The following is a 144,179-nucleotide window of genomic DNA, read 5'->3' as shown; positions in this document are numbered from 1 at the left end:
TAGTGGAAGTAAAACTGCCTGATCGTTCAGTTGTTTCCATAAGTTATTCATGCATGAATACAAAACACATCAGAATTTCAAAGAAGTGACACAGGATTTTGAGAGATGAAGCACAAATGGAGAGAAAGAGAAGGCCAAGGGATCTCAGTGTCAAGCAGAGTACATTGCAGTAAATGAGGTATTTAGTACCTGATCAGTGTGTGTAGTAGATTAGTATATTCAAAAAGTAGATCTAAATTACTAAAAGTTGATCAGAAGCTGTGTAAAGGGGAAGGTAAGGCAAGGAACTACTTTATGTGGGAGAAGAAAGCAGCAGAAGGGTTTTGTGTGAATGAGTCATGGCCAAATTTGTACGTTTCTGTGAATATACAGTACCCCTTCCTCCTTTCTCCCCTTTTGTTATTTTTGTTTGGTTTTTATTTTTAGTAAGGAACTTAATTTTGGGACATTAAAGGCTTGGAGAAACTTGCTCATGCATCAGATTTAAAGATTTTAAGTAGCTGAGAGGTCAGTGAAAATTTTAGTAGAGGTGATCTCTAGTTCATGAACAGGTTCGGGCTTATGCATCCTTCAGTCAAATTGTAGCAACTGTAGTTAATTAAGAAGTGCAGTCAGGGAAGGGACTGAACACTGACCAATCCCTTGTTATGAATATGTAATAAAGATATTTACATCACATTGTCACAAGTAAAACTCAATGATATTCAAAGTTACCAAATTTTCTTTTTTGTTGCAGATATGATCCTAATGTGAAGAGGAGAAGATAAATTGTAACCTGAATTTACAGTGATTCTCTAGCAAAAATCTGCTTTCTGTTCCTTAGGTTTGCTGGTTACAGGGTATAATATATACCTGCATATGACCATTTGAGCTGTCAATTATTGTAAGACTTGTTTTTAAGTCTTGTCTTTATTAAAGAAAAAGAAAAGTTTCTGTCACTGCTTGATACTTACAGATTGCACATTTTCGAGACCTTAACATTATTTGCTTCAGATTAATGCTCAGTAAAATACCGTAGATACTTAGGATTTAATTTTAGGCTGTTTATTTCTAATATTTGCTTATCAGTGCTATTTTTGGGAAAGAAAGGAAGTTAGCATCAGGCTTTATTCTTCTCAGAAAGGCTTTGTTAATTAGATTTTTGTATATTGACAATTTTGTCTCTAGGTGAAGGTTTTTGAAGACTTCATAAATAAGTTAGACCAAACTTTAAATTTGTATCTGAGTAAATAAGAAGTATTTAATATTGATAAGGTCAAGCTTCTTCCTATTTTTGAAGTTGGTGACATTATTTTTAATCAGCCACCAATTTTGTGTGATGGCAGATTTGAATCAAATGTTTAAATTCTAAAATTCAGTGATTTTTGCCCTATTATGTCTTCAAATCTTCAATATTTGTTTGAACAGCCTACAGTTAGGCTAGAAACACTCTTACAAACTCAGAAAAACATACCAAAAAATTTTGCAGCAGCAACAAGCATTTTAATTTTGGTTTCTGTGGAAGGGAGAGAGAGGCAAGTGCAGTTTCTTTCTCTGAATATTTCCTTTCCTTTGTAAATAGAAGAGCGCTGCATTTGGCTGTTTAAGAACAAAAGATGTATACAGAAAGCCCAAAAGCTGCATGATGAGAACCATCAGATCATGAGAGTCTGTGTACTTTCCTGTAGTGAGAAATAACCTTGTACATTCCTCAGAGTGTAAATTCTGATATAATGATGTTGTGTAATTGGTTTTATTTGTAATGAGACTCAAGTTAGAGGGGGAGAAGACCGAATCTGATAACTTCTGGGAGTCAAGTAGGGGGGGGAACCCCACCCCCAAAATAAGACTTAAATAAATAAAAAAACCCTACAGCCAAAACAAACTGGTTGGGAGGTGGAGGGAGTTTTCCTGGAAAATGAAAAAGTAAAAACTTTAAAGCTCTAGATCTAGTGGCAAAGAAGCCAAATGAATCCCCTTGCTATTGGAAATAACATCTGTTATCCAGTTGTGAAGATTCAGGCCAAGAGAATTCAATGAGCTTCTCTCTGTTAAGTGAGCTGCTTCAGCACATTTTCATGGGTATTGTCTTAAGAATTGGGAATCTGTTGAGAAGGGCTTAAATGCAGCTGATACCTGATCGTGATAGTCTTCTCTGTGGTCCATTATGTAGAGCAAGTATTACTGTTCCAGAAGATCTTGGAGCTGAAAAAAACAGCTTTTTTTCTCTCACTTCAATGTATTTTCATTTGCAGTGTTAACTCAATTTGAATGTCCATTTGTTAAAAGCTACTTCCAAGCCAGAGAAAATCTTAAAGAACTATTGCACTCCAATTTGGGATTTTAGATAATTTGACCCACTTCTTCCTCTCATGTTTTTACTTGTTGCAATCACTGTGTAAAAATCTGCCCTTCAAAATAATTCCATCATCTATATCAGCAGTGAAAGCTATGAAACAGCTACCCATTCTTGTGTTAGGAGAGCTCATCTTAATGATCTGAGAATTTGGAATTTGAGGGATTCCCCTGGAAGTCGAGTGAGAAAAGCCTTCCAGACTTTCTGCTCACCTATATGAAGCCAAGACATGATGGAAGATGGACAGTAGCCCCACTGCATCCTGTTTCAAGAGGCAGAATGGTAGGATCTCCTTCCTCACGTGAGGAAGTAATCTGGTTGATGCAGTTGACTTTAAGTACTCATTAACGAAACTACTTCCTCTGGCGAGAGCTCAGAACATGCAAGCAAGATGAGCTGAGCTGTTTCAAGCCACTCTGTCACGTACTAGATTTGAAGAACAGCATAGTCAGATCTGTGTATATCAAGATAACAGATACGCTGAAGTCCACGTGGTTGCATAGTCTCAGAAAATATTTAGTCTTCAAAAACCAGTGTTTCCTCAGATCTGTCTTGACATCTTCTTGGTCACTTGGTCAGGGATGTCCAGAGTGATGCACAGAGTGCAAAACCAGTACCTCCGAGTTCAGCATAGACATGAATGTTTTGGGATTGTAACTTGCATCAGGGCACATCAAATCTTGTCCACCAAATACCTTTAAAAATGCTTCTTCACCAGTTGAAATACTTGCTGGAGGAGATGTACTGACTGCTGTTTGTTGCACCCTCAAGTGAGTTTTTCTACTGTCACAATGAGAATATTCAGGTTTTCCTGTTAAAAGACCCACTGGTCCAATGGGGCAGCTCTTGTAGACTGCTGAGGATGACCTTTTTTGATTTTTGTTACTGAATTCAAGCAAATAGCTTAGACAGCAGAATATCCATGGAGAAATGTGATTTCCTTCAGAAATGTGTTTACGGTTGTAAAAACCGAGCTTGTCCTTTCACCTTAGAAATTCTCACAAGACGCAACGTACAGGGGGCTTCTGTGAGGAAGTAAATGCTATGTCCTTTGCTGCTCAAACTTCAGTCTGCTGGGGTTCAAGCAACCTTGGTGGCCCATCTGAGACCACTCTTCTATTCGTGTTCTATAACTCAGGGCTCTTCAAATCCAGTTCCACAGACATTTGAATTTAGCAGCTTTGTTACTTTTTTTAGTCATTTAGTGTCCTAGGACTGCTGGACTTGCCCACTATGTGACTGGGGAGCACCCCCAAACACTTCGAGCTTTCTTTATAGATCTTGTTTGAGATGTCTTCTCTGTATCAATTTCCAACATCATCTTCAGATTTCTCTGCACTCTTTCTCAGGCAACTGTGTGCTCTTGAGAGGGGAGGGTATTGTGGGGATTTCCACAGTAGTGCCAAGAAAATAAAGGATCAGCACTTGGCTAAAGGTACACCCAGTGTGTGTTCCTGTTTCAGGTCAAACTTGAGGGTGCTTAATATGCAATAGTTTGGTTTCTGATTCAGTTGCATCTGCTGTCTGGTTGATGAGAAGCCTGTAGACTAGTGAAGCTGAGCTTTTTGTTATTTAAACATGAAGTTGTGCTTGCATTAAAAAAGCTTAGACATCTAAACCTCTACCCCTTAGCTATGGCTTGAATTGTGATTCCAAATTCATGTAACATCCTGTTCATAATACTGAAGCCTTCCTTCTATTTTAGCATAACTTTGTCATGATTTTCAGCTCCAGACATTAGACGAAATATACTTGTTGGCTTACTGGTTTGGGCCTTCTGTTAGAGAAGCTTGGGGTACATGATAAAGGACATGATTACATGATACAAGTCTTGGGAGCCTGAACATGCAATAAATCAAAGCAGTGTTTGCCTTACCCCTGGAACTATTATATTAACTTGAGCTGATGTTTCCTTTATTTTATAAAACACACTGTTGTGGGCTAACCCCAGTAGGCACCCAAGCCCCATGCAGCTGCTCGCTTGCCCCCCTCCTGCCCCAGCAGCATGGGGGAGGAGAAGCAAAAGGGTGAAAGTGGAAGAACTCCTAGGCTGAGATAAAGACAGTTTTATAGGTAAAGCAAAAGCTGTGAGCACAAGCAAGGGCAATTAACTTTGCATTCTGCAGTTCAGAACTTCGGCTGCATTTTCATTCTGTGGGGCTTGTGTCCTGTGGTTTCACCATTCAGCTCACTGGTTTTCTGACAGAACATGTGTGGTGTTGATTTTCTTCAGAAGGTTGAAACAAGTTCAGTAACTCAGACGTGACATCTAAGGCTTCTCTCATCTACATCAAACCACAATCTTTTTGACAAAATGATGCTCTTCACCTAAAAATACATCTAAGCAGAAACTTATCTTCAGATCTTGTTTCTTGCATGTTTCTGTATAACACAAAGTTTGAGGGTTTGTTGGGATTGCTTTTTTATATAGCATGTATTATATTTGTTCACACTGCTCACAGGAAGGAGATGTACACAATACATAAACTAAATATACTTTTTATTAGCAAGGCTTTTAAAATACAGTCTTGCATTCAGCAGCTTAGCTGAACACAGTTTAAAGCAGATTGAATTACTCCATGCACCACTAACATAGAGGATGGGTGCTGTATCCCTGCAAAAACAAAATTTTCAGTTTAACTTACACCAGTTTCAGCTGACTTCCTGTCTTTCCTACATCAGTTAGGGAAGCCATTGCCTTCTTTGGCAAGACTACTGAGATAATCTTTTTGTTTTCTACTTCTGATGTTCACATCTGAGTCTGCCCCTTTTTCTCCTACCCTTACTCCCCATCTTCTCACAGAATTGGGGGGGCTGGTGCAGCAGGGCTGGCTTCTGCTGTCACTGCACCTGTTCCTATATGCTGAAAGTGTGCTTGCAGTCAGCTTTGGTTTCGTCCATCCACTGACCGCACCATTGACTCCCTCCAGAGTGCTAAGCCCCCATCATTACCTCCATTCCTGATGTGTCCAAGAGGCTCCATTCCACGTGTTTACCATCAAACATCAGTTCAGAACTGAGACAGTAGCTGAAGTCTCTGCTATAGACCTATGCCCAAACCCCTCTCAGCTCTCCTATTACCAGTCTGTTATGTACAGGTGACTTCTCAGTCCTTATTCTTACCCTGTCTTCCCCCCCCATAAAACTAGCTCTTCTCTTGCTGTTTCCCTTTCTTGAATCTCTCTTTAGTCACATTTGACCACATCTGGTGTTTGATTCACAAATCCTGATTGTGTTCTGGTATCTCCTTAGAACTGAGGCCAAACATGGCAAAACCTGAACTGTCTTCCTTACTATTATTCCTCACTCTTCTTGCAATGTTTTGAGAACCACCATCACCACATTCCAGTGAGATAGTTATAGAAATGCTAGACAAAACCAGATTTCCCTAACTAGTAGCTTCCCCTGCCACTTGCTTTAGCACTCTGCCCCAACTTTGACTATCAGAATCTCTCTCAAGCATTGGCTACAGCATCAGATCCATGCAAATGAACACTACAGCTCTCTCAATGCCTCTTCCTCCTCAGTTTTTTTCCTTTAAGAGTTCCCCACTTCTCTAAAATAATTGGCTTCTAGGTGAAACTGTTTTAATATCACCCATTTAGCCTTCAGTCCATCATCAGTTTTCACACATGAAGATAAAACAAGCTTAGCATGCAAACCTCAGGTAGGTTTATCATCTAATCAAAGCTGAGGTTTTGCTCACAAGTTGTTTGCAGCTCAGAAAGAGAATATATTCCAGCTGACAGCAGATGTTCTGTACACATTTACATTGCCCATCTAAAAAAAAAAAAAGGATATGACCCAAGCATACTCCAGCAAAAGGAAAACTGAGGCATGACACAGGGAAATGACATTTACATAGTATCTCCAAGTCTGGGTATATCATGTGTGTGAACAAACATACAGATAGATGAATATAAGTCTTTATCTCATTTAGAACTGTAATTCCACAACCACCATATCCGACCTAGTAGAGAAACAGGCAAGATCAGAGTATTGACTTTCCAAATTGTGCCAGGTAGATGTAAGGTAGCAGGATCAGTTCTTGAACAGCAGTAACTCAGTGTTCACATAGACACTGGTCCTAGAATTCAAGCTGATGAAAAAATGAACCATTTCCCTCTCCTCAGAGTATCCCCTGGAACTGTATCAAGTCTCTGATCACCTTGTCTCTAGCTTTGTATTTATGGACAGCTATTTTTTCTTTATACACCTAGTTAAAAAAGAACCTAGAAATGCCAGAATTCTGTAATATTTTGTAAATACATAACAAACCTAGTCGTTCATTTTCTTTATGCTGGCATGTAAGTCTACAGAGGGTGTCCAGGAACATGAAGCTGAATTTTAGTTTCTTGAGCATCCACTGTAGGCAGCGTAGGCTGACACTTACATATTGCCAGTGATCTCAGAATAAAGAGATGGAGGAGGAAAGTGCAAATTAGATTAACTTAGTCTCCAGAACGAGTAGTTTCAAAAGGATAGGAGAGCTAAGAATATGAAGTGTATTTTTTTCCTAGTTTTGATGACTACTGATGACCACTAGGTTTTAAGAGTTGGCCTAATATGCCCTGTAAGTACAAAATGATCTTTGATAGAAGAAAAGCAGCTAGCATGCAGACATGTCATGTGAATTAAGGTTCAGGGTTTGCTTGAGCTGAAACGTTCTAGTGTCTGCAAAGACAAAACCATCTTTAAAACAGTGCTTAGCTTCACTATATTTACACTATAAATGCTTTTTCTCCCATAATCCTTGTTCCTTACACCAAATTCATCCTTGACTTCACAATTCCTTACATAATTCAAGCTTCAAAAATTAGCTAAACTGAAACACCAATGTACCATATTCCCTCAAATTTAGTCTTTTTCAGAAAATGAGCTGTTTATAATTCAATATCCTTGCTACAAATTTGTACCCCTAATGTCACCAAAGCCTTCCTTTCTCTGTCAAAGAACATTTCAGTTCCCATTGTTTCTGCCAAATAGAATTAGGTATTATGGTTATGTCAAACAAAGCATGACTTTTCTTTCAGGTTGGGCAAGGGGAAAAGGGGGAAGTAAATGTCCAGAAAGCTCTCACATCAGCTGAGGTTCTGTGCTCCCATCGTGTTGTCACCTCAAAAAAAATCCAAAATGATGACAGAACATTGATACTGTAAGGTTCTAAAATATTATCTCAATTAAAATGTAGCAGTATAAAGCTTTTAGCATTTTTTTGTTTCATAACTTCTTCAAAATGAAATCATTACTGTATGAATAATAATAAAATCAAATAATCAGCTGCCTTTAAAGCATGTGTGCTACCTCTTGCTGTTTAGAAATGTTTGGGAGCTAGCACTGTTACAGCACAGATTCTGCTATTACATGAAAATACAATATGATAGCAGAGCAACCAAGTCTCATCTCTTGGCATACACCTTACTGATCCAGTCCTACAGCTTCTGAGCAAATACAATTGCTTCTAGTTCATACACGTGTTGCATTTCAGTGTAACTTTAGTTAACAGCCAGTTAAAAATAAACGGCAACATGTTGGACTAATAGCTCCAGCACAGAGCTCTAACGTTACAGTACACAGATCTTGACAGAAGAGGATGGGAGACCACCAGCCTGTCAACGCTGCATGGATTCACTTCAGCACTTCATACTGCTCAGATTCTTTGCTGCATTCCTCCCATTGTTCCTCACTGGTCATCGCTTGTTAGCAGTGAGGACTTGCTAGAAGTTTGCAAATTTTACGCCCTTTCTTTCTCTCTCAAGAGCAGTTGGCCTAAGAATGGCCTTTTCTTCCTTTCAACTGGACGTGCAAGTCAGGCCTGTCTCAAAGTTTGGGTCTCAGTTTTTAATTTCTTCCAGCTTTGAATAAGTACTCTGCATTTCTGGCTCGAGCCTTCTTTCAGTTCTTGAGCTGTGAGAGAAAGAAGCTACAGCCACCTCCTTCTATAAAATGAGTTTTTTACATTATGCAACCATCACTATGAAATTAATCATTAAAAAAAAAAAAAAAAGGTGCCTACACTCACTAGGCTAGAAGGAAAATACAGTATAGCCCAACAATTTCCTAAGTTCCCTCAGCTGTGAGATGCACTTTGGTGTCCCTTACTCCATGTATAGGCACTTTCTGGGAGCTCTACTCTTTCCACACATTCACTGACAAGCTCAGGCTGCTAGCCCATTTTCCTGAGAGAAAAGAATCTGATGTTATCATCACCACTCTCTGGATTACTTGCAGAAAGAATTTCTGCATTTTCTCACCAGGGTAAAACAGCCTTACTCTTTTGTGGAAAATGTTTTAAGCAGAAGTCAATCATCTACTGGAAACCAAAAGAAAGTCTGTGCCATCTCCTACTGCCCCATCAGGTGTCTTCATTAACAAGCACCTATTGTTAAAACAATCACATATGAGGCAGACTGTCACAGAAATCTACTATGACAAATCTTAGTCCCAGTTCAACAGCTGGATGCTACTTAAAATAATCTTAGTGATAATTTAGCTAGGAGACACACTCAGCATTAAGAACCAAACCCAAATGTAAGACATTTTCCCACTAGCCTATTAGAAAACACACAGTATGGGTTAACATTCCTTTACAAATTCTGTAAATCCAAATTAAATTCCTTTAGCTAAAAATTATATTCTTCCTGTCTATATTAAGCTTAAGTACTAAATATCGTTTTTAAATCCGTGATGTTTAAAAGCTTATCTTTCTCACTGAAAGAAGAGCTCAAAGAAGCAAACAGTCGCCCTTCTGGGAACTATTATACAGGAAATTCAATTTTTTTTTTTTTTAAATCTGAGAAACAAAGTATTTCCACAAAAGACACTATTCGTTGACAATATCTAATCCACAATAAATGCAGTAAGTATGATATAATGCTTTAGGTAAAGCTACCCTAAGGCAAAGCTTGAATCTCTTATTCTCTCAAAATACCAAAGAGGGGAGAAACAGAAATTTCTCTCGAAATCAGAAACCCAGAAGTGAGAAAGTCCAGCTACAACTTTAAACCTAGCAATTCCTAGAAGAAACTGGATGATTTTTTAGTAAAGGTTTGGTTGAAAGAAATACTGTTACGCTGGCTTAATAAGGATGGCCAGAGAAAATTTCACTGCCCAACTAAGGGGTCTCATATGAGATTTTTTTTGTCTCAAAAATACTGACAAGTTTGGCCAAAAAAAGCTGTTAAACCTCAAGGTGCTGTAATACTGCAGTGAAAGATACCTGTGTAACGACAGGACAAAAATCTCTGCTACAAACTTGCACTACAATACACATAGCTTGTAAGTAGCTGCAGCAGCTGAGGCTAGAGAACTGGCTGTCTGAAGCTTTTTCCCCCCCGCTTTTTGCAAAATAACTAAATAAATTGCTTCCTTTGTTTTGCTGGAATTTTAAATGTTTCACGTAACAAATGAAAAAGCAGTAACATGCCATGATATGTTGTATTTGGACATTTATATTGACACAAAATTGAAAGAATTTAATCACAGCGCAGATGTATTTCCAATATATTAACTGCAATAAAGTTCTATAATCAAGTATTTAGCACTTATAATACTGATTCTCAGTTAAAAATATCAGGTATCACAGGTTTTGGATAGATTTATATATACACAGTTTCTGCCAAAGAAGGCAAATTATAAAATCTTAATTCAATTATGAAGAAAATAAGCCTAGAATTTAGCTTCATTTAAACCAGCTCAAATATCAGTATAAAAAAGTATCTTAACTAGTATTGACAATGCCTGGTTAAACCAACCATGTAGGCAATGCTGCTTCATTTGTGTTTAATTTTATGCTAAACTAAAATTTACTAGTAGTAGTAGCATCATTTCATAAATTACTTTGGACTTCCACTGAAAATACAGCCATTTTAATCCTTGCATACTTTACCTTTTCAACTTGTGTCCAAAGTCTGAGTAACTTACTCAGATGCATAAAGGCCTGCAGTAGCCACAGAACCCCGTAATTCAGTAGGCACAGAAAACACGCATTTATTGCATATAGGTATCTACAACTTAGGAAAGTTAGACAGCTGAGAAACCAGCAAGCACTAGCAATTTCACAAAGTCTAAGCCTAATTTCTTTTTTGAAAATCTGTTCAAGTTCTAATATGGAGATTTTAATCATGCAAATACAGTATCTTAAACTAACATGATGTTCTTCAACACAAAAAAGCCCATAACAAAAAAATTAAATTAAATAACATCTATTCCATCACATTGGACCTGAATTAAAAAGTTTGGTAATAAATCAGTTAAAACCAAGCACTCTTGTCTATTGAGAGTTCTGGAAGATAACTTAAGTTTTCTAACTAGCTGTTGCTTACCTTACTATGGTGAATAATCCAGGAGTGTTTAGGTAAACTAACTACTCTAAAACCCAGCAAATGAAACCTAGGTCTTACATTATGTAGAGCAGAAAGGTGAAACTTCAATTCAGAGGTAGGTACAAGTTAAGTCTTTGTCTTTCATAACAACCTTTAAGATTTATAGGAACTACAGTGTGTTTGTTTTGGGTTTGGTTTGTTTATTTTTCAGCTGGCTGTGAGATATAACCCTTTTTCAAGTTTCAAAAACCGCAGGCTAAAATAGTATTAGTGTTATGTGCTGCTCTAGAAAAAAAAGATAAATAACCAATACTTGGTCAAATGGGAGACAAGAGTATCTACCACACACCTTCATCAGTGAAGTGATCCCATTCTGTCTTCCTAAGCTAGGAAGCAAAAAAACCTCAAGTTTTCTCATGTACTTAATTTTTCAGTAGTACCCTAAATATTCATTATACTGACACTGTAATAAGAGCACTTACATCAGTACTTTATTGTTTATGTTACCGAGTATTCTCAGAAATGTACATATCACTGTAAGGGGAACATCTGTTAGTCTTTCTGCACTCACCCAACTTGAGGCATAGTGTGAAAAAACATTAATGGACTGTGTCAAATCATGTTTTAAAGATTAAATGGGAATGCTTCTTCTTTTAGTCCAATTATCAAATAGGATAATTTATAACTGTTGAGGAATGTTACTACAGCAAATAAATAAAATCCTTGTTTCAAGCAGAAGGCTCCAAATTTGCTTTAGGATCAAGAATCACTTGGTACTTAGCAAGCTTTCTGCTTTTAGAAGTTATTTTAATTCATGGTAAGACTATTTTGTCACATTTGACACTAAAATGTAAAGCCACTCTGGTAGGCATTGCTTTTTCCAGAGTAAGTCTGCTCTTTTAGCTGAGCAAGAGATGACAGGCAAGTCAATGTAAGTTAGTCTCATTTTCTGTTTATCTGGAAGTAATTCCAGCTGAGTAGAGATCAGTTGTAATAGCAGATCAATTTTTTGTATTTTGAAAAGGTTTGTAGTATCAGCATCCTTTACCAAGCAATACAAGCGCAGGTTACTTGTACACAACAGAAATGTGACTGCTACCAACTTTTGCTGTCAGTGAGTGTTCTGTTAGACTACGTCTGTAATTCTGTATGTGAAAGTTTCTAATGTCTTACTTATGGTACCCCATCACCTCCTCCATCCCCACTTTCAATCAATTCATGTTTCTTCTTCTGCCTTATTGCCAAGCATCGTGCAATGCCCAATGCACCTCCTTTTAAAAACCGTACAAAGTTGTCTCCCACCAGAGGACCTAAAGCAAAGAGGTTAGCTTCTTTAGTGCATTCATAAGTGTATGGATCAATCTCTATAGGATTCCCCTTGCATGTGATGGGCTGATTAGAGTGATGACCTATGCTATGTCCTTGGTCCTTTAGAAAGAAAAGGTTTGGGTGAGAACCTATCAGAACTAAGGCTACAGAAAACTTCAAAATTTTCTTCAGTCCAGAGGCACTCTGAAGAACACATTTCATTTCAGGTTTGAAGGAAAGTACATTGTGTTCAGGGAAACTAGTGTAAGCAGAATGCAGATTAGAGTCCACAGTATGGGACTGAGTACACATCATATGATAGACCTTATGGTATTCAGGGTAAAGCTTTTTAGGTAACTGTTTGAAAATCAGACTTGTATCGGTAACTCTTCTACGAAACACATGGATTACTGGGATGTTGTTGTTGTAGGCACACAGTACTGCATCAGCTGCTGTAAGTCCAGCACCCACAATTAACACAGGGTCTGCCTTCCCACGTAACTTTCCTTTGCTGATAGCAGCTCCAAAGTCAGACATGGAATGAAGCACAAAAGGAAAGTCTTCTCCTTCAACTTGTAGTCGGCCAGGAGAATCAAAGGTTCCTGTGGCAAGAGCCACATTCTCGGCAAAAAGGCAGAAGGGCACATGAGAACCATCTGTTGCTCGCTGATAACCTCTGACTTCCCAGTTTCTCTTAATCAGTGACTTCTGACCATCTTCCATTTCCAAATGAGGTGTTGAAATATTTTCATTTAGTTGACTTCTATCTTCATCATCCTTTCCTCGGTAAAGCCTGGATACCGATGTGATGTAAACGTTGTCTCTGAAATTCTTTTGGAGGCCCATGACTTTAACATAGTGTTTATAATAACAAGCTATTTCCTCTGGCATTACTCGATCACTCTTTATATTTCTGAAAAAAAATTAAATGGTTCCAGTTAACATTTAGACCTTATCGGTAATTTGAGTATCATATGTGACGTATCACATGACAGTCAAATTCAAGAGGACTAAATCTGCTCAGTGTAACTGACACTGAGTTCAGTATCTTTAAATGTATTCAATTTGTTTTATTTGTTCTCTTGATCCCTGATATAAAAGAGAAGCTAACTTTTTTTTTAAATAGTTGTAAATCTTTACAATGTAAAGTGCTATGGTGATTAACAAATTAAGTGTAACAAAACTCTGCAGTATCATGGTAGGTCTGTATGGAAGCGTTTCACAAAGCCAGTTTAGCATCATGACCACCAACAATACAATACTGGCTAAACTTGTACTTGGTGAGAATATATTTACATAGGATATAAGTAATTAAATATCACAGTAATTGTTAAGTGCTAATTTTGAAACCCTAGATTTGACATATTTCTTGAGTCAATTATTCTTCATTATACTTTGCAGGAGACCTCTCCCTTGGGTACAGGTAAGTTCAGTAAATATCAAGTTAAGTAGTTCCATATCAAAGGAATGAACAAAGCAAGTATCACACAGAACCTCAATGCAACTATGTAAATAGGATTATGATGTCCAAGTGTCCGATAAAAAACGTTCTGCAGTGCAATCCTAGTATTACATCTATGTTTTTCTCTTGTTTATTGCATTCTCATTTACAAAAAAAATAAGCTGAAAATGTAATTATTTTGAACCAGTGCACGAATTTTACTGCTTCTTTAGAAGAAAGCTCTAAGAAGGCGGCAAAAGAAACTGCAGCAAACATCAGGATTGCCACTGAATTACACTTAAAAGCATATTTACAGGAAACCGGGCTACTCATTCTCACAGATTAACAAGATAATAGCATATGTACTTTTAAATGTTCAGGTTACTACTCTGAAAATCCTGATGAGATATTTATCGAAGAGGATAATGCAACAGTGTGACACCTGTTAGACTGAAACTTAGGAAACTATTTTACATGACTAGAAGTTTTCATTATCATCAATACTTTTAAATATGTTTGTTTAACTGTAGTATAATAGGTCAGCACTTCTGTTTTTAGTATTGTTGAAAACTATAATATAAACAAATTAGCTTCAGATAATAAGCAGCTTATGGGATTTCAGTTAATAAGGAGGCAAGATTACTGTGGTTATCTAAGAAAGCGATTAAAGAACAAAGGTACAGATTCTTCACTATAAGTGTTGTCCTGAAATGAGTAACAGTCTGCCCTTAAACGCATATGCTCAAGTAATTCTACTACTTCTTTTGCCACACATGGTACAAGAACAACTTCCTTTAATTTTGCTATAACCAAGTCAGGAGACTTAAAATTTTAGAAAAAGCTTATGTAAAGTGTTCTCAGGTTCATCTGCTGACACAGACCTTTATGACCTAACTGTATAACTGAAGTAAAAACAGTGAGCTTGTACAAAACAGTAATTTTTCTTCTCTAAATTTTTTCCACGAAACTTACTACTAGAAAATAACATTGGGAAATACTGAATTATCCTCTTAAAATTAAAATTCATAGACAGCAATATTTCAGATGCTGCAGCTTTGCCTGCAAAAGCAAATACTGAAATACACAACTTCCTGAATTACAAGAAGGCTAGTGTGCGCAGCAACTTAAGTTGCATCCATGTTGAAAGAGGAACTTCCAATACTTCTGTAGATTTTAAATTCCGCCCTCAATCTTCCCTCAACTCTGATTAAAACTGCTTACAGTAATGGTGCTTCTTTGCGAAATGCAGCTAAAAACACACCACTGCGAGTATATGTGCTTTCGATGTACTCAAAGCAATTCCTCTGGCTGACCACTGTCCATTTTTTTCCATCAGAGTACACACAGCAGAATAATTTCCAGTGCCATCAGGCAATTTAATAAACAAAACAAGAAGTCCTCCTGTGAACAATGAAGTTTGAATGTCTTCCAGTTCTTAAAATAATGTTACCTGGATTCTTATAGCAACTAGGTTTCCCAAATACATTAGGCATTATTATTATCTTATTACATATTTATCTTTACCTGCGTTTGCTAGCTGCCCACTCCTTAAAGGTGAGGCCAGGCAATTCCATCCAGTCTCCAAAACTGATTGTTAGCATAGAGCCTTCCATGGACTGTTGAGAAAAAACCAAGATGCATGACCAGATACATTTCAATAGGTACATTTATGTAAAGCACAGTGAAGTTCTTATTGTACTCGTTCAGAGCAATAAAATACCAGAACATAACATACCACCAGGACATTCCATGAAGTGTGATGAACTTGTTACAGTTAGGTACTATTTTAATGAGCAACTACATGATCTAATAAAGCAGAAGGTGAAGAGAGAACAAGTGAAAGGGAACTAAAACCAAGTTATTTAAAAAACAAAACAAGAAGAAAAAAAATGTGAAACCAACAGCATATGAACACATTAAGATTTTGTATAAAAGCACCTGAAAACAATGCAGAGAAGAGAAAAAAGTCATAGAAAATACTCTTCATTATAATTCCTTAAATTTGCACTAGTAAAAAAAACCACGTAAAACAGCAGTCATGGTCACAAATCCCCAGATGAAGGACAACTTTTTCCTTCCTTTCTCATCTCTCCAACATATCTGGGCTTTGGTAATTGTACAGCTGAAACTGCAATTGCCACTAGTACCTAAAACAAACTTAGATAGTAAGAAAAACCCCAAACCACAGAATTATCAATTTACCCTAGAAGTGATATGAAATTTTTACTCACATGCCAAGCCCCACCAGGTGGTCCTCTACCAAGCACTATATGGGGAATGTAATTATGTTGTTCTAGTTTCCAGTGCAAAACTGGCGGGTAGTCATACCCAAAGTCAGCATCAGGATGAAGCAACGTATCAAAAAGCACTGCAACTGGGTTTGAAGAGCGTCCTTCGAGGCCTTCAGACAGGTACTCTAGATCCTAAAGTATGAAGAAAAGCGATACGCTCATGCCACTTTTACAGTTCATCATGCTATTCTGATGTACAGAAGTTGTATTTCAACAGAACACACAATTAGTTCAAGTTGCATTTTAAGTAGAGATAAGTATTTAATGTAGAGATTCAATCAAAACACTTTTCAGAAATAACTGCCATGATTCAGTTCTTCTGTAACTCTGAATAATACATTTCACTCATTTAAAATGACATGTTAATAACATAGTAGTATCGGGGCAGGTCAGTATTTGAAATTCATTGTAGAAAAAGTAATACAGGGACAAATACTCAGAGATCAGAGCAACTTAGTAACATCTATATTTATAGATAGCAGACTGCTTTTAACAAAGAATTGCTAGTATTTCTAGGAGCCCTATTTTGAGAAAGGAAAATTGGAATCTAAAAAAATTAAACTTTAAAGATCAAGTAGAAAAAGCTCATCTGACAGCTCTTAGTTAGTTCCAACACTAACTTTATTATATTTTGAAATAATGGAGGTATTATAAGTATTATTTTTTAAAATAAAAAAACAGTATTTTGAAAAATTAATTAAAACTAGGCTTATTTTACAAAGCAGTTAATGTTGAGAACAATTTCTAGAACTTTGTAGAATGTTCACATTTCAGCATCTATTAACCAGTTGTGTTCTAAAAATTTCATGATGCAACAGCAAATAATTGAAGAGAGAATAGAAATTTGAAGAAAGAATTGGCCATAAAACAATTTTTTGCTCACAAAGACAGGACCGTTTAGCTTCCTAAATTGGGAAAATATCAGGGGGTCAGGGAAAGATGAAGTACATGAAACATCTGTAGTCAAAAGCTTAGGCAACTTAATCTCCTGCCAAAAACGTAAACCTTGAGACTTAAGGTCAACATTATGCAAACAGCACAACACTAAAACAAAAGACAGAAAACCCCAAACCCCAAAGCTAAAGAACCCCTACGTTCCCACTACAAACACATATGCATGTTTGTATTTCAAATAAATTAGTCACACAGGCAATACAGTTAGTGGTAGCATTGTGAGTAAGCCATCAGGAGTATAGTGAGGTGAGTAGAAAACGATGATAACATGGCAAAAAAATGGACAAGCGGGGAGAAAAACAGTGGAGAAGATTTAACTAGTCAAATCAGACAGAAAAACTGGATACAAGGATAACAAATACAGCATCAGCAATTTTGAGTGCAACACAAACACTGAAGGATTCATACTGTGCAGGAAAGAAAAATGGGTTGTATTTAGAGAATATATGCCCCTAATGTTACTAAAAATGAAGTCTTAATGAGAATTGTACTATTTAGGAAGATTTTAACTTGAAGTATGTGTACTGGAAATATGTTAGCAGCATGTGTTCTTTCACGATAGTGACCAAACACCCTAGGACATGAAAGCTGGAATTCCTGCATCAACTACTCATTGACCAAGTGGTGCTTTAGACACTTTTGGCAAGTACTAAGAACACGACAAAGGGCAGATTGTAAAATCAAAAAACACCACAAACAAAAAGCCCTGAAGAACCACAGAAACCACCACATGCCTTAGGATAGATCTAATGGTCATGAGTTGATTCTATTTAAATTAACAGAATAACAAAATAACTTATTAATGCATTAGAAATACAATTAGGTAAGTAGGCTGGTTCTTCATAATTCAATCTGCAGAATTTTTTTGGATAGGCAGTTCTGAAAATACATTGCTTTTCATCTGAAGTGCTCTACATATAATCTGTTACAAGCCACCAAAGAAAGTATATGTTGCTCTTTATTTTACAGGAAAAAAGAGAGGCCAAGAGATAAAGCTAGTTGTTTGAGGCCACAGTTACTGAGCTTTACTGTGGTCTAATTCTTTGTCAGTTGAGAAAATTAAGCCTTTTCTTGTCTATGGCACTACTTATGTAAGTTGCAAAAGCATTTTAAACAGGATCATTAAAGAAAGCCTACTGTTTCACAAGTCAGCTTGCAGCAGGAAAAGAGCTAGACAAGATGGCAACCAAAGCTTACTTGATCAACAATGGAAAGATGACGAGCTTCTTCTAATTTCGTATGTAGAATGGGGTTTGGGTGTATAGCTTCAGGAGATAAATATGGCCTGTATCCAGAGAGCAGGTAAGAAAGACAAATTCCCGAAGGTCCATTGCCTATTAAAGAAAAGTTACTGCTTTAGTAAAAATGTCAATAATTTAAAGTTTGTAAGTCACTAAATAAGTAGCAACAAAATAATACTAAAGTAGTATAATGCGATACTTTCCTGATTCAAAGCAGCTTATAAACTTCACAGTAAAATAAAGCCTACCATAGGAACTTCCTCCAAACAAACTGAACAAAATCTTCTTCAGATAACAAGAAACATATGTATGACGGTTTACATCATGAAACAAAATGCATATAAAGGAGTTTCATAATTTAGTACATCAAATTCACTCTTCTGTGTGAAGATGGTCCAATGGATAATATCTGGTCTGCCTGTCAATCGCAGTGATATCTGAATATCATTGCCATCTTACAACTTCACGTTCCCATTTACACTGGGTACTGCAAAACACAGAATAGAAAGACAATCTAGAGCACATGCTCTTCAGGTCTGCCCATGAAATAAAGGGAAGAAAGAGACAAGCAGAAAGCTGAAGACTGCAAGTCAGATGAGAAGTTAGAGACACAGCACAACAGCAACGTAAAAGCTGAGTGAAGACAGGTACAGTAGATAAGTGGTAGAGTACAAGAAACTCATGTGAGACCACATTCATTGTTCAGCAACAATATCCGTTCAAACATCTTTCTATATCCTTTTTGTAGCATTCTATAATTCAGATATGTCCAGTATTGCAATTTTAATACACTAACTTATTTTCAAAATGTTATTAAAGGTGTGAAATGGATGGGATCAAAACATGAGGTAATTATTTCTATTTATTTGACTGGTATTAAACAAAGTAGGGGACCATATTTATAACATGCAAATACAGAAGTAATGTTCATGCTGCAAAGTCAGATATTGAAAGCTAGGGAAAGCTAAAGTCAGAAAAGTATGTGCTATGATACAGAATTTAAACATGACTACATACTGTTACTTCTATAGCTCCTCTTCCTCATTAACTGAATGAAAAGCACAGTGTTCTCCTAACGAGACACTCTTCAGTATTTTGTCTTTGTTTTCCATCTAGAGTGGCACACATGGTATTTACCACACACTATTCAAATTCTGGGCTGAAACCAAAGTTACTAATTTACTCATGTTTTTATATAGCACTCATTGTTACAATGTTAGCTCTCACCCTTTCAACTCTTGATCTCAAGGGTTCACCCATCGTTTCCTGTTCCCTATCACCTTTGCAGGTTATTTCCATCACCTTTTAACAATCCCACTCTCCAGTGCCTGTCTCTTCTCCCTTTTCTGATTTCCCAGTCCCTAAATCCCCTATCAGTTTGCTGAGACCCTGTTCATTCCCAGTCTCTTCATACATAGGATCTCTTTTTCCTCCTCCACCAAGCTACACTCATCACTCTGGTCCCCAGTGGCAGTATATCCCATACTTTATTACCATGCAATGTGCAAGGACCCATCACAGCCATGGGCTACAAAAAAAAATCATGTAGGCTCACAACAGGTGAGTTCTTCAAAGGCCAAGACTGCTACGTCATAAGAAATCTTCAACAAGCATGTTTCTCTGAAGGCCTAGAACCCGAATAAGTATGTGAGACTGCACAGTGGCTCCTAGCAAACAATCTAGTTTTTGCATCTGAATACGGAGACAAAAATAAAGGCATTAGAGTGCCTGTGTACCGCAACAACCATAAAGCACTGGAAAAAGACTGTCTAGGAAAGCTGTGGATTTCACCATTAGAATCTTCAAGACAGCTAAATCCAAAGTCTGCAATAAAAAGTTTAAATATTGGTGATCCTGCCTATATTATTTCCCAAACCACTTTGATTCCTATTTTGCCGTTTATAAAAAAGACCGTAAGAAATCCTTCAGACAATGAAAACGCTCTTCCTTACTCTCACACTGTTCTACCTTCCCACAAACAGAACAGCATGAGATAGCTGGGTACGCTTCAGTCCAGAAGTTTCAAGCTTAAAACAGAAGCACGCCCCCCTGTCATCCACTTGACCCATGAGATAGATGTGAGAGAGACCTTAGTAATACATTGAAATCATACATAACAAAATCATAGGAAGTTGTGAAAATGCTCTAATCATTCCTATAGTTCACAAGCATTCCTATGACCAAGTAAATTCTTAACCATTTTTAGAATTATATCTTGTGCACAGTAAACAATTTTCTTTCTTTTTGCAAGTGCATAGCTAAGTCTTTTTTCCTACTGGGGTGTACACAAAGCTAGTCCACCATGTAAAGAGAAAAACGTGTGCCATATCCAAGGATGCCATGGTAAAGAATATTCCTACTGGTTCTGACTAAAAAGAACCAAAGGGATAACAAAAGTTGCCAAAACAAAGGCTGGCAAGAGCCAAGGAAATTACTGAGCATGTGACTATGTTAAGGTGAATTACTGTCACTGAGCTCCCTAGCCACTCCCCTGGGACCATCCAGAAAGCCGGTCCAAACCCAGTTCCTATTCTTTGAGCAGACTGAGTCCAAGGGAAAGAAACTCCCTTGTGGATATGCTCTCAAGAACACACAACATGAAGGTTCAGCTGCAAGGTCTGCAATTAGACTTGCTATGATTTTCTCAGAAAATCCCTGGGGGAAAAGAACCAAACCAAAACAACTTTTTGAAATGAGAAATCTCTACCTGAGGAGTTCGCTCTTTATTTACACACAATGCCTCCAATAACAGCTCTGACTGCAACTGAGCGATATTACTATTATACAAACTTTAGATATACAATCAATATAACCCAAAACCCCACGGCCCTGTTCATTTAAGGAGCAGTTAATATTTTGTTTGAATAGCAGCAGAAGCTTCTCCTGATCTCAGTAAACTATAGTACAATCACCTCTACATTATGTGTCTAAATTTAAAGCAAATAATCAACTTCAAACATCACAACCTTGTTATTGGGTTGAAAATTTAAAACGCTGTTTTTATGCAATAATGATCAAAACTAGTGCAGAAGATTAAAGCATTTAACACAGAACATCCTCTAGACTTAAGAGCTCCAGCATGAAATTCTTCTATCCCAACTCATTCAAATGGAATGTATCCATTTCTTCCCAACTTCTTGAGGACAGGTACAGCACAGAAGTTACTTAATATTACCAGAGCAGCTTAGTACTCTGCAGAACTGCAGTACAATATGCAGCACAAGTTTAGAATCAAATCTGAAATTGGGCATCATACATGGAAAAAGGGGATGGTGAAATTAAAGAAAAGGGAATATCAGTTTATTGCTACATCATTAAGTTAACTGCTTTCAGATGTGACATTTTTTTCTTTCTGATTATTAAAATAGTGCAATGAGAAGATGGTGGCACTAGGAAGCTAAAAGTATGTTTAACAGGAATCTCACGGAGAAGATTAAACCAAGACAGAGAGTGTGTGTGTGTGTGTGTACGTGTGTGTGTACAGAGGGGATGGCAACTATTTTTGTATTCTTCTACTGCATTATTAAATCATTTCAGATCCCTTTTAAGGCTCTTCAGACACCCAATGAATTAGTGATAATAGACTGCCAATGGAGATCAGCTTGTGAAGCGTCTCATACATATCTGTGAAAAAGCATTTGGGCAACGTATTTGTTTTTCGAGGAGAAATAGTCAAGGCAGCTGTGTTTGGTGTCAGTACATAGAAAGGCGCTCTAGACGAGATAAGTATTGAGCACAGGTATTTGCATAATGCATATCTGCAAAACTAAACAGTGAAAACTGAGTCATTAACCATATGGCAAATCTTATACGAAGGTTGACAAAACGCCAGGAAACTGTTGCTCTTCAACTATGATGCAGAACTCAGCAAGTGATTCACGTCTGTCACATCCACGTAAATCTATTACATGAGCACTATTTTAAGCTATCGTGAAAAGAGCTTTAAGAATAGGCACTGGACAAACACCAAACTTTCAAAGTTGTGGAGATTTACAGAGAGCACATTATGTTGAAAGATCATTCTCCGGAATGTCAGCTTGTTTGCAGGTGCAGTTAAAGCTGTTGGTTTGCTGTGGTCCCAACAGCTTTGGAATAGATTATGGAAAACCTCCTTTACTCCAGATCTTTTCTTTATCCCCTCATCAAGTCATGGCAGTAAGGAGCTGGTGACCAGCTGTTACTGAAAAACCTTGGCCCAGTACAAATCATCCTGGCACTCTCAATTAAGCTGTGTACCTAAGGAGCCTGCTCCCTCTACTATCTTGTCTTCGGCAAGATTTTAAAGCCCAAGTCTTTAACTATTAATTGACTAAAATTTGTTGTTTTAAACTGGTTGAATTGACTTGGATTCATTTTGGAAAAGATGGGACAATATTCAGATGTTAGTGATAGATGCAACAAATGCAAATTAATGAGGTTAGCAACTAACCAACATAGAGCACACATTTTACATTATGCTTTTCACTGTCCCATCTGACTCCACAAATTTCTACTGGTGCACCATCAACAGCATCCATACAACCTGAAGTACACATATCACGTTAATCAAACCCTATGTGTTCAACACTAGAATCAAAACAGTTCTTCCGTTAAGACTCATGTATCTGCTGCCAAATAGCGCAGCTCATTTTGTCAAAGCACAATTTGAATTCAAATATACTCCAATGGCAAGGGCCTTAACGTAATTTTACGGTACTGTTGTTAATCATAACAACGGTATTACTCTAATAAACATCTTCACTGTCAGGATGCTAAGCATCAGTTACTTAATGATAAGTGACTTCATGCAGCAGGTCTACAAAGGCAATGGCAGTGACAGAGAATCTTTAAAAAGTGAAAAAAAACTCACCTATTATTACTACAGGCAGAGTAAGGAGGGAGTCCCCAGGCAGAACAGTTTCTTCAATTAAAGGCATTCTTTTAATCTTCCTCCCAAGGCTGTCACCAAAATACTGGACGAATGAATTCAAAAGCTGTCCTTCGGTTTCAGGGCCACTGTAACTTCTAATTCAGAAGGACAGATGGGAGAAAACAAAAATGAAACAGTTGAACTGTTGTCAGAACAGTCTCTTCAAAAATAAAGTTGTTTTTGATGCTTTACTTTAAGAGCTATGGAGCTGGCAAAGCCCAGACCAAAACAGATACGCTTCATCCAAACTACAAAATGTTACTCTTGAGCACAGCTTTTCCACAGAAGATTTTTTAAAAGTCCACTTTCTCCCAGAAAGTCTACAGAAGGATAACAAAAAGGCACAGATGGCTCTGCAGAGCTGCAGATTTTTAATTTCAGTTTATACAAAGCCAAAGTATAACCAACAAGCATTGTTTTAATCCCCCACACAGCAGAACTCATTCCTCATTACCGTTATCAAAAGAGGAGAGATACGCACTGCCTAGCCAATTAACAACATTAAGGCCAGCCAAAGGCTGGAGGAGCAGCTAAGGTACAACAGCAGCCGTTTGCATCCCTTCCTACCTGCTGAGCGGCACAGAGGACTTCGCCTCAACAAATTTCCGTTCCGGTAGAAGTAAGGCTGGTTAAACCTGGCAGTGATGTGAAGATGGAGAAAGGTGTGATATCTGTAAGCCCTAGACACAGCCCATTTTACCACTGTTAAAACTTTTTATAAAAGGAATTGCCATGCAGTCAGGTCAGCTACTGCACAGCAGACTGCTTTCACCCCTAGTCATTTTCCTAGATTTCACAGTTCTCTCCCTGCAACATCCACTTAGGTTCCTCTCATAACTCTTCACCTTCTAAGTGCACTTCTAGACCTGGTTTATAGTGTTTGCTGTTTAATTATTTAGGAGCCCTTTCTGAAGCCTTTACAGGTCATTGAAGAGGCGCACACTATCAGTTTAGCTAGAAAGGCAGGGGCAAATTAAAAAGTCTGTTATTGGCAGTTATTTTATTAAGTCTTCAAAATAAAGACTTAACAACTTTTTAATTAAAAATACCCTGACAACTGATTTAAACATTTTTCTCTTTACAAACAGTTTTAATTATTAACTTAATAAATAAAAGTACTCTTATTTATTTCCTAAGAATCTGCATACCCTAAAGCTATTCTAGTATTTCAGGACTTATTTTCTATCCAGGACCAAAAGCATAAGACACTGATCCAGTTCCCACAGCTTTGAAGAAGCCATGCGCCGCCTCAACTCCCACAACACTAAAGGTTCTGCTACATATTTCAAAAGCCTTTCCTCAGTGCGGAAGTCTGAAGTAAACTAGAGACAGAGCTGTACAGTAATAACAACACTAGCACACACTGTAATACATCTCTCTGATAGTTATTTCCTTGTTAAAAAGGATGGGGAGCTATTCTAAGGTTGTATTTATTTCAGAAAGCAAGTATTTAATATCTGTATTCCCTGCACTACAACAACAAAGTTTGCAAATTATGTGCTAACTGATAACAGCTGTACATTAGCTCTCAGTGATCTTGGAGACCCATAACATACAAGCAGCATGAGTTTGATGAAGAGGAATAGAAGGCAGAGAGAGGGTATCTAATTATCATACTGCTTTTTCCACCTCCGCTTTTAGATAGGCACAGGCGACTACATCATCTTCCAGCCTTTGCTCAAAGTTAAGTAAGGCAATACTGCCTATGCGTTGCCGAAGACAGGCTTAAAGGGAGCATGCATGTTTTACCGTGGTTTGAATATACTTGCTGTGCTAGATGGAAGATAAAAAACAAAAGGAACATTTCAAAACCTCTTTTTATGGGATATACGCACAGTGCTGTAGGCTACAAAAGAATCTTTAACAATAAAAATGTTGCTTCTGTGCAGGTTACACAGCGTATCACAAACTACCCAACTGGTTTAGTGCAGAATCTAATTCTGTGTAGAAACATCTGCATACAACAGTTTCTCAGCTATTGTGGATATGAAGCAGATGAAGGGGTGTTGTCAGGAGCATGTTCTTCCTTTGCAAGAACATCATACCAGAACTCGGGAAGATCTTAAGTTAGGGGTCACCATCTTCCTAACAACACTGAGAGCCACAAAGTAGCAGAAGTTTTCATCTTGGTAAAAACTCACTGTAGACAGCTTTGCAGTGGTGGGGATTTGGCAAAAATTTCTATGGCTTTAGTCCTGCAAAGCCGCAAGCAGGCACAAAGATGAGTCAGTTCCAGAGCTAGCGTTTAGTTCACCTTATGCTGGTCATACCAAATAACCTGGAGAATTACATTCTGTCAAACACCTAGATTCTAAACATGTGCATCATCTTTTTTGCTTTTTAGTGCTTTTCAGTTAATTACTTTTATTTTTAATTGATGTGAAAAACTCATTAAGAGAAAAAACCAGAGCACATACATAAACGTTTTTCTCCCTTTGAAAAAGAAAATAATAATTCTTTAATAATAACTATCTTAATTTACTGCAAGTTATTAAAATAAGAGGTGCCTTTTTCAGGTAGCAGTTTTGAAAGATGCTAGAATTCCTCGCATACTTTTAGCAAAAATAATACGTAAACTGACTGTAGTGGGCGGTTAACAGAAAACTCATTATATAAAAGGAATTTAAATTCGGTCTCCAGTTGTCACTTCGGGAAGCAGATTTCAGACTGTCAGATTGATGGGGTTTTCTGAGCAACCGAGCGGGGCGATGCCTGTCAGGACCGGGATCCCCGACGGTACAGCGCTACCATCCCCGAAGCGAAACCGAGCATCAGCGGGCACCGGTTTCCTCCCGGCCCAGCCCAGGCTGCGCTTCGGCGCTGCCCAAGGTCACGGCGCGCCCTGCCGGGCGGCCCCGCCAGCCCCTCACCGCCCGCCGGCGCAGCGGGGCCGGGCAGCGCCGCGGCCGCCACGCAGCAGCCCCGCGGAGGCCGCAGCGCCGGGGCGGCGGCCGCGCTCCCCGCCCGCCGGTGTCCGCGTCCTCCCCGGCACCGAGACCCCCTCAGCCCGCTTCCCCGGCGGGCCGCGGAGGGGGCGGCCGGCAGCCGCCCTGACCCCCCGCCCGCCCTTCCCCGCCGCCTTACCTGAAGTGACCGGCCAAGGAGCAGCGGCAGCACCACACGGGCATGGGGAGCGCCGGCGGGCTCAGGGCGCCGGCGGGGCCCAGCGATGAGGCTGCGGGGGGACGCCGCGCCGCGGCTCCCGCTCCTCCTCCTCCTCCTCCTGCCGCCGCCGCTGCCGCCACACTGGGGCCCGCGCGGCGCCGTCCCTCCTCCGCGCTCACATGCGGCAGCGGGTCACACGCGGGAGGAGGAGCCGCCGCCAGCACCGGGCGGGCGGGAGGGAGGGAGGGAGGGAGGGAGAGACGAGGGACGGGAGGGGAGGGCGCGGATCCCTCCTCCCAGAGTCGCCGCGTCCCCCTGCGCCGAGGTGGGGGGCAGCGCCGCGCCCGCTGCCCGCAGGAGGATGCGGGCTACGCCGCCTCCTCCCAGGGAAGGCGGGCGGGGAGCCCCGGCCTGGCACCGGCGCGGGGGAAGGATGAGTGAGGAGGCAGCGCAGCGACGGGGAGACACCTCCGCGGGCCCGGGCCGGGGGGGGCGGCGGCAGGAGGGGCCGCCGCGGGCCCCCGCGCACAACCACGCCCGAGGAAGGCGGGGGCTGCTCCCCGCCACGGGCCCTTGGGCCGCCCCGGGGCCGCCCCGCACAGGCCGCGCCCCTGCCCGCCGCCGGCGGAGGCACACCTGCGGCCTCGCCTCGGCGAGCGGGCGGGCTCCGGTCACCGAGGGGCACTGCGCCAGGCTGCGGTGCCGGCGGCGATGGCGGTAACACCCCAGCCTTCCACCTGGGCCCGAGCCCCGCTGCGCCCTGCCAGGGTGGGCGTGCGAAATGCGCCTGAGGAAATGAACTGAAATGAAACGAGATTAAAAGTTTCGAGGCATCGTTTGACTGATGGCCACCTATTTCGGAACAATACGTCATACGTGTTCTGTTAGCTACTTGAAATTGTGTCTTATCATAAAGATTTTGCTTGTTTGGGAGAAGCCATGTCTTACCTAGTCCTTCCTTGGTCACGGCGCGGCTCAGGCTGGCAGGATCTCTGGAGGTCATCTGGTCCAGCCCCTGCTCAAGCAAGGCTGGCCAGCAGCGTGGCCAGATGGGGTTTGGCTGTCTCCAGGGATGGAGACTTCATGACCACCCTGGGCAGCCTGCTCACGTTTCACCACCCTCACAATGAAAATGTGTTTCCTTATGTTCAAGTGGAATTCCCTCTATTTCAGTTTGTGCCCATTGCCTCTCATCCTGTCCCAGGCAATCACTGTAAAGAGCCTGACTCTGTCTTCTTCGTTCCCTCCCATCAGGTATTTATGCATGTGGATAAGATCCCTCCGACCCTTTTTTCCCCCAGTCTGAACAGTCCCAGCTTTCTCAGGCTCTGCTCATAGTAGTCAGTCTGCTACCTGAGACACCCATACACAGGTTTTCTCTCTCAAAGTCTTACTGAGGAATAAGGGAGAATGCTAGTAAAATCTGTGACCGTTTATTTAGTGAACAATTGCAGCCTTTTGTACAGAGTTAAACTTGACAGTTTGAAATGTATTCTGTGTGAATCTGTTCCATAAGTCCACAATACCAAGATCTTAGAAGTCTGTAGAGTTACTGTGTCTGAAGTGGCTGTTGGTAGCTGACAGTCCTCTAGGACTCTAGACCTCTAGGTTGGTTGTTCAACAGACTGTCATGTCTGTAGGCAGCAAATAATTACTGTTTAATAGCATCAATCTGGTTCACCCTAGAAAGGCTTTATATTTAGTAGATATCTGCTCTATAAAAACTTAAGGCAAAAGAACAGAGGAGCTGAGTTGTACCGCTGAGGAAACACAGAATATTGATACCAAATCTCTATTTAGAAAGGATGAAACACATCCAGTTAAACACATTGTTCTTCAGGTATACCCAGCACTGGGTGTAACATATTTTTAGACCAGAATTAACAACCTGAAGCTGTGTTTAACTTGCTCTATCCACAAAAGTATTGCCTTCAGTTCAGGAAACACATGAATGATTTGTATGTTGACCAGATAACTCATGCTACTTGACTATTCATGCCCTTTTGTTAAAATTGTGTTCTCCTTTACAATGAGTTACAGAAAAATACAACAGACACTGAAAGGCACTCTTAAGTTTTTTCACATAATAAGTTGCTCATAGTTAGGCCTCAGCCTCTTCCCAGGTCTGCGGGACCTCATGCTTCAGGGAAACTAGCTACAGCCAAACAAAACTTTTCCAGGTTTCACTAGCTATTTGATGGCAGGGTCAGATGACATTGACTTCAAAATCAACACATTAAAGACATATTTGGCTTTAAGTACTACCTTTATTTCTTCCATCAGCAAATCTGGTTATCGAAAATATAACACTGATCCTCAGCTGTACTGGTACTATTAATAGTTCATGCCCTTGTCTTTGTGGACATAACCTTGAGTACAAGAGATAAACAACCACACTTGTGTCCACATGTATGATCAGGACTTGTCTTCCCCCAGCCCGCTTTTACATTTAAAATCAAAAAAGTTATACTGGACCTTAAGTTTGTGATACAAAGAAGGTTGGAAAAAGGATATTTTATAAACATAACAAATACTCATGGGGCTTCTCTGGAAATAGTATTCTGCGTAGATGGCCTGAGTTATAATTAATTATATGCTTCTTCTGAAAACAAAATTTTATGTTCCCTTGAAATTCTACATGTTAGCTTGGGTTTTTCAAATGTCTTAGTTTTTTGGTTGGGATTTGTTTCAAATTCATGTCTCACAATAAAATATATTTTCTTCAGATGTACCTTTGTCTTAGTTATTTAACACTAAGGAAGCAACAAATGAGAAGCGAATAAAACACACCAAACCGTAGCAAACATTTCTTCCCATGTATAAACATTAATCACATTTTAAAGGGATCTACGTTTCCTGTTCTGTTCAGTTCTGTTAACAGATTCAGGCAGTTATTGGCTGCTAGGTATATTCTAAATATTCGCATTTTAAATCATGCTAGCCAATTATTTAATTTAAGTCTCCTCTCTTTTGCTAACACTCATTATACTAATTTAGGTAATAAAATTGTTTGTTCAATAAATATTTTTTTTAAAAATTAATTGAATTTAAAAAATTTATCTTTCCCAAATATTCAGCAAATCATTATCACAGCTGATGATGTTGGAAAATGTATTAAACAGCTTTTTTGTTAATCACAAAGGTATTTTTAACCACATTTACAGCATAATCTCTCTCCTGATCAACTGACTGATAATTAAGTAAGTTTAGTACCAGCTTGACAGTGCAGAATTCCTGAAAATCCTGTGGACACAGAGGATGGGAGCATCAGAGCAGGGGACTGTTGTCTCAAGCCGTGATACACAGCATGGAAAAAAAGGACTTCATCCTCTTCAGCAGAAGCAGCATGGTCAGTGAGTAACTGAAGAACAACAACAAATGTGTGCAGAATACAACCTGCACATTGTAATACAGCATGGGAAACAACGAAGATGACTGCAATATTTTGATAAGATTCCCGTATCTCCACCCTCATGCAATATGAGATTAAAGTATAAACTAAGTAGAAAATAGACCTGCAAGGCTTCAGGCATATGATCCACTCTGTCTGGATAAATAATGCAATATCTCAGTAGTGGAGCTTACCCAGGGCAGATGTCTCGTCAATAACAGAAACTTTTTCCCTGTAACATTAAATGACTCTGAAAGATGTACAAACCACAAGGCCCAGCAAGCATAGTGAAACTTTTTCTGAGATGAGCAAACAGAAAGTTTGCCACAAGCGTGTGGCACTTCAACGAGGTGCTGAAGAAAGGCCAGGAGAGATTAGGAAGGCTTGAGGTTATTTACTCGCAATACTGTTAAGCAAGATGGCAACTAGGAAATCTAGCTGCAAAACAACTTTCTGTCTGGCCAGGGAAAAAGAACAATAAAGATGGGGGAATCTCAGTCAAGAAGTTCTGTTGCAGATATAACAGATCCTGCCAAAAAGTCAAGGTACTTGCCAAGAGGGACAAAGAAAAGACACTCATGCAAGAAGCTTAAAGGAGCAGGTCTGTCAGGTTCCTGGGATCTTTTTATCACCTGTTGAATAAAATTCTCTTTTGAGATGTTTCAAAGTGCTAATGGAATACTTGCTCAGAGATTAAGGACGCAGCAATTTCTGTGTCAAAGAATTATCTTAACAGTATAGAAGGATTGATAGGAGGGTTTTTACAGGCCTTTTGCACTTCAGAGAGCGATTTGCCTGAATATCTCAAGAGGGGTCTATGTAGTATTCTGTGATGATAGGATAGGAGAAGAAGTCTGCTGATGCAAGGTCAAAACTCCCAGCCAGTGGTAAACTGCATAGCTATGATAGCATCATTAGCACATGGAAGGAACCAGTGTTTCCTAGCACCACACGGGACTGCTTCAACAGATGGTTAAATCAGATTGGAGAAAGCCTAAAGATCATGACATGGCGGATGGGTAGAGGCATAAATGATCTCTGGAAAATGGTGCACATGAAAGAGATTAACCACATGGAGTCTGCTGATGGTGTCAGTCTTCTAGACATTTAGGATAAGGGTCTATAGATCCAACCCTCCATGGGAGCAGTTAATGTGTTTTGTGTATTACTGGAAACAAGTCAATCATGACTGTTTTTGCAAGGTAGAGGAAGAGAATTTTAAATAGGCATTAGATGGTGGCAAGGTAATTGGAGGTTTGTGCTACCTGACTTTGGAAGAAGTAGAAGGAGTGATGCCAAACCTTCTCGGTGTTGATTGGCTGTCAGGGATTGTCGGGACATGAGTTTTCTGAGGCATTTAAAGGTATGACTACTGGCATGAAACCCTGCTAGTATAGACACATGTATAAATCTGTTAAATTATAAAAAAAATTTCTATTTCAAATTCCTAGAGAGAATGATGAGCAAAAATGCAGAGAGAGCACTTCATTGTGAAGACAACTCCAGATTTTCCAGTTACAGATGGTGCAACTTTGTCAGTCTCCTTTTGCACTTAACTGAATGTTAGCGATCGCTGCCTTCTCATGGCCACTGCTGAAATGCACGGTGGGGGGGGGGATGGGAGCCGGCTTCAGTTGTGCTGAGTGGGGTGGGGAGGAGCAGGTCCACTCCAGCCTGTCAAATCACCCACAATCTGACTCTGCACTAATTATCACAGGAAGCTGGATATTGTTTATCATCTTCGAGTATTCAGAGGTTTTTGTTGTTTTGCCACAATGGGAAGTACACCTCAAGCGTATTTGAAAGATGATATTGCTGGGAGAGAGAATAGCTAACCAGGATCCCGTTACAACTAAGTGGGACTGGGAAGGGGCTAGGTGCCAGAAAAGAGGATGTGAAGGAGCAAGCAGCTTCCAGTGCTTAAAAGACTCGTAAGAAGTTCTAGGGCAGAAGTACAGACTCTGGGAACTGGAGACTTTGGTGATTCCTACAAATGTGTGGATGTCAGCATGTTGCAAGGCATGAAACAAACATATTCCCGAGTAAGGCAAAAGGCATATATTCAAAATTGCCATAGATTTGTTTGCAAGAATAAGTATGTGTGTAGAAAGATTCAGGTGAGGACATACACTACGGCATATACTTGACCTGTTCTGTAAATGTAATGAATTTAATTCATGAGGCAACTGTTTCTGTAGTAGAACATGTGAATCTTTTGTATAGCTTGTAGTTAACGTTGGATTTGTGAACTGCTCTAGTGTTAGTGTACAAAATTATCCACAGTAAAGTAATACGAGTAAGAGTAAGTGTCCAGGCAAGTAAAGATTGTGTTCTGCTGTATCTGTAATGGTGCATACATTTAACTAGCTACAGCCTTTAATGAATATGAGGTTTTATTTAGAGAATTTTCTCTTTCTGGGCAAAATTGTTCCTTTCTAATTATAATAATAAATACACTGCAGATAAAATACAGAAATGGTATTTTTGGAAATATAATTAATCTGGAAGTTCTGTCTCCTTTTTCAGTTCTACAGTTGTCTAGTGTGACCTTTGAAGGAGCTGTTAGCAGTATCTGCCTATATAAAAACAACAAGCATTTATGGAAAATATACTTGGAAAATATATGAAAATTATTTCAAGTTGCTTTATGAAAAGACACTGTCAGTTTGTTGCATAATGTTGCATCTCTATTTTATTTATTTGATCAGGACTGACTGTATGTTCTAAACCTAAAATATAATTAATAATTATATAAAATAGTTATCAGTTCACATGAATCTACCTTTGTTCTTATAAATATCACCTTTTCTGTCGTCTCCATTTTTTTTACGCAAATTATTTTGCCTAGATATAATTTCGCGTATGTTTTTAAGAGTTCTAACATAAACTAGGCCTAGATGGCTAAAAAAGAATTAATAGAAATTATTTGATATATGGATTATTCTACTAATACAAACACACTGTTTCTGGTAGGCGGTCAAGACAGCTCTAAACCTTTCCTAGATGTAGCCGTAACTTTAGTTGCCTTTGGTAATAAGCACAAGATACTTACTGTTTGCAAGAAAAAAATCAGAGGCGTGCCAGCGCTTACATACACAGATGAACATCTGCCCTTCCAATTCTAGGTTATTTTTGTATTATGTTAAAGAAAAATAACAATGACAAAACATTCTGCACAGAGACATGAATTATTAAAAAACATTCTGTCTCTGATCTGAAATACAAAATGCTGCAGTGCAGGAGCAGATTCAAAAACAGCAGAGTGGAGTGTAAGTGGTTGTGAATTCCTGCTATTTGAAACTTGGACTTGCTTTTAATCCATTTGCTATCAAACAATCTTTACAACATGTTTATAGCTATGCCAAAATTGTGAACCATGCCACCATGCTTCTAGACCACTGAAGCATGGTGAAGTGGGCCTCTTACAGTATCATCCCACTGATAAATTTTCAGTAGTGTTCTTCAAACAGGTGTTATAGAGAAAAAATATATTTGCTCCTCATTTGATAGATAACACTTCATCTTTGTATTTTTGCATAGTGTGTTTTACTTTGTTCCAAGAGCAACATGGTACCAAATGGCTGTTCTGTAAAAACTAGATAGTCCATGAAAAAACAAAATAATTAGTAGTCTTAATCTCAGTATTGTAAACTGCCCTCGCTGAACCAACCGAAGATGGGATGGATGGTGCTCAGTACCCAACCTGAGCAAAATGAAAGCATACTTTGAGCCTGTGACAAAATTCCTGTAAAGATATCCTTCAAATACAACTAGTACTTCTTATCTTGCTTATTTAAAATGTCTTATTCTGTAAGTAATCCCATCTAAATTTACTGGTAATAGTAATGTTAACAACTAATAATGCTACTTTATATCATATATAGCTATCCAGATGCACATTCATTTTGGGGGAAGCAATTCTGCAATTTTTAATTAGGAAAGGCTTCCTATTAATTCAGACTTTTTCCTATATAAAGACTTTAGGACATGTGTTTCTATTTATAAATAGGTAGTTTTTAAAAGAGTAGATCTTTCCCTTCCCTAGTACTGCCAGATCTTTCTCTGTGCTCGTTATTTTACGGAAGGCCAGCTCCTGGAAATTAACTATTATATAGGCTGCATCTAACTCTATCCTCCAGAAAACTGGAAAATGTGTCTCAATCATACTTCTGATTGTGTAAAAACTTTGTTAGAAGTAACTCCTTAAATATAAATTAATTTAAACTCCATGTATTTTGTAGGTCTGAGTCATAATTTCTTAAATACTGGAGGCTAGCTCTATTGCGTTGCTTTAATTTCTTTTAGATATAACACAGTGATGGAAACAGCATTTTTATATAAATGTAAGAATGTACAGCTTGGTTCTGACGGTATCCAGTGCATGCTTCACGCTGCCTTCTCAGAGTTGGTGGTGCACACTGTGTAGAGGACTGAGGCTTGTCGTAGGACATGTTGGAAAAAGAGTAATATAATTCTAAAGATGTCAAAATTGCAATTGAATTAATGATGAATTTCATGTGTCTCAGTTCTTCTGTTATGAAACACAGATTGGTCCCAGTCATGCCCAAACCTGCCTGTTATGAAAGTCAGGTTGCATCTCTTAGGAATAGTGACAAATCCACGGGGAAGATTTGTGTACTCACATGGGTTTTTGAAGAGGTTGAAGAGAGGATTGTGTACAAAGCAAACTGATCAAGTCTGGCGTATATGAAGGCACAAGGGATTTGAAGAATAATATAAAGAACAATAACAATAGTTTTCAAAACAAGGACAAAACCCCAGGGGTTGAAACAGCTGAAATCCTCCAGTTACAATAGGTTGCAGCATATTGTACTCAAACCTACTTTTTTTTGCTGTGGCTTCTGCATTCCACCCTCCTTTAATCTATTCAAAATCCAGCTGTCATAAGCATCCTACTGCTTTTGCTGCTTCACACATTTCTTTGAATCACACTTTTGTTGTGTTGCCCAAGTGGGAAGTGAAGGAGAGAGTGGGAGAGAAACATCAAAACAAGGGTATCAAGTAGTGAAAGATGGAACATTTGGGAATAGCTCTTAAAGGTATTTAATTAAAAAGGAAAATAAAAACTTTCAGTCGTTGAACTGGACAATGTAATTACTTGTAGGGTCTTAGAATCACTGCTGTTTTTTCATTTCTGTTTTTTCTATTATTTGCCATAGCTATTCGTAGCATTTGATTTTTGATTACATTCTTAGGAGAGCAATGTGTGCTTGTGTGTTTGGGTGGGCAGTGCTGTCCTGGAGCCTTGTTTCTGATTAGGCCTTTCAACTTGTGCTGTAAACCAAATTCAGTAAGTGAGAATGAAAAAAAAAAAAGACTAGATGATCAAAATATTTTGGTGGAAAATACAGTTACTACTGATCTGGCATTTCACTAATCTTTGTAACCACTTACATAGCAGTCAATCTCACTTTTGCAGTAGTTGAGACCATCAGTGCTTTTCTGATTCTGTTAAAAGATGATCAGAGAGATAGTCTGTGTTTTTATTCTGGCACTCTCATTTCCTAAAGTTGACCGATAATAAATAAAAGCGATAAACGTAGGGGTTTTTTTGCTGTATTGCCAGTGACATGCAGCTTTGTCACCGAATGGGAGATGCAATTGCTGAAAATTAAGGGAAGTCACTTTTCCCAGTACCCAATGCCCACCATATACTTATTTCAAACCTTCTGCCTTTCCTTCCATTAGGCAGCCAAGGAAACCGAAAGAGGCATACAAAAGGTTTTATCCCTTTAAATGCTGAATTTCTAAATTTTAAGAACACAATACCCACTGACAGTTTGGTCATAGCTGCACCTCCATAGCAACAACACTTCGATCACACTTTGCATTTGTATATTAACAGGCCTTATTAGTTTAAGTCACGCTATTTTAATTGTCACATCTGTTAACTGCTTGTTACTGTCTATAAAAGGCATAAGACTGCAAGGATCTTGGAATTTAAATAGTGAAATAAGAGGTGTGACCGGTCCATAATGTGATAAGTGGATGAAAAGCAGAGACTGCAGGTTACAGGAGAAGGAACCAAAAGGGAGTTCAAATTGTCTATGTGCATGTGTGTGTGCTTTAACTACACATAGGGGTCCTAAAAAAGTTACAAAAAACAGTCCAAAAAGCAATTAACAAGTATTGCAGAAAGCTTTAGAAACAACAACAGGATTTTCTCTTCTATACCAAATAAATTATTAAGCCTCTCATAAGCCTGCCTAATCATAACTTTCCTCACTCTTTTGTAACTCATCTTTTGTTTTGTGTCCTGTCTTGTTGTTCAGATCACAGGAATGGTCTGAAGCTTGCTCTTGGTTTAACATGTGTTTGAGGATAGAATGGGATTTGACTTGGGTGGTGACCTGGCAAAATTTTTGGAAGCATTTGCCAGTAATAACTTTATTCATAGCTTGTTTTTCTAAAGAAAGTATGTTGTGCACTAGATGGGCATTTTTAAGGACCAATTTGAGGAAACATGTAGCTAAAGGCACATAAATAAATAAGTACTGACTATATGTTTTCTTATCTGAGAATAAATGGATTATTCCACAATCCACTGAGGTACAGTTTATCTTTTTTTTTTTTTTTTTTTTTAAGTCTCTCTCTCTCTGTTTGATTTACTTGTGCATGGGCTAAAGGATTATTTGTATGAATGATTATTTCTCTCTCATTGCTGTAAATGCAACAGCAGTTTGCATAAAATGTGCTATATTGAGTGGATTCCAGTGCAGTAGTTCCTCTTTACCTCACATTAGAGAAAATGCAGAATGTATTACAACTTCAAAGATATATTTTGACAGCAAACACAGACCTCTCAGTGTGAAATACTAAGGGCCACAATTTCTTTCATGCAGTTTTACTCCTTGGGAGCTATAATTTAAAGCAAAATTTGGATCCAAATATTTTCAGGTTCCCTCATTAGATTTATATAGTAAAATTGTCCATCACAATTTCTAAAAGAGCAGTCCTACATATTTTAAGTCATGAGTACATCTGATGTGTTTTGGAATAGATTTTAAAAAAAATTTTAATTAAAGCCTTCATATTTCAAAGCAGCATTATATAACCTGTTAAAACCAAGCAAATTACCTGACCCAGTACTGCTATTATATGTTCTTTTACCAAAGGGTATTTAATATCAAAGGTGAGGAGTGGCAAATACAGCTAAACTAAAGAATACATAAGACAAAGGAAAAATAGAATAGTAGGAAATATTTGATAAGTTCACATGTTTTTGAAACAGAAGACTGCCTGCAATAGCTGTGATAAATTCCAAAAAGAAAGCCTGGAAAAAGCTGCTCATTAGAAACTTTAAGGTCAGTATTATATATGGACATTAACTCCTTGAAGAGCATTCCAGTCTGTCAACACTAGCAGTTTCACCACTGAAAATCTTTATTTTTTTCAGCAGGCTGTAGAGCAAAGTTAAACATTTGGACACCTACTGCTCATGGTTTGGGACTGAAACCTGTCATTGCAATGGTGTAGTTTTTATGGCTTTAGGTAGCCTTCAACTGTGGAAGTGCAAACAACTTTGGAAGAAGTGGAAGAGAAATAAGAATGCCCACTCTGAATGGGCTATCTGATTTTTCCATTAAATCTGCACGAGTAACACAGTGATGGTGAAATTAGATAAGAAAATCAAAATCAACAAAATGAAACGTGAAGCATTATCTGTGCCCAACAGTAAGACTTGCTTCACCTTAGTGGCTATGTCTGAAGGAAAACAATAGCAATTAATTGGATGGAAAAAGTAGGGAAATAAAAATCTAATGGATATTTAATAATAATGCTTTAAAAACACTATGATGTTATATATTTTTTCTAGTGCTTACAGGATGATCATCATCACTCTGTCCTTCGTTTGTCACTCGAGTACCGAATTTCTACAGACTTTGAGGGAGAAGTCATGTCATCTTCTTTGTTTCTACAGCATCTGGTACTATTATACCTTAGTCTGGATTGTAAACATGGGGAATACTACAATACAAAGACATATTTACATTTTAAATGAATAAGTATCATCCAGTACCAGATAAAAGCAGATGCTGTTATATCCCCCTGACTGTATTTGTCTCAGTAGTCAAATATAGTTTGCTGGTGACCAGATGTACTGATCTGTATCTTCAAAGAGTATTTTTGGATGAATGCATGATGGAAATAAAGTCATCTAGCTCCTAGTGGGATTGCATGAAAATCTGTTGGGATGAGTTACTGCGAACAATTGGCGCAGAAGCAGACAAGGCTCTTAATTTTGCATGTTCTTAAGTGGCTTAGTGTTTCTGGTACAACTTTGTTTTGGGCTCAACCTCAGTAATACGCATAGGTCTCTGCATTTGCTTAAAAAGCCCTATGCTATATGACTGAAACAACAGATGAAAGTCTCACTGATAATAGCTTTATTCAACCTTGCTGAAAATGTTAAATCTAGTAACAATAAAGGCTTAACTGTTCTACATGCCAGCCAAATGGCCTTTGCATATTACAGCAAACAATTGCAAGCATTTAGCATTTCAGTACACATAAAACAGAACTACTTGGGAATGCAGGATCTGAATACACACCCCTGATGCACCCACACTGCAGAACGGCAGAAATACACGTTATTGTAATCAATATTGGTAACCTCATCTTTGAAAAACTACATGTTATATACATTTCAATTTTGTTTTCACACATTCAGATGAAACTGAAGAGATTGTTTCAAATTTTCTGAAACTCCAGGGACTCTTAGACAGAATTTAGCCTAGTTCATTGTGCACCTGGCAGAGTAAGGAAGGTACAAGACTCTGCAGCTTGTAAAATCGACCTGGGACTGGAATCAGGAATGATTTCCAGCTGCTACCTGCAGAGCCCAGTTAGGTGCATCAATGGAGCTGGAGCCAGTCAGGTTTGCTTGCCACAGCTGTATCAGCTGGTTTAATGAAAAGCATCATCTTTCCTATTCCGTGTTGCCTTATGCAGCTCTTCTCAGGAGCAAAGACATTTGATCAAAGGATTTTTAGCAAATTGTATTGTTGATAGTGTAGAATCTGTTTATTTGCACTTGTAATCATTTTGGGTCCCTGACCTGCTTATGCTTGTAAATTCTACATTTAAAAGTTGGTGTAAAATAGATCAGAGACAGGAGAAGGAGAAAAGCAATGCTTTATCTGTTTTGAATTTAATCTTTGTGATTTTTTTTCTGAGTTTGAATCACTAATAAAAAATTATTCACCTTGATAATTCTTAGTATGAGAAGAAGATTTTTTTGTTGCATTTAGTTGCTTGATTGTGTGATTATTATATGATTATATGGTACTTGCATTTTTATTTTTCAAAAGTTGCTTTATTGGGTCTAATTTATTTTCACTCTTAAGCTATGTTTTCTATAAAGAAAATAGTTTCCACTCATCTGTTTATGACTTTGATTTAAATACTTGAAGACACTTATGATACTGTTTTAATTTTATATTTCAGATATACCCTCCTCCTCTTCTCTGCTTTAAAACTTTTTTTATTTCTCCAATCCCTTTCTCCAATCTTTCTTCCCTCAGACCACCAACATATGAACATCTGTGTTCAGGTCACTTCTATTGAACTCTTACTTTTCCTACAGGACTTCTTCTTCCCTCTTGTTTGTGCTAATACCTTTCCTTTATTTGCTTTTCTTCATCATGATTTATCTAACATACAGTTTAGAAATACTTCAACTGAGAACAATGAAACTTCATCACATTAGGAAATTCTCTCTTTATCTTAGCAGAATATAACTGTGCACATCATTTCAACTACAATCAAAACCTACAGGACTCTTTCATTAGACTCTTCCTTCGTAGTTTAAAATCAATCCTTGGAGATCCACCAGCCAAAATTTTGGCTTTTCTACTGTGGCATTACTGATGGCGGCAATGGGTTATCATGCTCAGTGTGAAACAACGACTGAAAGGTCTCATCATAGGCATTGGCAGATAATGACAGAGCTTTTTGAATGAAAGATCACCATAGCTTTTAATACAGGAAAAGCAATGTATTTCCATAATCTTCCTCTTGGAAATTGCTGAGCTATAGTCTATGTATCTTGTTCTGGCATTCACTTACAAAATCTACTGACTTCATAATTTCTTGGCATCGCTTACAGACTAAGGCCCTGTGGCTGTGGCTGTCTGTTATTTCCACAGTGCATGATACCAGCCCCATGGAAGTGAGAGCACTGTGCTCATAGTACTCCTGATATTTTCAGACTAGCAGTTCTGAAATTAAAAATAACTTCAATTAAAAGTTAAAAATAACAAGCTTTTAGTTGTGATATAAGGATAATATTAGGCCAGCAAGTAGCTTGCCTGTAGAATAATTGTTGAATGTGTGGTAATAGTCTCTTTTTTGAACATGTGGCCCTTTTTTTCTCCAAGTTACATGAATTCTCTGCTGCATATTTAGGGAACTAGTTTAGGATCTTTGGAGTTTTTTATTTGGTTTGATTTCTTTGTTTTTGCTTTGAGAAAACCAAGAGGGCTCCTGTTCCTAGCTGGTGTTGCATTGCTGATTAAAAGCTTTCCATTATGTGAAAGAAAAAAGTATTGCAGATGCCCAGGCTAGATTCATCTAATCTCCTAGGAAAAATCACTCCATAGCTGTATCCCAAAGAGAAAGAATGCTTTACTGAGGCTGGGATCACATGCTCTGTACTGCCAGTGTCCTAATCCAAGGCAAACTGAAATGTTTCATAGCATCCATGAAAGACATCACAGTGCTTGGGGCAATGTGGCATCCAGCCAATACCTCTAGATTCACTTTTTCTACAGCAATCTCTTTGTGTTAGAATAACAGCATTTCCACTTGTATAGGGATATGGCAATATTTTCAGAGATGTCATTGATGGTCACTTTATTTTTGAAAAATGAGCTGCAGACAAACAGTAAGTCCACCAACAGTATTCCCTTAAACGCCACCTATTCGTAGTGTTTGGGACACATCCTGAACAGCTCAGCTGCCTTGTCACATCAAATGATTGGAAGGCATTTTGACATCATTTAGCCTCTGACCTTAAATTTCACTCTCAATAAGCAGAAACCAAAACATACCCCACAAAACACTGAGAAAATAGAAACTGCGACTGTGTCATTCCAAAATGAATCCCTATCACTACAGATGAGACATTTCCCTGCTTTCACACAATAGATGCTTTTATTTATTACTATCAAGACTGGAGCCAAACTGAACAATCTCTCTTTGTATACAGATACTTCTTTTAATTTGTTAGTGGGTTGATCCTTTTAAAATTGCTAATTAGCTGAGCTGTTATTAATGTGACTCAAACAAATGGAAAATCTCATAGTCTTATGATCACAGGGCTTTTCAACTGACTGGTCCACAAGTACCACTTACTCACCTTTTAGGAGATGTTTAGCCCAGATAGAAAAAAGTAAAATAATACATACTGTTCAAATTGGCAATAAAAGGAGTGCTCACAATATCGGATTTTAACACTTCCCACACTTGCTGATTAAAGGCTCCATTAGTTTCTTTAGCAAAAAAATACACTTATTGCAAAATTAATAGATAATTTTTAACCACAAGAGACTTTTTTAATTTCCAAGTTTTTCAGGACGTACTGAAGCATCTTACTTACAATGGAGGTCCTACTACAGAACGAACATCCTCGTCTGTGTTTTGGGTACTCTATTACACACATAAATCCTTCAGTTCCCTGGTGTTGGCATAGTCTTGTTTTCAGTGTGTAGCCATTGTTATTAAACCTAGATTCATGTTATGTATTGTCTGTAGCAATTTACAAACTTTGCTCCAATTACTAGTCCTCTCTATGTTAAATCTCTGTTTTCTTTTTGGAGGCTTATGATAAAATCTACTATCATTCTTTCTCTTTCTCCTTCCCTCCGAAGAAACAAACCAAACCATTGACCCTATTTCAGTTGCTAACTGGCCAGCTGGGGAGTGGGGAGTTGTGAGAAGTCTTTCTTGCCCATAAATCAATTTGTTATTTTGTACAAGTCAACTGAGTTCAGCTTAAATTACCAAATCTGCAGTTGGTAGTAACTGTTGTTTAGTAAATGCTTTTTTTCCTTGAATCCAGACCTTCTTTTGGTAGAAACAGTTGGAATCTGGTTGTTTTCTAGAAACACCATCTGCTGAGAAGAGCTATCAAATTGGAGCAGAGGGCAATGGGAAAAATATGACTTGCAATTGCAGCTTAGTGGCAAATTATAGCTTCATAACAAAACTAACTACCACTAGGATATGGCTTTGTTTGATTCAGTCAGATGACGAGTGTACATTATGATACAAAGTATGTGCTTAAGGTGACAAAAGTCACCATGGCTAGACAGATCAGGTGAACAATATTGCCAAAACTTCATTTATTTGTGTAAAACTGAGGGATTTTATAAAAACTGTGTCCATATCAGATTTGGTGGTCTAAAAAATTACATTTTTGTAAGTATTCTCAGTCTTATCAGCCTTATTGGTCTCTGAGTCTTACTTTTTATTACATCTGCAAAAGATGTCCTTATTAAATTTACTACAATATTACTTTACTAATTCTCAGTTTTAATGCTTTGCCAAATACCTGGGGGGAAAAAAAGCATGCATGTGACATAAGGCATCTCCTGTCACTGTAGAAAAATAAAATGGTGTATCCAGATAGGAAAGTGGAAACTGGTGTGTGTTTGCTCTGCTCATAGTCCATGGTGGCCAGATTTTAATTCTGCTTTGGTATGAAAGCAGGACAGCTGTATAAATGAAATGCTGTGCCTAAGCACTGCTCTCCAGAAGACATTATTAGCAGAAGCACAACACTCTAATGAAAAAGTTACACACAGCCAGCTAGGAACAAGATAACAATGAACTGTGTGTACCCATCAACAGAGCCTAATCATAAGTTATATTTTAAATAAGAAATAGAATGTAATTGGTGGATGCATCGTTGCACAGTCTGGTCATGGTCAGAAACAGGAATGAGATGGCAACTGCGCAAATGCCAATATCTAAATCTGCTGTTGGTACAAGTGTGTTTAGTGTTTAGTCCGCAATTCTTATTTATGTAAGACTCCTGTTCACACCAACAGATTCATTAAAATGAAGGTAGAAAAAGGTGTAACTTAGATGTCTCTTCTGCAATTGCCACTAATAATTCATTTTTGAACAGAAAATTATGAATTTTGAGGGTGAGGCCATATTCCAGTGCAGTCCATTTTTTTGTTGTATTTGCAGTAGGTTTCCACTGCAAATCTCAGAATTGGTTTAATGTGCCACGTTATGACATGACTGAATAGACACTACTTGCAAAAAAGCAAGAACCTTCATCAGTTTTTTGGTAAAAACAGAAGGAATTCATTATCGTGCCTCGGTTACCTAAGAGAGAGCAGCACAGTACTCTTATTACAGATGTGCACGTCAATGAGCAAGGAGAAATTCCCTTGTACATTAATTGCTTTAATGCGTATCAATCAAGAAAGAGCTCATACATAAACAGATTTTAGCTAATAAAGGAAAGCTAAATTTTGTCATGTTGCCTGACCTGAACTAATTAGATTGTATGTCACAGTTTAAATATATAAATGATCATAAATAAAAGTTGCACAGTAAAAAGTTTATTACATTGGCAGAACTATTAAGATTTTAATTTTATTTCTATAAATATTAAATTACAAGACTTCAACTTGTGGATGTTCAGCATTAAGAACATAACTTTGAAATACTGAAAAGCAAAAATATTGATATTTTGTTTGCTTCTTTTTCTTTTCTAGGAGCACATATAATGAAATCTTTGTTAAAAAAATCTGAATTTGAATACAAAATTTACTAAAATAGTTTTGTTTTAAATTGACATCATACATTTGCAGTCAGACTTTCTATTACTGTAATAAAATGATACGATTCCTGAATTCCAGAAGTCATTTTGAAGACAAGATTTTGGAATTTTAATACAATATTTCTTAAGCTTGGTTGCTAAGTGGGCATATTTCAGATTACATATAAACTCAGTTGACCATTCTTGAGAAGAACTGCTACCTGAGTAATTCATTAATATGATTACATGAACAGAGAATGAAAAAACATAAGCAGAAAATCCCACAGGAATTCTTATGAAAAAAACACTTTTGAGTTTTCCAGAGGCCATATCTGCTCCCCACAGACTGCCCCATGAATTGGCTAAATGTCTTTTTTTTTTTTTTTTTTTTTTTCAAATCGCCAGAAAATGGCTGTGACCATTCTGCATTCTTAAAGGTGGTGAAATAAAATCATGATTTCTACCTGTCTGATTTGACACTGGGTTCCTTAGGCCAGCAGAGGTCCTTCTGAGGCCTGTGATAGTCTTGTCCAGCACAGGCAACTTGGGGACAACCAGTAAGGGCTACCCAGGGACACCTAAACTGAAACCAAGTTTACAGGTTTAAAGCAGGAGTCTGCCTTTAGCAAAGCTTTTTTTGATGCATGTCCATGACAATATAGATTTCTTTTTTTCATGTTTTAACTTTATAGAGGTTGGGGAAGCATAAGATGTTTCAAGAGATGAGATTTCTTGAGTTTCTTTGGAAGTGTCAGAAATGTACAGCATGAAAGTTGTCCAATATTACGAAGGGAAGAGATTTAGGATGGAATTTTCAGAGGCACTTAAAGGGCTTTTGTTTTGCTCTGAGCCCTTTGTTTGCTTAGAAATGTCTGAGAACACCGCATGTAGACTATGGTTTTGTATGTGCTTTGTTGTGGTATTGTGTAGTTTTGAGAGTGATGTGTAAATGACCTAAGGATATGTATATTCACGTAATACACCATTCAAAACCAGTCTTACTGAAGCAATTTTCAAGTTACCTAGATCTGAAATTCATGTAAGATATATCAGTAGAGAAATAAACCATAAAGCAAGAAATAGCAGCATTATTTTAGGAAATTTTCTGTAACATGCAAGTATCTATAGGAATTATTGAGCCTTTTGAGGAAAAGCTGAGCAGTTTATGTTAACCTGCTAGTGTAGTTAGCTCAGTAGTCTGTGGAGATGGGCAAGACTTACTAATAAGCACAGAAAGAATGACTGTACATGCAGTAGGGTTTCAGCAGGCCCTCTTTTGATGATTATCCATACCCTGGGGGAATAAAACTCAGGCTCTGTAGTCATAGAGGCTGCTGAGGCTTCATAAAGTGAGACTGTGGTTAAAGTTCATAGCTTTATATTAGCAACAATACTTTAAAAATTTCAAATCCACAAAGTTTCAGTTTTGGTGGACTCTCAGTATATGGTTTTAGAGTGAGGTAGGCACTGCAGTTGCTTGTAGGTTGAAAATTGGAGAGGTGAAACAAAAGGAATTAGACTCATGACATCGAGGCTGAAGTATTCTGTATGTTTTTAATGTTTCTTTTTACAGAAGAACTGTAAAATTTAAAAAAGTGAATGGGAAGCTAGAGAGTTAGCAAGCATGGGTGTGGTAGAGTGTATAAAAACTTTGAAATATAAATGAGAAATGAAAATGAGCTCTTAGCAGTTCAAAGCAATATGTGAGAAGGAACAAGATCAAAGACAGGGTTTCTGTACCTGAAACAGAGAAAAGAAACCCCTACAGGGCAGTTGAGGGGAATTATTTTGTGGAGGGAAACTAATACAGAAAATCTTGTGATCATACTGTGTTGTCACTGATCAGTTCAATGCCTTTTTCAAGACATGCCCTCTCCCTGCTCCTGAGATGGTGTTGGGGAGCTCAGGACTGATGTCTCAAATATCCTGAGGAAAAGTGCAAAATAGTCTTTCAAATACAATAGGTAATGCACATCTCAAGACTTTTGTTTTGAGTTCCATGTCTTTATGGAGTGGAGCACTGAAACAGACATTCTTGATCCTTTCAACTAATTCTCTTTTTATAACACTGACAATGCTGTGAGATTGCTTCTCTCTTCTCTATCAAGTACAACTGCACCTGAATAGAAGATAGTGGTCGGTACAGATACATGCTTATGCTGGAATTCAGATGTGTGGTTGTTATGACTGTCATTTAAAGGAGGCTGAAGAATGAATGTGTGACTAAAACTCTGATGGATCCAAGCTGGATGTCTGAAAATACGTGTGAAGATCACCCCACGCATCTCTTTAAATAGGCATCTTATTCAAGGAAAAATATCCTTGGGAAACAGGTCTCTGTTACTCATTAAAAGCAATACAGTAATCAATGAAAGAAGTTTGATGTGATAGTGTTTGCTTTACCTTTAGCAGATCAGGCATTTAATAAACTAATCTGAATATGTGAAACAGTTATCAGTCCAGAAGCAACTGAGGTTTATAGCACCCGCTGAAGCTTGAGATTAAACTTTAACATTTCATAACAGAAATTATGTGAAAACAGCGGATAAAAATCAGCTTTCTTAAATTTCCCTTTCTGATGCATAATTAGTAAAGCTATTATTTCTGGGGTTTATTTCTGTATGGTCTTGGATGGAGGTTACAATGGTGCCATAGGAATCATCTTTCTCTCTCACTGGTCAAACCATATGTCATTCCCTTGCATCTCCTTCACCAGGTCCTTTTGATCTACATCATGTTTCTAAGAGTCACCAGTTTTTTGTCTTTATGGACATCTAGTCAAATATTTGCATGTCTTTTATTTCCTCCCTTTTCCCATCCCCCAGTGTGTACTTATTCAAATCCTGACAGGCTGCCTCTCTTGGCAGCCTTATTTTGCTTATGTCCTTTTTCACTCTGTGCTTGTATTCTCCCCTGTGGTTTTTTGGCAAATGATCTCCTCCTCTTGTTACAGCTGAATTTTCTCTTGTTTCTCCTCAAAAAGGCACTTCTGACAGATGTCAGCCTTTAAAAGAAGTAAAAAGAAACCTGAAAGCAAAAGTATTCAACCTTACACCCTCTATGTTCAATTAAGAATAGTATTCTGTTTAATTCAACATTATAATGTTTCCCACAAATAATACTGATTTAATTAGATGTCATTGGTTGAACATACCTCTCTGTTCTCACCTTACTCTGATTCTGAATTTAATTTTTTAATTCAGGTATTTGTATGTCTTTTGAAACCACAAGTTCCCCCACCCCTGCCCCTTCACTGCCCACACACACTTTCTGTCTGAATTACAGCTCTGCTGGTTGGAGTACTATTTGTAGTGCTCTCTCCTCTCTCTGAGCCACCAGTTTAAATAAAAAAACAGTGCCTGGTTTATTTTAGCTGTATGCATCACTTACGGAAAGACAAAAAATATCTACTGATTGACTGTGTCACATGAAGAATAATGGTGGTGGTGCTGTTGTTATGACACCCTAAAGACATAATCAAGACAGATTTTGTTGGTGGAAGCAATATCTTTTATTAGACCAGCTTGTATCACTGGCAAAATGAGACAAGTTTTTGGGCATGTGAGTCCTTCTTCAGGTCTGAAATAGAAACAGCACACTTCAAAGCTAAGTACAAGTTGACAGCAATGTATATAGTTATTGCATTAGTTGTGTCTCAGACCATCTCAAAGAGAAAGTAGCTGATGTTTCTGGAGGAAGAGGATGTTGAAGGAAGGAACCGAGAAAGGAGTCTGAGGAAGAGAGACATTAGAGTGGTGGTGGGAGATTTTAATCTCAGAAAAGTACTGTCTGTATGTTCATAATTTTTAGTATCCAGCAGATTTGTGAAAGCACCCAAATTTTTCTTTGGAAAATGTGGTAGGATTCCTTGAGACTCAGGCCTAAGACATTCAAATGCAGTGATTATTTTGTAAGAAATGTTCCCTCCCTGATAAATGGGTGCTTCTGTCCTTTACAGCTTGTATATGTTCATTCTTTCTGGTGCACAGTAGTTGCTTAGTTTCACCTGCATAGTTACCCTGAGAGCACTTGAAGCACTTGATGAAATGTATTATGTCCGCAGAAGTACAGTCATAGGAGTTGATCGTTCTGTGTTAAGGGGTGTTTATTGTGCCTGGCAGTGGAGAGATGTTGGTTACATTTTATACTTGGGAAGGGCCTAGATGTATTTAGTTTGTTTTGGCCACAGACAGCTTGCTTCTCATAACGGGTTCAGTGAGGTTGGGGCCTGCGTAATTAGAAGGGTGGTTCTGGAGAACCCTAGTTCAAAACAGGATTGTCTTCTAATAAATCTTTCAACGATTGCGTGTGTGTAGGTTCCAGTACATGAAAATGCAAGTGGGAAGGATGTGTAAGAGCTTGATATTCTGCTATCACTACACTATTTCAACATTGTGCGTATCCCACAGTTTGTCTTCCTTTTCTATTTGTGGCAGTCAGTCTGGTAAAGTATATTATTAATACATACAAACAAAAAGAATATGCCCTTGCCTTCTAAAAAACAGGTCCTAAAGGCAAGAAAAGAGGATAAATGATTCTAACATTAGCTTTTGTACGGTGTGCGTCACCATGTGTTGATTGCACTATAGTTAAAACGACATTTATGCAACCGTTTGAATCACGCTGTGTGGGAGGATTTGCTAATAGTGTTGCACTTAACCTACTCCCTAAATCTTTTTGTTTAGTTAGGAGCCCAGCATGATGATCAGTGTATGATCATTGTTAACATTTGTTAACCTCATCTACATCTTGACCTTTATCACTTCTGCTAGTGATGGTCATTCTTGGTGACTACTGGCAATGCTGAAATACAATGTCTATACCGTTCAAGTGAACAGCCCACACTGTCCTGTTTACTGTAGGGAATCCAATCTGTGTCTAAATAATTAGACACCTGTATATAGTACTTTGTCCTTTTCCAAGAAATGCTTCCTCTGTTTGGATAATGATTTATAGTCCAGTTCTCTTTGCTTTCTCATAAAGCTGTCCCATGTCTCTTTCAGCTAGAAGTTTTTCTCAAATCCTTGTTCCCTGAATCTTCAGTTGTATATTCTACCCTTACATGACCAGGTTCTCCACAAGAGGGAAGTCTTTAGAGTTTCATCGAGTACATAGTACAGGTGGGTAGTTTGCCTTTGTGATGCTTGTAACATTAGTATTAAACTGATTAATATTAACAATATTATTTAGTATTAAACCTTGGAAGATTTACTGAAGTGGTGCTGTGAGTACTTTTAATTGTTCGGGGATTGCGGATGACAGTGTGTTGTAGAACTATCACACAGCTGTTGTATTCCTTAGTGGAACACAAGAGAAAAGAGCTAGTAGTTATTTTGCAAATGGCACTGAAACTGGTCTCACTGTGTCACATCTGAGAGAAGGATCCTGCAGCCTCTGGTCACTGATCCCAGGAACTTCCAGTTTGGGGCTAAGTTTGGGCAGCACTTTTTCTGAGGGTTGGTTGATTAAAAACTTAGAGTGGTAAGGAGGGATGAAGTCTGAGCAGACCATTGATTTTAGAAAGATAAAGATATAACTTCTCCATGGAACAATAAAATAATAAAAATGTAACATGTGAGTTGCAGCAGTTCTTAATCTCTAGTGCTTCATGACCTTGAAGTTGTGTACCTCTCTACTTCTCACCAGGAGTCAGGCACATCCAAATCAATTCATACCACGGAACTTTTTTATCTCCAGCTGGGACAATATGCTTCCAGAATGTCTTTCCTTTTTTTCCATCCTACAGCACTAAGAGAAACATGGAAAAGCCTGAGGTATTTAATAATGGTATTGTAGTGTGCTGGTGTTTTCAGCATTTAGGTAATACTCGTTTAAGAATAAAAGCTCTTGTGACATGGACTCTATAGTCTGATTTCAAACTACTGAGCAGAAATGTTTTGTTTTAAAATTACATCTTCTTTCATCACAGTATATTTTCTATCTGGCTCTACCAGAGTCTTTCCATTCTTTCCAAGTGGAGACATATGTTGTGGAAAGCCATTCGTAAAGCTAATGATGTATCTTTAATACAGCAAATAATATGAAATTAATTCTTAGTGCTCTTTGGAAGACAAAGTATTTGAAAACAAGCAGTCCCCAAGCTTATATCTGCAGAGGCTGCCCAGAATGACCCCCCTGAGGGTCCCCTCCTTCCCCTTGGGCAGTACACAGAGCTCTGGGCCTGGGCTTGAGCAGTGGGGAATTGCTCAGAGGTTGGCCAGATCCTAGCATCAACAGATGTCCCAGATCATGTGGAATTTGACATATTATGCAGTTTCATCCTGTGCAGGACACAGTCCTGAACACACCCTCCCAGCACACTCAGAAGGATGTGGGCACAGCGATTTCGTTGTGTGGGACATGTGGCTGCCTTCTGTGGTTTGTCCATCTCACACTGCACCAGCCCTCAGTCACTACCATGCTCAAAACTTTGACATGGCCCTTCCAAGGGCAACGCGGGACTGTTTCTGCTGAGGGTTTGGCAGAGTGGAGAAATGGCTTCCCTCACAAGCTGTGGCATGCAGTAGTTGCTGGCCCCAGAGCACCGCTGCACTGGTGAGGCTTTATCTCACACTGATACAATGAAATGGCCGCTAGAGTTACATTAGCCAGGCACTCAGCTTCTTTGACAACCAACCCTGGATTGATTGATGCAGCTGTACTGATATTTTTTATCTGGAGTTTATGGGTAAAAAATACTCAGTAGGGAAAATAGAATATAGGCATTTTTAATGCTATCATACAGCTTTTAAAATTTAATGTTGTCAGGACTGTTGAAATATTACATAAAGAAATACAAATATTTGACTGAAGAAACACTTCATCTTGTTATTTTGCAAATAATTGTTCTAATTCATCATTTAGTTTAGTGACAAAGTACATATTCTATTCACTTAAGGGTTTTTTCCATCCCCTCCCTGACTGATATTTCTCTCTGGGCTCTGAAATAATGATTCAGAATATGTCTGGGTGATTATATCCTACCTGGGATATGAAAAAAAAAAGTTTTAATTCCAGATGACCTATAGGGTTATAAAGTATTTGGATTTATAGAGGTTTTTTTCCCATGTTTAGAACACAATAGAAAACATGTAGTTTTGTTATTAGCTGAGACTACTATCCAATTCTTCTCCGGTAAAGCAACAGCTAAAAAGCTATTTACTGTAAAAGTGCAATTTATACTAGCACTTTCCCTTTATTAAAAGGGGAAATTGATAATAATTCTTAATTAGAAAATGGAGTATTAGTCAGCAGTGTTTAAAGAGGTGTCAAACACTATAGCCATATAATAATTAAAAAAGAAGGGAAGATTTCTTCACTATTTTGGTTTTTGTGTTTGCAGCTGTGGAGTACACATATTCAAATATGGGTCAAACAAACTGCAAAACATCCTTCGTGACAAGATGACAGGGAAAGGTTTTTATTACACAAACAAATTTATCAAATATTCTTAGACCCAGTTTAAACGTTGTTCATAAAAGAATGGGGAGGAGGTAGATGGCTTAACCTCTAATGTACCATTTCTGTTTTAAGTAGGTACATTCAGCTTATTTAATGGAGATTCCTCTATTTCAATCAGCATGAATCTTAACAGTTGTATTTAGTGTATGTGGCTCAGAAGAGTCTCCTTTAAAGGCAGAAACCCTGAAGTGCACTGCGGAAACACAATATTGTGAAACGATTACCTGAAGAACACAAGGGTGTTCAGACCTTTAAAGACATAGTAAGCCAAGGAAAACTTATTTGATCAGTGTGCTTTAGGGGAAGCTGGTGACACAGTACTTGACTCTAACAGTATTTATATACAGTCCTGTACACTCCACATGCAAGTCCTGCACTCTCCTTTTTTAATCAAGCAAGTCTGTATTGCCTGCACACAACAGTATTACTGCTAGGTACCTCAGTCACGAGTTTTTAGAGTGCTTTTATCACTTCTGTGTATACAGCTTAAAATCTATTGCAACACAAAGTCTTCTGGGTAGTTACCCAATCACCCTGTTTATGCTCACAAACTGCTCAGACTAATGCCAGCGATTGAATAAATAAAATTAATCCCTTTTTCTCTGACACCTTATTTTTCAAATACTAGGAAATTAGTTTCTGTGTGTCTGACAAGTGGGAAGTTCTTGCATTCACATTTACAACCTGGCAAAGAAAGTCAAACAGATCAAGTCTCTTGTCAAGGACGCACAAGAAGAGGGTGAGGTAGCTGGGAAGAGCTATTTTCTGCTGCTGAGTCCCTGCGCTTTAACTCCAGGATCAGAGAAATGAACGCAGGCAGAAGCCTGACCTGAAAATTGCAGATTTTCAGTTAAGATCACTAATGAGGATTTTAATTAGTTGAGTGAGCCAGTGTCAATACAATCGGTAAACCAAGCTCCATGACCTAGCAGCCTACTTCTTTCTGAAGGAAACTGTACTGTAGACATATGGATATCAGGCCTTTCTCAGCCATTTTTTGCAATTTCTTGGCACAAAGTCTGGTTTAATTAATTTGTATTTTAGTTCATTTTAAATAACATGGTTCTTCTTAGGGTGTAGATCCATTCTGAACACTCCCATCTGGACTGGTGCGGCCACCCATTTCCAACAAGGGCTGGTACGACCGTGTGGCTCACTCGTGGGGGGGGACGTGCTAGCCCAGCGTCTCCTTCTCCCCTGGCAGCCAGGCTTTCACCACCCGGCCCTCTCCAGGCTGTCATCGCTTGCCTTTCATCTGGTCCCAGCAGTGGCCCTCCCTGGGTTACAAAGGGAACTTTCCACTCTGTACCAGTGGTTGTGAGGAAGTCCCCTCCCCAGCATCGCTGAAGGTTTTCTGTTCTTGGGGCCCTGCTGCCCCCTAGGTAACAACTAAAATAAACTTTTCAGAAGACCTCTTGCCCCACTCATTTTTATTATTTTAGCACGTTACCCATTGTGAAAGGCTTGGCAGTGGCTATACTATTACAGCTTTAAATTAATTTAGACAATCTAGACATATTCTGTGATGCAACAGGGTCTCTATCCTTTTAAAATAGCATAAACAGCAGTGTAAACAGTTTGCTCCATTGGGGTGATTTGTTATTTCCGTGGTGTGAAGTCATGGTTACAACAGTCAGGGATGCTTTCTAGCTCAAAGTTTGTGAATATGCAATAAAATAGGGAACTTTTGAACTTGCAAATAGCTTGGGATGACTGCATTCATTATAAACAATAGCCTTGCAACAATCACCAGCAATCACAAGGGCAATACATTGTGCAAACTCTGAACAGGAGACTTCCATGTTTCACAGATTTTATAAACAAGACCGGGTGAAAGGGAGGAGGAAGGCTGAAATACAGCAGGAGAGCGAATAGTGTGATACTTGGCAATCTTCAGGGTAGCAGCAAGGAGGAATTAGCAAACCAGGAAGGGAATGGAAGGAAGAACAAGGAAAGAAGTTTCCTTGCAAGCTCCCTAGGAAAGGAGGAGAATAGCTGGAGAGAAAAGGAAATGTGGAAGGGATAAAATAGTACTGCTTTGCTGGACTCTGCTGGATGAGTTGCAGAATGTCCCTGTTACGACTGCACTGTGAAAGCTAAACTAGTCTTGCAGTACACCACAGAAACTGGCCACAGGGCAGAGCTAGTGCTGGTACCAAGAACTATTTCACCAGTAGGATTAACTGCCTTTCTCAATAGCAGTATGCAGGTAAAGCCCCACATGAATCAAGCCTATGCAGAACTAAGAGAGTCCTGCTGCTGGAAACGTGTTGGTGAGGGCTGTAGGAGGCCTTTGCAACTCTCTGTTCCACTGGCAAGTCTGCACTTCATAAGAGTGAATACAGGCAGGAATATAAAATACAGGCATACTCTCATGAATGAGAATGCAGAGCAAAATTGTCAGGCTAGGTCTGATAAAGAAAAAACTTTGGAGTTAAATCAGAGCAAAATGCCTACTGACTATTGACTTAGGTCAATAAAGGACTGTAGGTACAGACACTAAGTCAATAACCTTTTAAAACCTTTAAGCTGTTTTCCAGGTGCTATTGAGAATGAAATGTCAAATGCACAAGAGATACTCCAAGCAATTGAAGACAAAAATAAAAAATGTTGTAAATTACTTCCTCGTGTCTTGGTTATACAGACTATTAAGTGGCAACAGAGCAGTGTCAATTTGTATTAACTTCTGCCATTTATAGCAGATGAAAATGTGGTTCTATTTTTATCTGGCATCAGTGATGTGCTGGTAATTAAAAAATATCACAGCTTAAAATAATTTTGTAATTCAGTAACTTTTTTTCTACCGTTTTACCTGAGTTCAGAGTGAATGAAAGAAAAAAAATGCTCACCAATTAAAATGCTAACCAGGTTCTGTGAAGATTACTAGATTTATTTTTCATATCTGAAACTTTTTACAGAAGCATGACTTTTCTGAAAAAGAAGTGGCAGTTTTTAATGATGTTTGTCAACCAGCCTTGCAGGGGCAAGAAGCTTGCATACATATCCAGGATTTATGCATATTCCGAAACAACCCACAGGACTTCAGAGCCTATTTTGACTGTTCTAGAGCCTTCCTTCACTTTTCTGCTTATCCTTTCCTTTCTAGAGCAAACTCAGATCAATTGGTTTTGAATTTTATCTGCATTGCAGGGCATTCCTATGAAATCATTAGCTTGGGTACCAAATGGCTCTCTTCATTATATGGAATGCTACAAGGAAGTTAAGTTACTGCAAGGGGGCCTGTACCATCTATTACTCATCTTTTCAGTGAAGAGGACTAGATTTACTAATGCAATGGTGAGACACAGCTGCCTCTTGAAAATATCTTTGGACAAATTTTCAGCTAGAATACGTCATTTTGACTCCACAAACATTGGTTTGATTTTTGGTCCATTTCTAATAGGCACAGAAGTATTGGTTTTATTTCAAACTGTGGTCTAACTCTTACCACACTTAGCCAGATATCACTCATCAGATTCTCTTTTTAAAAGTTAAGGACATTTCATGAAAGCAATATGCATTTGGAAGACAAACATGGTTCTTTTAGGACAGTGTACCCTGTTTATTCCTAAAATGGAACTGTCTTAGCTTCCCTGAGTGTAAAGCTATAACGAAGACTAAAAGGGGGGTAACAGGTACCAATTATAATGATCGGTCTACATGGATACCAAACCTGCAATTATAATTTGCAGGTTAAGTGATCACACCACAGAAAATCTGGGATCATAATAAAGAATTTGTTCAAACTTAATTAGGACAAGTCATTAAAACAAATTTTGAGGGGGAGGAGGGGAAAAAGGAGGCAATGAAAAGAAATCGCTGTCCTTAATACTGTTGTATATAGTAAAATCACTTTCAAGTGAATCTAATTTTGTCAGTGAAATGGTAAAAAAAGGAAGAGTAGGGGAAAAAAAGCAAGGGAAAGAAATTGAGAAGGAGAAGTAAACTGTTGGTATGTGAAGGGAGAAAGGAAAAAAAAAACAGGTATATGGCTTTCTTAAATCTGTGTGTGTTTTCTGCTAATGTGGCTGTTGCAGAAAGGTAGCTGTTGTCCTTGCATACCCATTGCTTATTTCTTCCCTGGTTCCACATCAGCTCATTTACTGTTGGCTCTCTCTGTGGTCCTGTGACAATGTTTGGAAGGACTTTAATGCAGAGGTGAAGCACAGTGCTGAGAATGTATGGCCAGAAGTGGCCCATCAGCCATACCTGGAAGCTGCAGGGTGACCACAGCTGCACTCTGATTGCCCTCCTTTCAGACTTTCACAAGGAAGGTAGTTGTTAAAATCTATTCATTGTATTCCTCACTTTAAACCATTCAGTGTTTTTGGTTAAACCCTAACTTGATTCTTTCAATTCTGTAGTACTCTCTCCTTTTAAAACCAAAAAGTAACTAATAAAAGAACAAACCTACCTGAACAAACAGCCTTTCCATGCCTCATTATTGCAAAGGAAGGTTTGAAATGTGACTGAAGTACAAACAGAGAAGCTAAAAGGCCTGACAGAAAAGAATTCAACACTGCTGTTTTAGATCTTTTTAGGTTTATTAATTTGAAAGCCTGTTTTTTGACTTTTGAACAATAAGTTAATACCAGTAGCAAAGTATTTCTGTCCTCCCTTGTCTCCCACGGGCACTGCCCAGCCCTGCTGACTCTCTCAGAGCTAAACAGCACAAGCACATAGCTCACACTACTTAAGGACTGCCAGCCCCAAGCCTATCAATGCAGGAGTTACTTAATTAGGATTATTTATATCCTGGTAGATGTCAGAGTGTGGATATTCCTGTTCTGGCTGTAGGATGCTGAGTCCCATTTGTGCAGAAGGCTCTATGTGCCTACCTTTATATCCTCAGCACAGCTGCTGCCTGGTCTACCCAGCTATCATCTTCAGCTCTGATCTGTCATTTATCCTCAGATGCTTGTGGTACCACAGGACTCCTCTGGTGCCTGTGATCAACCAGAGCACAGCAATTCTCTGATAGTGCCCTATAGTGCACTTAAGGGTGAAAAATGTATAACCCAGCCCTACTTCACACAGAGAAATTATTCCCAGATGATTATTCCCTAGTGACCATGTCTGTGTTATCAGCCTTTTTCATTCTGCTAAAGCAGCGTGATAGAGCCACAGAGCAACTGAAAAACCAGTGCTGCTTGAGCCCAGGGTGTTGGAGGCATGAAGGTGACTCAGTCACAGACTTTTGCCCTAAGGACCTGATCTTGCAATAACACCCTGTTCTGAACCTTTAGCAGAAATGGATTGGCTGAGCTGTATTCAGGAGGCTGGGTTATCCCACCTTAGCCTGTGCTGATACATCTTCCCAATTTCATGAGAGGCTGGACTGCTGTCAATCCCCATCCTCTCTCTAACCTGGAATTTAAATAATACAGTAGTATTGGTTTAGAAATGCCATGGATGTCAACAGGATGTAAAACCTCTGGTGTGGGAGGTACCATATGGCAATGCTGGTGTTTTTGCAGAGCTCTGAGAAATTGTAGGACTGTAATGATTGCAGTTCGTGTAAACTGATGATGTTTAGCTCCCCCCCCACCAGTTTCCCTGTCTGAGAAATGGGCGAGGGGTGTAGTTAGGGAAACTTTGTTGTCTAGTGAAAGCAGGGTGAGGGGTGAGGAATGTGCCCAAGTGCTGCGGATGGCAGTGGAGGGGGAGGCGGCTGACCCAGGCTCCCCTTCACAATCCCGGCCCTGCCACAGCAGAACAGCATCGTCCTGCAGGGGAACAGCCTTCTCCCTGCATCTCACCCCTCGTTGCCCAGGTGATTGCTGCTGGAATGTCCTCAAAAGGGGAAAGGCTTTGGGTCTGGGACTAGTTTTTTTAACTGTTGTGTTAGTCTCTGTACTGAGAAATATCTTTCCACGTCATTCTCCATAGTGACAGAAGAGGCAGGTGGGTACGCAAAGCGTGCGTACTGAATTACAGCTGCCTTTCTAGGTATTCCAGACCTCATCTTCCTTCTAGAAACACTCAGAAGTGTGAAATAAGATCTCTACTATTCTAAAAACCTTTTGAAATAAAGAGGAATTCACAGCCTTTCAGCTGACAGCAACCAGAAAAATTAATGCAAAGCTATAGCCTAAATATTACATGAAGGTTTAGAAAAGTCTGGCTGATATATTATAGACTGTGCAGCTCTAAAAAAGTACATACTAAAGTGTTATTATTGAAGTATTTAAGCATCATCCTATCTTTAAGGGATGTGCTTAAACAATCTTGCTGTGAAGAACCCCTGTTACCATCATTTTAAATAGCTGAGGCTTAGAAAAGAGGTAGATTAATTGCTTGTCATTGCACAGGTTACATCTCAGATCCCCAAACATCAAAACCACCTACGGTGGCTTGAGTGTGCTTGAGCTGTATGAGAACTCAGGCTTAACTCAAACACAGATCTTACAGGCACAACTGGCTAAGCCCATGAAAGGGCTTAAGCAAGAAAGGCAATGTACGTGTGTCATAGAATCATAGAATAGTTTGGATTGGAAGGGACCTTTAGAGGTGATCTAGTCCAACTGCCCTGCAATGAGCAGGGACATCTTCAACTAGATCAGCCCCGTCCAACCTGACCTTGAATGTTTCCAGGGATGGGGCATCTGCCACCTCTCTGGGCAACCTGTTCCAGTGTTCCACCACCTTCATCATGAAAAATGTCTTCCTTATATCTAGTCTAAATCTACCTTCTTTTAGTTTAAAACCAGTACCCCTTATCCTATTGCTACAGGCCCCATTAAAAAGTCTGTCCTCTTCTTTCTTATAATCCCCCTTTAAGTATTGAAAGGCTGCAAAAAGATCTCCCTGGTGCCTTCTCCAGGCTGAACAACCCCAACTCTCTCAACCTTTCTTCATAGGAGAGATGTTCCATCCCTCCAATCATTTTTGTGTCCCTCCTCTGGACCCACTCCGACAGGTCCATGTCTTTCCTGTGCTGAGGACTCCAGAGCTGGACACAGCATTCCAGGTGGGGTCTCACAAGAGTGGAGTAGAGAGGGAGAATCACCTCCCTCGACCTGCTGGCCACACTTCTTTTGTTGCAGTTGGCTTTCTGGGCTGCAATTGCACATTGTCAGCTCATGTCCAGCTTTTCATCCAGCAGTACCCCCGGGTTCTACTCTTTAATACTGCTCTCAATCCCTTCATCCCCCTGCCTGTATTGATTCTGGGGGTTCCCCCAACCCATGTGCAGGACCTTGGCCTTGATGAACCTCAAGAGGTTCACATGGGCCCACTTCTCAAGCTTGTCCAGGTCCCTCTGGATGGCATCCCATCCCTCAGGCATATCAACTACACCACTCAGCTTGATATCATCTGCAAATGGCTGAGGGTGCACTCAATCCCACTATCTATGTCATTGATGAAGGTATTAAACAGTACTGGTCCCAATACAGACCCTTGAGGGACACCACGTGTTACTGATCTCCACCCAGACATTAAGCCATTGGCCACTACCCTCTGGATGTGACCATCCAACCAATTCCTCATCTACTGAACAGTCCACCCATCAAATTCATACTTCTCTAATTTATAGAGAAGGATGTTGTGGGGGACCGTGTCAAAGGCCTTACAGAAGTCCAGATAGATGACATCCATAGCTCTTCCCTTGTCCACTGATGTAGTCACTCCATCATAGAAGGCCACTAGGTTGGTCAGGAAGGACTTGCCCTTGGTGAAGCCATGCTGGCTGTGTCAAATCAACTCCCTGTCCTTCACATGACTTAGCATAGCTTCTAGGAGGATCTGTTCCATGATCTTTCTAGGCACAGAGGTGGGGTTGACAGGTTGGTGGTTCCCAGGGCCCTCCTTTCTACCCTTTTAAAAAATGGATGTAATATTTCCCTTTTTCCAGTCACTGGGGACTTCATGTGACTGCCATGCCTTTTCAAACATCATGGAGAGTGGCTTGGCAACTACATTAGCCAATTCCCTCAGGACTCTGGGATGCATCTCATCAGGTCCCATAGGGTTATGTATCTTCAGGTTCCTCAGGTGGTCACTAATCTGATCTTCTCTTACACTGGGAGGGACTTTGCTCCCCCAGTCCTCATCTTGCAGTCCATCCACTTGAGAGGTATGCGAAGAGAGGTTGCCAGTGAAGACTGAGGCAAAAAAGTAGTTGAGTACCTCAGCCTTCTCCTCGACCATTCTTACCAGTTTGCCAGTCTTGTTCACTGGGGTGGCGGGAGGAGGCTACACTTTCTCTGACCTTTCTTTTCTGGCTGACATACTTGTAGAAGTCCTTCTTATTATTCTTTGCAGCCCTTGCCAAGTTCAGCTCCAGCTGTGCCTTGGCCTTCCTGATCCCACTCCTACACAAGCAGGGACCATCCCTATACTCTTCCCAGGACACCTGTCCCTGCTTCCACTGCCTGCTTCCTTCTCGCCCTTTAGTTTGACCAGCAGCTCTTGACTGCATGCTGGTCTCTTGCCTTCTTTTCCTGATTTCTTATAAATCGAGAGTTCTTACGCTCTATGAAAAGCGTCCTTAAAGATCTGCCAGCTCTGTTCTGCTCTCTGAGGGCAGTTTCCCACAGGGTCCTACTGACTACCTCCTTGAACAGTTGGAAGTTTGCTTTTCTAAAATTCCTAAGTTTACTCTTTGCCTGTCCCATATCTCTCAGGACTGTGAACTCCACCAGTGCATAATCACTGCATCCCAGAATGCCTCCAATCTTGATGTCACCAATTATTTCACTTGCATTGGTGACCATCAGGTCCAGTATCACATTCCCTCTAATAGGGCTATTACCTGGCTTAAGAAGCTATCCTTAGCGTACTCCAGGAGTCTTCTGGATTGCCTACAGCTCACCATGCTACTATTCCAGCAGATGTTGGGGTGGTTGAAGTCCCCCAGCAGGGTGAGAGCCTGTGAACACAATGCCTCCTGTAGCTGGAGTAAGAAGGCTTCATCAACAGACTGCTCTTGATTGGGCAGCCTGTAGTAGACACCAACCACAAGGTTCCCTTTGTTGCCTCCATTCTAATTCTTACCCATAAGCTTTCAACTTGCTCGTGGCTATTCTTCAGAGACAGCTCTTCACACTCTACCCATTTCTTGATGTAGAGGGCAGCCCCTCTGCCCCTCCTTCCTTGCCTGTCGCATCTGAACAGCCTGTAGCCATCAATAGCCACACTCCAGTCACGGGATTCATCCCACCAAGTTTCAGTAATGGCAACTAGGTTGTAGCTTTCTAGCAGCATGGTGGCTTCCAGTTCCTCCTGTTTGTTGCCCATGCTGTGTGATTTGGTGTAGAGGCATTTCAGCTGTACTTTCGGCCATGTTACCATCTTAAAGGAACACACCTTAATTACTTTAAGGTATTTCACCAGTGTTTCTCTGTTGGCTTCTATTACCTCAGGAGCCCCTGGCTCATCTCTGTAAGTCTTCAAGTATGCTCCAGTGTACCCAGCACATCTCAGAGCAACAGGCTGAGGGCCCTCACTAGCACCCTTGACCCTCTAACCTTTGCATGTTGTCTAACAACTTGTCACAGGCAAGCATGATAACTACCTCCTCCCCCTTCAAGTCTAGTTTAAAGCTCTGTGAATGAGCCATACTTCCTCCTTTGAGAAAGGTGAACCCCATGATGTAACTATGGTGAAAATTAAATTGAAGCCAGTACCTGAGGCTGTGCCCTCATCCTTTTTGCATGCTGTTTGCAATGGAAGTATAATATATACAACATAAAGAGACAGGGGCTTGAGGAGAAGGGAAAACAAGAAAATAACTGAAATCCAGGAACAGTTTCTCTTTAGTGGACTATATCTCTGAGAAACCCTCATCAGAAAGCTTAACTTACTGGGCACATTGAGAAGTCTGCAAGCAAACTGTCATAAAAATGTTCGGCAAATCCCAGGATCCCCTCTGTGTTGTTTCTTTTCCCTTTCTACTTCACGCCTCATTCTGCCCTGAAAAGAGAGCTATTCTATTTCTTTTTTCTGTTAAGTATGACACAGCTTTCAGTGGCATATCTAAACAATATATAAAATAAGTGTGTAAGTGGAAATCCATTCATAAAAATAGAAATATAACAGGGTTGCTCGTGTATTTAACCTTTAAAATGTGGCTTTGCATAGTTTTATGTGGCGGGCATTTACTGCTGGCTCAAATACCGTAACCTTTCACTTGCCCTTCTTTAGGCTGATAATGACAGCAGCTCATGGTGCACAGGCACTTAGCTCTTCCTATGGACCTCCCAGGGCATCCAAGACATAAAGGAAAGTTTGTTAGTGTCTTCTTGGAGAGTTCAGCATGGGCTGTTTGAGGAACCACCAAAAGTTATTCAATGCTGCAATATGTAGCCATGTTCATGTACATTTTATGAATCCCTTTATTTTGGATCCAGCTATGTTCATTTAATTTCAGTGCAACATCACTTAGGATGTAAAGAGGTGGCAATTTGCAGGAATTTTGATCTGATCAACAGCTTGGCTGGTGTTGATGGACTTGCTGGAAAGCTTGCTCAGTCCGTATTATTAGGAAATGGGGACATTTGGGAACTAGGAAAAAAGCAGGGGGGATCAAAAGGCTACCTCTTAAAAAATCAAGACACAACTGAACAAACTTAGTCCACTCCCCTGAGATGTCTGGCATGTCAGAGAGCACCAGCACTTTCACTCCAGATGTGGTGGTAGGACTGAGACACTGGGGAGAGTGACAGACCATGACAGATTCACTCAACCTGTCAGAACAGTCCAAGGTCTCCAAGAGAGACACTGGGATGTTTATTATTCTTTTATTACTGTCCATTGGAAAGCAAGTTAATAAACACAGAAAGAGTTAAGAAAAATGCCCATCTTGATGGTCAAATAAAAAAAAGGAAAGATGGATGAATCCTCAGTTAATGTTACTTACAAATATCCATTGACTGTAATACTTTTCATCCACTGTGAATTGGTCAGATCAAATCTTGACATATTGATATGTAAGGATCAGTTAATATTGTTCATCCCTAACCTAAAATAAAATTACTTTGAGAGTATGCATGGCTGAATAACGCTTGAATAGTTCCAGTAAAGCCAGCATGATTTTTAGCAATCTTTATGCTGTTTATTTGCAGGTTGCATCCAATACCATGATAGTAGGCTTCTCATAATTACTCACTAAACCAGATACTTCATGTAGTCAGCTTGTGAAATGCCTTAAAGCAAAAAGAAATTGCTTCATGGATCCTTTTCTTTGCCCCACACTCCCACAGTTTAAACCTGTTTTGGCAGTCATTTACTACATGACTAGTCCCCAGGCAGCAGCTAGATTGTTTGTGAAGCTGTTTGTAAAAGAAAATGTTTTCTGCATTCAAAATAAAAATGTTTGTCTTGGTAAGTTGTAGGAGGACAAGTCAGTCTAACAGAGGAGAGGGGATAAAATTACGGTCACATTTCTCCTTGTGATTCCTTGAACCTCTCCTGGGCAGTTTGATCTTACCTGGTTTCTAGTTTCCTGTCTTTTTAAGGAATAAATCTGTGCCTTGAGTGTGGAAAGGTACTCGGTTGATTTTCTTGGTTTAGCATTTTATTGTGGAAAAAATAATTGCTGTTTGCTGAACAGAATAAATATCTTCATTCTTTTTATTTTAGAGAGTTTTTATCTCCTCACTTCTCATTCTTTGCTGCTCCTGAGACCCCCAAAAGAGGAAGTTTACAGCCACATCTAAGGCTGGTCAGACCCTGAGAGTGGTCCAATGGTCTCTGAAAGTTTGTTATACAGTCAAATTCTTACCTGAAACAAGAATCAGATTATATAGATTACTGAATAAACCTTGCTCTCCAAAAAACCTCAAAGCTCTTAGAAAGTTAGACCACTTGTACCAAAACACACATGAAGTCTGGTAATCTGCACTGTCCCAGAAAAGCAGAAACACCTTAATGACTTTAGTTCTCAATTTGATATTTAGTATATCTGGGATTTGATCTATTAGTTACAGTGAATGTTAGGAATAAATCCTGCTCACTGGCGACTGTTGCCAGGGCAGATGTGCTCAGTGCAGCGAGTTCACACAGAAGGTGAAGAGGTACATTTTGGGTCAACTGGAATTGCTTCAGCATCAGTAACTTCCTCCTCAGATGCAGTGAGTCCAAACAGTGCTGCCTAAATTCGTGTCCCACAGAAGAAGGAAGAGGCAAAGCTCGTGCAGTGCAAGGGTGTAAGGTGATACTATTATAAATGACCCAAGTGCCACCATGCTGTTAGCCAAGCCTAGCAAGCCACCTCACAGGGCTCAGAAACTCTGCACAGCTGACAAACGAGGGCATGAACGGAAAGTGGGAACACTGTCAAGTCTGCTACTACTTAACACATTTTGGAGAATGAATAGCTGAGATATATGGAGGGAAGTCAGTAGGCCAATATACAAATCCGTACTGTCTGGATTTGCAGCAAGCACTACAACTCATATAGGTGCTCTGCCTGAGAGAAAAATAAGCAAAATGAAGAAAGGAATATTAAACCTGTATACCCTTCTCCACTTGCTACCTTTTGCTGGCAACTGCTTATAGAGATCTTGGCTGCTCTGTGCATATTATTCACTTGCAGCTATTAGTGGCAGAAGCTAATTCAGAGTACCTTAATGTATCGAGAGAATTACTGGCAGCAGGTGGATATCATAAACTGAGATGAAAGGCAAGGATGCCTTGGTATTCCACTAAGTGGGCAGAGCTAAGGGATTACTCTTGAAGGCAGTTAAAGCAGAAGTGAATTCAACAGTGATATGGAAAAATAACAAATATATATAGAACAAAGCCCATAGCTGCCTATGTACTGACATCATATGGGCAGGAGGTCAACAGGCAACTAATTTGACCTAAGAACTGTGTTTTCGAAAGGCTGTCTTTATCAGTAGCTCTTCACTACCAAATAGAAGAGGGACATGGAGATTTCACAAGTTTTATCTGAGAAAAAGATGAAGAAGAAAAAAAGGAAAATAAGAGAATGGAGAACTGCTCAGACATTCAAACAGAACATTTTTTTTTAATTTCCATAAAATAGTTAATTATCTATTAGCTATTATTAGTTTTTTTATTATTTATGCTTAATGGGGAAGTTCTGAAAAGGATATTAATCATCCTTTTGAATTAGGTATTCATATATGCTGTTATATCTAGGAAACAGCCAGGATGAGAAAATCTGTCTTCTGCTACAGACACAAAGGCAGTCCTATAAGGAAGGAGGAATGTTTGAACTTTGAACTCATCTTCATTTGCATTTGCAGCAGGCTGTTGTACAGCGTTATTCAGAATATGTAGCTGACACTCTTCACTCGAACTAAGTCTATCCTTCTCAGGGCTTTTGTTATGGGCAGGAGTATACACATTGCTCAGATTCTGCTGCTCTGAGCAGCAGGTCTCAAAACAACGGGCTCTCTTTCTTTCCTGGAGTATCAAACAAAGGAGTTCTCCCCCTTGTGGAGTCAAATGTAACTCCACTGGAGATTTTAAATCCTGCTTCCATGACCACACACACGCTGAGACAGACGGGATCTAACTCCTAAGATAGCAAGAGAAAGGTGAATTTAATTTGCAGGTTTCCTTATGTGATGGCATGGTATGGGCAAGTGCAATGGCTAATCACAAATAAGGTAATATCATCATAATGAGAATATTTTGACCTGAGAACATACTGTGTCACTGCAAGTAGGTTCTGAAATTCTTCTTTTGTGCTGCAGAAGCACATCTGAATGGGTGAGGCCTCTTGTTCAGCAGCTTATCCTTGAACTTATGGTCATTACCATCAAATTTGCCTTTCTTCTATTTCTAAATGACTCTTTGCACTTCCTCTCTAAAGAGGAAGAAAATATTAGTTTTAAAACCGTGTATGTTCCTTTTTTTTTTTTTTTTTTTTTTTTTTTTCCCTGGTTTCTGCATGTAGGTAAAATGTTCCTAAACAGCCACAAGCAGTTTTTTTTCCAGTTCAAACTCTGTCCTCCCTCCAGAAGGTGTGGCTCACGCTTGGTTTTGGCTCTGTGAAATGAACACTTCTGAGCAGTATGTAAATATATTGTTGAATTAATCTTTGTTCTGTTTGTATGCTGAAGTGTATTCAGTTCCATCACTTGACAGATAGCACATTTTGGGTGACCAGCTCTTTACACACCTACTAATTTCTACTGTGTTTTTTATTGAATTGTAGCATGAACCAATTCCTTCCCATTTATTCTTCCTGTTAGAAGAGGATCAACTCACAATCATTTGCTTTAATGTTGACCTCTCCTGTTTCAACACCATGGTCATGTAATACAAATTCCACTCCCTTCTTTTGACTCTAACACTGACCTTTCTAGGAAGCTAATAACCAGACATTTCAGTAACCCACTCATATTTCATGTTTTTCAGTGACATCTATTACATTAAATGTGTGTTCCTAAGTACTTCTAATTTTCAGGCTCCTGCTGTACAAGACAAAGAAGTTATTCTCCCCTTACTGTGTGGCATCTTATTCAGGTTTGCATTTTATTTTCCTCATTCACCTTTTTCTTTTTTAAATTTTAGAGCTTTTGAGCCACTTGCAAAATTATAGCACTTCACATAGTTGCTTGGCTGCCACTCCTCATAAGGCAAAAATCAATCCTGCAGAAAAAAAATGGGAATATTTACCAAACCTGATAGCTTATCAGCTAGAGAACGGGGACTTGACAGATCTAATACTACAGATTCAAAGATAGTCCCATAATACTTCTATAGTTCCTGTTACACAATGAAGGTAAATTTCAAGAAAAGATATTTAGGAAGTGTCTTCAGTTCCAAGTCACACATGCGCCAAAGGCACTTCATCCTGTGACAGAGCTGTGGCCTGGCCCAGTGTCAGGTCATGCATCTGTCAGGTTGTTTCAATATCCTCGTCCTACCTAACGTGTGAAGGCATTTCTTCACCTCTGTAGCCAAGAAGCACACAACAGCCCTTACAGGTCTTCAGGCTCATGCAAAGTCCAGACATCTTCAAACTTCCTGTGGCTGATAGTCATTCTTCTATGAACACCAACTTCTGATTTCTTTGCTGACACAGAAATGCAATCTGATATTAATTTTCTTCTCCCATTTTTAGTCAAAGAACTGTGATTCTTCATAAAAACCAAGAATCTTGTATTTTCTTGATTCCTAAAGAGCTAGTACTACTCCTAAGTACTGTATTGCTCCAGTTTTTGTCCCTGAAAGACCCTTCCCCAGCTCTGCATGTGGGCTGTTCTCCAGGGTCTCTTGTCCCTGCAGCCTGCCAGGATCCCATTACACATTGCAGTGCAGCCTGCACCTCCACAGGCTACGTCTTCCAAAGGTTTCCAGTGTTATCCATACCTCAGTCCCTTCCACCACAGAGATGTCAGCTGACAAACTAGATGCCAAAATATTTTGTTATGTAATGATGAGATACTTAGCCTGGATGCCAAGACCGTCTCTGAAAAAATAAAATTGTTTATTGTTTGCATAATTGAGCATCTGTGAATAATGTAAGAAAACTGTGTTTACTCTTAGAACAAGAAAGTGTTTGGGTAAAGAATTGCTCATAACTGCAATGAGAAGGAGTCCCACCTGGAGTAACTAGAAATTTTTGCTTCCATAAATGCTTATTTTGTTGTGCTATAGAGAACACAAATAAGTGTTAGAGTCTCATTGCTCTCCTGGCAAACCAACTTGTGAGATCTAAGGCAGGGCAAATTTCGTTCACAGTACTATTTTTATGCTTTAAAACCACAAAACTACAGCATTTTCCAAGGTCAAAGGTTTATGTATTTAAACACTTCAGCATCTATGACTTGCTTTAGGTATTTGACAATAACTTACATGTATTATTTGTAAGGAGAGAAAAATCAACACATTAATATTTCTGAGATTCTGATGTCCATAGAGAATTTCAATAACATTATTCACATTTATAACCTTGCATCTGACTACTACTTTCCTTCTGTCCAGAAAGAAGGAAAACAAAGGCTTGTGTGTCATGCCACAAAAGTTAACGGATTCATTCAAAGCCAGATTTTGGCAAAAAATGGACAAAGAAAGAAGTTTCTCAGCTCAGAATGCTCTATGGAAAGGGTCTTAGTCCATAGCCCTTATTACACTACCTGTAGTGCCTGCTGTCAGTTACCACCTATCACCTCAGGTGTCTTAAATCTCTTAGGAACTTTGGTCCTGCAAGGAAAAACTTCAGAGGATGGTGCAGTGCTGTCTTGGTGTGACACGCAGCTCAGCGCCAAGCATTGAACTCTGTGGGGGCAAAGACTGTCATGTTTAATTTGGTACCTACTCATACAGTTTGTCCTCTCTTTGTGCCCTGATGCAGTCTGGGACCATGGCTCTGTTATTAACAACATCTGTAAGAGGTGGGGTGAAAACACAATATTTCCATACAATCATAGAGCAGGATCAAAATGGTGCTATAGTGTAACAGGGGCATGCGTTGTGTGTGTGAAGAGTACATGGGGATGTTCTGAGCTGGGTAAACTAAACTACACCTCAGGTCATCTTTCCTCTTCGTTTTGTGATTGTGATACTTGTGATTTTAGTGCTCGAAAGTTGTGGCTTCCAAAAAGCAAAATATGCATCTCTAATAGCTTAATGTCTTCCTTAATTTAGTGCATTTTTATTATTCATACTTTGTATCAAAAGAAAACCCTGCTGAAAGGAAACTGCAACAGCAGATGGCATTGAAATGCAAATAGAAGGTTTCACAAGGGCCCTGACAGCAAACACTGTGTTGGAGATGCACGAAATTATAATCCTGCAAATGACTTTACAACATGGGTAGGGAATGAAGAGTGTAAGTAGCAATAATTGCCTATTCCATTGCTCTTTCTCTGGGCAGACATCAATAAAAGACAATAATGCTAGAAGCTACAGGGACTTGTAAAATATTAAATTACCTTAATTGGGGTTAATTAAATAGGAATGCTGAAACTCAAATTAGAAACAATGATGTTATATTCAAATACAATTACAGAAAGGAAGTACGACTTGCCAACAAGGATAACAAACAGTACTACATATCAACAAACCATATTAGAGCTGGAGCAGCTGTTTTTATGGTCTAGGTTGCAAGGCTGATGACTTTTTTTCTAATGACAGTTATTGTCTCTTCCATTTCAGAAGACTAAGAATTAGGACTAGCTGCACATTCCTGTGTGTCACACTGAAAAAAATAATGTTCAAGAGAACGGTCCTAGTTCTTAACTGCCCTCTTCTTTCATGGCACCTAATGGTGGGTGTGCTTGTACAGTGCACGTGCCTGTGCTGGGTATTGTGCAACAGGCACCTACATGAGGTGAAGACCTGGCAGCTGGTGCTGGAGGCTCTCTGCATGCTCAGCAGGAGACCTGCAGGTTACCTTGACAGCCGGAACTGTTGAGGCCTGATGCACGGGGTAGGGGCTCAAGGGGTTTTGTAAACATCAATAGATTTTAATTTCTACTTGGGAATACCTTAAATAAGTTCCATCATGGAAAAAATTAATATGATTCATGAGGTCATATCTTTGATGTTTCTAGGCAAGCAATGGACACTATGAAAACGTGTTTTCCCTGGATATACACTACCTGGAAGATGAATCAGTCCCTTACAGTGCTCCACAGCAGGTTGTTCTGCTGGAAAGCAAAAGTACTTCAGTTACAATGGTATAATTTATTTGTTGAAAACACCTCTTCTGCAAAAGAGTAATGAATGTGGGATATTGTTTGGTTTTCTCCTTTTGGTAAACTATGTTTGCCAGGAATTATGCATTAGAGTAGTTTAACACTAATACTACATGGACGCAAAGCATGTCTACCCGTTTGAATCATATATATTTTACTTTGGCTAAGAATTTAGTTATATTTTTATAAGTACACTGTGGCTTCTAGTTCCCAGCTCAGGTTTTGAATCTTGCAAATACCTGGTCTGTCTTTTGTTATATTTATGAATTTATTTTTTAGAATTGTGACTAGACCTAACACTTTTTATTATGATTTTGCAATTAATCCAATATTTAGCACTTATCTACTAATAAATGTTTGTTCATACAGTGCTTTATAGTTTGAAATTGTTACATGATAACTCACTATTAACAAACATTTTTTTAAAAAATCCTGTAAAACACGAGCGGTTTATAAAACAAGCACAAATTAACAGACATCAAACTGATGCATAGTACAATGGTCAGTGCTTTAGTGTAACTGAACACATGGGGGGAACTTCAGATGATAAAAGTTGCTCCAGATAGGAAATGTCAAGGCACAACTCAATGTCAGAGCAACTCTATTTACTCTTAGCTGCTGTAGGTTCCATGTCTATGTCCAGGTCTGACAGAGCACAGTAGAAGATCATCTGAACATATTTTGTTGTTGTAGCTGTAATACATAGCAAAAATGTATGAGACAAAGTTATAATATGTGTTAGACAAATATATGGACTTTGAGGATTTGAAAGCACTAGGAAAGATACTAGGAAAATCTTAAAACACCTTAATCAATTGGATTAAGCACATGTTATAAGTAGCTAAAGGCAAAAGGAGCTCAATAATTAAACGTAAAGTCTTGTATAATCAGACTTTCATCAACATTTTCATTGAATTGTCAGCTTGATAGCTGAGTTCAAACTGAATAAAAGCATTAAAGTTTTGCTTTTCAAGACTGCCTGAATTTGAGGAGTAGAAACTACCCTTCAGCCCAATAATTCATTATTTCATAATTTATGAAAATGCACGGACTTCTCCAACTCAGATATTCCATTCCTTTGACAGAATGCGAAGCAATGGTGTCCTGGTATTTCTGCCTGCTGGGGTATCAAACTGCATGCATTTGTCTTCACAATCCTACATGGCTTTTATTGAGTCAACATACTGAAATGGCTCAACACCACAAATATTAGATGACCATATTATATCCACATACTGGACTGTTTTGTGCAGGTATGCATGGTTTTGTTTTCAGGACTATACGATGAAGCAAATGATCTCAGACATGCTGTATAGAAAAGCATAACAAAACTTCATAAATAAAAAAGATTCTAGGAAAAATGATTCTTTCTTTCTTCTGACAAAGCATTCAGGATTTTGCCACACTGACTAGGACAAGATGATGTTGCTTACCAGAGAGCCACTGTAGACATCTAGGTCGTTTTTCAATTGGCAGATAGACTCCCAAATAATATGCAGGAATGCCTGAGAGGGCGATACCAATGCCAATAAGGGAATTGATTGTGTCACTGTAGAGAGGAACTATGACCAGGAAAAGGGAACATAAACAATATACTATAGGAAAGAAAAGGTTAAGCTGTGGAGACAAAAAAAAAAAAATCCAACATTTATTAAAAGACGCAGTAAATACTCTATTGTAAAGATGTCAGGCTTTGCAGATTAGACGTGTCAATAATAAAAATATAGCTATTGACTATATAACTACTATGTACTGATTCTTTTGACTGCCTACAGTCAGTACAATTTGCTAGCTTCTGTGTATGCTGCTGAGAGCCTCTTATTTGATACACACCTGAGGATCTGACCATTTTGTTGTTTTCAGGCCTGCACAAACTCAATTCGTTTCCAATTAGTAAGAGATCAATCTTTGAAATAAGTACTTTAAAACTAAGCAGTAATGGGTAATTTTCCCTAACTTCAATTGCAGATACTTAATTGTACTATTGATTGGGAACTAACTCAACTAGACTTTCAATTACCATGTTGATGGTACAGAACTAATGGACTGATTTACAGCCATTTTGCCTGGGCTCTTAGAAATATCATACCACAAGTAAGGAAAGTTTCAATAACCTCTTTTTGGTTTTATTTTTCACTAATATATCTTTCCCTGCCTGTAGTAATGAGTCTTCTCAAGAATCCAGGAGTTGGCATTTGAATACTAGCTGAAACTCCTGAGAGTTTACTGGTATAAATACTTCTTTTTCCTTATAAAGGTTAAAAATGTAAGTTGATGAAAACCAGCTGCTACATTACAGGGAAGGAAAAAGTGTATGCGGAGTTGTGACATTAACTAAACTGGCAAATGCTGATAGGAATTAAACAGCCATTATCTATAATCTGACTGTAATCCTTGCTTTAGTAGAGTCAGTAGCAAAACTGCCAGTAAGGCAAGATTTAATCTTTATCTTCCACATATTTTGCGGGAGAGCTTGAAAATGAAGTGTGAACATGCTTCAGGAAAATTTGGTCTGCTCTGGAAGACTGGAAAGTTTTCTAGCAGTAGGTGCTTAGGATATTTTATGCCTTTGTTTGAACCATGTGTTCATGGATGTTACACTTAAATGGAAAAAATGTGTTGGTAAAAATGGTGCACTAGATTAGGAAGAGAGTGACAAGGAAGAAATTAGATTGGGTGTTAATTTGGATTTCTCATAATTTTTACTGCATCACTGCAGAGTCGAAACGCAGGTCATGGAGTCAACAGAGCACAGTGAAACGGGAGCCAGTGCATGGCTTTGTGTGCCTGGGGAACTTCCATCCCTGTTTCCTGGACAATCACTGGATTAAAACTAGAAACAAGTTTTAGGTGTGCTTTGTTTCTGTGCAGTCTCCCTCTCCCAACTGATAGCAGACACTCTTCTACAGTCAGTCATTAAACTTGCATTGTACTGTCTATGACCACTATGCAGTGTGAGGGAACTATCAAAATGTATTTGATTAATCAAGCTTTTGCATGAGCAGACTTTGGGGCATTTATGGGCTTTGGAGGGGTTTTGATAAATTTATTAGGTCATGTAAGTTTGACCAGAGTGTTAACCTCTTGGGAGCCCCCATTACCAGCTCTACTGAGGTCCGTTGTGAACAATACAACAGGGGGTTGTTCCAGGATGGGCTGAGAATCTCAAGCATTTATTTATTCCTTATTTATTTTGAAATAAAGATAGTTATAAGGTTGAATGAAAGGAAAAAGAAATGGAAAATATTGTTTCAACCTCACAGCAAAAGTACCAGAACAGATGTTCTTGTGGAAACTCAAATGGGATTTGCTCCTTCATTTCTTATCTTGGATGTTGCAAGGATTTCTATGGCTGATAAATAGTCTATAACATAACAGGTAATGTTATGGTTGTGGTATTAAGGATCACATAAACATATGCATTAGCTGGCTTTTAGGGCTTGTTTCCTCTCTTCTTTACTTACTTTAATAGGCCGTGGTCTACGGGGCTGAGTATATCTCAAATAGATTAGTCCTGCAATAGACAGACCCACGAAGAGCCAGTAGTTGAAGCAGTAGTAATTAATGAGGAGGAAAACATCTTCCACAAGGAGATAAAGCAAAGTCATTAAGCCCTAGAGATAATAAAGTCAAAGACTATTTAATGTGAAAATAAAGACATGTCTTATAAAATAAAGAGGTAGTAAAGTTATAAAACAGCCTGTTTCCAACATATTTGTCTCGACTTAGTACATCAGATTCTTGCAAGAAGGGTGTACTTAAAACTCCGAGAAATCTTCAAATATGCTATGTGAAACATGCTGGTATCTCTTCCTTAAACATAACTGTGAGACCACCGCATTTGGCTGAAGAGGTGTTGGGTTTGTGAAGTTCTGTTTCAGCACCAGCAAGAAACCCTCCTCGGAAGGCCAGATGAGGAGCCCCAGACTCTGCTGCGCTATGGAGAAGGCTGCTAAGAAGCTTTCTGTAGGCACCGGCTTACTCTGCTGTTCTGGTTGGCTTCAGGTTGAAAGCAAACTTTTAATCTAGTTTCACTGTTGGAGGCTCTCACAGTCCACTCACACTTTGAGACTGTTAGAGTAAATTTTGCAGTATGCAGGTATGCTATACTGCCTGCATGGAAAGACCTAAACCACCAGGAATTTAATGTCTGTTTTAATAGATGAGCAGAAAACAAGTCCACTGAGAAAAAGGAGAATGGTGGTGTATTAAGGGAGTATAGCTCATCTTACTGGTGCAAACAAAATCCCTCTGAGAAGAGTATTCATAACGGGATTATTTAGTAAAGTATTTGATGTCAAACAGAATGGGTATGATAAGCTATTCATAAACCATATGTAACACAGGGCAATGGAAGACACCAAATGAAATATATGTTCAAATGAACAGCAGTGAAATCCTTTTGAATGATTCTACCTTCTCTGTTTGTGCATATCCTCCCTCTTAATTTAATCTGTTAGATTTATGGATTATTTATTAAAATCATTTGCACTAATTCTATACCTTATGATTCCTCATTTTTTTGTCACAAGATTCATTTGTATAGTGACAGCAGGAAAAAGTCAGTATTGCTACAGGCATCCAACAGTAGGAATTTAAAGTGCTTTGTCACTCCTGATAACTAGAGTCCTAGAAAATCAGCCTATAGCTGAGTCTGAGAGATGTTCCTGCCATGTTCTTCTCCAGTGACACTCTGAAAACTCACACAAAGACTTAAACAACTCTGGTCTATACTATTACATATTTAGCCATTCTCTGTTTTCTAAGTAATACTATTGTACTTACTCCTCACTAATCTTCTTCAGAGAGCATATGAATGTGAATTGAGCCATTCTCTTTCTACTGTATAAAACACCACCAGGCAAAATAACACTCCCACCCCCACCCCCCTCAATGAGTTTTAGAAACTTTGTGCATTTGAGGAAGATGTCTTCAGCGCAGGAGAAGCCTGGAAGCAGCACTGGACGGAGGTGAGGAGTGATACTCCCTGGATCCGAGCCCCTGGCTGCCCTGGCCAGGCACAGGGCTGGGCTGTCACTTACATTGAAGAGGAGAGCAGGGACTGGTGTGAAACATTTTATATGAATCAAGCTCAGACTGTCAGGGAGGTGTCCTTCCCTGGCTCCAACATAGAAAAGCCTAAAAAAAAGAATATGAAAACTCAGCCAGACAGTAGCCAAGGAATAGCTTGTTGCTTTCTGACAAAAGCAGCATTAATTCTTTTATTACTCTGTTGTAAATGCTGCTCTCTTGTCACGTGGCTTTAGTTTATCAGTTGATGATGATCATAAGAAAGACATGTCAGATCGTAACAATCCTTCCATCACAAATTAACAACTTGACAGGGCAAAAATTAACTGTGTCACTTTTACAATGCTGTAATAAGAATGCAGATTAATAATAAATTATTCCTTTTCAATCATTTAAAATAAATCTTATACTTCATACCTAGATGCTGCAATTATTGATGAGTTTAAGCCACTATAGCAAGACATGGCCACTGCTATAGGAATTATCCACTTAGCATAACTAAGGGTTTCACCGCCAAATGTCTGTAACAGAAAAAGAAAATAATAGCGAGACCCATTACATTAAGCATATGGAAAATCCTGAGAAACTCTCGTGAACACACACCAGCCCAAATACAGTGTCATAACCCATGTTTTCTTATGACACCTGATATTGACTTGGAAAATTAGAATTTGGAAAAACTGATCAGTATCAAAGTAAAAACAGCAGATACATTAAAAAAATATTTAAAAAATAATTTTCTAAGCCTAAATCAAGTCAATGAGATAACTGAAGATGTATTTACTTTAATGTATTCTGACAAATCCTGACTGTAGTAATCCATGAGTTATAATTGTTCATATGTATAAAATATTGATAAGGTTTTAAAAAGTATTTCACTGCACATATTTGTGTTGAAAATATTCTGTGATCCTGCAGCATTAAACATCACACACTGTACATCAGAATGATAGCAAAACCCCCTGGTTCTTAAACTACCCAGACTTTCCATAGCTCTTTCTCTGTCTGGCCCTGGCAAAAGCATCTTCTACAACGAAGTACTGTTAGGAGAACGATTTACAGAGTATATAAGAGGATTTTACAAGAGCAGATTTATTGGATATATTCTTTGTACGCACCTTCTAACATACTGATACTCTTACATGAAAACAAAGTTTAAAACAAAGCAACAACCTTCAGCATGGAAATATTTCAATTGTTTTGCCAAGAAGTATGCTACCTGAGATTTTTCTGCAGTGTCATCCATACAGTAACATTTGTTTTAATTATTTTACACAACTTACCACAGCCACTGCATCACTTGTGAGGAGAGCTGACATGTCCAACACTACGTAGTATGCTATATTAGTCAACAAGTAAATAATAGCCACAATAGGCATTGAAATTGCAATGGAAAGTGGCAGATTCCTGAAAAAGGAAAATGTCAAAATTATTTCATGTTCTTTAAATAAGGAATATTTAAATAGAAGATTGTTCCCAAATTCGAACATTTGTGAATGGATACCTCTATCACTTTTTGTGATCCATCATTTTGTCATCGTGGATTTACAAAATAACGTGCAGCCATGTGTGGAACAATTCCATAAGCAGCTTAGTTGGCTGCTTGTAGGTCTGTCATAAGTTTTAGAGAAAAAAAATGTACATTTATACCTGTAAATTTTATATACTGTCTTTTATATGATGCAATTTAAGAGAGCACTTAAGCAAAGAGATTTAAATGCACACTTAGGTGTTTTCTTGATTGTAGAATTCTTTTCCTGATTCATAATCTATGCGTGTCCCAAGACAAGGTGGACTATATCAGTCTGAGTAGGTGAGGCACACAATTCCCACAGGGTTGACATCCCTACAGAGGGGAGGAGATGATATTTCCAGTTCTACTGTGGAATTTTTATTTTTTACTTAACTTTTCATCTTTGGCAAAATTAAATATTTTGTCCATAAACAGTAATGTTGAAGATCACATGATCTTCATAACCTGACACAGTCTTACTCCACTGGTGGCAAAACCAGTCCTGGAAAAATAAAATAATTGTTCTGTCTGACTGAAAAGAGGTAGGGAGTTTTAGAGGGCTAGATGGACCCACACTTTTCCCTGCTTTCAGCAGGGATTTGTTCTCCTCCTTTAAAAATTCCGGTCTGAAGTGTAAGGTGTAAAATACATATACGCAGACAAATGATTTATTAGTGTGATAAATTGGTGAGTGAGGACAATAACCAGGAAGAATTCTCATACTTACTTCTTCTTATGAAAAGAAGAAGGTTTTTTACAGAGAAAATAGTTTGACTAATTTCCAATTATAAACAAATACAGAGCGGCTTGTCCTGCCATCACCTTTCTTACCAGGACACTTCAGTCATTCAAAGGAAAAACACACATTTACCTCTCAGGATTCTGCATTTCCTCAGTGACGTAGTTGAGCGTGTCCCATCCTGAGTAGGAGAAGAGGGCAGAGTAGAGAGCCAGTGCGATCATCCCTGGGTCTGTTGCTGAGCCCTCAAACGGAGCTCTCAGGTTTTCCGTTTCTCCTGTACAAATGGCAGGTACCAATTGCCTGTTATGTTTCAAGGACTATGATGTAGGACACTACACTAGAAGTCTCAGCTAACCAAAAGGAAATAAAACCCCATGGCATCCAGGATTCATTACTATTTCTAAAAGTGCACAGCTTATATTTTTACGTGCCAAACAGGAAAGTTTCAGTCAGATGTTCAGACAGGTACACTTGTACAGGGAGACAGCAGAAGATATTTTCCCATGTTTGTTATTTAGATATGAATTGTGTAATTCTAACAGAATTCATGGTGTCCTCGTATCCTGTCACTGCTGTCTAGCCTACCGAAGGAGGGAGCCATACTGAGGTCATGCTATACCCTGTCAGCTAGGCAGAGTCACTTGGGAAACCCAATTTCAGTTCCTGAATCTGTCTCATATTTCTTCCTCATATCTGTGCTTTTGTTTTTACCAGATGAATTAGTGGCCACTGGAGGGGAACTTCTGGACGCATAGTTCTCAGTGGGATACTCTGCCCCACAAAGATGTTCCCCAAAATTAAGAGACTTGACTTGAAAAATCTTTCCTTTCAAAATTCTCCTCTAGTTTAGCTCAATAGGTTGAGACAACAACCTGCAGAATGCTGCAAAACAGATGAAATGTTAATGAAACTGTGTGAGCCTTCAATGCAATTCTGGAAACTCTGCCTTACTGAGTTTGCAGAAGGAAAGTTGACTGTCTAATATAAATGGAAGTGGGTTAAGTATTAAGGAAGACAGAAACATGCTGAAACCTCTATTAGGGAAGAAAGTAAGGTCTTTGTTGTAAAATGAAACAACTTCACTCTGTGGTTAAACTAAGGAGTTTACAGATACCACAAAAGCAATTCAGTCTTTAAAAAGCAGTAACTACTGGGAGACTGAACCAAGGAAGGTGAAGCTATGAGATGTACACACACTTTGGGGAAGAAAATGGTTGGAAGGAAAAAAAAAAATCCAAAAGGACCGAGAAAAGCTTTTTTTTGCTAAAGACAGCTCATACTCAAAATCAGATACATTCACAGTGTTTTAAAACAAAAAGCGTATCTGAGCACATCAGAAGGAATACAACAGGGCTAAAACGTCATAACTGTTCTTTTCATTAAAACAGTTGCTGAATTTAAAAGAATGCACTGACCCAATCACAACTTCCTCTAGAAGTCTACATCATTCCTCCTCGCAGTCCTTTCTGTATTTAAGTGCTCAGTTCTGTTTAAACAAAGCAGAGATGAGACCTTTACTACCACTGAAAGGCCTTAGCAATTTTCATTCCTTGTAATAATGTTTTCTCTCTGCCTTTATCCTCCGTGACCCCATGGAGAAATGCAAAGGACCTGTCATGGGCTATATGGATGCATGAGCAGAGGGAATGGTCCCTGGGCCAAACCACATTGTGACAGCCACACGCCAGTGAGCGGGCCGGGAATTTTGAAGGAGAGTGTTTGAAAGCGTGACTAAATTTATGACTGTGAGGACAGGGCAAAACTATTATAGGGGTGACATCATGGACTCACACCTTTGTAAAACTGCAACTTTATGAGGGCAACTCATAAAATCTGCAGCTTTATGAGGGTAACTACTCCTTCATGTAACTGTGGCCTTTAAGCAATGCTTTTCCTCTGCATCTTCACATTCCTGCCCTTAGAACTGGGTTCATTTGTTCAGGTTTCTTTACACTCGAACAAAACCAGTGACAACTGACGTGCACAGATAATGGGTAAACAAAAAAGCTCTCTTAAAGTCTGGTGTAGCTAACAGCTGATGTATTAGAACTGCAGCCAAGGAAGGAAGGCCAGCAAACACAGAAAAGCAAGCATGCTCATTAGGTTTTATAAGCTAGTTTCAGCATGAGAAAAAGACAATTCCTAAACCGAAGAGGAAAAATCACCTTTCTTTTAGCTGAATAAAGATACAATGACTGTTTAGGAATTTCATGGGAAAGGAAAATGAAGAAATCCTTAGTAACTAAGCAACAGAGCTAGAGTTGGAAGAGTCTTCACTGTACCAGAGACCCAAATTAATAAAATAAAATCTATTGTCATATGCAAAGATTAGAGGTAGCACCAGTAAACTAGTCTCCTGCGTTTCAGTATATTCAGTTCAGTCCAGTTACTGCTGGTACACGGTCGCTCATCTGTCCTGTGATATCTTACGGTACTACAGTGATTCATAGGAGTGCAATATTACAGTCTTTTCCCTTGTTTCCAGAATCAAAGATGCCCTCTCACCGATGAAGAAAAGGACAAGTTCCTCTCTCCCGGATTCTCTACCCTCGCAGTGTGCTGTGGTGGCTCTCTGCCCCAAGCAGGGTAGGGAGAGCGGGGGGGTGAGGAGCAACGTGAAGGATATGTCTGGCAATTTCTGCTGTGCTGTCGTGTCATAGGACAAGTAACGATGCAAGTCTTTAACAAGCGTAAGTCAGAAACACTGATGCTGGCTTTTAAACTAGTTAGCACTAAACTGATGTTGTCAACAGCAAAAGAAAGAACAGGGAGAGCATCCATCCCCTGCTAGACGCAGGAGGAAACATGGTAACGAGTGATGAGGAAAAGGCTGAAGTGCTTAATGCCTTCTTTGCCTCAGTCTATAATAACAAGACTAGTTGTACTGAAGGAATCCAGCCTCCTCAGCCAGAGGACAGAGACTGGGAGAATGACCCCCCCGCAATCCAGAAGAAGATAGTCAGTGACCTACTGCATCACATAGACATACACAAGTCTATGGGACCATATGGGATACACCCGAGGGTGCTGAAGGAGCTGGCTGGGGTGCTCACCAAGCTGCTTTCCATCATTTACCAGCAGTCCTGGCTGACCGGGGAGGTCCTGACAGATTGGAAATTGGCCAATGTGACGCCCATATATAAGAAGGGTCGGAAGGATGATCCGGGAAATTACAGGCCTGTCAGCTTGACGTCGGTGCCCAGGAAGCTGATGGAGTAGCTCATCCTGAGTACCATCACACAGCACATGCGGGACAACCAGATGATCAGGCCCAGTCAGCATGGGTTTATGAAAGGCAGGTCCTGCTTGACAAACCTGATCTCCTTCTACAACAGGGCGACCTGCTTATTGGATGAGGGAAAGGCTGTGGATGTTGTCTAGCTTGACTTTAGTAAGGTCTTTGACACCATTTCCCACAGCATTCTCCTGGTGAAATTGGCTGCTCGAGGCTTGGATGGGCACACGCTTTGCTGGGTAAAAAAGTGACTGGATGGCCGGGCCCAAAGAGTTGTGGTGAACGGAGTTAAATCTGGTTGGTGGCTGGTCACGAGTGGTGTCCCCCAGGGCTCGGTTTTGGGGCCACTCCTGTTTAACATCTTTATTGATGATCTAGATGAGGGGATCGAGTGCACCCTCAGTAAGTTTGCAGATGACACCAAGTTGGGTGGGAGTGTTGATCTGCTCGAGGGTAGGGAGGCTCTGCAGAGAGATCTGGACAGGCTGGAGCGATGGGCTAAGGCCAACTGTAGGAATTTCAATAAGGCCAAATGCCGGGTGCTGCACTTCGGCCACAACAACCCCCAGCAGCGCTACAGGCTTGGGGAGGAGTGGCTGGAGAGCTGCCAGTCAGAGAGGGACCTGGGAGTGTTGATTGACAGCCGGCTGAACATGAGCCAGCAGTGTGCCCAGGTGGCCAAGAAGGCCAATGGCATCCTGGCTTGTATCAGAAATAGCGTGGCCAGCAGGGACAGGGAAGTGATCTTACCCCTGTACTTGGCACTGGTGAGGCCGCACCTCGATTCCTGTGTTCAGTTTTGGGCCCCTCACTACAAAAAGGACATTGAATTACTCGAGCGTGTCCAGAGAAGGGCAACGAAGCTGGTGCAGGGTCTGGAGCACATGTCGTACGAGGAGCGGCTGAGGGAACTGGGGTTGTTTAGTCTGGAGAAGAGAAGGCTGAGGGGACACCTCATCACCCTCTACAACTACCTGAAACGAGGTTGCAGAGAGCTGGGGATGAGCCTCTTTAACCAAGTAACAAGCGATAGGACAAGAGGTAATGGCCTCAAGTTGCACCAGGGAAGGTTTAGACTGGATATTAGGAAGCATTTCTTTACAGAACGGGTTGTTAGGCATTGGAATAGGCTGCCCAGGGAGGTGGTGGAGTCCCCATCCCCGGAGGTGGTGGAGTCCCCATCCCCGGAGGTGGTTAAGAGTCGGGTTGACATAGCGCTGAGGGATATGGTGTAGTTGGGAACTGTCAGTGTTAGGTTAATGATTGGACTAGGTGATCTTCAAGGTCTTTTCCAACCTAGATGATTCTGTGATTCTGTGATGTTAATTCAGCTGCTATTTCCTATTCAGCCTGAGCAATGCAGAACTTTGTGATTGTTGGTTTGCCATGCTAAGAGCAGAAGAATAATTAAACCCCCATTGCTTAACAAGCCATAAAATCCCTCTAATCTACCTATGTCAGACAGTTTTTTTCAGAATAAATAACACTTCCTATGTAAGTCTTAATGTGTCTGATCTTCCTGCACAGATTTTGAAACTTATAAACAGTTAATTCATAAGAATTTAAGTAAATGAAAAATATTCTTACCTTTACCAATTTTGTAAAGGCCAACAGATATCACCAAGATAAGAGCCATAACTTTCGCATACGTGAAAACATCTTGTACACGGGTTCCCCACTTCACATTAACACAATTAATAAATGTTAAGGAACCTACAGAGAAAAAGAATATGCATGAGAGGAGCAATGATATTTTACATCACATAAAGCACATTTCAAATACATTCTGAATGATGTATTTGAAGAATGAAATACCCGATTTAAAAGTTACACAATAGTTTTCTGGAGGATACTGTTTTCATGACAGTAGGTAAGACAAAACACATCAGATTTTGAATTTTAAGACTAACTCCTGCTCCTTTTAAATAATCTTTAAATTTTATTAAAGTCAACAGACTTGCTCACAGGCAGAAGGTGAGATTTCTCTAAATCTTTTACTTGGGGTAAAGTTTTTCCTGAAGTTCTCCCTGCTGATTTGAGCTCTAGTCTACATACAGAGTAAGTACAGCTTCTGCACCAAAAAGTTTGGATGTGGTTGACAAGATATTGAGTTGAGCCAGACCAGCATGCTGTTACCCTGTGTCCATAGCTTAGGAGCTGTGCTATTCACACTTTGACCCTGAGGCTGAAGATTACAGAAGTACTTCCTTCTTTGCATTCAGTTTTGCTGCAGAAGTTAAACCCCGATGAGTGGATAAAGCGCTGTGATGAGCACTGCTGCTCAGCTGATGGCAGGTCCGGCCAGGGGCTAAGCCGCGTACTCACCTCCTCTTGCTCTAGCACACACACACATGGCATCATGGGCAACTTCTCCTTGCAACTCCAAAACAGAGGTAGACAAGGAAAGGGCATGCATAAATACCAGGTATGAAACCCAGTTGCTGGAGAAGACAGCAGGCCATATGCAGCATGGGCTGTCCAGAGCACTCTCAAGCATGGATCAGAATGGGCTATTTCTTCTCTAGCAGTCTCGCTGGTCTTTCCTTCTGTTACTTTGACCTGCCTACAATCTACACTTCCATTTTGAAAGGAAGAAAAGGGGGTTTGTAATGCTTAAAATGAACCATTTAGAAGCCTTTCTATGTAGTAGGGAAATTAGCATTCAGCTGCAGATGCTCACAGAAGTTCTTGCCTTCATGATCATGAGCAACTCTGCATATTTGACAGAGTGTCCTGTCAGCTGTCAGGGTAATAACAGACCTTACAGAAATGGGACCGGATTTGCTCCCACTATTTCTTATTAATATACCAATGCTCTGCAAAGGGGACAGAATTTTGGTTTTATTCTGGCATTAAAAAAAAACCCCAGAAGGGGTATGAGAAAGCTGTATGAGAAAGCAGCAGCTGCCAGCCACATCTTGGGCATCAGCTCAGAAATCAGAGCTGCTAGAGCACACAGCTGATTCACATGAAGACTACAGCAAGAATAACTACGAAAATTAAGGCTTAAAGAAACATCAGCACTTGAAGACTCCTCTTAAGTGTTAGGATTTCATGTTGTACACCTAGAACACCAGGAAAAGAAACTTTGATCAAATAAATAACTGCTTTCCTGTGTGAGTGGAGAATTTCAGCTGACAAAGTCTTTTGAAATAGGGTTAGTTGCCTTTTAGACTGCTAAGTGGTCGTGATGGTCTCAAGTTCTACCATGAAGTCTTTTTCAGAAGTGAACTTCCCCTGCACCATAGTGCCAAGAATCAGGGTGACAGAGAAAACACCTTCTCAAAATTGTCAGTTCATCTAAAGTTAAAATTACTTATCCTTTTGGAAGCTTTGTACAATTTAAGCCATTTTTAAAAGATCATGCTATAGCACAGCCTAAAAGGAACACATACTCCATCTTGGCAAATCCACATTTGTAAGGAAAAGAATCTGAGTGCAGTTCATCTACCGGAGGATAGATTGGTAACACTTATTCCTGTGGTCACCTAAGACATACAGTCATGACAAAGTCAACTCTGTGGAGCGTCTGATTACACTACACCATTTTTCTAGAGACAAAATTTGTATTAGGCAGAGTATTTTTAATTCCATATGAATTTTAAGATTTTTGTTAATTTTTTGTCATTTGCAAGAAACAGGGAAGAGAGGACATGGACCAAATGTGGGCTGCAAATTAGGTCGATGATCCATAGAGATATATGTATCTTTAATCAGCAGTCATAGTTTCCCCCAGCCAAACTGCTGTAATTCTTCTCTCCCCTCTAATAATCCTAGCCACAAATAAAATTCATCTGAATAAAAGATTATTAGTTCCTAAGAACATGTTTTAGAGAGGCAGTAATTATTTTCATAAAGGTGAAGGAATAGAAATTCAAAAAAATCCTCTGGGCACCTACAATTATAGTTCTTAACTTCCAGGAATCCACCTTTACTTACAAATACAAGCAGCTGCAATCAACCTGACTGCATCATACGGCGGCTCACAATGAGGAAAAATTGGTTGAACAATGTAGTTAGCAAACGTGATTGCTATTACCGCCTGGGTTGTTGGTTCGATAATGAGCAAGGAAGACCACAGTCTGATGAAGGCCATAAAGGCACCAAATGCTTCCAGGATATAGGCATAGCTGCCTCCAGATTTAACAATGGATGTTCCCAATTCAGCGTAACACAAGGCTCCAAACAGCGAAAACATTCCACCAAGTGCCCAGATGACTAGAGAGAGTCCATAGGAAGCACTGTACATTAAAACACCTCTGGGTGATACAAATATCCCAGAGCCAATCATGTTCCCTACAATTAAAGAAACTCCATTTAGTAACGTGATTTCTTTTTTCATCTGCATTTTTTCACTCGTGTCTGCCATATTGTCCATTTCAGCTTTTCCACTCTTAGTTTTGGATTTTTTATTACAGCATATTCTCCAGGGGGCGGGCATCCTCTACTATCATTACCTGAAAACAAGAGGAGAGAACATCTTTTGTAACACCACAACATCAGAGACACAGATAAGATAATTAGCATACAAGGCATAAATGGTACAAAGAGCAATTATTTTGCCTGTTTTTATCTTGCAGTCCAGGAATCACATACTAGTGGATTTTCTTAACTGTCACTGTTCTGTATCTTTTCAGTGGATAAATGTGAGGCCACTGTCTTTGGCTATAGATTCTGAATCTTTCATGATCTCTGAGTACTTTTATTATTTATCTTGAATTGTAAGTCTATGTTCAGTTATTGAAGATATCTTAGGAAAGAAAGAGACACTGTACCCATGGAAACATGTTTCAATACAGCTGGAATGTCACACACAGGTATACCTCCCCCTAAATTTTGCTCTTATCCCAGGAAGAACTTTACTTCATTATTATTTGTTTCATCAAATCACATCTATCTGAAAATTATCTGCTGAGGAACACAAGAGAAAAAGATACTCAAGAACTCCAGCCTCAGGAGGTTAATGTTAATATGAGGATAAACAAAAAGAGCTTTAGCTATTCCTAGAGATGAGATTGCTGCTGCAGTGAATAATGCAGCTTGTTTAGTTATTAACCTCACTTGACTTCTGGGTAGAAGCCACTGGTATGCATTGGAATCAAGTTTTGAACACCCTGTTCCTGGAACACTTTTGTATAAGGGAGTTTAACAAAACATGACTGTAAAAGCTTCCTACTCCGGTACTCGCAGGGCAGGATCCCAGTAACGCTGCGAGCTGGGAAAAAAGACATAACTGCGTAGCTGCGTCGATAAATCAGCCTTGTGCACACATCACACTCCTCTGGGGCTGAGGTCCTTGGGGATGGGAAAATGTAACAGTTGGGACTGCAGCAACTGTTCCAATTCTTTGGTCCTGCTGACTCATAACAATGCTTACTTAGAACAATGGATATTTTTTGGTGACTGTCTCAAAAGAAATTTATTTTTCCTTCCCTTCCCCCCTCCACACACACTCTAAAACACTTCCAAAGAAAACTTTCTCAAAATCTATGAGCTAAAGCCAACTTCTTTGAGTAGAACAAAGCTTCTCCTCATGACACTGGCCAAAAACATTGATCACAAATTTATTTATGTTGCTAAAATGTGGGTCAATGGCCAGTTTAAAACAAACAACCTGCCCTCCCCAAACTTCCTGAAAGATTTGCTTTCTTTTTTAAGGTATGTCTGTTTTAGCAGCCTTGAATAATTTATAATTCTATGTGTTTTCCAGCTTTTTTTGGTGCAACTCAGTTTCCTAGTTGATCAAATAACTAATGAGACCTGGTAAGTATTAAAGATTAAAAGATGTCAAACTCTCTTTAAAGATTAAAAGCTTTTCTCATCCCAATGGCACTTTCTCTAACTACAGGAACACTGTGGAAACACTGGAGTGAAGTTAAATATTAATTCTTGCATAGGTGTTCAAGAGTGACTGCTGAGTCTCCTATCTTTTTCTGACCTCTTCACACACAGGTGACTCCTCTTACTTCTTCCTTTTTCCCCCTAAAAATAAAAAACCTCACTGTGGTCTGGGGGGAGGAATTTCAGGCATCCAATACGTCAGTCATATATCTTCTTTAAAATTCCCAATACACATTTCCAGTTTCCTACTATTAGCACAATTTTTCTGCTTGTGTGAAAGAAAGGAGGGAAAAGAAGTCACACCCTCCCCCCCCTCACCCCAAAATACAAGCTAATACTTCCAGAACCTCCTGGCTCTGTTTCTGCTTTCCATGGCTATGTGAAATGTTGGCAGAAACACCCTCCCATGATAGCAGCTGTCTGGAGAGCCCATCAGGTCAGCAACATGCTAGAAATTTGAGCAGAACTCTGTATTAATATTACTTTGGCAGCAGAGCCAGTTTAAAATCACCTTGTGCTTTTTGTGCCTGATCTGGGAATTACTTTTTTTTTTTTTTTTTTTTTTTAAAGGTGGGTCATTCAGAACTCTGGCTCTGAGCCAAAAGGCACAAATGTTTAAGTGGGTACAGCCCAAAGGGAGTGAGAATTTAAAATGCAGCTGTTCCTGAGGTGATGTGAATGTGGAGCTATGCAAGTAGTGATCAAACACAACGGCTATTAGTTTTTCTGAAATGAAGTCTCACTCATAAATGAGATAAAGTTATTTTCCTGTAAAGTAGGATACAAAAAGCAATTGCTAGGTTACCAATAGTATGGGTAACTTGCGTAAATGATATCAAACCTGAACTTTGATGTCTCGTATGGATGACCTGGTAGCTAAAGCAAATTTGAGCATTTAAACTGGCAATGCCACTTGAGTCTAGTAGAACTTTTACAATCTGTAGCTTTCATGAGAGCACAAAGGTAAAGATTAAATAATTTTCTCAAGTAACACAGTGTTTTGCATATTTTTTTCTTCTCTCTTGTGCTAACAAAAGATTGTTTTAGATCTCTAAAAATGTGTAACGAGAGCTGTGTAGGGAAATATTTCTTTCATAAATAAGTGACTGTAGATGAAACCATTTTGAAAGAAAAACAAGTACAAGAAACAGTTCAAGCTTCTGTACTTTGAGAGATGTCACATTAGCAAAACTTTTAACCAGACCCTGAATTAAGTCCACGAATAGGTAAAGCCTGAAAATCAAAGGATAAGAGATTCAGTTTCCATAACCAAGATGTGTAACTTCACTGTAGTTAAGTTACCCCATTTTATATCAGCTAGACATCTGCAAGAAAGTAACAATTTGAGAACAAAAATTTTTAAATAGCTTCTGCCTGTCCCTCCCCCACTCCCCCAAACCAATAGCAATATTCCCACTAGCTTTGACAGTGCACTGATTTCATTCAGTGGGGTTGCAATGTTGAAGCTGTTATTGATTTCTTTATTCAGGGTTATGTCTTCCTTAAATAAACAAGGTTTGACTGAGGCATGACTCAAGCTAGTTCTCAGCAAAGTCTTCATGCTATTAAGAAAGTCAGCGGAATATAGGAAATAGTCTCCTGTACAAATCTTCCTGTGTAATAGCAAAAGGAGAATAATTTTTTGTCAAATGTGTAAATAATTTACTGCTGTTAGAATACAGGCAGTGATGAAAACAATTTGAGGATACGCCTAAGGTCTACTGCCATGGTCTAACCCTTTCCCTCATTTATAGCTTTTGCTATTTTGTTCCTACTGAACCTGACCCATAGTCCTGCCCTACTGTCATCACTGTCACTTCACCCTCATGATACCATCTTCCCTTTCTGGGACCATCACTGCTGTTTCTGCCTCGAACTGGTGGGCCAAAAAGTTTAAGCTAAGAAGCCTAGTTGTTCAAGCGTGACTCTGTTTTCTGTCTGGGCATCTCTGTAGATCACTTTTTGAGGGTGCACATAATCCAAGTGAGAGCCAGTACAAGCTAAGATCTGGGAGGGCTGACGTGCTGGGGACAACTATCAGAGCTGTAACAAGTTGACTTCTCACAGGGGAGTGGCCATTTTCAGTTGGAAAATCCTGTATTATAAAAGGTAACAAATCCTTATGGTGAATCCTCTAGCAGAGAGGAAATCAGAGTGGCTTCCTGAGAATGGAAAGATTTAATTTATGCAGTAATTAAAAAAAGGAGGTTCTTTGCATTCTGGCATTCTGCTTTAGCATGGTTGAGTATTTAAGGGTAACCCTACTGCAATAATACTACTTTATGGTATCAAAGATATATAAGTGCAGGTATTTTAGTAGCTCTTGTGTATGAAGTCTGAAGAGCAAGACATAAAATATTCCTGAGATGAAGGAAGGTCCATGCTATCTTAGTCCCCATAGACTGTGACAAACAGAAAGAACTATGGCTCTCTGGAAATCAGAGATTCAGACAGGCATCAACATGCCGATGTGCCTCAGAGGCTGCAGCAGGCTAAATGAAACAGCTGCAAACACTTGCCTGTACCTTGTGTCAGCAAGTGATCTCTACTTCAGAACTTCAGAATCCTGTTTTCGTGCTGGTCCTGCTCTTCCTTAGGGGCTCCCTCAAAAAATGGAGGAAAATTTTCCTCTCAGAGAAAAAGCAGAATGTCTTCCAAGCACAGACAGGCATAATGGTCCTAAATCCTTTGAAATCTTATGTTTACCTCCCAGCTGTATGCACAAGGAGCACCAGAAAGGAACCGGTAGACCGATACCTGAGAAGTTAAAGCAAATAATAGCACCATATACAGGTAATTCTTACTAGCTCATTTTTTTAGTCAAGCCACTGCCAGAAGTCATACAGAAAAATGAGGGAAAAAGAGACAGCTTGACAGTAGTTGAAAACCAGAGTTGAAACCAAAGACAGTTCTTCCATAAATTAGTGCAGGACTGGTTTGACAGGGCAGGATTTTCTCAGACACTTCCCATCCTCCAGGGATCTACCGCCTCATGAGTGATTGCCTCCTTGAGGAGGTAATTAACCTTTGCCAAATGATTACGCAAGGCTTGGTCAGGGGTTCTCAAAGTGTGACATTGTATGAACAGCTCCATAGACTTCCAGAGTGACTGAGCTTCCTCTGTTTGTTAGGACATTTTGAAATTCTCAGCTTTTAATTCAAGAAATACTAGTAAATAAATCAGAGCATCTCTCTCAGAGACCAAATATTGTTTGTTTCAGCAGATTCCCTTGGAAACTGAGGGCATTTAGAAAGTTATCTCCTATCAAAGATCATGGAATGTGCTGGACATCAAATTTACTCCTTACTATTATTTCAGATAATTTCATGGCCTTTTCTTTAGGTGAATGCTGTCTACTGCCACATAATTTCTTAATAATGAAAGTCTGCTATGCCATCAATGAACATAGCAAAGTCAAACCAGGTAATAAAACTGATAAAACCCCAGTATTTTCTAGTTTCAGTTAGAAAAGTAATGACATTAAGGATGACATTTTAAACCAAAATCTAGTGTATTTTAATTGTGTTTGTATTAGAAATCAATATATGTGTAGAAAGCCAATTTAAAAGTCATGAGCAGTCTCTTATTTTCTCCAGGGACACTCTGGGTAATTTTCTTCTGCCTGTAGCAGACTGACCAAAAATAAAAACAACCCACAACCATACACTTTTATATTAATAGCTATTGAAACATGAAATCAGATGAGCTAGCAGTTTTCAACATGACCAAAAATGTGTAGATCAAACTTCAAAACACTGTTGCTGAGCATGAGCATCAATAGGTCCTGAAGAGAGTATTCATGGCAGATTATATTGTTGAACATTTTCCAGTGAGAGAGGAGATCAAGCAAAGAAAACAAGATTATGCATTATGAAGGAAGATCACAAAATAAAAACACTCCTAGCAATAATAATAAAAACCCCAAACAACAACAACAACAAATCCACTTTGATCTCCTCTGAAGAAAACATATCCCACTCAGTAGGAAATGAGCATATTTCCTTTTGTTTTTTAAATTTTAAGTTTATAAAAATATTGAATGAATTAATGCTTCATATGCTCCAATTGCATTACTGTGATCAGAGGATGGTTTTCTCATAGGAGAGACTTGCTCCACCCCCAGCACTCCATTCCAACCCCAAAGCAAATCACAGAGGGTATCTGAGAAAGAAGCTACTGTAGTCAAAATTTAAGAAAGGTATTAAAAAGAGAAGGTAGCAGCTTACCAGGGGGTAGGTGATATGCTTGCTTCCTTTAGCAGAAGGGCTACTGTAATTGAACAGTGACTCTCTAGCTGCTACAACAAATAAGAACACATCTGTTTCACCAGGATGGGTGAGTTAACAGTAATATGAATATCCTCTTTTCTCACTCTCAGTTTAGCCTTGCCTTTAGCTGCTATTTTTATTACGGTAGCATGAATACTAAAATCAATGAGAGCTTTCAAGAAAGAAGATCCCAGAATCTCCTGGAATGTGGTTTCTCCAAACAATCTCAACTGAGGTCATTTGCAGGCAGAAGCAGGCAGCTTAAATATCAGCTGCTCTCTATTCCTTAGAAAGTTGTGATAGAAATAAGACAAAAGGAAGATTGGAGAAAAAAAAAAATCCTTCATCCATGTGTCACTGAAATTAAGAACAAAACTTTCCCAGATGTTTATGCAAAACAAATGCAGTCTAATTCCTTCTTGTTAATTTAGAAACTGAAAATCATAGGTGTTATTTCATTTCAAACAACTTAATGTTCTTCTGTTAACTTTTAAAAATATATTTACTTTTAAATTTAATCTATTCATTGTTAAATATTTATCAACTCAGTTAATTTTTCTTAACCAGAGAATTATATATCTGTGGCTTTTCTAATAATTTATGATATGATGCATGATACAAAAAGCAGGCTGATGATCTTTTAATTAAATAAGCTTTTTTTAAGAAAAAGATAAAAAATAAGAGAAGAAAGAAATTACTTACCCGATATATTCAGCTTTGTCTTCTGAAACAATATGTTGCCCTGCCTACAAAGTACTTTTGGAAAGCCAGTATGATATACAGCACAATATCTACTGAAACAAGGAAATATCCAGAAAACAAAGTCTTCTGGCCAGAGCAAAAAGTTAATGAATGCAAGAGTACTAACCTGGAATTTTTGTTTTCCGTGAATGACAAGGCCAATTGTAAGGCAAAAATTTGTACTCACATGTCAAAGGGCATCTGGAAGGAGCTGATCCAGCAGGTCAAGAGTCTTAAGTCACTGGACTGAGTTGAGGCACCACATACAAGACTTCATCAGAATGGGCTCCTAATCCACACAGGGAAGTGAAATAATTGAATTCAAACACAGATATCCCTCCAAGTAGCCTCAGTAATCCAACTGGAAAACAAGAAGGAGAGTTGCATCATGTCGCACTTTCCATATTGTAACCCACAGTGACCAAAAGGAATAATAAAAACAACACAAAACTTTCTATCCTAAGTCGGTGCTCCTCCTTTTTCTTCCTTTTAAAGTAACATCTTGTAAAAACATGCTTTCTGTGATAGATTGATACAGGTCTACAGTTAATGTTTACACAGAAATATCTGTGCTTTTTTAAAACACTATTCAAAGCAGGTATATGACAAGTATTTTGAATAAACAGCGCAAAGTTCCTTTATTTTTATCTGTGAAGATATTATTTATCCCTGAGAGCTCTCGAAGTCTGCCTGAAAAGATTGCACAATTCCAGCTGCCTGCAAGTCTGTGATTACGTACATTATAATATATCAAGAAACATTTTGGCAACAGAATTGTTTTGCAGGGATATTGCTCTCTGCTGGAAAAATAGAGAGGCTGAGTGCCACATTCCTTAATCAAGGCCTCTGTCATCTTAAAATCTTTTTCTTCTGTCACGGCAGTGTTAACAAACTATAGCCTAAAAACCAGAATGCATATTTTCAAGAATGCATAATTACTTTCACTCTGAAATTTGACCTTGAATTTGTCCTGTTTCTGGTTTGGGGCACCAAACTGTTTTTCTGATTGTGTGTTATGCTGAGGGATTCTGTCATCAGACATTTGCCCCTTCTTAGAGCTGGAGAGCGCTTTTATATTCTTCATATATCCCCCTTATGAGCCAGCTTCAGCCCTTTGTTTTAATTGTGTAGAGGCTGCATGTTGGAACATGAAACAAAATGTTTTCTTCATTAATGCTTCCTGTATTACTATTGGTCTGACCCTGATGGCTATGTCCTACTTGACATTTCCCACAAATTTACAGTATCAGCACATAAATCAGCATTGAGCAATCATAAAGTATGCAGTGTGATGAAAAACATTTAATTCTTGAACATTTCTTCTGTGAACACAAAATCTAGTTCCTTTGCAAAGGAAGATCACACTTATTTGCATTTTAAGTAAGTGGGATTGATAATGTGAAGAAGTGAATATGACTTTCCTTATAACATGTTTTTCTCATTCATTTTTACAGTCTTGCAGAATTTGACCAGCACTTGTGCAGTGAGGATTCTCCTGTGACAACTTACTGCTCATAGCAATTCTTCTGTGTGTAATAGCTACACATACACACATTTGCACATGGAACAGCTAAGTGACATACATTTGCCTGAATAATCCTGTGATATTTGCTTGTTTCTTACCTACACTTCCATTACTGGTCAGGAAGGCTTTTCATACTCTGCACTGGAAACAAAAGTACTTCAATTATTTCCAGAGCCCTCTACCATTGCCCAGATGCAGCAATCAGTTCAGCTGCACCTCTGCCAAGTCCTCTGCTTCCTCCCATTCCTTACCTCTGCCCCCTGCTTCAGTGCTCAGCCAGCACAGGCTCCTACAACCCTCATCTACAACAGATGCACTTACAACTAGCCGTGATTGAAAAACACACTGCCAAACACCCTCTGCCATTAGCTGCAAGAGTCTGAATGACACACAAAGGCCACCGTTTGTGTCATCTTGGTAAAATCAGATCTTTACATACTTTCCCATGAAGTTGATGCAGGACAGAGCATAGCGCACATACCACGTCAAGGAACTCTACCAACCATGTTAACTCGAGGTATGGGACCAGAACATGAGGATCAGCCACTGCTAAGTCACTGAGGATCAGTCACTACTGACTAGGTGCTCAAATGGCATATGAAATCTAATGGTAACAAGTGCAAAATAATATATATAGTACTATGTTCCTATTTTTCCCCATATACATGTAAAAAGATGTTTTTATGTATACATTTTAAAAAGTTCTCAGTGAGCTGTCACAACTCAGAGAAACGTTTTTACTGTCAGTGCTCAGAAATATCAGTGACATTCCTCCCTGGAGTAAAAAAGCTGAAGAATCTATTAGGAATTGCTGTGAAGAAGTAAGGAATGCACAAAATACTGTTGTGTATTGGAAGGTGTGTGGGGGGAAACCAACCAGCTTTTCAGTCTTCCTGACAGCTTGCAACCCTTTCTCTCGCAGAGCAGGGTCGCACCTGCCACATCCACACATCTGGCACGACTTTAGCAGACACCCCAGACTTGGGCTTCCTGACAGAGAAGTTGTGCGTGAACGGCATGACTGTGCCTTGCCGACTCCGGACTTGCTGCCACAGTCAAAATCAGTGCTGAGTGTTCCAGCTGCACAGAAACTCTCTTCCTCTTTCATAGTACTGGAGTTAAACAACAGAAGAAGCAGCAAACTTTGACATACTAGTTCATATGTCTGTCACCACCACAAACCCTACACACCCTATGTGGATCAGGCACACAGCCTCCACCTCCCTTTCCCCATGCCCACCCCAAAGCTTTCTCCTTACCCCTTCTTCTGTATCTCTCAAGTCCCGAGTGTGACTGTCCCCTCCTCCATTTCACTCTTGAGGAAATCTGTGCATGCCTAACAAGTTAGAGAGGGCAGGTTTATGGATTCTACTCCCTCATGGTGAGAGGCTCAGGATCTAAGGAACGAAGAGGAAGATAAGACTAAGTTCTATTGAGTAGCCTCAGGTTTTCCTTTAAGGGCTGGGCTTTGGCTAGAACAACACTCATAGCCTTACAGATGCATGTGTATTCAGGACAGAAGTTAGAAAATTACTTTTCATGCAGCTGCGTCACCTCTGGATGATGACACAGGAAGAGGGGTAGCCCATGGTGATTGCAGCAGCAGGACAGCACCACTCCTGAATGTGACTCTGTAGGCTAGCTTTATCATTATCATTATTATCAACTGACCCCAAGCTAGTTCCCTACTGACAGGAAAGAGCCAGCAGGGAGACTTCAGAAAGCAGCAGGATGCCCTTTTCCCTCAGCCACTGTTCTATCCGTGGGTCCTCATCTTTTATGTCCAGCATTTCCTCTCCACTATGAAGAGGCTGGATGATGGGCAACTATCTCAGTTGCCTTGGCAGCAGCTGGAATGGCTTTGGGATCTGTCCCGTTCATTCCCCAGGGTGCTTCCACCCATCCACATGGCTTCTGTGCAGAACAGCAGCTAACGAGGTGCTGGCAGAAAAGCTGCAGCAGGCACCCTGGCAGGCTGCAGAACACGTCAGAGGCAAGTGAGTGCAAAGGTGCAGCAGCAGCACCAAGAAGGATCAACAGCACAAATCACAAATTCACATTAGTCTACCAGCCTGTACAAGTATCATCAGGTACTGTGCGCAGCATGCAGGACTGGGAAGCATGGCATCTGTGCTGTGGTTAAGTTTGGTTTGTTCTAAGGCAGAAGTTGCTTTCAATGAGATGGGAATAGGAAGAAAGTGCAGACCCTCAGACATGAGGCATCAGATATCACCTGGCAGGCCAAGGCTTTACACATAGCAGGACTGCTTTTACCTTCTTACGCATAATTTAAAATAATAAATTAAAAAGTCTGGAGCTCATGCAGACCCTACTATAAAGAACAACATATCAACTTGTAAAAAAATACCCCTAAAGAACCCTCTGTTCTTCTAGTTACTAAAACCCCAATTTAGGAAAGCTCTTAATACATGATGAATTTTGGAGACACAACTAAAAGTGCTATTTTGCTACCTTGCATGACATAGATATTTCTTTTGGCAATACTAATAATTAACAAATGTGGCTTAAAATGTGACATGCAGTGAAACACACAGTTCTGGTACTAAACTTCCACCAGCAAGGCTGGCAGCTTTCCTCAGAGCCTGTCCCTGCCACGCATCTTCAGGTCTGCTCTGCAGAAAGCACCATTGTCCTGGTTTCGGCTGTCTAGTTTGAATTTTACAGCCTTCAGAGAGAAGCAGGATAAAAATCCAAATTCCCAGTTTATGCTGAAAACCTACTTCAAAAATATTTAAAAAACTCCTTTTCTATCCAATAAATTATACTTTGCATTCTGTGATTCAGTTCACAAAATAAGACAGATATTGAAAAAAATAAGCTGTTGGCAACTAACAATGCCCACAATGACTCTTGAATCATTGAAATGGGGCAGATCTCACAGCTCCATAGGTTTCCAAACAGCCATCACTTAGGATTTCTTATTTATCTGCTGCTTTTTAATATGGTAGTTTAGGCAGATTTCAAATTTCTTGTACGTGAAGTTCAGATTTTCACAAATTTTAGGTAGTGTTAGCAGAATTTGTAACTATTAGTGCTTGTAAAAATAGTTTGCCTGTGCTGTCTTCTGACAAATTAAAACCAGCATGTTTTTTTTTTACTAGTTTTGAAGCCACATAGGTAAAATCACTAAAGTTTTCTGAAATGAGCTGAAAAAAGTACCACATACCTTTTCCTCTCAGGTGGCCCCATTTGTACCTCAATGTGTTAGCACCATCCTTCAGACAAAAAAGGGCAGCAGAGATGTTGTCCAGTGAAGGTTAAGGCAGGTCATGGCAGGAGAGACCCATGCACATCACTTCCAGCCTGACACAGCAGTGCATGCTTGATCTTTGTACAGATCTAAACTACTGCTCATCATGTAAATACTAAAAATAAAATTGAATTAAAAGTTTGATCCAACAACATGAGATGAGAAGTACTTATGGCAGATAGCAAAGGTAAGGGAGGCATTAACTGAGGAAATATAAAGGAGATATTAACTGAGAGTTCCCTTGTATAAACTATATGTGGATCTCGTCATACTATGATTTCAAGAGGAGTTTAAGCGAGTGTAACCAAATCATATAAAAGGCTATAGTTGCACCTTTTCTAATGTATCAGTTCTTAACAGAAAAAAGATGATCAGCACTATGTCCTCCTTGCCCTTGGGCTCCTCTTTGGACTAACATTCTTCTTATGCAGTGGTCAGAAGTGCTTTCCCTGGCAACAAAGGGAAAACCAAAACAAAACATAATAAAAAATCCTGTAAAAATGCAACGTAAACTTCCTCTCACCTACCACTCTTCTTGGTATCTTGGGGGAGTAGCCAGTATGACTGAAAGAAGAAAATTTATTATACACACAGCATACATGCCCTGAAACAGAGCATCTAGATTTTTTTTCCTCCTCTATGGGAAAGACCAGATGGAGGGAGAAAAACCAATACTCCAAGTTGAGATGGGTTGTCTCAATCCTGTGAGGTGAAGGGAAAGGATATGTATAAACAGAAAATATGTAAAGCAGGGAACATTTAATGTTTTTTCTTTGTCATTTATAAACAATATACTTCTATGAATTGAGTCAACAAGTGTCGAGTGTTTGGATTTATGACTGCACTCCAACTGATTAATTGGTAACTCACCAAATGCAGTCTAGATGAAGTCAGTGTCATTTCTGAGACACTACAATGGCATAATAAAGACAAGCAGTACATATATAAAACTAGTATATAAAAACAAGAATCGTGTTGTAAGAAATATTCACATGATTTCATATAGAAAGAATAAATTTAAAGATGCAGTCTTGGAGAATTAGATACAATGTCTGGATAAGGTTGAAGTCCTAGCTGTTTGTTATCTTTCAACTTTTGTATTATAATTCTGGCAAATTCCTCTCCTTGGCTATCTGAGGTATCAAGAAGTTGTCGGACTTTTGATGTCCTTGTAGGTTTGGTGCTTATAAGTTCATAGTCTTCTTTCATGAGTAAAAATCTTGATAGAAGAGCATCCAGTGACTGATTCAAACATGCTTCAGTCATCTGATCAATAATTTCTTCTCTTTTACTTTGGATCCATTGATGAGCTACATTCTGTTGCACGGTTTCCAAAACCAAATCTGAGATTGGAGAGGATTAAAAAAAAAGTATTGTAACTATCCATCAATAAATAGTGCCACAGAACAAAGAACAAACTCAGAAAGGGCTGTTTAAAACTTGGTTTTGGTCAGAAATACGCTAGAGACTAGAGTACTAAACATGTCTTTAACATTTCACTAATGTATTCCCCATTTAAAATGTTCCAATTTGTCAAATTTTGTGGTTAGAGTATTTATTTGAATCACAGAATAATTTAGGTTGAAAGGAACCCTCAAGGAGGTCACATCTGGTCTAATGGACTGCTCAAAGCTGGGCCAAATTTGAGGATCACTCAGGTTGTTCAGGGCCTTGTCCAGATGAATTTTGAGCATCTCCAAGTGATGGGACTTCTACAGACTCTGTGAACAACTTGTTTCAGTGTTCAACCCGTCCTGGTACTAAAAAAGAGAGAGGTGGTAACTTCACTTTGCAGTGGGATTTTTATTGAAGTTTACTTAAAACATTCCTATAGTTTCCTGCATATTTTCCCCAAACTGAGGATTCACACAGTGAAAAGGTGCAGATTATCATATTTCCAGAAGAGGGATGATGCGGCAGATCTTTATAAAGTTGCACGCTATTGTGTGGCGTACAAAAAAATGTCTCTGAATAATTCATCATGCATTAAGGTTATCTTTTGTTATTTTTTTTGGAAGTACAATTTTAACAGTTATTTGGTGCATAGTAATATCATGCAGTGGGTTCTCAGCTAACACAGAAGTTCATTAAAGGTGAGATGCTGACACAGCTGCTGCCTCTCTTTGCCCCACCATTACTAAGAGGAAGATTGACAAGCCTAAGAAGTGGGGAGAAGTGACAGGCAACAAGATGAGTTAAACTCGAGGTAACTTTTACTCCTGTTCTGCTGGACTGAAGCACTGCTACAGAAGTAGGAGAAATATCAGCAAAGGGAATGGGATAAAGAAGACCCAAGACAAAAAAAAAAAGCTAGGAGCTACATGTACATGCACTAGGTCAGATTTTACATTGGTTTTACTTTGCAATATAAGGCTACAAGGTCAAAATTACTTGAATTCTTAATTTGTAGAATGCTTTTGATCTTACAGATGAACAACAGTTCCAGTTTCCATTTCATACACACACATATTTGATATTAGGACACTTATTGTGGGTCTTGGAATTAAATCAGTGTTTGCTGTACCTGAAGAAATTGGGGATGACCGCAGCATACATGATGCAGAATTTGAGGCATCTGAAATACTCTTGTCTGATGAGGGAAAGTAACTGTATGGATGCACAAGAAGTTTGGCACTCTGAGGTACAGAGAGATTTTCATCTGTGCTCTGACTGCTGAGAGTGTGTAGACCCCCAGAATTTCCATCTTAAAAAAAAAAAAAAACAAAAAACAAGCTGTATTAGTTCTATGTTCAAATAATACACAGCCATCACAGACTATTTAGAGTAATTCCATAAAACAATCATAAACAACCTAAATTCACCTCAAATACATTATTCCTTATACTCAGTTTCTGAGTACCTTTATGTCCCTTATCTTCTACCAGGGCTTGACCATGGGTTTGGGGGTCTTGTTTTGTTTTAAAAGAACATTGAGAGAATAAATCCAGTAGATGTGAACTTTAAAAAATGCTCTTTTCAACAGAAAATATTTGTAGGGACTGGAAGAACAAAATAACTCCTTCAAGTATTTGAAGAGGTAGCTAGGAGTCAGCATAAAAGATGACTAATTTATTTTGATGAAGTTCGGCAGCATAACAAAGGTGGAAAGATTGAAAGATTCAGGTGGAGGTAAAGAACATGAAGACCAATGGTGGTATTTGGTGGGAAGCCAATGGAAGTTTTGGGTAGTCCATCAAAATAGCATATAACTTCAAGAAAGCTTCATGTAAATGTTTGCAAAGAAATGAAGAAAAGGGTTTTTATCAGGTGGAAAGCTTAATAGTTTCTATTTTTAGGATTTTTTACGGCAGAAAAAGATGATGGATATGAAAGCAGAAGTAGGTATGACTCAAAGAAGAGATGACAAATATCTAATGAGAAAGAAGTTATGGGCCATATGCCTAATTCTGTGTACAGTTTCCATTACAGACTTCCAGAGTGTCACTTGATAAAGAGATTCAGAGATGTTAATGAAGAACTGGAGATGCAGATGTAAGAATTCAGATGAACATCTAAAGACACACTAAGAACAGGTAGCCCCCGACACAGTTCAGGATTTATAGGGGTATTTGAAGGTGGATTCCTAGATCAGAGTGTTGACCTGTTAAAGAATATGGCTGTAAGCACATGGAGCAGAAATAGGAAACTGTGAAAGAAGTGGCACTCATTATTTAAAAAATGGTGGACTAGAACTCATAGTAACTAGCATTTCATTTCATTACAGACAAAGTAAGCTGGGCAGAGCTATATAGTGTGAAGCAGCAGATGTTATCTACTGTATGAATGAGAAAGGATTAGGAGACAACTGGTGTGAGTGAAAGATCATTTTAGAAAAGGATTTTGAACAGCTCTGCTGGGATAGATTGTTATAGATCTCTAGGCATACACAGGTCTTTAATAGCATTAGAGACAAAACTACTGGGATTGTACTGGTATGGGAGAATAAGCTTCACCAGGGACCATAGCATTAAAATTAGAAACATGCTGATGAGATTTTCAGGTGTTATTCAGAAAGAACAGGTTGACTCACATTACTCAGAAATAACCTAGTTGACCTAGAAGACTGGCATAACAGAAGTGGAAATTCAGTAGCACAAAACATGAGACCTAGACTTTCTGCTTCAAGCTGCGGATGATGATTTGGAATTGAGCTGAGGAAAAAAAAAAAAAAGACACCTAGGTAGATTATTCTATAATGAAGAATCTTGTGAGAAAGGAAAAATAAAATTCTAAGGTATATTAAATAAAGTTCTTATTTCAGGAAGAAAACACCTGTCACACTTCTTTTTAAATACTAAGTACAGATGTCTGTTAGCCTTAATTCATGACTTAAGTTAGGACATGCACAGGGAGGACTAGTAGGATACCAGGAGAATGAAGAAGCTTATTTTACAAATGGACTTCAAAACAAGGTGTATTAAAAGATTATTCTCTATATCAGAATATAAAATATTACTCTATATCAGAAATAAAATGAGAAAAGAGGGAAAAGAGCTATTTAAGCTTAAAGCAATGCCCATGAACAAGTGTGTGTATAAGCTGGCTAGGGAAGAAAAATTAGAGACTAAAAGTTAGAAAACCATTCTTAACTCTGAAGGAGCAAGTTTCTGAAAATGTTTTCTAATTGTATTGGAGGGAAAAAACAACTCAACTAAAATCTATAGTCATTAACTTCTGCCTTGGTGTCATGCTAAACTCATCTCTTGCCAACAGCTATGTGGGAACAGATTTTCACCTGAAACAACTGCATCTAATTTAGGCAAAGTAAGAAGAATCCCAGTCTTGCTTTCCATTATAAAATACCTGATGTAGATATTGACAAGGTAACAACAAACACTTCTGCTGTAATACAGTTTTGTAGACACTATTTTCACAGGCTTTACAGTATCCATACGTACATGCAACAAAGTCTAAGCAGTGACTCTGTAAAGGACCATCAACTGATCAATCAGCTTAATAGTACCACCGCAATCTCATCAATGGCCTCCACAGGCAGATATGAAAATTTTTAACAGGAACCAGCACCAAGAAGGGCTGACATTGATCATTTTGTTATCTGATTACACTTATAGTCCATACTCATATTCAATCTAATATTCCATTTTCTAAAATTCATCACAACATTCCTATCAAGCTTGGTAACCACAAGTTATTCTTCATCTTTAAGATTTTTATGGTACGTGTATAGATATATGTCTGGGTAGAGGTACAGCCAAGCTACACTACGTTTGCTTTCTGCTATTTCCCCCTGTAACTCAAATTCCTTAAGCTTCCCATAATTTGTTTTCCCTGGAATTCCTGCTGTATTTATATCTTTCTAGTACATTGAGTACAAGCTCAGCATTGTGAATGTGTTGAAATGAGCTGGAAAAGAAACTGCCTGTGCCTTCCTACCTCTACCAAGGTATCTCCAGTTTTGCAGCACCTCAGCATACTTTTTGATGCCCTACTTTATAGCAGTGAAGTCAGTCATTTCTGCTTTCACACCACTGGTCCCTGCAAAGCCAAAGGATGCTCCATTCTTTTGAAATAGATGTTTGCATTCTTTCAAGAGAACAAACTCAAGTGATTTTAGTTTCATAATGTATTGCTATTTCACCTGGGTCCCATTGCATTTTTCTGGCTTCTCAAGTCAACAAAACCTCAAAATTGAGTTTTGTCTGGGAATTTTGCCAACTTTTATTCAGAAAAAGTGACAGCAACAAAAGGTCTGTGCAGATACTTTTGCAAGGCCATCTACTTATTAAAGCCATTTTATTTAGTGAATCAAAAATCATAGAGAGGTTGGGCTGCATTAGAAACTTTCAGTTTACTCAGCTTTAGGAGTGCCTCAAAATGTTTAGCCTTTTTATCTTTAGGAGTAGTTCACAAATGATTAACTAAACTACCAAGGGTCTGAAGGGACAAGTAAATGCTATCTCTGCACTCATGACCCTGAATAGGAAAACTGAAGCTGTGAGCTGTGGGCATTTCTCAAGTGACAGGAACAGAAAATCAGAGCTGAAATACACTATTATTTCACCCAGAGCACTAAGTTTACAAAACACATCTGTTTTCTGACATAAACAGAGATCCATCTATCTACTATGCAAATACAATGTTACAGGAGTGTATGGGAGTGTAAAGCTGTGATGACAACTTAAATTTGTATGAAGTCATTAGTATCTCTACCTGATGAGAGGATATTATACTTGGGAACAGACTTGAGTCTTGATATATCTGGAGAGATGCTCCGAAGGGGAAGTGCATCACATTGTATGGAGCCAGAGTATGTTTCCTGAAATGATTCCAGTTGTATAATGAAAATGCACATTAAATAAATACAAAGTTGCAATGACTTACAGAGTACTTTCCCATCACTGTGTTTTCCCTACTATCTAAATGCTCAATAGACAGCATAATTAAAATACAGTAAAACAGAAGAAATCTCTGTAATCCTAAGATTTGTTTTTTCCAAAGCTGACAGCAATTTTGTATAAAAGTTAAATTATTAGTAATAATCAAAATAATCAGGATATACCAAACATGCCCTTCTTATTTCTACTTACCCACCCTTTAATATCTTCACCTATATGGCTATGCATTTGTTCCACCCTGGCTCAAGTAACACATTTTATGTCTTTCCTGACTGCATAGGAAAGTAAACTGCAGAACAATGCCCCTTACTAAGTCAACCCCCCTTTAGAGCTCTTAGGATCTTTAATGATGCCGACATACCAAAAGCAGTATGTAAAATATTTACCTCTTGGGGATTCAGAGGTATATTTAGAGATATCTGCTCCACATCTGATTTCTTTCCACTCTTGTAAATACATCGTGATTCATATAGTGACTGGAAGAGATGTATTTACCTGTATTAAATTTCTGCTATAAGACAAGATGACAGCTCTATACAAACACATGCTTCAGCCATATACAAGATTAGATAAACGACAAAGGAGATTACATTTCTTTTAGCAAGCAAAAGCTACCAATTTATTTGACCAATTCATGACTCTAACAAAAGCCACTTACCTTTGATCTCTTTAACAGAATTACTGCTTCCAGTGTAGCTATTTCATCAAATGATCGCAGGACTGGCTCAAGGTCTATTAAGCATTCTAAACAAAGAGAGAGTACTTTGCTGAAGAATTTAAGGTGGAAATTAATTTTTAATTTTGCTAAAGCTACTTTCTTACATTTCCAAAAGTAATTTGTCTACTGATACATATCAAACTACTTACGCTGCTAAACAGAAGTTTCTTGTTTTCACCTGTTACAAATGCAAGTTTCACATCACCAAAACAAACCCAGTCATGATCTGGCCACCTCAGCACTCTGTATCTAAAGAGATCCATGACTGTGCCTGACCACAAGTCTTGCATTCCTGGAACGGATATATTGGTGGGTTTGCTATATTTCAAGATAGACTCAACAAGCCTGGTTTGCTAAAAGGGGCCAAATAGAACAAGACCTCAGAGTGGGTTGATGTCTTCCCACTCCAGCAGAGGTGTTAAAGATTTATACAAGAAAAACAAATAAACAACTCCCCACCACAGCGAACTCCAGAACAGATGCTGTGCGGCAGGGCCAGAGGAGATGGTGATAATGAAAGCACTGACCTATCAAACCCAATGAATCCAAATGATAGTGTCCTCGTGCTCACCAAAGGCAGCAAGTCAGAGAAGCTAAAATCATCTGCTCGCATAGGGAGACACATGACAACCCAATAAGCAAGTGACAACCTGTGCTATGCTCCCTTGCTTTCCAGTGCTGAAAGTTTTACAAAATTATTTCAAATTTTGAGAGAACCGTATCATAAAAATGTCTCTTTGTGCTCAAGTTCAACAAAAACTCAGGAAAGGATTATGGCATATCACAATTCTACCGCATTTCTATGGACTCAACCCATTCAGGAAAACCCATTTACCATACTAGCAATCCGTCACACTGCATCCTTACTAAATTTTTTTTTTTTTTACTGTAATTTTACCACAGTTATCCCATATTAACTTTCTTCCACTAGCATCTTCAAAGACATACATTCAATACTGGGATTCTTATTTTCTTGCATCAGCTCAAACAGAATTTTACAGCTCCATTTTCCACACAGAAATACTAGCACTGTTAATTTTTGCTGATTATAATTAAAATGTAGGTACACATTCCAAGTACATGCAGAAATACGATGATAAGTAGTATTTATCCCTTCTTTATAAGCTTTTCTGTTTAAAGTTCATTTAACAAAAAAGTTTGGGTGTTTTTTCAGTTTTTCTCCCCCGTGGTATGGTAATTGCAAAATTTCCCAATCAGTGAGCTTTACTTCCCTTAATTTTGCAACAGTTTTGCAACTTCCTCTTTCTTTTCATGATAGTAAAGTAGGGGAAAAAGCAATGCATGTTTTCTTCAAAGACCATCTTACTACAGACACAGCACTATTAACAGAACCCAAGTTAGCTTACAGTTTAGTACATATCGCAGGTAATTATTCCTTCAGTGTGACCATAGAGTTTGATAGCTATTTTGGTTAACTGACATAGGAAAACAAGAATACATAAGGAAATATAATGATGTATCTATTCTTTTTGATTTAAAAAAATATTATAAATAGATACATTTCCTTGCTTGGAAAAAAAAAAAAAAAATCACAATTTACAATCATACAAACCAGACTCATGTCAAAATAACCTGACATTTAAAAATGTTCTTAATCCAAACATAAGAATGCCTAAAAAAAGTTCATGTAATTAATTTTGGACTGTAAACTGAACATGAAGATGCTGTATCTGTTCGGATGTGTCCCCATTTTGTCCTCTGACAAACTCATGCAAATAAATGAACATTTCATTCCAAGCTATCTGAACACTCTAAGCTTTCTAACACTTTCCAGCTCAAAGGAAGTATGCCTATAAAGGTTTTCAAAATAATAAACAATCTTCTGTTCAGCAAAGCTACAAATGAAACATTAAGATTGCAAACCTCTCTACTGTTAACATTAAAACCAAACCAAAACAAACCCTAAAACCAAAACCCACCAGAACCAACTAAAAAACCCTAGCCTTTCAGGTTTGAGGCATTGCATCCTCAACCAGTAAGAAACTAAAAATATAGGATTGTTTAAGCCAGGGGTCTTTGTACTGTTTTACATTTGAATACCTTCGGTAACTATCTTAGACCACATTTTTGCCTCTCCAAGGTAATTCAGCTTTTCCTACAGAATTAGAATCGCGTTTTCTAAAGGTGTAGGGAGGAAGATTTTAAAGCACACGTAAATTAAACAAGCACAGCAAGGCAGCTGCAGGAACCACTGTTAGCTTCACCACACTGACATATGTGACTGCAGCAACACGTGCAAGAGCAAATTTCACAGTCGAAAACAGGTAATCACTTTCTGCCAATTTTGATAGAATTACCTTTACGCAATGGCCAAACAAGAACCAAAAGTCACTATAAAATTAAACATGCTAAGGAGAAATTGTTATGGGGGATAAGTTTGGACTCAACATACACCAAGTATGTCAGTGAAATGCAACAAACACAGGTCTGCAAAAACCAAAACAAAACTTTTCCAGTTCACGCTATGCCACTCTAATCTCTACAAGCTTGCACTTCAGTCTTATTCTCTGAATTCTGCAATCCACTGTAAAAAACGCTGAAAGTATCTATATTTGGTCTCCTGGACAAGAAGCTGCACAAAGGAAGGATGGAAAGAGAAAATTAAGTGCATGGGTTCAACCAGTTCCTGTTTGATCTGGGAGGCGGAACAGTCAAAGATAAAGTCTCAGTGAAAAAGATTTATGGTGAGATACAAACTGTGCAATGGTTTGTTTGTGTGTTTGCCAGCTTGCTCATAAATCCCACAGTATTCATTCTATACTTCACTTGCCCCCTTCTAAATAAAAAAAAGTTCCCTTCAACAATAAACAAAAAACTCCAAGTGCAAGTAGTTAAACAAAACATGCTACTTTTTTGCAGGTAAATTAGAGATGGCAAATGCAAAAGACTCCAACTAACAACAACTTTGTTTTATGGCACACATGTAGTTCCATTCATAAAGTTTGTTTACAGACATGGTGGAAACAGACAACCACCTTATCATATGCAACAAGACTGAGCACAGATATCTCTTAACATTTTTACCACTTCCCTTTTGCGACTATAACCTTGCTCTGTAAGTACTACGTTCAACTGAAATCTGGCAATTTAAGAATCTTTTCTCATTATGCAAGGTAAACTTACTTAAGAATGATGGTCTTTCATCTGGGTTTTGTGCCCATCCACTTCCTATCAATCTTATGATGAGCATTCGATGAGGAATGTCCGTTGATAAACTTTCTTCACTTAAGTCTAGTCGCTGTCCTTGTGACACACTATACATTATCTGCAAGGGGTTTATAACTTCTGTCAAAATAGACATCGTGCAGTCATTAGCAATATATGCAATATAAATAGCTTACTTTAGGAGGAATAAATTAGTTTGCAGACATAGTATATTAATTCACCAAAATAAGGTTATGGTTTGTTTTTTTTACAAAAAAAATGTATTTTTAATTTATCAAACAACACTGTAATTTTAAAAAAAAAGTACAGAAAAAAAGAGTCCAATCTGAAAAGTAACTCAAAGTGTTCTTTAACAAGCTTACAAATTGAATCATTAAAAAGTAACCCCTGAAATGCAGTCCCCAGACACCCAGGTCGTAGGTTTAGCCTTTGCGGGCTGGAAAAATAAATTTAAGGAAGACATGGCCTTACCTTCAAATGGCTGTTTCCTTGACATCACTTCCCACATAATAATTGCATAACTGTTTAAAGTATAAAAAGTATAGAAGACTTTATTTTAGATTACCAACACTTAATAACACAATGTGCCCAGCTTTATGTTTTATTAAAAACGTTTAGCTAAGATGATCCCACATGCAGACATGGGACTGACTATAGCTAACTACAGTAATGACCTGCATATACAAAAACTATCAGGAATTTTAACCAGTGACTTCAACTAGAACTACTTCATAATATTAAGTACATAAAAGGTACATGGCGTATAAACTCCTATTCCGAATCTGTATTAGCTCTGCTCTACTAATACATTGTGAATTATGTACATGCAATTTAAATCTCAACACACAAATTAAACTAAGCCCCAGAGTCCCAACTGCTCTGTCCTAACGGCAATACTGTGGAATCTCCCCAATCTGGATCGACACTCCCTGATGTTCCCGTGGGAAGCAGGGTACTAGCAGGGAGGATGGTTTTCACCTGCGCTTCTATCCCAACACAAAGCTGAAGAGTCAGGTAAGATACAGACTAGCACCCAGGAAGCACACTCCAGCTTCCCCCACAGACATACATACTTTCTACACATGCAAACTTCTCTCAGGGAGAGATCTCGCTTACATACAGCATTTACTTTACAAAAGAGACTCTCAGGAAGACCACCCTGAGCTATAGCTAGGAGACCGAACACACATCTGCTTACTCAAACTGGTGACATTTTTTCCACACATCAACATGAATGGAAAGTGGTTCAGTGAATACAAACCTGCTCCACCTTTAGTAGACTCGTCAATCTCTTCAGTCATCAGGACATATTAAAAAAAGGTAACTTTAAACACTTTGTAATTTAAATAAGATTAGATTTCATTTATATGAAGCATTGAATTAATTTATTAAAAAATCAATGCAGTTAAAGCAAATAAAATAAAATAATGTAAAAACCTCAAATCTAGCTTTCCTGTTTAAAAATAGGAATTTGGTGTGAGGAATAAAGCTAAAATGAGAGAGCAAAAATATTTCACTGCTTAAGAACCTAATTTCCAATGTCAAACATATCCTTGTAAATTTACCTCTACTCCCTTATTTTTTCAGTAAATTAATTTAAAAATAGATTGAAAAGTTTTTAAGATGTTACTTCAAAAAAACTGAAATCCAATTTCCACTGAAGCAATAAAAATGAAACAATGCAAAGAATTTTGCTAAACAAGGATGACACTTACCAGAATAAATGTTTGCTCAACTACTCAAATAACTGTACACAAAGACAGTATTTTCCTACATCACTAAGAAATACCAAATTTTGCATACAGGTTACATATAACCGCCTCTAAGCATTATATCATCTAACAACTACCAATTAGGAAGAATCAAAAAAATTAATTGACACTTAAAATCAATCATTTAAAATGAGCTTTCCTAACTACTTATTCCATTCACATTTTAACATTAATCAATGTTAAAAATTATTCAAGTAACTTTTAATAAAAGCAGTCATCTCTGTTAGAAAGCCTCCTTTTGATGCATTCCTGAGAAATTCATGCAGGCTGATTTTTTTTTTTTGGCATGGCAAATCGTTCCTTTTGTAAAGGTTAATGCTGCTTGACTGTTGTTTAAATGATTTGCTTCTTTAAGAGAGATCCTTCCTCATAAATTATCTGCAATATCCCAACAACATTCAGCTGTATCTGCTGTGGTCAGTTAATCAGCCTTTCATTCAGTTTAGAATTGCTCTACAATTATTTTCTCAGTTCTACAACACTGCAGCATACCACTTCCTGCTGATTCCCCTTTACACTATTCATGTTTTCCTTTCTTATTTCTGCTTCATAAAATTTCCTTCTGATCCTGAGCACAGATCTTCCTGTGTGACCTTTCTGGTTCTCATTTCCTCCACTGCCATCCCTCTTTATGATGCTGCCTCAGTTTCTTTTCTCTCTTCTCAAATAATCTCTTTCCTTCCTAATTTATAAGTATTCTAAGTTCTTCTGATCTCTTCTCTCTTATTTTCTTCCATTTGGTTGTTACTCCTCTGCACACATTTTTTTTTTCTTTGTAACATTTGTCTTCCTCATTAAATCCACTCATTAACATCCACTCATTAAGTCACTAGCCACACTTGCAAATTCTCTAAAATCAGAAGCTAGAGGAGATAATGTCACACTGCTACTTCTTTCCCCATAATATATCATTATTCCTTTTCAATGTTTTCCTAGTCCAGATTTTCTCATCAAAGGGTGAGGAAAGCAAGTATGTTACCATCTCTACTCTTTGGACAGGACAGGAATGTCAACTTCATGTACCCCTTAAGGATAAGGGATAATTAAGAGAAATACTGGTCTCCCTGGAAGTCAGTAAAACCCTCTGAGACTAATTAATCTCTCAACAAAATACGACCCTGTCAAAGATAGCTGAAGGTAAAGTGGTAGAGTGCAAGAGCAAGATGGACTTTGTCACAGTGATAGGCCTCTTCATGCCTCCTCAATCCCCATTTACACAGGACAATTCCCTCCACAGTCGTTCAATTAATCTTTAAACTCCAAGCCTTTTCAGATTAGCTAATTGTAACTAACTCTAATGCCCTAAGAGCAATTGTCATTTTGTTATATAGGTCACCACCACTCTACTACTTCTTATTCTATTACTTCTACTGCTCAGAACTGACACAAATGTACCTAAACTTTCATAAGGTAAACTATTCCTTAAGAAGTCTCTCTAAATGCTTCCTCCCATCCCATTACCCTGTTTTTTCCTAACCCCTTTCCAAAAATGTTTTCTCCTTCCCCCCCCCCCCCCCGAGTGCATTCTGCAAATTATGTTAATTGATGTGCACAAATTACAAGGGTATGTGCATTGAGAAAGTGGTGTGAACAGTTTTTCCCCTCCCTACATTGTCTCTATGTGTACACTGTTTTATAGAAACCAGTCTCCTCTGTCTGCTTCTGTACTTCTAGCTTAATTTCTGGAGCATTACACTTGTGACAGTGTTTCCTAAAGAAACAGGTGATCAAACCCAGCTACCACTCAATTCTCTTTTCCCCAACTTACTTTGCTTATACACTTATGACATCTCTGAAAATAATAAAATTGCAGAAAATATGTTCAAGTTCAGTAAATCAAATTTGAATTTAGATTGCAAAGTTCACTTGAGAACAACCTCAGTTACCTGTAAATATCATGTTTTACACTTGCACGGGTTTTCTGACTGGGATTGTAATCTTCAGGTGGCATGTAGACAATCGTCCCTCCTTCTGGCAAAGAGGTTTCACTTCGTGACTGCGACATAGATATGACACGCCACTTTGACATGCCAAAATCTGCGATCTGGAAAGGACAAATCAGTTGTTCTGAGAAATAAAACTGAATTTATCTGTTGACCATTGTTAGAAACTCCTGAAACATGCCTGAAAGAAGGGATCAGTAACCTGGCAAGTCCTTAACCTGACACACAAAAAGTATATGGTTGTCCTAGCAACAGGTAACACCAGCTCCAGTTCAGAAAGCATTCCCAGGTCATGACTCATGCTATCCCTATAGCACTGCCCTATCCTGTTGTTCTTTTAAGGAAGGACTCATATAATCTACAGCTGGAGATTCTGCTATGGGAGTCTGTCCTGTATGAAGAAAACCACTTTCTTTGGTTAAAAAAGCAAACAAAAAAAAAAATCTAGCTTCTTGGTTGTGAAGAAAGCACAAATTTAGTATAAATCATAATAGCGCTATATAACTTGCAGATATCCCAAGACAGTCTCTCACAGAAAAATTTTAGGGCATTCCACCCCCAAAACTGTGAAATGTTAATCTTGAATTAACAAATTTGATATTCTGAAATTCTGTGCTGCAAAAAGTTGCTGAATATTTTCTTTACTGTGCACTCTAAGGCCTTGACCCTTCCTACAGAGTTTACAGTACATCTGCATAAAAAATTGACTTCAGTTTACATTCTCAGCCATCCATGAGCCAGGGAGCAAGATGTCAGACTAGGTTACAGGTAGGGAGACAAACAGCCAGCAGAATAAGGTTGCTGGCTGAGCTGCAGAGTGTCTGGCATACAGGGAGAGAGATAAGCAGCCAGCTACAAGCTCTCCACTTGTCCACTTGTCCAGCATTTGCATAAGAGCAAAAACGTTTTCAACAAAGATGCCTGTGAGAGCACTGTGGCAATTCAGGTAACAGAAATAAGCTTTCTGGAGAGTGTACAGTCAAAATCCACAGTGAAAAATAACCTTTTTTTTCCTCTACAACTTACTCTCAGCAAGGCTTCCTCACTAACTGGTCACATTATCTTGCTCATTCAGTAAATCTGGGACAGTCAGAAGCACTCTATGAATGGTGTTACTTTTATACATATGCAATACTTCCTTGCATTTCCTGCCAGCTCTCCTAATTTAGAGAATCTTTTTCCACTCCCAAAAAACACTTAAGGGCAATTTTACAGAGACTTCTTACAGGAGGCAGGGCAGGTATGCAAGAGTTAACCTTTTTCCTTCAATTACTCCAGCAGAGCATCTGTTTAGATGTGGTCAGGCAGAGCACCAGACCACACCAATGCTGTCAGAGATTAAAAAAACAGTGGATAAAATAATTACTTGGACCAGTTCCCCAATCAGGTTTATCAGGAAGCTCGAGAGAAGGCCATACCAGCAGAACTGAGTGGGAGGAGGTATGACCTGTTGAGGGTGTGAGTGGAGACAGAGCTCTGTAAAGCACCTTGCTGCCAAGAAAGACATCTTTGCAATGGAGAAAGAAGAAATCAGCACAGGATCTTTGATCTTTGCGCAAAGGACCCACAGAAAGATTCATCTCATGGTAAAAGCTGAATTTATACCTGAATGGTGAATGCTTAAGTGCAAAATACCTCTTATTTCTCATTTACTTGAATAGTATAGTCTATCAATTTTAAAAATAGATGATCTTTTACAAAAAAACCCCCAACTCTTGCACTTACGGAAGCACCTAACCATTTTGTCAGAAGTACTTTTAGTCTCTTTTTCACATCATGGCACTGATATTTTATAAGGCAGAATTAAAGTTTTAAACTAATGTTACTTCTCTATGTATGTTTGCTTGCTTGAAGGAGCTTCGCAAAATCCATCTTCCAACATGTTCAGATTTTGCAGTTACGTTTTACATGCTCGTATTCTACACTAACAGAACATGTATGTGCATATTGCATGATAAATATCAAGTGGGGTATTAACATTTGAATTTGACCTACTGTCCTCCAGAACTAACTTGTCTGAGCATCTTGGACAGGAGCACTTCCTATTTTCTTCTCAGAAAGGGCCAGACGTAGCTACCCTTGGAGGAGGGTTGCCATATGAGAGTGTCACTGCTATTATCAGCTACTGCTATGGCAAAACCAGTCCGAAGTCTGGCTTTCTGGTCTTTTCAGATGGATCAAATCCACACTTGAGCAAAGCAGAGTTTTCGAAAGAAAAACTCAAAAGTTCTGTCTGCAAGGATAGAAGAAAACGTCTGGCATACAATTACATCTCCCCTCTGTATGACCACATCCTCACTCTTCCTCCTCTACAATAATTAAAACACTTTGATCGCTTGTTCTGAATGCTGAAGAACATGAATTGAGTAAGTGTACCTTGACATGAAACTCATCATCAAGTAATATATTCTGTGTTTTCAAGTCATGGTGCAGCAATGGAGGATTCATGTTGTGCAAATAGTTTACTCCCAAAGCAATTTCATAAAGAATGCGGAATCTCAGGCACCAGGGAATGTCAGGGTATACATCTTTCTGCCAAGATAAAACCACAAAACCAGAATATAATCGTCTGTTCTGATCTAACAGCATAACACAAAGACTTTTATAATAAGAAGAAAGCGATTTGGACAAGCGGTACTCATTTAAAACATACATTACATGAATTCTTTAAAAATATGAGCATTGACTGGTTAGCGTCTAAAACAAATATATAAATGTTAATCATGCAGTGCTATGCTTCCGTTCCCTAGCATTCATGTAACAGTTCATGACTGCCATACATGATGTAGGACATTTACTACATTACTCATTCATGTGGAAATATGATTCTCCTGTACGAAACTTGCAACGCGCAGATTATGAGTACTACACAAAGGAAGCAAGAATTGTATCTTCAACTGACATTGGGAAAAAAAAGCTGTGGTGAAACTAAGCACAAAATACTACATTTACAAATATTAATACACCCAGAAAAAGGCAGTAAAACTCAACTGAAATGTTAAAAGTTACATTAACACTAATGCCTTTATGAAGAACACAGAGCTGAGCTTTCTAAGGCATGAGATAAGTACTGATGACAGGTATGCAAGAGCCTGCAGTGCTGTTGAGACAAACTGCAGTAGCTTTACAGCACCTTCACTGGATGCTCAGACCAAGCTAATGGGAGCAGCTGAGAGTTCAGCACAGCAGGACTTACTCCTGGGAGTAAGATCTGGTAGAAATATCCATATCTATTTAGATTAGCAATATTTGACTTCTATAAACTAAAGTAAAAATCTTCATTTTTTAAAAATAAGGATTCAAATTTAGGAAAAAAACTTCATCTTCATGTGATATTTACATTGGCAATAATTCTGAAACACAGACTGAAGTAAGCATAAGTATTTTGTCTTCTAATTAGAGAACAACAGAGATTTTCAAAGCGATTGTATATAATAATTCAACATGAAGCCAGTAATAGGTCACAACATTAAATGGAAAAGTGTAATAAAACTAAAGTCTGCTGAATTTGGTTGTCTTTTTGGGATACGGAAAATCTGTCTGAGCACCAAAAACTACTAGTGATAATGACTGTCCTTTAATTTGAAATATTATTAGTAATACACTTTACTATACTACTTCTCTTAAGTATGGAAATCACCATCTATTTGAAACAACCAGTGATTTTATTCAAAGACTGTAAGTACACTTACCCCATGTAAAAGCTGGTTTAATGACCCATTTGTCATGTATTCTGTTACTATCCCCAGAAATTCAGGCTCGTTGCAAATTCCCAAAATTGGAAGAATGTAACTAAACCTGGCTTTGTGTAATATCTCTGCTTCTTTTAGAAGGTGGTTTCTATCACTTAAAGAAAACAAACAAACAAAAACCATTACCATACCAATACTGGGAAACTCAAAGCAAATACATTCTCTTTAAAAAAATTATGTACCTACATGCAGTACCACCACCTTTCACTATTTGTTTCCAACTACACGGTTTTGATAACAAGCCACTGTAAGACAAATTAGAATCTGCAAATTCAAATACAAGATAGCTTCCCCAGTTTTGTTGTACCACACAAATCTATTTCCATCACACTTTTCATCCATGTTTCCAGTAAATAAGGATACAGTCAGAACTCCAACTTTCACCATCCTGTGTAACCATAATAGTAATAACCAGCTACATTTGTCCTATTCTACTGCCCATCTTCGAACATTGAGTTTTTCACTGATGCCCAGTATTAATCTCCTACAGAATGGAGACTTTAATAGTCACAACTCTCCAACCATTTAAACTTAGTGGACACTGACGTGCACTAAAATATTATGGTTTAAAGGAATGCACCTTCAGTTTCTGAAGGAAAAGAAACAATCAACTGTATTTTGTTTCCACATAAATTGTTCCTTCAAATTGGGCCACTGCTTTGAATCACCCACTGGAAAAAACTTTCCCTGTTTGCACAGGAAGCAGGAAGGGACCAGCCTCATGATGTTTGGATGCCTGAATTAGGCTGTGTGAATACTGTCTGTTATGTCAAACCTCCTCGTAAATGTGAATTCGATGCATCTTTACAAATTCAGACCTTGCAGCATGTGGATTCGAGAAGCTCAAGTTTGAGTTAAGATTGAGTAGGCTTCTAACCCTAAAAATGATAAACTATTTGGTATGCCTTATATCTCAAATGCTCTTGAAAAAAACAAAACAAAACAAAAACCATGCGTTTCTTGACAGTGAGGATATTTGGACCATGAAAAAAGATTTAGATTTTATACCAGTGGGGAATGGCGCAGATAGAAGGACGTGACTTGGATATCCAACTACAGGACTTCTACAGCACATCTAAGGCATCCTTTGGACGTGAGCCGGTCTGATTCAGAAGCAATACAGCTGTGCTGGGGCACGGCAGTGTACAAGCCAGGGCTATGCCCTCCACAATCTGCTCAGCACAGCGCCGTGTTAATGTGGCTATACAGCTCCTGGGTGAGAGCTGGCTTGTGTCCATCAAGTTCAGGGCACACACTGAAGAGTTCACATCAGTCTGGACCCATAGATGTAGATCTAGCCCTCACAAAGAAAAGGCTGTCAGAGTATATGAGGAAAAGAGGAAGCCTGGAGAACTAAAGCCTGCTGCTTTTAGGACAGGAAAACTTCAAATTTAGATGGATGTGAAATTAAGGGCAATTGTTGGTCCTTATCTATGTGATGGAAAAAGGCTTCTATTATAGGAAACGAAAGTAAAAAGGCAGCCTTCAAAAAAAGCATGGGATGAATGACACAACTCCCTCCCTTCCTCCCCCTCTCCAGAAAGGATTAGGTTTGAGAAAGCTAGGGGTTTTCCCAGACTGTGAGGCACATCTGCATGGGATTCAGCCGTAGCTGGGAAACGAGTTGCAGCATATCGAGGTCTATTCCTGTGCCTGTAAGTCACTTCACCTTTGTCTGCTCCATACCAGAAGGGCATTGAGTAATGCTAAAATTAGTACAAGCCCCACAACAGCTTCCCAACAGGCTTTGCTCTTTGGCTGGTCACACACCAAGTTCTGGGATACACAGCTCAACAAACACAAATTCCTATCTGGGGAATTAACTGCACTGTGAACCTTTTCTCGACAGCATTTACAGGATGGCATTTTATGTTGCCTACTATACAACCAACAAATCACTTCCTGTAGAGACTCAGGTATAACAGATTTCTTACAGCTTTCAGTGTTCTGATAGCATTTCCAAGCTTTACATGCTATATGGTAGGTGGCTGAATTATTTTGATTACCTCAGTTGCCCTTTTCATCATTATTTCATGGGTTAGATGTCACACTAATCTAAATTTTAAAAATAGAATTTGCTGTTTTCTCCCAAATGAGATTAGAGGATAAACATTGTATTTCTGATTAACAGGGATTTAAGCAGACATTTAAATTAAAGGAAAAAAAATACAATAATAAACTTATCAGAGAACACGATATTCCTGCTTAAAAACATAACTGAGATTCCATTTCATTCTGGCAAGATTTCAGAGATAAAGCCTGTGTATACACACCTGGGGAATAAGAGGTGAGATAGCTTAAAACAACTTCTCTTATACTCTGGCATATTAAGTCACAAGACTACAAGCCTTGTCTTGGAGAAGGTTCTTCCAGGAGCTCAAAGCAATCTCTAGTGAATACAGTAATATATTCCTTATATTCTGTCTCTCTGTAAACAACACATCTATAGTAATCACTGTATTTTAATATCCTGCTGATACTTCAGCAAAACGGTTAGCAACCAACAGACCCAGACAGAAGCTGAGCTGTGCAAATCCCACCTTGAGGAGGAGCTAAGGTGCACGCTGCAGAAGAAAAAACCTTCAAAAGAGGCAATATGCTTAGTGTCTCACACGTCGAGACCGAAACCACCCATTTTCAATAACCGAAAGAGAGGAAGCTCCGGGCCTGGTACGTGCTTTCTTATGGCTCAGGCTGAATCATTCTTCGTGGGATTTCCTTTCCCTTGGATTTAACAGCTCTGCCTACCAAGACACCCGGTTTCTGATCCACCAACCTGAGAAACGCACGCCGGCATCTTCGCCGCGGCAGATGGACCCACGCCGGCAGAGCCCGGGCTCCGCTACCCGTGGCCGCTTTACCCACCGCCGGGACGCACTCACGGAGTGTCCCAGGCGATGCCGGAGCGTGGCACCCCCTTCAGGGTTTAGGGGAAAGGCGGGTCCAGCTCGCTCCTTCCCCACGGGGGGCGGCCCGAGGGGGGGAAATGATGGGGGCGGCGCGGCCGCCAGGTGAGCCGAGCCGCGCCGCCCCCCCCTTGTCTCCTCCCGGCGGTCCCCCTCCCGCCCCCATTACCTGTCTAGTAGCGGTCCCTGCAGGCATTTGAGAGCCACCGGGACCCTCCAGTCGGCGTGGCGGGCGGCAGACACGGTACCGTAAGCGCCACGGCTGATAAAACGCAAATCCGGGAGTTTGTTGGAAGGGATGGAGGGCAGGGCGTAGCTGATGGCGTCCGCCCGGTCTCCATCATTCCCGCCGCTCATCCTCGCACTCCGGGGGCGGCCGCGCCGTCTCTCCGCCGGGTGCGGCGGAGTGCAGAGCGCTGCTCCTCCCGCCCTCCTTCCCCGCCTCTCCCCACACCTCCCGGGCCCGCCTCCGCGGCAGCCCGCTCCTCCTTCGACCCCGCGGGGGAGCGACTTCCCTTCCCCGTGGAAAGCGGCCGCCCGGGTCAGGGAAGGCGAAGCCGCCGCGAGGAGTCTGGCGGGAGGAGGAAGCCGGTGGAGGCCGGTCCCGGTGGTCCCCCGGGGCAGCACCCTCCTCTTTGGGGGGAGCCGGGAGGCATCCCCCGAGTTGTGGATGGGGGACAGGGGGGAAGCATCCCTCTCCGTCCGGAGGTGGATGTGTTGTTTGTGTTCCCGAGAGGCGATGCGGGATGCCAGGGCCGGGCCGAGCCGAGCCGGGCCCGGAGCGCCGCCCTCCGCAGCTGCCATTTCGGCGTTCCCGGGTGTGTGTTACTTGCTCAGGTGAAGTGAGAGGAGAGTTAGCTCTTCCCCCTGACGGCAAGCACTCACTTGTCCTCTCCGTGTCTGTCCCAGGAAGGTTTTTCAGGATAGCGGTGTTTCAAAGTATTTTTGAAATTTCCAGAAAGTGCAAGTTGAGCCTTGCCCCGCTCCGCGAGCCGCCGGATCGGCGGGTGTGTTTGGGATAGCTTCATCTGCGAGTTACGCAGGAAGGTTTTGCAAGGCCTGTTCACCAAGTCAGGTTCTCACAGACTAACAAAATGCTTTAAATTAAAGTTAGAAGTCTGTTGCTTTCCACAAGGAGTGACAGTTCAGCGGGATGAAATGGAGGCACATACAGCAAATCCCTCGCCTTTCCCTGTGTAGGGATCTTGGGTGAAACATCTGTGGCTTTTCACCTCTCCTCTTTTCTCCCAGTAATGGCTAGGGACCAGAGAATGAGGGAAAGGAGCTAAGTGTTCAGACTATGGTATTGTGCAGTATTTCACAGCACGCATTTTAAAGCATGGCAATTAGTTTTCATGTCTGTCTAGGTCCTGGTACTTTAGATATCTTTGCTATGTTTTTCCAATTTTCTTTTATCTTGGACAATTTATATGCTCCAAATGCTGCAGCATTACTAGCATACTGAGCAGCCATATAAAGCAAGTGCTGGCTTACTCTGTTTTCAGTTTTTATTTAGCCTGTGTCCCTCAGACACCCTAGCTGGTTTCCCAGAAGTGTAATTTTGATGCAGTTTTTGCAATATGCAGGTTTTGGGTATCTGTTTATGCATATCCCTTTCTGTATTTACCATGTTGGTGGTACTATTTGTCATACTATTTCAACTTTGATATATAAGAAAGTTTTTGTTTCCTAAAGAAAATAACATGTAATGGACATACACAGCAAGGGTGTACTCCAAAACCACTGTGTAAGTACATGCTTATAGTATTTCCCGTTAAGAGATTATGAATGCCACTATACTAAAAAGTTTAAGATACTGTACAAAAAGTTATTTGCGCATCTTGTTACTGTGTGTTGTGTTGATTTAATGTATATTTATAAATTTAAGTATACTAACAAAAAACAAGAAAATGATTGCGATTACAGGAAGTGATAGATTTGTAACAGTGCCAAGAGTATTATGATAGTCTTTTATTTAACTAATTGTTTTGTTATAAAACGTAGAGAGGTTTTGTGGCTTAGATCCTTACATATTGTCTAAAGAGCCTGTCCATTTCTGCTGACATCAGTGGGTTTTGGACCATGCTAAAACAGTGCTGAGCCAGTTTCTGCCAGCCGAGTGGAAGCAATATTGACATTTTCATCACAGTAAAGGAATACAGGTTGAGCAGCAGGACTAAGTAGTCAGTTGCTGCTTTCTACAGATCTTGAGGAATTTTGTCAGAGTTTGAAGGCAAGTTTGTTGGAAGGAAGGTGGAAAGGGAAGAAGAATGCTCCATTTGATCTGAGTTCTGTGGCTGTAGCGCTGTGGTGAGTGGCGTGTTTTGTTGGCACACCAAAACAGAAGTTCCAAAAAGATAAATTGGTGAGTTGGAGTTCCCAAGACAATGAGGGGCTTCTGAGGAAAAATTAGAGTAAATCATTACTGGTTCTGGAAACCCCCTTTTTTGTCATTAATATATTAAAAGGCATTCTCTCTAATGACATAAGTGACATCACAGTTGGCTTAAGGTTTCATTGTTAAGGTTATGTGGCATAAACTGCAGCTAAAATATAAAGTAATTGGAGCACAAATTAAAGTTTAAAATATTCCTTCATTTCCTTGTTAACTGTTGTAAAACCTAAATATGATGTGATGTCAGTTGAAGTATTATATATGTGGTGTTCTGAATTTTAGATTAACTGTATTATTAGCTTTAAATCAATGCTATAATGGTGTTCAGGAAAGCCATGTAACAATACCTGTTGACTTTCTGTTTCCAGCTGTAAACTGAGTCACAGCTTCATATGTGAGAGACTTATATTACACTCACTCATAGTACCTGCAGTTGATTTTCTTTTTAATCTTTCTTTACAACTTTTGAGAAATACCTTCATAAGTGTATTTCTCAATCAGTGTAAGACCTAACTTCTTTCAGCAGTTCATCACATGTAAAAAAATCTAAACTTTATTGTTCCCAGTGTTACTGATTTTTACTTTGGTATCCCTAAATGTAAGCAGGATCCCTTTGGTATTTTTAAATATAAGCAGAATCCCTTCTCACAATAAGTGCAAAGTGACCTGCAGGAAAAATCAATGACAGATTTAAGGATAATCAGTGATTAAATGGTGAACTCTGATTAGTTTTTATGCTTTCAGTATGCTGAAGATTGAGAAAATAAGCATTTTCTTGTAAAACTCCATCTATCTGTCTGTGCAACCATAGTGACACCTCAAACTTCACAGAGGACATGCAGCTCCCTCATGAGTAAAGAGTATGTGACAGGCTTCCCAAAGGTGTGGTCATTATGAGAAGAGAAGGGTGATGGAGACAATGTGTAGTGAGGCTGCTTGTGACAGTGTTAACTTGTATGTTCCTTTCTGGTGGTGTTAGTGGGATACGATGCTCCCCTAGAAGAAACCTGAGCTTATCTGTATCTCAAAGCACTGGCATTTTCCACCCCAGTTTTCTGGAATCACGTTGAAGAGTTAAATTTGTAGGAAGTTCTAAAGCAGCGAGCAAATAGACTTTCTGGATAAATTAACTTGATTATTTCTATCTGTATAATCCTGGGATAAAGAAAGAATACGGACCTGAAAATCAGAATCTACGTCCCAGAGGCTGAGCACAGGACGGGGGAGGAAAAGTAGGTTTGTGTTTTCTTCCTTTTCTTGGGGCTGGATGTCAGACCATGTCAGAACAGCTTTGCTTATTATTGCAGAGGCCTTTAGCAAGGTGCAGACCTGTTAATCTGCAATTTGAAAATGTGCAGTTGACAAGAGAGAAGATGCATAAGTATACTAATAAAAACAACTGGTAGAATATCTGATAATCACCTTTAATGTGTTATTTATGCAATAAACATTTTGGGGGCCTAGTTAAGTCCATACTGTTTCTGACAGTGCTGTTGCTACATCTGAAGGAGCAGGTGATGTAATCTGTAATTTGCCATCTGTCTCACTGTGTCAGGTCATATATGACCTGGTATGGCGAGCTGTGCCTTTCACATTGTTATCTATGGGGCATAAGAATAAAAATGTACTCTTCATACTCAAAGAGAAGGTTCAAAGTCCATCACTATGGCTGTAGACAGGATCCCTATTCATGTGGGCTTCCTATGATAAAACAAAAGATGTTGTTAAATACTGTTTTGAAATGATGGAAACAGTATTTAGACCATGTAGCAGATAACAGCTGCCTCTTTGTTTCTTCTTTGAATTTTTAACTTGTGAGAATTCCTATATTGTCCTTTTCATTCTTGTTAAGAAGTCTTTAGTCTGACTCTTCCCTTCACATGGGAATTTTCTGAAGGTCCACATTGATAATGAGATAAGCAAAGGTCCACAGCAAAGAGGATATTTTTTTTTGTGTGTAATATTCCTCATGGTTTGATGAGTGTTGTAATGAATGTAATTCTGTTTCTTGAATTTAAGAAGTATTTGGCGAAACTGGTTTTGAAAGTGTGACAGCTATGTTGATGAGTTTAGTCTTCAGCTTGTGAAATCCAGGAAAGCAGCTGCTGTGTGTTCAGTACATGATGGTAAGGACTTGGAAAATGTTTTTCATTACTTGTATCTCTGTATAAAATGTCAACTAAAATTAAACACATTTTCCAGACTGAGATCGCCTTTGCTTTCTGACATTCTTCCCTATGGGCAGCATAGGGTGGAAAGAGCTTTTAGAATTCTGCTGCAAACAGGTATTCACAGAGATGTTGAGAAGTGGGTACAAAATACAGAACGATCTTTTTTTTTTTCTGTGCACCTATGGAACTCATACACGTTGTTTCCATCTGAAAGACAGGCCTCCAATGCAGAGATGTGCATGCACCCCTTTATATTCATATATATGTAAAAAAAGGCACACCATGTGCATGTCTTTACTGATAGACTTGTTTTCTGAAGTGCTTTTTTTCAGTCTTGTCCCTCCATCCAGAAGAATTTTAATGCCTTCATTTTTGTGGACATTAAACACCAAATCCAATTATGTTGTTTCTACAGTTCACCAGATTGACTGTGTTTCTAAAACAGTACAGAAGGTTGTACTGATCTCTTTGTTGTCAAGACAAGATATTCAGATTTAAGGAAGCTATGGTTTCATGATGCAATCTTAAAAACTGATTTAATCTCAGCCAAAGAGAGGTAATTTTATCCCTGAATAAGTCAGGTTCAATTTCAAATACTTTCCTTTCAGTGCAGTTTCTCTTTGTATGCCAGTTTTTAGAAAGAATAACATTCTGGTTTGTTCCCAGTTGTGGAAATGTAATCTATACAGTCTATATGCCTTAGGTCTGGCCTGTTTGGTCATTTGTTTTATAAATATATCCAGGTTTAGTGGAACAGCTGGAATTACACTGAAGATCAGAGATGACAATCGAGTGATCCTCTTTGACTTCAATAGCTGGAAGACTATCAAACTCAGTGGACTATATCAAACACTTAGACTATGACTGTGTGTTGAGATCAAGGATAGATCTCAGTCTGGATGTGTCACCTAGTTGTGACCTATCTGGAAAAGATCTAGGAAGAGGTCTACCTGTACATCATATTTTCCCACCTCAGTTGCCTCATCTTGTGCTGTGGTTCCCATACAAAGTGATGCAATATTCAGAGAGGACAGCTACCAACAGCTCTCACCGAACAGTGGCACCAGGACTGTGATGGTCACCGTCTGTCTTGCCTCAGAAATACAGCCTTACTTTGGCTCTACCAGGGCCCTTCCTCATTTTTTTAGACTACTTTTTTGTTGTTGCTGTTATTTTTGGTGATATTTATGGTATTTTGCAAGTAGGATTGTTTTTGTGGCAGGATTTTAAATGACAGGCCCAGCAAAATAGAATTATTACCTTGCCCACAAAATCTGGGGAGGATTGTATAGCAATCTGCCATATTTTTAGCAACATAGTAAAAAAGCAAATGGTAAGTGATTAAAATCAAATACTGAAAGTGGTTATATCTTGTAAAGATAGTTGAACATTTGTTCAGGTCACTAATATCATTTCCTATGGACATATAACATTTAATATCCATTTTCAAGGTTTACTGGATATGATTAACCTGAGGACAGGAAAATACTAATCTTAAATACACTAATCTGTATCACTTAGATAAAACTATTTACATAATCATATGAAGTAATATAAAAGCATGGCAATAGTCAGAACATGGGCTTACATATTTAGCCATTATATCTCTCATACAACTTCACTATATTTTTACTGCTGGACTTAAACATGACAGACCCTGTTACCTACTAAATAGTTTGAAACATTTTGGGTAAAGATAGTATTTTTCTCCTAACTCTTGATAGTCACTGAATTTTATTTGTATATTTAGAGTTGTATAAAGGATCCTGTTTCAGAAAATAAGTTTTCATTCAGTAATCCCAATGCTTTTGTCCTTGCTTTTTTTGTGGATTTTTCCAAGCTTTTAAATGAAAAGATAATGGAGATTTGTTTTAGAATAGCTTTTTTAAAAGGAATATTTTGTCTGAATATTTTGTACTTTCTGCATAGCAGGAATGAAGGAGTTTGGTAGTAACCTCTTCAATTGTGCTTGTTCTTAACAGTGAGAGATTGTTCCCAGTCCTAACACTTTCTGAAACAAAATGTCAGGTGTTTAGATTCTGGCTGAGATCCTGTTTTGATTGCTGCCACCCTGGCAACATAATGATACACTTGCTCAGATCTATTGATATTGAGGGCTACAACCCAGGAGCAGGGTGGAAACCAACACCCTTTGCAATCACCTGTGTAGTCTCCTACAAGCCTTAATTAACCCCTCCTTGTTAGCGTGTGCCACACACTAGCTGGGTTGTTCCTGAACATCTGAATTCTTTTGGAAATTATTACCTATTGTTTTAGATGACTGTTTACACAATTTTGCATTAAGAGATCTGCATGAAAATACTTGCATCCAGCTATTGCAACATGTTGACACTACCCAGCTGACTGAATCAAGGGGCAGAGCTGCTAGGAGCTTCTCTAGCAGTTTGGAGGGAGGGAGGGAGCGCTTGGGAGTACAATACTTCTGAGTCACCTGGGATTTTATTTCCATCTTGTGCTACAGCTGTGGTAGTGCCCATGTGGTGATGACATGTTAAAAAGTATAATGTTAGGATTAACTCTGGTGCTCTCTTGAAGATAAATGATATTTCCTTTCAGCACTAGCAGTTTAACAAAGCCACCTCATGCTTGAATTGTTTTGATGTTTACTTGCTCTTTTCACCGAGTTTGCTCTTTTCTCCTCTTGCTTGTGGGACATGGGCAATTTTATGATGCCAGTCCCCTTCCTAGCCACTTTCTTTGCATGAACCCAGTGAAGCTTTCTGTGTGGAAGTAATGCAGAGGCAAAAGCTTGGTGGAGGAGGAGGAAGGGAAAGAGGGGGAGATTTTGATGGATTCTGCTTGGACACAGTAACACCGTGGTACTTTTCTGTAGCTTTCTCAACATGTGCTGTCTTGGATTCTCTGGGGCCACATGGAGCTCAGGTCTCTCAGTGCTGAATCCATGCTAATAAATTAGACATGCACTGGGCCATTTCTTAGCAACGAAGCCAGCTAGCGTGGGATGACTGCCATCCATCCAAAACAGAGAATCTGCATCAGAAATTCCTGTTAAGAATAGTTCCTGGCTCTAACTCCTGAAGCAGGTTTAGGAGAGTGGTATTTCTCATGAGCCAGAAGGGATTATTTCAATAGTCTTCTAACAGAACAGTCTTCCCAGTGCCAGGACCTGGGAGCATTTTCTGACACCTCTGAATTTATTAGCACAGGTAGTATAAAGGTGTGCAGTGGTCTGCTATGTTCAGGATCAAGCTATGTTCATTTCTTGTGCTGGGGTAGTTTCTCAAATGCTTCAGCTTCACCCTTCCTCCCGCTTCCAGGTTTTAACCTTAATTTTGATTTTCAGTCTAAAATGCTGATGTTCTTGGTGTTTTCCACAAAATTATTTCATCTGAGAGCAAGCTGAAAAATTTACTTTCAACAGTGCATCAGAACAAAATTTATTTTTCTCCCCTTTTTTTCTCTTTTTAAATTTAAACTGTTATACAAGGGTGGCAGATTTGATGCAAAGCATGCCTAGAGTGTCAAAAATCTCCCAGGTCTGTAATTAAAGTTCCCAGAAGTACATAATCTGTTCCAGCTCTGTCCTGTAGGTTGAATAGCTACAATTCTCTCCAAATAGCTGTCAAGCTGTCAGTCATGATGGAGTCGTAAAGGATGACATTTGTTACTTTACTACATGACTGCAAGGAGAGGTCTACATAATTAAATGGATGCATTGAAATAGGTGGTCAAGTGGGGGCTGGAAATGTTAAACATTTGCGTTTGGTTTTTTTGTGTTTTGTGTTGGCACTTCAATAAGGGTAAAAAATCAACGTGTTTATTTGACAACACCTATGTGCCTTGAAATCAAATTAAGATGCAGCCTATCTGTAAGTGAAATGAGGAACTAAGACTTGTAGGAACTGAGCAGACTTAGTACAGAACAAAACTGAATTCTCAATAGAAACAACAAACCCAGTTTCCAGCTCCCCGTTTGAAACCCTTCAGGCTTGAGCAAGGTCAAGTCCTGCCCAAATTCTGTCATTCTGAACCATCTTCAATAGATACTCTTTTGTTTAATGAAATGTCATTTTCTTGTATAAAACTAATGGTTATGGCAACATTTTTTTTTTCTTTAAAGAGAATAATAAAGTCTTCCTGGTGTTTGTTGACTACAACATTCAACCCCATTCACTGATAATCCAAGCCTTAGTCATTTTCTTAGTAAGTGCAATTAATTCTTCTTCATTTAGGAGCGGGTAATTCCTGATGAGTATTCTGCTGAAAGTCTATGGCTTTTAGCAACAGTACTTATGTCTTGAGGAATTTATAGTAAGCCAAAATGAATCAACCCTGTTAATCATTTCCTCGGGTTTCAGGCATAAACACATGGCCCTCTCTTCCTGTTTGTATACGTAATTAACATGCATCATCTAGCAATAACATAAGGCATATTTTCAGCACAAATGTAACAGCTTGGGAGAGGGTAAATTCCAGAAAAAGATCTTAAAAAAAAAACCAAAACCAAAAAAGGTGGAATATTTTAATGAACAATATATATGTAAAACAGATATTAAACGAGAACCCCATTTACCAGCCCACATGTACAGGGTACCAAACACTACTCCTACAGATTCAAATTGTCTGAATGCCTATAGGCATTAGCATGACCCTTTCCCAAGTCTCTAGGCTGGAACACATGGACCATTCTGTGGGGGTCAGCCATCAGCTCATTGACACTTGTCCAATATATGAAATGCTTGTAAAGATTTAACAGGTCTGGAGTTCCCACAGCTTACCATCATACAGGGGAAAATAGCACAGACAGGCTGAGATTGCAGTTGGGATAGGACAGAAAGACATTTTTTGTGAATGCATTTGAAGTGATCTGCAGGGTGAAGATGTTTCCCTGGAGTGCAATTCAGAAAACTAGACACATCAACCTAATAAGCTCTTTACTGGCAATGGCAAAAATGTGATGTTATCATCTTGGATAAAGAGTATGAAAAGAAGACATCCCAACAACTAGCTCCTAACAGTTAATACCCTCACAGCTTTAGTGTCCTTTAGGCATCCCAAAGACATCTGCTGAATTTGCTGAATTCAGAAGTGTGTGAAGTAAGTGAAAAATGTTTCATTGTACTCAAACAGACATCAGTGTGAACAGGTTCAGACCTCCCATGGTGTAGCACAACACAACCAGATGCCATATTTCTGTGTTTTAAAATATAGTCTAATGTTTAGCAAAAACTCTTAATGATTTTTTTGTTAAAAGGAAGATTTAACATACCACAGCTGCATACACGATGGTCTGTCTGGTTCTTATGGCTGTTGAATGGAAATCATGGAAGAAATTTACTGAAGTTTATGCTGATTGTTCTGTATTTTACCTCTGTGGGTAACAAGACCCAATGTCTGTGTTAGAATGCCCTAATATACTTTTATATTAGAAAGAGTAGTCCCTTCTTGTTAATAAAAGGTTTGTGCACCTTATTCCCTTTCCAATGTAAAGAGCTTGGACTGAAAAAGACAAAAACCCACAAAAAATTTAGACTGTGTCTTAAACTGCTTGAATTTTCAGGTAATGGTGATCTGGTACTTACTAGTTTTCTACTATATGCTTTCAAGTATATTTATTGTATGTTTCACATGCCACCTTGTGGTCTTCAATGAAAAAGAGAAATTTTGTCTGATTTGGTAAACTGGCAATATGTTTCTGTGTAAATATTTCAAATAAATGAAAATCTCTAGTATAGATCCATACCTCAGCAGATTTGTCAAAACCACGTTTTCAAAAGTTTTATAAAGGATAAGTTTCAAGAGCATCAAATACAAATTAGTTTAGAACATGGCCTTCAAACTGACAGTATGTTATAGTAATTGTGCTGTACATATAGTCAAAATAAAAGTGAAATACCAGGGGAAATATGCAGGATGCGAATCCTTTTCATCTCCAGCATAGAAGCATCAATAAAAATAATGTAGATGCTGGCCAAGAAAACAACTGCAATTTAGTCACTGCTACTGACATTCTAGGAACTGTAAGAAGTTGGTTCTGACAAAGCTATCAAGATGGTGTGATTTTAGAAGATTTTCACTACATGAAAAATAGTTATCTTTTCAAATCAGAAAATACTGTGGTTTTAAAACAATTAAGAAGTTTGTTTTGCTATTGCGCCTTTTGAGAGTGACAAAACAGGAAGTTAATCCTGTTTAAGTTTTCCTTCAGTGAGAATTTCTGATGTAAGTTGAGATTGGAAATTTGAGTCTAACCTTTGAGTCTGGAAGGATTCAAAGTTCTTGTAGGAAAATACTCATTAAATTGTATTATTTATTATTTCTTTATGACTCAGAGGTTTAAACTTCGGTTAGAAATATTTGTATTTAAAGCAATACAAAAATAAAAGATGGATTCCATTTTCTTAAATAGTGTCAAAACTGGTCAAAGATAATTAAAGAGTACAAGGAATAGGTGGGAAAGAGGGAGAAAACAACAATGAGAAGGACAGGTAAGATTACATGTGCTTTATATATCTGATAGTTAAAAATTCTTTCAGAGTTCTGATTATTAATTTATTATGCAATTGTTAACTAGCTAATTTTTTTTAATAAGACCATTGACTCAAACAGACTTGCAGGAAGAAGACAGTAGCCTCCTATAGGTTGGCTTATGAAAAGTGTTAAACTCACTGAAGGCTTCTGTGCTTATGAATGTCATCATACATTGCTCTTCAGTAAGTTGCCGGTTTTTATGTGCTGTGTCTGCTTGACCATTAAAAAAAGAATTATCAGCCTCTTCAGTTGTCCAAGTGTCCCATACTTCTTTGAAAAATGTGGTCATTCTGCATTTTTGGAGCCTTAGTTGAGATTTTATTTTTATTCTGTTATTGAGTGTATGCTTGCTTCTAAGCTTTTGGATACTTTTGCAGCAGCTTCATTTTGGTGTCACGTAAAACATGAATATCCAGATGATTTACTGATTTATTGATGGAAATGGCCAGGGCACCTAGAGAGGTACTTAGAGAAAAATAAATAAATTGGGCTGTACTTGGGCTGGGTCCTTTCAGATGTACCTTGGAGTAATGTTCTTACAGGCAAGAACAAATTTTGTGGTCTTCCTCTGAGAAAAGGTGTGGTGGATTGACCTTGGCTGGACAGCAGGTGCCCATGTAGCTGCTCTATCCCTCCTCTCCTCAGCAGGACAAGGGGGAAGAAAATAAGATGAAAAAGAACTCATGGGTCAAGATAAAGGCAGTTTAATGAAGAAAAAGCAAAGGCCACACATGGAAGCAAAGGAAAACAAAAAGATGTATTCTCTGCTTCCCATCAGCAGGCAATGTCCAGCCACTGCCTGGGAAGTAGGGCCTCAGTACGTGTAGCAGATGCTCCAGAAGACAAAGGCCTTAATGATGAGTCCCCCCTCCCCTCCTCTTTCTCTTAGCTTTTATTGCTGAGCATGACATAATTTGCTATGGAATATCCCTTTGGTCAGCTTGAGACAGCTGTTCTGGCTATGTCCCTTCCCAGGCTCTTGCCCACCCCCAGCCTACTGGCCTTTGGGGTGAGGGGGATGCTGGGGAGACAGCCTTGATGCTGTGGGAGCACTGTAGTAGCCAAAGCACTGGTGTGTTATTAACACCTTTCTAGCTACAATTACAAAGCACAGCACTATGAGGGCTGCTATGGGGAAAGATAACTCCAACCCAGCCAGACCCAATACAGTCTTTATACCTTATTCCATACTATTTGCATCATGCTCAGGTCCCATGTAATTTAATACATTTATACATCTTCTAACCATCCTTTTGTATCCAATTCTCATTACTGAAATTCCTTCTTAGCAACACAGCTTATACTACATACTTAAACCATATTTATACCCAACATACAGATTTATACATTCTCTTTAACTACTGTCCCCTGTCCCTTAACAGATAGATATTATTCTCCCATTCCATGGGCTTTCTCCACACCTCCAAATGTTTATAAGAGCAGGCTATGACTTGGGCCCCATCTGTCAAGATGGGTGCTCAGGACAGGAGAAGCATGATGTTTGGGTGTTGGGCACCAACACAAGCTTGGTTTGGATCATTGTTGCACTTGCCCGGTTCCTTGCAAAGCTCACTCTTCATCAGTTCAGGTCATTCCTGTTACGTTACTTCCTGCAACATACACAGATTATTTTTCCCCCAGTGAGGTACAAGGATGAGGGTCTCCCCATTTTTCCACATTACCCACCAAGTACACCCAGGTCCTTGAGGAAAGACAATCCCATGAATGGGTTTGCCTTTTCACAAGGGTGGAACAATCCACACTGCCTTCCCCAGCCACTTCCCTGTGTGCAATATGGGGACCTTATCTCCTCCCACAGTATGTAGGGGTTCTCTTGGGCAGGATGAGGACAGTTAGCAGATCCTCTGGTGTTAACCAGCCAAGTAGTTTCTGTTAAATTTGTAACTCAGCACTTCCATGCCCCATTGCCCAATGCTCTCAACATAGTCTTTAGCAGTCCATTATATCTCACAGTCTATCCAGAGGGTTGGGGGTGATAGGGATGTGATACACCCACTCAATGCTATGTTTCTTGGCACAAGAGTTTATGAAGTTATTTCAGAAATGAGTCCCATTGTCTGATTCAATTCTTTCTGGTGTACCATGTCAGCACAAAATTTACCTTTCAAAACAACACTTAAGATGGTGTTTCAGGCAGTGGCATGGTTTAGGCAGGGTATGTTTCTAGCCAACCAGTAGTTCCTTCCACCATGGTGAGTATATAGCATTTGCCTTGGTGTGTTAGTGGCGGTGGTCCAATATAGTCAATTTGCCAGGCCTCACCATATTGAAAACCTAGCCGCCTCCCTCTATTCCAAGGAGATTTGTGTGGCTCGCTTGATTGCAGCACATGTTTCACATTCATTAGGGACCTGTATGATGGCCTCCATGGTCAGGTTCACCCCTTGATCATGAGCCCATCTGCATGTTGCATCTCTACCTAGATGTCCTGATGTTTTGTGGGCCCATTGAGCTGCAAACAGCTCACCCTTATGCTGCCAGTCCAGGTCCATGTGAGCTACTTCAATTTTGGTGGCCTTGCTTGCCTGTTTATTGTTTCAGTGTTCTTCAGTGGCACTGCTTTTGGGCATGTGAGCATCTACATGGTGTGCATCAAGAGATAAGCAGTGAAGGCAGCAAAACTCTGTGACCCGCACAGAAGCTTGCCACTTAATAACTGTTATAACTATAGCACACAATGCAAAACTGCTGTTGTCTTGGGTTGGGTTTGTGTGGGAATGTTTTGGTAGCAGGGGGCTGCAGTGGTGGCTTCTGTGAGAAAATGTCAGAAGCTTTCCCTGTGTTCAATAGAGTCAGTGTCAGCTGGCTCCAAGACTGACCTGCCACTGGCCAAGGCCAAGCCAGTCATTGATGGTGGTAGTGCCTCCATGATAACATGTTTAAGAAGGGGGAAAAAAAACCTGCGCAATTACAGCTGGTAGAGAGGAGTGAGAATATGTGAGAGAAACAACTCTGCAGACACTAAGTTCAGTGAAGAAGGAGGGGGAGGATGTGCTCCAAGTGCTGGAGCAGAGGTTCCTCTGCAGCCTGTGGTGCAGACCATGGTGAGGCAGGCTGTGCCCTGCAGCCCATGGAGGTTAACGGTGGAGGAGATCTCCACCTGCAGCCTGTGGAGGACCCCATGGTGAAGCAGGTGGATGTGTCTGAGGGAGGCCGTGACCCTGTGGAGAGCCTGTGCTGGAGCAGGCTCCTGGCAGGACCTGTGAACCCATGGAGAGAGAGGAGCCCATGCTGGAACACGTTTCCTGGCAGGACTTGTGACCCCGTGGATGACCCACACTGGAGCAGTCTGTTCCTAAAGGACTGCACCCGGTGGAAGGGACCACGCTGGAGCAGTTTGTGAAGAACTGCAGCCTGTCGGAAGGACCCATGTTGGAGAAGTTTGTGGAGGACTGACGTCTGTGGGAGGGACGCCACACTGGAGCAGGGGAAGAGTGTGAGGTGAAAGGAATGGCAGAGACAATATGTGATGAACTGACCACAACTCTCATTTCCTGTCTCCCTGCACTGCTCAATGGGAGGAGATAGAGAAGCTGGGAGTGAAGTTGAGCCTGGGAAGAAGGGAGAAGTGCAGAGAAGGTTTTTTAAGATTTGTTTTTATTTCTCATTAACCTACTCTGATTTGAGTGGTAATAAATTGAATTAATTTCCCCAAGTTGAATATGTGTTTCCCCATAATTGCTAAGTGATCTTTCTTGTCCTTATCTTGACCCACAAGCCTTTTGTCATGTTTTCTCTCCCCCTGTCCAGCTGAGGAGGGGGAGTGATGGAGTGGCTTGATGGGCACCTGGCATCCCACCACAAAAAGCAAGCTTGTACATTCTTCGGGAGCTTGAGAGCCATTTTGCTTCTCTCCTGAGATGGCTATCTCTGTCAGTCCCCTGGGGTGCTACAGGGAGGGCACTGCTGCAGGTCCATGCAAGAATCATCTCAGTTGCAGAACATCAGATACCTCGGCCTTCTGTGTATATACCAAAGCCCATCAGTGTTTTTGGTCTGCTTAAGCCCTATTGTAAATATCCATTAGTGTAGTGCTCTCGATTAGTGTTCTTACAGAAATGCTGTGGAAATTCTTTCCTGTGTAGCACATCAATGAATAATGACTTGGGGACATCAGAACAAGAAAACAGCAAACAAATTAAAACTGGACATTTTGTGCACACCTTGTCTTTGAGAAAGGAGTTGCTTATCCACATGGGCTGTTATTACAACTGTATAAAAACAAATTCCTTTTCTGCATTGTTCTTCAAATTCCTCTAAAGTCTCATACCATGTGCAGAAGCTCTTGCACATCTTACAGACAAAATACCACTCCCTCCTTGAAATCTGAAGATCAAAGTCTTTGCATTGAACTCTTAACATGTTCCCTCAACATGCCTCTAGATACTGAGGAGATCCTTCTGTCAAAGGCATGGCCTGCAGATGCAGGGCATGATATGGAAGTATGTTTGAGCAGAGAGTGTATTATTACCTGAGATGTGCTCTGGATGAGAGATACACGTGTGCACCCAAACCTGTGGAAAGGTTCTGTGATTTGACAGGTTGTCGCTGCCAGAAGGTGTCTGCCCTCACAGCTAAGGCTACAGCTTTAACATGTAATCAGCAAGGGCAATAAGGAAGAAACAGTGGTTTTAAATGTAGAAATGAAACAAACTATTAAAAAAAAGTAATAGAGAACTGAAAAAGATGGGGAATTTTAGTAGAAGTTCTGTCACACTGTGGCTGTGGGCATTGGGGAAGGGTGAAGAAAGAAACACTGATTAGGAACATAATGTAGATTCAATAGGCAGCAGAAATAACCACATGAGCATTCACTGTATCCCTGACTACTGAGTGATCTTTGCCCTCCTGCTGTCCAGTGAAGCCCTCTCAGCCACACAAAAAGCCAAGCGTATGGCTCCAGCCAGCTGAGCGCTTAGGTACATGATTAACTTTAATTATGCAGCTAGTGTTGGTGACTTAATCTGCTGGACCGAGTTTGGCTTCTGAGGCATGAGAGAACTCAGTGGTGTGCTGGTTCTCTGATTATCCAAGCAAAGGGACCAGTTGGAGGTTGTGCTCTGGCACCCATTCAGCCTGCACACACATACTGTTTTGCACAGGTATAAAGTATTCAAAGAGCAAGGGCATGTGGGCATGAGTGGGTCTCCCTTCAGTGTAGAGGCTGAGTAGGACCAGAGCAAGCACCAGGACTGAGTGGTGGGGAAGCACTTCTGGAGACAGAAATTAGCCACAGAATTTGGTGCTGGTCACATGCCTGGCATTATGCACATGCGTGAATGCTTGTATGGTTCAGGCCATGTTCTTCTGGCCTTTGATGCCAAACTTTTAAGGGTGCAGCCCATCCTGTAGCATGCTCTGCCCTCATACTCTACTTGTGCTTTTGTCAGTACATTATGGGCTCTGCTACATTGTACACAGGGTTATGTTTAAAATGCTTGACTGCACATTGACAATTTGCAAAGAATTCACCTTTGTAGTTTCTGTACAAGCAGTGCGAGCTGATTTAGCACTGTATACTCTTTGAAGTCTACACATTGGCATTACTATTATATCAGGGGTTTCATGACAATACACAGCGGCAACTAACGATGACCGCTTGATGTCACTATTGTCATTCAAATTCATACTTGAAAAAGCCTTGTTAGCTGTGTTTGATATTAGTGAGAATGTGACTCTGACATTTCAGATGAGCAGCATGACACATCTTTTCAAACAGCTGTATAAATAATCAGCTTTATTAAAATACTCAGGGGTAAATTTTTCTTCTGCATGTTCCTCAAGTACTTGCAGAATATAATAAAATGTGATCTATATTTCTTATTTTTCATAGAATCCCTTTAAAATATAAACTAGCTAATTTAAGGTGCCATCTGTATTACAAATGTAAGGGTAGATGTTTTTACATATCAGTATATTTTTAGTGATTATCCCTCATACACAAGCACACTTAAAGACATTTTTCAGTATTTTACTTTTCATACAGATGTTTATTTGATGTAGTTTTAAGTTTTCATGTACATCTTACAATGATAGAGGATGTGACGTTTTGGTAGAGCAGCTGGATAAAGTTATTATTAGTTTTGGAAATTATTTGCCAAAAATTGCTATTAATAATTGTATTTGTTCTTAGAAGATGTGAAAGGTATTTTAAAATAATTACTCAGATGTTATTTCTTTTCTGGTGTATTATCTGGTTTGCATTTGTTTATGAAAGGAAAATCAAAGTAAATGCTGAGGGATGCAGCTTTTGCATTACTTGGGTCATATTCTATATTTCTTAACTTCAGGCCAGCACAGAGGTCTTAAGGGTACAAGAAAGAGATTAAGAGAAATCTCCTTCAGTGTACTCATGCAGGTGAAACCCTGCAAACCTGGGGAACAAGTGCCTGAAAGACAGAGCCTTTTAGGTGTGATTGTCTAAAGCCCTGAAGAAGCAGGGGCTACAAAGGGTGAAGAAATTTCAGACATATATATATTTCTCTGAGCCAGGTATTTCTTTTATGGTCTCTTCAGAAAATGTGTGAAGTCTTGAAGACTAGTTGCTTGTCAGCACAGTTTGTTCTCTCTCAGCATAGCTTAAGCTCCTGGGAACCTTATTTAGCTGTGGAAAAAATGGCTCTGTCTTTCTCTTCCCCTTAGTGCCAAAACTTGTATGTGAAAGCTTATGCTGCCTTTGCCAAAGAAGACATATCCTGAAGAGTGGGATTTTTTTTTTTTTTCTGCATTTTCCATCTTACTTGATCACTGGCAGAACAGCTTGGAAACCACAGAGGCTTGCAAAACAAGAACAGGCACTGAGGGAAAGGTGCTAAGTACTGTGGTGGTTTGATGAAACACATCTCTTGAAGGACAAGTCTTCCTGATGAGGCACATGGTAAAAATCTGTGCTCTGCCTCTCCAGATGCCTGGAGAAGAGGAATGCTTTAAGTTCAGAAGTCAAATGAGGACCCTTTGAAATTCAGGCAGAGCTGAGTCTTACAGCAGAGTAGGTGTGTTAGTGGCTGTGTTCTGCAGCTCTGCCTCTATTGTTCTTGTACTACCTCCTCCTATAGACCTTGCATAGCCACTGGAGTTGTCTTACAGCAGTCTTCACATAAGCAGGTATGCAGCTGGTATGATCTTTTCTGCTACAACCCATTTACCCAGGATGAACAAAACAGGCTGTGGATCCAAGTGATATCATATGGGTGGACTGTGATTAGTCAGTCCTGAAAAGCTGAATTATTGTGGCTTTTCTATTATAAAACTAATTTAAAATAGGGTTTGTAGATATCTTCAGGAGACATCTGGCTCTGCCTCTGAAGGCTCATACATCATGTAGGTGACAGATCCAGTCCTGGAGCAGTGATTTCCTGCAATTTGTTTCCAACAGATGAACCACTCCTTTTTCATCTCTCACTCCTTGTGCTCTGGCTGGTGAGTCACAGCTCAGCCCTGATGTCTCATACGGACAGATCTTGCTTCTATTTGGAAAGCTGGGTTTCTCTTCCCTAGTCATATTCCACATGCAGAGGTTTCATTAATCACTGCCCTTCTGTGAAGTGAAAACGAAAGTCACCATGAACCAGCAAGACCTAGTAATTCTTATTAATATGTATGTCTCACATTACTTTGCGACAACTTTACCGTTAATGCACTTCCCCACCAGAAAAGTGCTGAGTAAGCTTATGCTGCAACAGTGTCTTAATGTTACACACCATTCCACATCTGTCAGGCAGAAGAACATACCTAAGCTACTGACACAATGCACAGGCAAGCAACTTTTTACAAGTGAAACACTCGTGATAATTTTATATGGAATTACATTCCTTGCTTTGAAACTCTTTGTGTATAAAAACCACACTGAAATTATGTCATGCTGCTCCAGGTGAACATCAGAATACCCCTTTGGAGGCCAATTTTTAAATGATATCTCAAATTTTTTCTTTATCCTTCATGTTAATAAAGCAACAGAATTCCCTGAATATTACAAGTAAGTGCTACTGTGAGTTAAATCCTGAATCTACCATTTTGGAAACCATAAGTCTGACCTGATTTTAAAGACATTGTTGATAGAAATAGATGAAAGTTTACTGTTGCTGATAAAAAACTACAATGTGGGGGCACTGCCCATACTACATCATTTTATGAGTTACCAGATTTTCCAGGGAGCTAAAACCAGTTTGATTATGTAAATCAGTTAGATTCTCCTTCACTGCAAAGGAAATGTCTTTATTCTGTCATTAAATAATGATTTAGATTACTTAAAGAATCACTGTCAAAGCTATTAGCAAAAGTGATTTTAATATGAATTTGTAAAAGTGCAACTTAACAAAGTTTGATAGTAAATGTAACAGTGGTTTAACAAGATTCAATGACAAGGTTCACTTGATACTTAGCGTGTAGAGGACAGGGTGAGACAAAATTGTCTCGGAGACTCTCCTGTTGAGTCATGAGGTTCAGAATGCACTCCCTTGCTTTCTAAACTCCTTCTCAGAGAGGACTGTAGGTGTGGCTCCTAGACTCCTAGTCCCAGACTTGGTGAATGTTTTTTGTCTAATGGAAAGGTACAAAGCGTAAGGAAAACCTTCCATTGAGTCACTACACCAATTTATGTTGTGGAGGCTCACAAAATTCAACTTAGGTAGGTTATAAGCACAAAGAAAATTTTTTTCTAATAAAAAGTCATTTAATACTCTGATAACATTAGTAAACCACAGGTTCAGGATGTAAGAAGGGTTAATTACTGCACAACCAGCTTAAGAATTCTTAAGCTTTAGATATGATGACCCAAAATGCACAAATCACATAAAAGATGAGGGCTCTCAACCTGGAGGAGTTACCTTGGGCGGTGTCCCGACTCGAGGGGAGAGTCCCCAGCTGCAGACTCGCTGCTTCAAGGAGGACTGACTCCATTTGACTTCTGGTGGGACCCCATTTATATCCTAGTCGAATCTGATCTGTGGTCAACATATGGTCATGTTTGTCTTCATTAGCTGAGGGTCTTATCCTTTGACCGAAGTGTGGGTCTAACAATAGCCAGGTGTGCAACCCTATTGTGACCGAAATCAGCAGATGTTGTGGTTACCTGAGTCAGACCAAAGTCAGCAGATATTTGCCAGAACTAGTAGATATTTTTATGTTTCACTGGAGACCAAAGTCAGCAGATGTTTTTTATATTTCACCAGAGTTAGCAAATATTGTGGCTCAATGGTCTTTCCATCAGGGTGGGTGCACCTGCCACAATTCATAGCAAAGACTTTCTTCCAGTGATTTTATAGCATCAAAGACTTTAACGCACTGGCAGTAGGCCCTCAAAAGTGCAACTCTATGAAATGGTTCTTTTGGTAATCACATATATGCTAATCATATAATGAATTCAGGAGTATTTATAGGAGCTGCTATCATGTGAGCAGTTATTGCCATGACAGCATGTTCTTAAATATTTTAAAATTTTACAGATTATAAAAGTATTAATGATTTTTTATTATCTCTTCAGCAGCCAAACTGTCTCAGGAGGATCAATCAAATTTGTACAGAGGCTAAGCTGGTAAATAGCATATACCTACAATCCGGAGACATAGAATTTTCTGTTCGGACTCTGTGGCCTGCAAGCAATCAGCTTAATTTTTTTTTTTGCATGCAAAAGAATTTTAAAATAAGATGGGTATACATATAGAAAGGAATATTTTTGAAATTTTACATATCGTGTAACAAAAAATACGTGTAGGCAGAAAACATTCATGTCAATAAAATTAAAGAACTGAAAGACTGGGAAAGACTTTCCTTTTTTGCAGTAATATGAAGGAAGGTATTACTGAAAGGGAGGTAATGGAACTTCTCTTATTTCAAGTTTCAGTCTCGCTGCTACCTGCAGCAGTGGAGGAAAAGGCTGACCTGTTGGGGCACAGCCCTGTGCTGATGCAGTTACATGATGGGACCCATATAAGTGCAGCTGGGAGGCCAGTGCACCATGCTCCCCTTTGTGGCACAGCCACACTGCCAGCCTGCAAACTCATGCATATGCCTGAGCAAAGCAGCTGAGCAAGCAGTCAATATCCCTGTGATAAACCTGTCGAAAGCGGAAGAACAGGGCACGTTTCTAGCCTGACAGGATTTGGGTGCTGCGGCAAGTGGCAGGGCTGGGAGCTGCTTACCTTGCACTGGGCAAGACTCAGCCCGTCAGCTGTCCCTGCCGCAGCAACGCTCCCAGTTAGGTGGGATTTCATTGTGGCTGTCTCACGCTGAAATATTCCTGCCAGTCAGCAAAGCTGCATAACCCAAAGTGACACTTTTGACGGTGCGCCATCCAGAATCGGAGTGCAGGTACACCCAGAAGGGAGAAGGACGGTAAGGAGTTTTTATGACAGCCATGAGCTCCATTATAAAGTAAACTTTGTAGGTAATGGGATTTATAAATACAGATTCATAGATAGTTTCACTGGTTTGCTAGCAATTTATACTTCAGATATTGCTACATTTTAACAACCCTGAGGTTAAATATATCCTGCTAGAAAAACTTATGTGTGATTGATAGGTATATCTAGCTTTATAGATAACTTCTTTTATTAAAATAAAACTTAGTAATCATAGCTTGAAGTTATTAGTCATAAAGTTTTCATAAAGGAAAAAATAATGCAAGCAGACAAACATACAGACACAGACCTGCATTCATATGCTTTCTCAGAAGAGGCCACAATAACTACATGTAAGCTAAAAATTCTTAAGGATAACTTTTCAATTTATATACTTCCATAGAAAGATTAGAAAGAGAGCTTTTTCTGCGTTCCCCTTGTCACTGAATGACACCAAGGAGGGCCACAGATACAGGCATCTCCTGGCCTACAGGTGAACCTGATAGTACTGAACATGCCCCACCAGGAGGGCCCATGGTGGGATCCTGTGCTAAATGGGATTATAGTACTATTTGTACTATCCTGTTGAGAAAACCTGATCTATTAAAACAGAAACTACTTCATGCTACCAGTCTGATTTTATTTTGGCTTTTGCTGGTTCTCAGAAAACACTGCCTTCCACATACTAACATCATCTGTACCTAAAATAAGTTGGGACAATATATACTCTCTCAATCTTTTTGTGAAATACTTTGACCTCTTTATCACAAATGTCTTTTGCTTGGGCTTTATTGTTTAAGTTTTGCACAATAACTCCCATCTCTATGTTTTAATAACAGTCCTGTGGATCTTCTTAACTGTTCAAGTATTAGAATTTATTACAAAGTTTTAGTACTGCACAGTAAAATCTGATTTATGTTTGATTGACTGAGCTGCATATGTTACATTTCAGCCACTTTTTAAAATTGTGCTCTGAACCATAGATACCTAGGAGAGTTGATCACACACGCATTCATTATTTAGTGTCCCTTTCAAAGTATTTGTACCTTGGTTTAAATGCAGCACTTTGTTCTTAATCATTTTGTAAATGTGCTTTTCTTATTTATAGATATAGTATCAAACTCCAGTTCAGATGGCTTGTATCCAAACCCCTTTTTCCAGCTGGAGGTGTTTTTTGGTCAGATGTATCACAGGATCACTAAAATTGCAATTGCAATTAACAAAAAGCTAATGAATATACCCCTCTCACTTCCTCAGTCTGTCCTGGAGAAACGGTGGCTTTCTTTATAGCACTGTATTTAAATGAAGCATAAACCCTAAGGCACACTCTGAAGGAGGGAAAGGATCACTAATACTATTTTTTTTTTTTTTTTTTTTTTAGCAAGGTGTTCAGATGTCCCAAAAGAAAATGTGGTCATATTGTTCTACATGCATGCAAGTGTAGGAAAAGAGGATTTGTGCTCTGAAAAGTCCAACTCCTGTAGCAGTTCATTTACAAATCTATATAGTCTCTGTGCACTTTTCTCATGTGTATTTTCCATAGCTGATTCTAGGGGAAAATGTAACCTAATCTATAACTCTTTCTAATTAGAAAAAAAAGAAAAAAAGAAATGTGTCTTAGTCATAACCCTAGTTTAGGTATACATATATCAATTCAGTGGTAAAGCTAAAAAATGGAACAGCTAATGTAAAGTATTATAAAAAAAGTAAGAAATAAAAGCAAAGAAAGTTAAACTAATAGAGGTTGGGCACAATAGGGCCTTTTGCTTTGCTATTGTATATTTTTCCACACTACATCACAGAGGAGAAAATGCAGTATGCAATCAGGGCAGAAGGGTAAGGAATGAAGGCCATTGCTATGCTTTCTCTGAAAAGAATATAATTTCTGCCTGACTGGTAGGCATGCTGTGAAGCTCAATTAAAGTTTATGGAGCACATCAAGATCTTTGGATAAAAGGCATAGTACTATGCACTTGGAAATTTGTGATTTCCAGCACCAAAGAGTGGAAGACTAAAATACAAATGCTTTTTTCTTGACATGTCACCCTTGTTTTGGTTAACATTAATTCTGTATCTGGATTTATCCACAAGGAAATATAAAGGGTTTGTACTTTTTTGGTTTTATTACCATTTATGTGAGAGAGAATATTTGTTGTGATATGGAAGGTATTTTTGATCTGAAATGCCACAATAACTTTCTCTTCGAGTCTAAGATATGTATTTTCTCCATAATTTATTTTATATTCTGTTTTATTATCCCCTTCAAAGTGTGTCATTGAAATAGATAATCAGTATCATTATTCAGCAAAAGTTCATACTAGGCTGTAGCAAGTTCTCAGTTGTAATTTTTCAGCTTATTTGAAATATTCTTATTTTCTTTTCTGAATATATTTTGAAAGGCTTGTGCAGCAGGGAAGTTGCAAAAATTACACATGACTGTGACTGAAGCCATGTTTATTTACGTTTTTAAAAACAAGTCATACAACACAGAGTGTAAGCAGGTAGCCCCATGTACATCAGTCTGGTTGTGCTAACTGAGCACATAACAAATAATTTGGTGTGTTCAAGAATCAAGTAGCTGAGCATCAATTTTATATGATTCAAACCCTATGCAAACTTGTAAATGCTTAGCCTTGGAAATAATTTTATTCAGCTAAGCCCATGTTTCGTTATTGTTTCTGGGGATAAAATCCCTTGTGATTTTAATTTTTAAGTATTGACAAATAGTATTTCACAATACCTGGCTGCTTAAGGCAACCTGGACAGGGTTGAAACCTGCCCCGATCCAACTTATTTAAAAAAAAAAAAAAAAGTGAAGAGGGGTACCGATAGGACAGAATGGAAGGAAAAGACAGAAATAAAGCAAGGGTTCAGGATAGAGCTGCAAGAATAGTCACCACCATGGATCCAGCGGCGTCCCGTTGGTCCTCAGTCTTCAGTTCTTCGGTGGTGGGTGCACACGGATCTGGCTTCGATGGTGGATGCACCCTGAGCAAAATTTTCTGCTGCCTTTTTAAATTCATCGTATCCGCTGATTAGCATATCTGCCCGCCTTTAGTTTTTTTTTTTTCTCTGGTCCCACAGGTTTTGTTGCATCTGGCTTCAGGGCAGGAACGTTTGCGTGTTGTCAGTTCATTAGCAATGGCGTGCATGGGGTCTGGCCTACACAATAGAGCCACAAATGGCTACAGGATGGGGCAACTCAGTACGGGTCTGCCCTTTGAGGCTTGTCTAAAGAGTCCGGACAATGCAGCCACAGAGAAGTGGGGGAGTGCATCCTTCAATACACTCCCGCTTCTCTGGGTGACCTCCCCCAGACCAATCCACAGGCTGGAGCATCTTCTCTTGGAGGTCTGCATAGACACAAGCAAGCTTTGAGACAGTCATAGGACATTTCAGTCTCACAAAACCACAGCAATTCGTTGTTATGTACATCTTCTAAGTAATTATAAGTAATTTTTTTCTATAGAGAAGGTAAAACAGTGGTAAAGATAACCTCTCTGAATACACTTAGTTTGACAGAGAGAAAATTTATAAAATTCAGTAAAAATAAGGTTGAAGTTTCAGTAATCTCCTGACCTATTATATCTGATGGCATCATGATATAGTCCTTAAACTGTGACGATATGACCTACAAACAAACTTCTCTTGGTGGCTTGTTGACTCAGGAAGCAAGTATATTATTGAAATTAATGATATTCCAAAAAATGTTGTAAATATTGGGAAAATCAGCTATCATTGTAGTTGTCTTCCTTGTAGTGCATTTCTTATTTAATGATCATAATTTTAATGTTTCTTTTGTCTTGAGAGTTTTACTGTTTTATTCACTATTATCTTTATGGTGTAGTATGTCAGCCTTCATGAATCACAAGACTGGTTCTTGATTATTATATTATTTATTTTAGTTGTGTAATTTTCTATAGAATCCAAATTAATCTTTACTCTTAGATGCATTTTAAATATGATGTAATAAGCCCTTTATATAGTGTGCATGTTCCTGTATCTATTTATTGTGAGCATTAGTTAAAATACTTATTTTAGCCATTTATTTTTTCATTTTTTTTTCTTCCTGTTAACTTATTTTCAGTTTTGCAGTTTTCTAACTCCTCCCCTTATGAAATTTTTAAATTATTAAATTAAATCAAGTGAAATCAAATAATCAAATCGTCATTAATCACCAGTGTTTCCAGTTCTAATATAACTTAATATACATTCAGTTATTTTAGTGTATATAGTTTGCAAAAAGTCTAAATGAGAAAGTGGTGCCACCCACATAGTTTCTGTTAGATGGGATTATAAATTCTGCTTGCCCTGTTGTGAGTGTAATCCAAAAGCACCTCTGGGTTGCTGAATGAAGGACATTGGATCCAGGGACATACTGCTGGAAGTTGTCACCACAGGGGTATATGGGACATATGGACTCTACAGAGCTCCAGGATGGTTGTTGTCATGGGTAACTGTGCCTTTGAAGGTTTTGTTAGTCATGCATGGTACCTGCATTTCTTGGGAAAGACTAGGAAGAATAGCCTAGAGTCAACCCAGAATATGGTCCAACAGAAAAGTAATATAACTAAACAACTAACTTTAAGTTTACCGCCATAGCTCCAACCCACAAAGCTTCGTAGGTTGTTTCCTACATTGTTTCACACCGTGTGTTACAGGAAAATACTCTACATGATGAGTAAGGATATCCACACATGTGGATAGTGTTTGACTGTATGACTATCAACTAAAACTTATGTCAAATGACATGAATACTTCAGTTTACATCTGAAGTGAATACCTCAGTTTACCCTCAAGGAAGGTGTAAGTGTCTAACTGTTTTGCTCCTTGTAGCCTATAGATATGATGTTAATTGGAGCCAAGGGCTGTCAAGTGTTTGAACTTGTGTTTTAAGAGGGTTACGTGATAATAGCTGGTGATGTAGGGAAGAGCTATCTTTCCATTTCTTTGTTACTTTGAAGTAGTTTGATTTAATGCTTTCTGTCCTTGCTAATATAGAAAGAACCACATTTTCAACACATGCCACTTTTAAAAAGAACATGTCTTTTATGTCAGAAATAGCTACTATGTTTTGTACTATTTTTCTCCCTTTTGTTTACATTCTAAAAGAAATTTTTTATCTATTAAATTACAGTTGGTGTAAGTCAATATCTTCAGGTTTTTCCATCTTCACTCTTCAAGTTGCAGTGTCTTGTTAAATAAAATTAAAGTATAATACAAGTTTGTTCTCTTCTATTTTAAAGGCTCATAAATTTCATTGAAGCAAAAATTCAGAATCCCATTTTATCTGTTTTACTGGGTAAGACCTCTTTGACAGTAATATGCTATCAGTCATGATATTTCTCCACTAAAAGTGTGACTCCAGGTTCAAAACTTTTTTTTTTTTTAAATTTGAAAGTTGCTGTTAATATGAAACATTGTATATTTTATATTAAGCCTTCTCCCCTCCAATCTGAAATTTATAAAAAAGTCCCAGAAAAGCTAGTAAAGTAAACATACTGGTAAATATCACATTTCAACTGACAAATCATATTGACAAGACACTAAAACTCCTTGTAAAATAGGATAAAAGGGTGAAAAGATACATTTCTTTGTAGGCTAAGCTTAGGGGCTGATTCTTATCTATATTCAACTATTTTGGCTGTTTACTTCACTTAGATAATGGGCTTCACTTGAAGGCCCTTTGAAATATGAAGCAACAATGTAAAATATTTTTAGTGAAAGTGAGAAAAAGACTGAATTTCCTATTCCTAGTCTTGTTTCACCAGACATGTATAAAAATTTTTAGTTTTATGCCTATATATAAAGCTACTCAGATACATGACTGCAGCATTAAGATGGAAAGTCCTTGTTCTCAGAATGCTTCATAAGTGTCCTCTAAAATCAACTGTACTCTACAATTCTATCAACTTTTACTTAAAGAATGGAAGCTTCCCTCTCAATTGAATCCCATTATTAGTTATACTGAAGTCAGGCATGACCATGAGAGTTGGGAAAATTAATTTCTACTTTTTCCTTAAGAGCTCAAATATTATCATGTTCTTGTATTAGTTTCACACTAGTAACCTTTTTCATAAATGTGTTGGTGTAGCTACTTCTAAGCCTTTTCAGTTTTGCTCTATCTTCCTTTGGTTCCGTGTAAAGTCAGGGCTCACAGAGTGTCCACTCAAGCGTGACTCAGAGCAGATGTCTGGCGAAAGTGCCTTAGGTTAGGCTGAGTAAATAATGCTCTTAATTACAAATCTGTTTCCTCCCTAGACCTTGCCCTGTTTTCAGATGTCACCCTCAGAAGTTCTCTCACAGTGACAGAACCTCAAGGTGAGTTTCCTAAGTAATAAAAATCAGAAGCCCATCTAACTAGACTCGTATATCTCACCTGAGACTGTGGCCTTTCATCTTTATTTTCATGCTCTTCTCTTCCTTTTTTCTTTATAATCAATAAATGAGCTTGGAGAAATTTCTGCCTTGCTTAGCAAGTGTAGTTTCTGCAAGTCATTAAGACTATTCAAGGTGTAAATCAAAGTCTGAATGACCACATTTAAAACAATGGCCAAAGATCTTAAAAACTTTCCACAGTCCTGAAAACAGTATCTGCATGTACTTATATGCCAGGAAACAAATAGATTAGAGTCTAATAGAGTATACTGAATTTACACAAAAAATGATGGACGGAGTCAAAGAGTCCATCAGTGACAACTCTGATGCTTCTGATGAAGCCCTGAAGTGATTATTTTGATCTCTTATTTTGTACTGTAACCTTAATTTAGCATCTTCCCTAGAGCTTTGCTTTTTTCAGTATGTTTGTCTTAAGCTTTCAAAATTCCTTAGGATCAATGGTACCATTAGTTCTGTATTTGTTTCCATTCTCATATTTTATTGTATTTGCTTTCTAGTATTTACCATCTTGTATTATTTGCCATTTCCAGCATTTGCCTTGTTTTACTATCTGTCGGTTGTTAGGCAGCTCATATTTTCAGTATTTGTCATTTCCCTTTGCCTTTAATTTCAATATTTGTGACATGCCTTTTCTTCTTCCCATGACTCATAACTCATTTTCTCCTAGTGCTTCTCCAAATGGCTACAGGATAGATTCATGGATAATGTGGAAGGTTGTAAAGTCCAGAGAGATGGCCCACTGCTCATATTAGCATACATCTTCCTGATTTTAACTGAAAGGCAGAGTAGAACAGAATAATTTAATGTATTAGACAATGCAGCTTTCTGACTTTGATTAGCATTAAATTATTGTCATTGGGCAGTATTTCTTAATACATTTCTCAGTCATTTCAGAAAGACCTAGTAAGTATTTAATATCTGAATATATTCAGTACTGATTTTCAAAATAGTCATATGCCATTATTCTATGTTATTAAGAAAAGGACAGATTTTTAAATATTTTCTCCATTGTGCATACTGTCAAATAGAGGGCAATCAAAGTATACAAGATTTTTGATTTTCTTGGGGAAGAAAATGTGGAGGATCCTTATGTAACTTTTGAGTGTATTACTATACACTGTGTTGCTTCAAAGGCATGTTTTGTGATGCTTCATAAGTGTAATATATCTTATATGCTTCTTCTTATGAATTTACAGCTAAATTAAATATGTACAAAATATGGAAGGAGGGAATTTGCAATGAAAAATACCTATTTGAGTATCTTATAAAAATCATTAACTCCTATATAGTATTTTCTCAAGCGCCCACTATCTATATGAAAGGCAGAGGCAGAACAAGGACTATGTTATTGAAGAGCGGGAAG

The 144,179-nt window shown here is 39.1% G+C and overlaps 4 protein-coding genes across 14 annotated transcripts in view; 1 reads left to right on the top strand and 3 right to left on the bottom strand.

Annotated features, from left to right (window-relative positions):
* Positions 1–931, top strand: part of NBN (nibrin) — a 24,760-nt gene extending 23,829 nt beyond the window's left edge. For all 4 annotated transcript variants that reach the window (XM_074884167.1, XM_074884158.1, XM_074884178.1 and 1 more), the window contains one exon: positions 737–931. In XM_074884167.1, the coding sequence (XP_074740268.1) occupies positions 737–767 (31 nt within the window). In that variant the 3' untranslated portion in view covers positions 768–931. The remainder of the gene's footprint in view (positions 1–736) is intronic.
* An 8,822-nt stretch (positions 932–9,753) lies between these two features.
* OSGIN2 (oxidative stress induced growth inhibitor family member 2) lies at positions 9,754–26,067 on the bottom strand. 2 transcript variants are annotated; one of them, XM_074884213.1, is made up of 7 exons: positions 25,888–26,031; positions 23,371–23,438; positions 22,744–22,898; positions 17,851–17,987; positions 15,640–15,831; positions 14,933–15,024; positions 9,754–12,880 (listed from the first exon to the last, which is right to left on the bottom strand). In XM_074884213.1, exons 3-7 carry the CDS (start codon positions 22,808–22,810, stop codon positions 11,833–11,835), a joined length of 1,536 nt encoding a protein of 511 aa, XP_074740314.1. In that variant the 5' UTR covers positions 22,811–22,898; positions 23,371–23,438; positions 25,888–26,031; the 3' UTR covers positions 9,754–11,832. The 2 variants fall into 2 exon arrangements, with proteins under 2 accessions (XP_074740314.1, XP_074740304.1); XM_074884203.1 differs by lacking the exon at positions 23,371–23,438 and having other exon boundaries at positions 25,888–26,067.
* A 36,124-nt stretch (positions 26,068–62,191) lies between these two features.
* Positions 62,192–89,959, bottom strand: LOC141949939 (Y+L amino acid transporter 2-like). Of its 5 annotated transcripts, none has more exons than XM_074884146.1 (12): positions 89,739–89,959; positions 82,640–83,157; positions 80,288–80,413; positions 75,595–75,739; positions 74,494–74,617; positions 73,628–73,731; positions 73,222–73,318; positions 71,644–71,793; positions 69,613–69,796; positions 68,789–68,872; positions 68,084–68,131; positions 62,192–62,283 (listed from the first exon to the last, which is right to left on the bottom strand). In XM_074884146.1, the coding sequence occupies exons 2-12, from the start codon at positions 83,139–83,141 to the stop codon at positions 62,264–62,266; spliced, it is 1,584 nt and encodes a 527-aa protein (XP_074740247.1). In that variant the 5' UTR covers positions 83,142–83,157; positions 89,739–89,959; the 3' UTR covers positions 62,192–62,263. The 5 variants fall into 5 exon arrangements, with proteins under 5 accessions (XP_074740247.1, XP_074740239.1, XP_074740211.1 ...); XM_074884138.1 differs by lacking the exon at positions 62,192–62,283 and adding an exon at positions 66,000–66,758; XM_074884110.1 differs by lacking the exon at positions 62,192–62,283 and having other exon boundaries at positions 67,103–68,131.
* A 5,128-nt stretch (positions 89,960–95,087) lies between these two features.
* RIPK2 (receptor interacting serine/threonine kinase 2) lies at positions 95,088–115,337 on the bottom strand. 3 transcript variants are annotated; one of them, XM_074894118.1, is made up of 11 exons: positions 115,150–115,337; positions 112,015–112,168; positions 110,699–110,854; positions 108,266–108,423; positions 105,079–105,128; positions 104,566–104,727; positions 101,362–101,447; positions 101,090–101,179; positions 100,519–100,624; positions 96,872–97,051; positions 95,088–95,690 (listed from the first exon to the last, which is right to left on the bottom strand). In XM_074894118.1, exons 1-11 carry the CDS (start codon positions 115,335–115,337, stop codon positions 95,365–95,367), a joined length of 1,656 nt encoding a protein of 551 aa, XP_074750219.1. In that variant the 3' UTR covers positions 95,088–95,364. The 3 variants fall into 3 exon arrangements, with proteins under 3 accessions (XP_074750219.1, XP_074750238.1, XP_074750228.1); XM_074894137.1 differs by lacking the exon at positions 115,150–115,337 and adding an exon at positions 114,851–114,910; XM_074894127.1 differs by lacking the exon at positions 115,150–115,337 and adding an exon at positions 114,348–114,445.
* Between the last annotated feature and the right edge of the window lie 28,842 nt (positions 115,338–144,179).

Source organism: Strix uralensis, chromosome 1 (assembly GCF_047716275.1).
Source record: "Strix uralensis isolate ZFMK-TIS-50842 chromosome 1, bStrUra1, whole genome shotgun sequence".
NCBI lineage: Eukaryota > Metazoa > Chordata > Aves > Strigiformes > Strigidae > Strix > Strix uralensis.
Note: the sequence above shows the minus strand (reverse complement) of the source record. Positions and strands in the feature narration are given on the sequence as shown.

Excerpts from the sequence above, each read along its gene's own strand:
- RIPK2 (XM_074894118.1), bottom strand. The coding sequence starts at position 115,337 with ATGAGCGGCGGGAATGATGGAGACCGGGCGGACGCCATCAGCTACGCC. Across the intron at positions 108,424-110,698 it reads ATGATGAGTTTCATGTCAAG|ATCGCAGATTTTGGCATGTC; the intron begins GTACACTTACTC and ends TGTCCTTTCCAG. Across the intron at positions 104,728-105,078 it reads AAGGAAACAGCCATTTGAAG|AAGTTATAAACCCCTTGCAG; the intron begins GTAAGGCCATGT and ends CTATTTTGACAG.
- LOC141949939 (XM_074884110.1), bottom strand. The coding sequence starts at position 83,141 with ATGCCCGCCCCCTGGAGAATATGCTGTAATAAAAAATCCAAAACTAAG. Across the intron at positions 75,740-80,287 it reads CCTTTACAAAATTGGTAAAG|GAGAAACGGAAAACCTGAGA; the intron begins GTAAGAATATTT and ends CCATTTGTACAG. Across the intron at positions 68,132-68,788 it reads GGAACCTACAGCAGCTAAGA|CAGAACAACCTGCTGTGGAG; the intron begins GTAAATAGAGTT and ends TTTGCTTTCCAG.
- OSGIN2 (XM_074884203.1), bottom strand. The coding sequence starts at position 25,931 with ATGCCCGTGTGGTGCTGCCGCTGCTCCTTGGCCGGTCACTTCAG. Across the intron at positions 22,899-25,887 it reads TCCTTGGCCGGTCACTTCAG|AAGTTACAGTGGCCCTGAAA; the intron begins GTAAGGCGGCGG and ends CTTCTGAATTAG. Across the intron at positions 17,988-22,743 it reads TCTGCCTGTAGTAATAATAG|GCAATGGACCTTCGGGAATT; the intron begins GTGAGTTTTTTT and ends TTTCTTTAATAG.